At 40.3% G+C, this 144,179-nt stretch overlaps 2 protein-coding genes and 1 long non-coding RNA gene across 9 annotated transcripts in view; 2 read left to right on the top strand and 1 right to left on the bottom strand.

Moving 5' to 3' along the window:
- SGMS2 (sphingomyelin synthase 2) overlaps positions 1 to 10,049 on the bottom strand; it is a 40,457-nt gene extending 30,408 nt beyond the window's left edge. The window contains exons 1-2 of one of the 6 annotated variants that reach the window (XM_078376568.1): positions 7,562 to 8,084; positions 2,065 to 5,562 (exon numbers count right to left, since the gene is read on the bottom strand). The gene's annotated coding sequence lies outside the window, so the exon portion shown is untranslated. Of the gene's footprint in view, positions 1 to 2,064; positions 7,155 to 7,487; positions 7,507 to 7,561; positions 8,085 to 8,106; positions 8,274 to 9,927 lie in introns of those variants that run through there. The other 5 variants (XM_020796403.3, XM_073001831.2, XM_020796402.3 and 2 more) reach the window with 5 other exon arrangements.
- A 4,265-nt stretch (positions 10,050 to 14,314) lies between these two features.
- On the top strand, positions 14,315 to 19,927 carry LOC144583193 (uncharacterized). The gene is made up of 2 exons (XR_013536856.1): positions 14,315 to 14,477; positions 17,367 to 19,927. It is a non-coding gene; the product is annotated as an uncharacterized LOC144583193 (long non-coding RNA).
- A 35,439-nt stretch (positions 19,928 to 55,366) lies between these two features.
- Positions 55,367 to 113,017, top strand: PAPSS1 (3'-phosphoadenosine 5'-phosphosulfate synthase 1). 2 transcript variants are annotated; one of them, XM_020796409.3, is made up of 12 exons: positions 55,367 to 55,788; positions 64,863 to 64,977; positions 65,839 to 66,074; positions 68,697 to 68,835; positions 72,719 to 72,837; positions 82,256 to 82,369; positions 84,349 to 84,460; positions 84,946 to 85,151; positions 88,939 to 89,074; positions 91,486 to 91,754; positions 98,673 to 98,902; positions 112,302 to 113,017. In XM_020796409.3, exons 1-12 carry the CDS (start codon positions 55,729 to 55,731, stop codon positions 112,438 to 112,440), a joined length of 1,875 nt encoding a protein of 624 aa, XP_020652068.1. In that variant the 5' UTR covers positions 55,367 to 55,728; the 3' UTR covers positions 112,441 to 113,017. The 2 variants fall into 2 exon arrangements, with proteins under 2 accessions (XP_020652068.1, XP_020652069.1); XM_020796410.3 differs by lacking the exon at positions 55,367 to 55,788 and adding an exon at positions 56,126 to 56,801.
- The last annotated feature ends 31,162 nt before the right edge of the window (positions 113,018 to 144,179 follow it).

The following is a 144,179-nucleotide window of genomic DNA, read 5'->3' as shown; positions in this document are numbered from 1 at the left end:
CAGTACAGTATGTTGTGCTGAACTTGGCAAGCCTTTTTCCTGCACAAGAGTCCATAGATTGTTGCCTACCAGCAAAATCTTATGCACATTTATTCAGTTCAATAGGGCTCACTTAGCAATAAACACAGCCTCCATCTCAGCTCACAGATGAGCAGCAGAAGCCTGTATAGTTGCCAGTTATATGAGCAGATGCGGTTCTGAGGAAACAGTAGTTCATCTGTCTTGCAGAAACTTTCCCATCAATGCCTGTTCTAGTTCCTAAATGAATCTCAAGGCATCTGCTGCGACAGTACTGTCTGTGATTTGTGATGTCCTTTGGAATAATCTGGGACAGTAGTGTCCATGGTACAATAATCTTCCTAACAGGCTGAGGTCTGCAGAGACAGCAACATCTCTGTTAAAAGTCACCCTCCCAGCATCTGCTTGGCAGATAGCAGTACAGTACTGTATCCATATTAAAATGAAGTGTCATGGCCCCCACACATATCATCTGTTCTCAAATATTATGTAAAGACCACCTTAATTTTACTAAAATTAGATAAACCAAACTTTACCACAAATAACCTCAATAAAACCAGCTAAATAAAGAGTAGCCTTTAGAAAGCTAAAGTACCTCATTCAGAAAAGGAAAATAAAAAGAGCATTCAGTCCCAAGGAATGATCAGGAATAAGCAGATTTAAACAAAGACATAAAAGTTCAATTCAAGGCTTAAACTGTTAAACATATTAGCAACCTGGCCATTGGTAAGCAAGACAAAAAGCAGATAACAGTATTAATGATATAGTATAGCTGGCTCTGGAAAAACAGAGCCATAAATATAGTACTTAGGCTGAAAAAATTATCAGTCAGATGCAGCTTTAGGAAGTCAATAAAAACAAACTATTTTCAACCTTACAAACTACAGCTAAGTCAGACTTCTCTGAAACTAAACTAAGTTAGGACAAATAAAGTAATGGAGGATCTACTATATGCATTTGATAAAATGGGTTGCAAGCCATGAAAGTTAACACCAAATAAAATGTACTAGTCTTTAATACTGTGTTTCCCCGAAAATATGACAGAGTCTTACGTATATTAATTTTTGCTCCAAAAAAGCATTAGGGCTTATTTTCCGGTGATTTTAAAAAAATTTTCATGTACAACAATCTAGGTTTATTCAAATACAGTTATGTCATCTTCTTGTTGCTGCACAATGGTGGATGGCAGGATTTCACTTAACTAGGGCTTATTTTTGGGGTAGGGCTTATATTATGAGCATCCTAAAAAAATCATACCAGGGCTTATTTTCAGGTTAGGTCTTATTTTCGAGGAAACAGGGTAGTATCCTTTAGTTGGCCATATAAGCAGCAGGATTTATTAATGATAAATTGCCTGTTTTAATATAGAGTATTATTATATTGCCAATTTTTAATGGTTTTAATGTTTTCTAAAGTTTTAATATTGTTGTATGCCGCGTAATGCTGGTAATGCTGTGCCTAAAAAATATTATAAATAAATAAATAAATAAGGTGACAGAATATGTTTGCTATTTCTCCTAATAGGGCATTCCTCAAAATTTCTGCAATGGCAGTTGCTTTCATTCAAAGTGTCTGACTGACCAAGATGCTATTTTGTACCTGCGTTCAAGTGAATCCAGATTTTAATTTAAAAAGGAAGTAAAAATCTGTTCACCCCAATCAGAGAGCTTTTAAATTATCAGCAGAAACTCAGTGTTGCTAAAATACTGTATGATAATCACTCTGATCTTTATCTCAAAGTGTTTGGACGGTTCAAATAAAGCTTAGACTAAACATGGGTCATTCAACTATCACACCAATCAAGAAAGCAGTGGCTCCCTCCTCCATAAATGCACTTTCAATAATGTCTGAAGAGATCACATGGGTGGGCTGACTTGATTTCAGATTATACCAGTTTTACCCTAACAATACTAAATCATTTGTCTCCTAAATAACCCATCTACCAAAACCAGTATGCTATGGTGCAGCTATTCTCAACCTTTTTTTGGCCATACCCATAAACACAATATGAATTAAATACTGTACAGGATAAGTCACTTAACAAACCTTATAAGGTGATGTGTGTACAATTGTTTCCAGTCTACGGCCCCCTTCAAATACGCCAGGGCCCCCAGGGGGCCATATGGACCCCATTGAGAATGGATGCTGTAGTGGACAGAACGACAGAGTATGATTCAGGAGACCTTACAATTCCCACTTGCCCATCAACCTCACTTATGAGTCTCAGTCTCTGAGCATGACCAACCTCACAGAATTGTTGTGAGGATAAAGTGAAGAAATGGATAGCCATGTATGCCATCTTGAGAATACTGGAGGAAAGGTGAGACAAAAAGGCAATGGGTAATTTAAATACGTACATACTTTTGTCCCTGCCCCCCTTTCATTGCATATGAATGTCTAAGGAAAAAGGGGAAGAGACATAAAGCTGGCATAGGTAACTAAGCTTCCATTCTTACTCTGCAGATAGTTCTGGCAGACAGAAAGCATTAAGTGATTATTTGGCTGCAGTCTTCAAACCACTTTCTACAGAACACTACCATTTTTGTAACTATAATTGCTCTCAGTGGTTGCAACCGTTATGGCTGCTTCTCATGTTATAATTTCATATACACAAAATGACACTTGTTTATAAAGAAGCATGCATCTTGCGATGCAAAAATGGATGCAGCTACCCTGATACAGAAAGGTGATTAGCCTACATAAGGTATTCTCAGGGAGGGAGGATATGATGAACCTATGCAGCAATTCCGACATTACAAAATGTACACTGCTCCATCAAATCAAACCAGAAGTTCCAGGACAAAAGACTAGACTAGGATTTTTAGGAAAGTTACTTGTGGAGTAAGGAACTTTAAAAAGCCACAGATAAAGCAAAAGACACCATGTTGTTCACCAGAACAAAAATTCCAGAATTTCTATTGAGACAATACTTTCATCAGGCCAATCAAATGGACACATTGGAATAATGTTTCAATATCTCCTGACATTTTTGTTATGCAAGATGTTACAAAGAGCAACTGAGGAGATGAGAAAAAAAATTAGGGTGTTGAAATTACTCTATTTGCATGGTGCACAGAAACACTGGATCGGATGTCTGAAGTGTCGGATGTCTGAAGTGTCTTCTCTTTCCAAAAAGGTTATTTTACAATTGGTGGTGCAAGAGAACTAAACCCAAAGATTTACTGTCACAGAACCTGCTTAATGCAACACTACATGACTGTTCACACAACTGTGTGGGGAGAAGAGCTTGCACCTACATTCTTTTAGCTCATGATCTTTTGCAGCCAACCCAAAAACTGCATATGAAATACAATGGCTGAAATCCTGTTGCATAGTATAGTACGCTGCAGCTACAGTAGACACACTGGATCAGTGGGAATTTGGTGAGCCCACTTCTCTGTGAGTTCCACCGATTCAGTGGGCCTGGTCTAGCTGCAATTCAGGTTTTCAGCTACAGTGGTGCCTCTACTTACGAACATCCCAACATACAGTACAGTGGACCCTTGACTTACAGACGGCTTGACTTGCAGACTTTTTGAGTTACAGACTTCTCTGGCCGCAAAATTTAGGTTTGACTTGCAGACTGAGATTTGACTTACAGACCAGAAAAAACAAAAAATGGAACAAAAACGGCCTGTTACGGGATTAATCGGTTTTCAATGCACTGTAGGTCAATGGAGACTTGACTTACAGACTTTTTGACTTGAGAACCGCCTTCCAATACGGATTAAGTTCTCAAGTCAAGACCCCACTGTACAGCCATTTCCAGCCGCAAATTTTTGCTTCGACTTCTGGCCAGAGCTTCGAGTTACAACCAAAAAAAAAAAAGACATGGAAAAAGGTGGGGAATTCAAACTGCTAACCATCGGTGGCAAAGAGGCTGCTTCTTTGCAGCTCTTTCGCCCCAGCAGTTAGAGTGAGTGCGATTAGAGGCGGCTTCGGACTGCCTGGTAAAGTAAGGTGCTGCTTTCTACTTTCAAAAACTGTTCTAGGTGGGTTTTGCAGCGTGGTTTTGGGCTCGGTGGTAGAATTATGTTTCTATGCTGTGATGGGTCTTGCAGGGTTTGTTTGTTTTGGGGGGTTTCCCCCCATTTCTGATTGGTCTTGTATAGTTTGTTTGCTTTTTGCTTTTTTTGCATTTCCGATGGGTCCTGCACGGTTTGTATACTTTTTGCTTTGCTTTTTTTGCATTTCCGAGGGGTCTTCACACTGTTTGTTTGCTTTTCTCCCCCTCCCCTCGGCCAGAACGGAATAATCGTGTTGCAGTCTTGCAGTGGTTTTTCTGTTTGTTTTGGTGATTTTTTTCCTTTGGCCGGAACAGATTAATTGCATTTCAATGCATTCCTATGGGAAATGGTGCTTTGACTTACAACCATTTCGAGTTATGACCGGAGTTCCAGAACCAATTAAGTTCGTAAGTCAAGGCACCACTGTATTATTGCACTTTTCCAAACGAAGGTTTTAAAAACATTTAATTAAAAGGTTAAGTCCTAGAAGATGCATAATAACCATAAAAGTTAATTAAAAATACACTGAATGATTACAAGTGTCTATCACTATAAAGTCTCTATTCCCCAGAAGGTAAGTTCCCTATAAAATATAAAGCAAAACAATCAAAGCATAAACTGTCGTTCCTATAAAAAAATTCTAAGTTATTTAAATGAAGTCAACGAGCTAATCAGAAGGATTTTTATGGTATGAAAGCAGGCTAATTCAAGAACATATAGCCAAGGTTAAAAGTCAGTGTTTTAAATAGGGGAAAAATATTCTGGGAATACAGTACACTGATAACAGTTCAAGGTAGGCTCATCAAAGAGGACATTTTTGTTGGTTGTACATTAACATGTATCTTCTTAGCTTGTCTTATCACCTTCACTTTATAACTAATCCTCTGATCTTACAAAATACTGTTGTCAACAAACGTTCTCAACCTTCTACTCTTAACCCCACACCAGCCCAGTGCTGGTGAGAGTGCGAAAAATGTCTGAGGCTCACCATCACAAAATTATGGTGCAGAAGCAGAGCAAGCCACAAAATAATGTCAGGTAGAAGCAGAGTTTGCTTTGTTCTGCTGATAATTAGTGATACTATAACAATATATAATTTCTCTCTTTCAAAGATTTCTTTCTAAAAGGGAAGCACTATAATAGGGAGCACAGCCTCCTCATTCAGCATAGAATTTGCTGATAAAGAGACTGTAAAGTGGGGTGGCCCAGAGGCTTTTAAACTGCAACTCTCATAATTCTTCAACACTGTACTAGCGTTGCTTGAGTTGTAGACAAAAAATAACATCTGGAGGGTGCCAGATACCAGCCCCTGCTCTAAGTGAAGACCTTTTATATTTTCCTCTCTCCCTTTTATCCTGAAGTCTTCTTACTTCTCTCCTGTATTTTGTTCTTCTTTCGCTTAACTTCCACCTAACTCACAGTCCAACTGCCAGTTTCTTTCTCTTCCTCCTGCTGTTTCTTCATTCTTCCAATAATAGCCTTCCTCTTTTATCCTCAATGTCCCAGCTGTCACTTTTTCTTCAGACAAAAGTGGTTCCTTTCAAAGAAGGAAGATATCCCTGTCAAAATCTTCTCTAGCCCAGTCATCTTCACTTACACCTTTTCCCATCCCCAATCTGCCCAGTCCTATACACAAACACAAGTGCTACAATGTCTACAGACACTGGCCCTATGGCAGGTTCCTCTGATGTGAAGCAGATAGCCACAGCCATAACCAGAAGAAACAGCACCCATGGCTGCCTCTCACTTTCTTCTTCACATTCTCTGCTGTTTTCTTTCACTAATTTGAGTATTTGTAAAGCCATATGGCTATTTGCAAACTGAAATTTGGAACAATAAAAATCTAAAGTTAACTTATTCCCTCCCCTAATTTATCTTTTCATTGCCTCATACTCAACCAGCAATTCTTATCAGTTTGTGGTCTGTTTCCTCCCTATCCTTCTTTTACTTTCAGTTCTTCCCTTCCAACTTTACAAGATAGGGCTTTGCTCTCTAGCTTTTGCTCCTATTTGTTTCTACATGCCCCTCCTTTGGGGGTGGGGTCGGTGCTACTGCTGCTTGCATTGGTTCAAGCAGAAGATTGTGGCACAACCATGGAACAGGGCACTCAAGCCAGGTATTACCAGGCATGCTACAGCAGTAAGGCACACTGGTAGTCTTCTAAGAAATGCTGGTCCACAAAATTATTCATATCACGTGCTTATGTTGTACTCATAGAAGTAAACTGCTTAAAGCAGTAATGTCAATCATTACAGATTTCAATTCTTTTTACTCAAAAACACACAGGTTAGATTGAAAAACTCTGTCTAGAAACCTACTGCTACCCTTTGACACCCAGCAAGCAAAGTGAAACTCTCAACAGTCCCAATAAAATTATATCCCAATACCATTAATCAAGTTATTGTCAAACATTATCTACTGCTCTCAAGGCAATTCTGACATATGACAATGCCCGTCAGGGTTTCCTAGCTATAGAATACTCAGAAGTCATTTACTACTCCCTTCTTCTGATGGTGCTCTAGTACCAGCTTGCCCAATGCTACTAAGGCTGGTTTTTCTCACAAGAGGCAAGTGGAGAATCAAGGTCCCCATTCATGTGTTCCAACTCACTGAGCTATCTAGGCAATAATTTTAATGTACAAATTTAACAGCTCCCCACATGAGATTCTAAAAAAAACTGAGTAATGGAAATACAGTAACACTGTTATAAATCATAGGAAGTTTTAACAGACCAAAAACCTAATTGTCCCGTTTCAAAGTAAATTACAATTCACCTCGTAGTTTTGCTTATATTGGCTTATATGGTAAACTGCCTTGCATAAAAATGCTGTGTGGACCATTAGTTTTAACATTTATTGTGTTATTACTGTGCATTAAAATATTGAAAATTATCTGGATTACAGAATTGCCTCATACTATTAACAAAGCCCTAGTATAAACTAGTAAGAGTCTTTTCCAGGGTTTATAAGAGATCCTTCAATCAGGATATGACTTTCTCAAGAAAAGTTTGTTAAATGTACAAATCCTGCTAACACCTTCCAGCAAGAATTATCAATTTCTCAATAAAGAAAACATTTCTGGAATACTATTTTCATATTATGGAAATTACAAACAACTTCCATGTAAGGCAACCTCCTTCTAGCCTAATCAATAATTAACTTTTCAGCACTTTGATCTGCAACGTACTACACATTTACTCGGAAGTCCCGCTGAACTTGCAGAGGATTTACTTGCAGACTTGAATAGGATTGCATTGGCAGAAACTAAAACAGAGAACATAAATATAACGAAGTTGAGACATTTGTTAGTGTGAAAAGATGCTTGTTAGCCCAAACCAGTTTTAAAACAAATGCTATTAGGTTCACCCCATTCATAAGTACCACAAATCTGGTTAAATACCATCACCCCGCACTCATAGCTTACTCAACTGATACTGGATGTTACTATGAAATGGCAACGTACTGAGTAGCGGAGGCTTCGTTTCTTACACACTACAGAACCAAATCCTTGGCTGACATAACAGTTCTTGAACTTACCTACTTATCAGGCGAGGGGGGAACAGTTTCAAAGCAAATCCTGCCTCCCCCTGCTCGGCAGAGAAGTCTCTTTTGTAGCCTCCAGGCTTTCTGACATTTACCGTTCCTTCGGGCCAGAAACGGAGACACTCCCAGTCACTGGAAAGCCGCCGCCAGGAGGAGGAGGAGAAGCAGCTAGAAAAAAGTTTGCCCGCACCTCTCTCCCTTTTCCTTCGGAGGCAGCCCTTTTTTCACTCGCAGCGCCTTACACGAATGCCATCAAGCACCGTTAACCTCGGCAGTGCAACAGCTTGGAAAGGTTTCCACTGCGTGAGGACGGCTCCTGGGAGACCGGCAGGCAAGGCCGCCCTGGTTGGACTGGTATAGTGCCCCTGCTGCTGCTTTTCGAGCTGCTTCTGGAGCCGGCGCTGTGTTTACAGCCGGTTTCATGCTCTTTGCTTGTCCCCTCCCTCCTTCCCTCTGTCTGCTACAGCCTCGCCTGACATCATTCATTTTCTTATATTCACACACACACACGCCCACTCCATTTCCAAATAGTGACTCACCCTCCCCTTGCTGCTATTCGAAGGCTGTGCTAGAAAAACCGGTTAAAGATCTCTCCTGGAAGAGATTAAAAAAATAAAAATAAAGGGGTGGTGGGAAGCCCTGTTCTAGGCACTAGAGGTAATGGTGGGAAAAGATGTGACACAGCGACCGAGCCACTGCTTGGTTGATGTGTGCATTTCACCTCATTTTAATTAAAAGAGCTGTAGAGTGGATCCTAACAGCCAACAGAACATTTTCTGTTTGTAGAATCGTATTCAATGACTTAAGGCAATCTTAAAGAAACAAAATCCCTTTTCAGATGAAGCAATGGCAGAATTTGACACTTGGAGAGCTAACAGGTCATTTCAATATTTCCTAGTCATCGTGCACTCTGATCAGTTCAGCTCGGCCCTTCAGGGTTCATGTGTGCCTCTGTTACAGATATTTCATAAAATCTACTCTGCTTCAAAATCATGAACTCTTATAAAATGCAATTCATACAAAACTCCAGGGTAATTTAGCTGCACTTAAAGGTGCCACAAGGGACGTGGTGGCGCTGCGGGCTAAACCGCAGAAGCTTGTGCTGCAGGGTCAGAAGACCAAGCAGTCGTAAGATCGAATCCACGCAACGGAGTGAGTGCCCGTCGCTTGTCCCAGCTCCCACCAACCTAGCGGTTCGAAAGCATGCAAATGCAAGTATGATAAATAGGGACCATCTCGGTGGGAAGGTAACAGTGTTCCGTGTCTAAGTCGCACTGGCCATGTGACCACGGAAGATTGTCTTCGGACAAAAACGCTGGCTCTATGGCTTGGAAACGGGGATGAGCACTGCCCCCTAGAGTCAAAAATGACTGGACAAAAATTGTCAAGGGGAACCTTTACCTTTACCTAAAGGTGCCACAAGAATATGTCTGAAAAAGTGAAGTTTACATTAAAATATAACAGTATTTAAGGTGCCATAGCAATTTGTCTTTTTTTTTCTTTTCTTTTTGCCTGATACACACGATTTTTATGTTTGTTTTGGTTACACATGTTCATTAACGATACACAACAGATCATTTATCCCAAATCTCTCACTAGGAAGCACAGACCAGTTCAAACACTCTTCCTAAATTAGGCCACATTTTCCTTAGTGTGTTATCATAGAGCAAATTGCATCACATCACAGGGATGCTTGAACAGGAAAACTAGTACTTTACTGTGGGAAGTGGAGGACAGAATCCTGAACACACTTAAATGGGAAGCAGCTTCCTGAACAATGGGATTCCACCTAAACAAATATTAAGTAAACTGTCATTTGTTAAGCATCAGAAGAAGAAGGTTTCAGATGTAAGAAGATAGCTACTTCTTTAAAAACTAGTCCTGCTCTTGGGCTTTAGCAGTAGCCTAACATGCAGGTATTAAACAATTAGTTGAAGTTATTTCCACCACTTTTATCTCAACATTAAAGCTTCACTGTTGTTACAAGTGCAGGACGAAAACTAATAAAACAATAAAAAAAGAGATGACTCAGTATTGAAACAGGATGTGCTTACACCTCAGAAACGCCATAGAAGCCTTAACGTAACAGTTAAGGAGGTGAGAAGCCAATGCTGTGGACACAAGAAACAATTATAGAAAATTATATTCCAGCTAAGTATGTTAGTAATAATAGCATTTTTAGAGGTTACAGCATTTAGATGACAAAAAGTACACACAACATGCCATAGGTTCATCAATCGTTCATAACATATCAAGGGCCAAAATGCACGTATTAAGTGCCAAAATGCAGCGAGGGCAGAATCATGATTTTTAGAATAAAATGTTCTTGGTATATATCACTTGCCATTTATGAATTTTACCTTAAAATCCTCCCATTGTTGTGATACTACAAATGGAGCCAACAATTTATATTCCATTTTCGGCAGGACCCAATCTATGTCCTGGTTGGTAGGCCTCTCATTGAACAGTCAGCTTGGAGGTGGTTATGAAGTGTGCCTTGTGGTCGCCTAGCAACAGGGACAGAGTGACCTCAGCCCCTTCTCCCAGAACAGCCATTTTGCTTGTGTAGCTGAGTAGTTGGAACTAGTGTTGGTGGCAGAAGTGTTTACAGAAAAGGGTGGGGTGGGGGAGGAAGGAGAGCCATGAATTAACATTGCCAGCAGAGCATTAACTGTAGCAGACCAAATATAGTTTAGAAATACAGATTCTGTGTTTCGTATTAACAGAGATTCCTGACTGGCCTTGATCAAGTTTATGATCTCAGATAACTTACCTTACATGGATGTTAGGATGATACATGAGATCATTAGGGCAATTCATAAAGCCATCCTGACAATATGAAACATTTAAATCTAACTAAATGTTCGGTGCAGTTAAGTTGCATCTGTCCCCTGGCAACCCTAGTAGGGTTTCTAAGGAATGTGAGAGATTTAAGGAATGCTTTTTCCAGTTCCACACCCTCAGTGAATTTCCATGGCTGGACAGGGATTTGAACTCGAGTCTCCTGAGTCCTAGTCCAACATCCACTGCGCCATACTGACTCTCACTAACTAAATAGTCACCCTGTTTTTGGACAATATATTCCTGTTAATTCTAATTCTTACCAACTATGGAAGACCCTCCCCAAGGAGGTGCAACTATTGCCAATACTGGAACATTTCAAAGTACTAGCTCAAAACCTTTTTGTTGCAAGACATTGTAACACTCAGACTCTGTTTTGGTTTAGATTTAATTTAGATTGATATTTTAAATACATACATAAACACACTATATTTTTGCAAAGTACATAAATATAAAATAAAAACAGTAACATCTGGTTAAATATAATAAAAGATAAAAGCAGCCACTACAATTGATTAAAGCAGCACAGAATAAAATATCAAAAACCAGAAATACTAACATTTTAAACAACCCATGGAGATCAAAATAGTTCTTTGACAAAACCCAAAGTTACACCTGGGCAGTACAAGGTACAGGAAGTTGACAGAATTTTACTTCCCATTATGGCCGCTTTCTGCCCTGAACACGGCTTGCTGATATTAAACAGCAATATTCAGTTTATATTCAAATTATACAAAATGTGCAATATACAGTTCTTCTGTAGTATAATGAATTATCTGTTCTCTGTCTTTTCACACACCAGCTTCATTTCCATTTCCTGTCTTGCCTCTCAGCAGTGGAAGAAGCCCTATTGCCAGCCTAAGTGAAAGACCCTACCAATAGCAATGAGCTATTAATTACCGTATTTTTTGCTCCATAAGACGCACCTTTCCATAAGATGCACCAATTTTTTAGGAGAAGAAAACAGGAAAATATAATCTGTTTTCTTCGCTCCATAAGACGCACAGACTTTCCACCCCCCTGTTTTGTGGGGAAAAAGTGCGTCTTATGGTGCGAAAAATACGGTAAGTCACCTCATCTACATATTGTCAGAATTAAGTAGTCAAGAAAGATAGAGTAGACTTCACATTACATTAAGGTACATTTTACACTGCAAAATAACCCTGAATTTTATTCATAAAGGCATACACTTGAAACTCATTATATGAGATAGATGTATTGGATCCATCTTGTATGTAGATGTGTTAGATCCAGATCTGCTGTGCCATAAAAAAGGAGGGTCTTCTGTTAATGGAAACCGTCAGATCCACCAGAGGCTTTCTTTTTGCTAACTTGATGGCCCAGAAGAATGGGAGAAAATGTTAATAATTTTTTGTCATCCAATTGTGTTACAGAGGTCATTCAACCCTCTGGTGCAATTACCGCAGAGACTTGGGTAGGTGTGGCACGAGAAAGACAGAATCAGCAAATGTTGCTTCTCTTCCCCCTTTGCCCATTCAAGTTATCAGTTTGTGAAATTCCACTCTACACAACTCTGCATCTAACTCAATGTATACATTATTAATTCTTTGTCTTATAAACTGAAAGGTTTATAAGGCATCAAAAGTCTGTCTCAACGGATGATGCCTTTCATAGTATAATAGTTCTACTTATCTGTTCCCAAATTGAGATTATTTCACCAACTGATCATGTAGAGTTGACAATTATAATATTCTACTATTTTGTACAGTTTGAAAATAAAGAAGCAGCACTTGTCTTGTGATAGTTGAATCAATTAGGAAGCCTTTCTCTAAGTATCAGATGTATTTTATAGTTTTTCTGTTCAAGACAAGTTGTTACAAAACGTCCACACTCTGTGGTCTGATTTCCTTCAAGACCCAAGAGAATATATTCCTCTGAAATTGGTCCTCCTTGGCAACACCACACATCTGAGCTTATAAAATCTTTTTCACAGTGCTTTATCAGGACAATGTGCTGTATTGTTGCTGTGTTGCAAATGGGAAATAATACAAGAGCAACATATTCGGTAGGATAAATCAAATGGGAATCAAGAGGTATTGTTTCCAAACAAACACAATTAAGTTTTCATATGTATGAAAAACATGGCTCTCAGTACAGTGTGCGATTTGTGAGAGGTAAGATTTGTGTTCTGTTTAATCTCAGTATTTCCTTTTTGGAAAAAAAACTGAAGCAAACTTCTATTTAATTTGTTTATTTAATTCATTTTCTGCTGCCTTTCAAAACAGCAGTCTTGCCCTTTCATCTGACCTGAAGCAAACCCAATTTTGTTTTCCTTATGGTATTTCTTTCATGAGATCAGCAATGATATTATTGGAGATTATATTACTATAAATGGACACCATTAGCTTGTACATTAAATTTGTGACGATTTCCAGAAAGATGCCAGGCACCTATTTGAATAAGCAAGAACGTAGGAAATATACTAAATTTTGAGAGGAAGCGGATGAACAAAATAAAATATTGTTCTCCTTGACCAACCGAGAGGCAGTGTAGTATCATAGACCAAATATTAGTTTGCAAGTAGACAACCAAATTGGCTTGGTCTGGATCAGGATAAACATGATTGCTTTGAGCTGTGATTTGCCACAGGATACCCATTGTGGTGTTGTGGATACAGTAATAGATTAGGATTTAGGAGGTTTGGGCTTGAATCTCTGCTCAGTCATGGAAACTTTCTCGGAGTGTAGAACTAGTAAAACCTCTCCTTAAAAATAACCCAATTACATTGGAAGTCCTTTTAGGGTTGCTATAAGTTGATTTTGACTTAATGGTCCATAACATAATATGTCATTTGGGGCAGTCCTTGCTTCCAAATGCAAGGATCAGATGGTTTTGGGATGGGAAACTATACTGTATCTCCAGCAACCCATTCCTCTATTTAAATGAAAAGAAATATTCAATAAGATAAAAATAAAAAGAAATCCCCCTCTGTGTCCCCTCTTGTCTCCCTCTTTGAGGGGAAGTGGGGAAAAGCTGCAAAAAGTTTATAAAATTTATTTTTAAGTGGTATATTAATTAATTGCCATGCCACTGAAATGATCCAGTGCTGGCTTTTAAAGGAATTATTCTTTTTTTAAAAAATAATTTAAAAAAAAAAACCCTCCGTATCCTACTCTGTCTCCTTCTCCATAGAGAGAATGGGAGAAAGTGAAGTGGCAACTAAACGATCCACTTCAGTTTGATTTTGGTGATCAGACATGCCGGAATGGAACCAAAATGGAGCAATCCTACTAACATTTTAAAATGTAGCCTCTGCTAGGGACCTTAAAAAGCACAGGTCAGTATGGATAAGGGTCAGGCTGCTTTGTGATTGCCTCTACATCATGTGGTCATTGGAAAAAGGAGTGAGCCATCCTGTTCCCAAAGTGGTCCAATCTGGTATTTTTGAAGGGACACCCTCACCAGATGGGTGTGCTCTGTCTCCAACCCAAACCTAGACTTCAGAGAGGCAGACAGGTGGATGGACTGGTGTGCACAAGTGGAGGAGGGAAGCACAATAGGAACAGCTGAGCAAGCCAGCACTAGAAAAGCATTCATGTGCACAGTGGCACCTTGTGAGTTCTGATGTGCATAGGAGAGCCTGGCAGAGATCGGCAGCTAACACACACTGCAAAGGTGCAAACAAAACACATGCACACACAGCTTCAGTAAAGGAAGTGATGCAAGCTGAAAATTAACATGGAAAGAGGCGTTCACATAGGAGGAATCAATTTACTGTAAATGAATTTATTCCTTATCCGTGTTAAAATAAACAGACCTCTGGCAGTAGAGTAAAAAAACTGTGCCGCTCCAAGAGCCACAATTACCTGTCACTTATTTTTACAGTGATACATAAAAGGCTAAACCCAATTTAAATTGTTTTTTTTTTTTAAAAAAAGTAATGTAACTGTCTTCTAGGGAACGTGGTGGCGCTGCGGGTTAAACCGCAGAAGCCTCTGTGCTGTAAGGTCTGTAGATCTTCAGCTGTAAGACCGAATCCACGTGACGGAGTGAGTGCCCGTCGCTTGTCCCAGCTCCCGCCAACCTAGCGGTTTGAAAGCATACAAATGTGAGTAGACAAATAGGGACCACCTTGGTGGGAAGGTAACAGCGTTCCATGTCTAAGTCACACTGGCCATGTGACCACAGAAGATTGTCCTCGGACAAACGCTGGCTCTATGGCTTGGAAACGGGGATCAAAAAATAATTTAATTAATAAAGTCCTTCATAAATTCCGTTGATTTAAATGGGCCTATTTTAACTGTGACTTACTTTAACACAATTAGAGTTAGTCTATTTGAATCAATGGAACTTATGAAAGAGTTGAGTCACTAAATCTTTGTTGATTCAATGGGGCTACTCATTTCTGGTGGGATTTACTATGCTAAGTAGCAGGATTTTGGCCAATATTAGAGTCAAGTAAGAAAATATTACCCTTTAATTGGAGGACGGGTAATGAATCAGAGAGCAAAAATATAGAAGAAGTCTACAATTCAGTCAAGAACTAAACCTCACATCAGCATTCTGGTGCAATCCCACAAACTATACAATACATCCAAATTCTGTCCTTTCCCCAACTCATCATCTTTTAGTTTGTTGTTGTTTCAGCTTGCACTATAGAATCAGGAACTCATGAGATCAGTATAGGCAGAATTCCCCCGCTTTTTCTTCTTCTCTTGAACAGTCTTTAATTAGCTATGCTATGCAAACAATCAACAGGTTGTGCTATCCTATTACATTCCCTTGTACATTCTGGAAAATGTTACCTATATAGACCAGAATTGTCAAATAATATTTGAGTGGGTTTGCCAAAGAATGTCTGGACTTCCACACTGCTTCTGGCACACCAGGCTCCATCCATAAATGGAAAGTCCTTGGGTTCCTCTGTGATATTGTTAACAAAGGATCTTCAGTTGCACTTAACATGAAGAGCCTCCTGTTGCAGGAACAATATCTAAGTCCAGGCTCTCACACTCATTTGGCATGGCAAGCTCTTTCTGTGTATTAGGAGTACACCATGGAACTCCTATGCCCTCTCTATCCATTGCTAGGGTACAACACATATCAACCCTTACCTGCATAGCTGGAGTGAAAAATAGTAAGAACTGCAATCCAGTAACAACTGGAGGATCACAAATTTCTCATGTTTTGTTCAAGAGTTACACCCCCAATCTGATAGCCAATATCCCAGCCAATATCTAATACTGGCTGGGAACTATGGAAGTCATTTGGTGGGCACCAGGTTAAGAACAACTGTAGAGTACATAGTCTTATGTGATAACACAGGCAAAAGTTCACTCTCAGTTTGAGTCACCATGCCCTGGTATCATTCTGTTTAAGCAAGTAAAAGCTTGAGTGAGCAACCTTATCTCTTACATAACTGTTAAGAAACAGAGTATTACTGCAAAAAGAAATTTTCTCATTCTTATTTATTTGTAATGCCATCCAAACAAGTAAAGGTTATGTAAAAGCCTGTATAACATGCTATGCTAAGAGTAGTTATGTGTTTGAGATATGAACTGGACCCCTTTATTAAAGCCCCATTGGATCTATGCATTACATCAATGAATAGTCTTTCAGTACACCAGTGTCTCACAGCCTCATCATCCACCTCAATCTGCAATGCAAAGGAAATAAAACTGATGTGGCCTACACAGTTGTTGTAAGGACAGCTGAGATAATGTCTGGAAAACATTCTGTCTGGAAAACATTTGGACAATTTTTTCAACAGGTACGGAATATGTTATGTTCAACCACCAAAAGCGACAGTGTAGGGCCATGTGACATAACATTGCACACACAAAAACTAATTTTTTAAAGTATCTTCTTTCTTCATTAATGCTTTCAGCATTTGTGAAGCTGCATGAAGAATCAACATTTAGTCAGTATAGAAACTGGAGTTACAACAGTTATGGGTCCTTTTAAGACACAGCCATCCAGTTTTCATTTCAAACACCAATGAAGTCTGCTATTTTTCAAACACACTTCAAATTCACAAATACTTGTCTCGTACTGTCACCTGACTCCCAGTAGCACACTTTGGTTTGAAAAGGTCTTTAGTGGTCCTATCTGGAAATGATGGGCATTCCATCTAAAACCCTCCTCATGCAGCAAGTGTGTACTATCACTGGGCTATTTTTGCTCCATGAAGGGATACGGATGCCCACCTGCTTGCACAGTATCAATATTTTCACATTTAGGAATAAAAGAGGTGGTTTATCCTTTCTCAGTAATGTTAATAGGGAGAAAAACAGCTGCTAAACGCACATTACCCATCATTGTCAATTCCTTGCTAATGAGTTTCCTGGATCAATAAAGGATAGGACAGGGAGTTATTCAATAACTTTGTCAAGTCTCAACCAGATGAGGTCTCAGGAAATTATTATGCTTTCCCCAAGCCTCCAGTCAGGGTGGTAAGCCCCCAGGAAAGTAGTAGTTTAATTTTAAGTTTGCCCTCTCCCAATCTCAGGGAATGGGAAGGTATTGACCTGACAACACTGATTTTCCACTTCACTGCATTTCCGTCATAAGAAAAAGTAAGTTCAGAGTTCCTGGCATGAATAATATTTTTGCTCAGTAAGATGTTTCCTGCCCAACCCCATTCCTGCTAAACAGATAAAATTCACCACTATTTAAACATTACATCATGCACTGATCATATGGCCACCACGTACACTTCCAAGTACTTATTAACAACACTTATCTGCTGGCCCATCGAAGTTTTTTGAATGGCTCACAGTAAATCTACAACTAAATGGCTAACATTGTTTTCTTTTCACCATAATGGATAGCACAATCCTGTACAAGTCTACTCACATGTAAGTTCCGCTGAATTCATTCAGATTTGTTCCCAAGGAAGAATGTATATAGACTTACCATATAACACTGGTTAGCAAAGTAATACCATATACTCATGTTACCAAGAACACCCAACATTTCCAATGTTCTGTTTTTGCAGAGGGATTAACCCTAACAAAAAAGCAAGGAAAAATGCTTATAGGTTGCTTACAGTACAGGTTGCTGTCCTCTGAAGATGCCGGCCACAGAGACTAGCGAAACGTCAGGAAGAACAACCTTCAGAACACGGCCAAAGAGTCCGAAAAACCCAGAACAACCAACGAAAAGTGCTTTTGTTGCTTTTATGTTTGGACAAACAGAATAAAAAAGGGTAGAAAATTACAATAACTGTCAAGCTTCCAATACAACCCTTAAAACAATCCTTACCATGCAATCCTACACATGTCTTCTGTGAAATACCCTGTTTCCCTGAAAATAAGCCCTAGTATGATTTTTCAGGATGCCTGTATATAAGCCCTACCCCAAAAATAAATCCCATTTTAAGTGAAACCCTACCCTCCACCATTGTGCAGCAATCAGAAGAAGATGACATGACTGTATTTGAATAAATGTATATTGTTCTACACGAGAAGAAGAAAAAATCCCCTGAAAATAAGCTCTAATGTGCTTTAGGAGCAAAAATTAATATAAGACCCTGTACAACAGTATATGCCACTGATTTCAGTGAGACTTGCTCCTAGGATTGCTACCTTAACTTGCAAGATACATGGGGTTACAACTTTAAATCACAAAATACTGCTTTGTTATAAACTGTTTTGAGAAAATCAGCTAAAAGCTTAAGTAGTCAGCTCACTATTTACACTGCTACCCAACCCTGCCTCACCCTTTAAACCCACCTAAATAGTATTACCTCCTTCCCCCTTCATTTCCTTTTGAAGCCAGACCTCCCATCTGTGGCTTTATAATGCTTTGCAGCTGGCTCACTTGCACTGCAGTGCAGTGCTCACAATCCCACAAAAGTTTTCACTGTTACTGTTTCCTAAACAAATATATTCAGGAAGCTCAAGTTGCTAATTTACATTCTACGTGTGTTGAACACCACTTCCAGATGTTCTTATTTCCATCATATAAGTTGCCCGAGTTACATGGAAGAAACTTAAATTTCAAATCAGGGAATTAATCGTTTTCATATCATAAGCACAAAGACTCAGAGCCTGTACATATAGTGAATTTTGTTTATCACTTCTCATACAACTGACTTGTAACTGCAAGGAGTATTTTTGTGCGTAGAATAAGTACATTTTGCCCAAACACACAGAGGCTGAAATCCTCTTGTCCAGTTATGTGAAAGCCGTAACTTTTAGAGTACAACTGCTGTAAGTTAAAAATTCTCCACAGACATTATCTATTGCACTTCAAGTCATGCAACTTGAAGTGCAACATTTAATATCTATAGAGGATTCTTAGCTTAAAGCAATTTGACTCTAAAAGTTATACCTTTTATATAACTGCAAGAGGATTTCAGCCAGAGTTAAGAAATGCAGGGTTGAATAAAAATAAAATAAGATAAAACATTCATGTCCTGTATTGTGGAATATTTCTTAACCCCATTGAACTGCAATATGTTTTCAATGGAAAAGATTTAATTTTTTCCTGAATGAAACTGACCAACTGGTAGTCAGAATATGTTATTTCTGCATCATTATGTCATAATACACACAAAAAACCCAGAGGGGACTTTTTGTCACAGTAAGCAGGGATATTGGTAAATCTTTGGATCCATGTCTTTAGTCCCATTCTTTGGTATCAAGTCCTGAGTCCACAGCTCTAAATCCAAGTCTCTATTAAAAATAAGCTACCCCCACCAGAAAAAAGGAGGGATAGGGGTTCCAAGACACTGGGGGGGGGAAGGAGTGGGGTCTGGGTTGCTGTGAGACAGGTGGTGAGAGTGGCAGTCCTCTTGCTGGAGTGCCATCCCTTCCCCTTACCACCAATAAAGAGATACAGACGCCTCGTCTCCCAAGAGAACAGAGCAGCGAGGGGCAGATACAAGGGGAATAGAAGGAGACATGCAAAAGTTAACTGTTGAAGGAACTCAGGGAAAAACAGAGGGAACAGAGCAAAAGAAGAGGGTGGAGATAGAGGCGGGAACAGCAAATATCAAGAGGAGGGAAGGACATTACCACCAGTTTGGAAGTGGGTCTGGATGGCGGATCCCTGGACTGGAGCATGGGAAAGGCTGAGGGTCCCAAAAGAGGAGGCAGACTATAGAAAAATGAGAGAAATCCCTCTGAGAGCCTCTTATGGGGGAGAAGCAGAAGCCAGAGAGTGGAGGAGAAAGCTAAGGGAAGAAAAAGAGAGAGTAGAGAGAGAAAGGGAGGAGAGGCTGGAATGGAGGGTGAGTGAAATGAGGATGAAGGGGTACAGGGAGGGCCCTGGAAGACACACACACCTGTTGGATGTTCCATGTGGGTGGATGGCCGGGACGACGACACCGTGTCCCTGCCAGAAGGTGAAGTTGGACGGGCGGTGAACTTGAATTTATCTATAGATTGGCTGGGTCCATGGAACTCGGGTGAAGGGAACCTGTCCCTGGCCAAAGAGTGGAAGCCCCTGGCTGACCCATTGTCAGAAGGAGAAAAACGTTGTAATAATCTTGTTGACACCAGTTATTTGTTGAACAGACCAATAAACATCACACCTGTTTCTAAATTACGAAAATCTCCTGATTTATTTGAATGAAGAAAGATCCTGAAGCTGAACCCTCACAGTTGTGTTGTCAGTGCGACTGAATTCCAACTTGACAGCAAATCCCATGACTTGGGTCCCCATGCCTGCCAATAAGAAAAACTTTTAAAAATGCTGCTGCTGCTGCTCCTTGTGCTTAAAGCAGGGGTCGTCAACCCCCGGTCCGTGGCCTGGTGTCGGTCCATGGGCTTGCCAGAACTGGGCCACAGATATGGATCACCGCCCTCCGCATGCACATGTGATGGGCGTGTCACACTTGCACGGTGGGCATGTTGCACCGACGGTGGGCATGTCATACTTGTGTGGTGGGCATGTCATACTTGTGTGGTGGGCGTGTTGCACCCATGGTGGGTGTGTCATGCTCACGTGGAGGCATATCTCGCTGGCACTGGGATGTCACACTCTCACGCATGTGCACGAGCATGACCCCCCAAGCATGACAACCCCACATGAGCGTGACACCCCCACTCCATTTGTGCAGGGGTGCCCCCATCCCCTGCACATGGTGCTCGCTCCCCCCAGCCATACCGCAGCCCCAAAAAGGTTGGGGACCACTGGCTTAAAGCAGTCTTTAGGCAGTTTACAATTTAATTATGCAGGCTACACATTGCTCCCCACTCTCTGCAGTCAGCTGGGGTCTATTTCAATTATTGAAAGTCCTGCAGAGTCTGTTTAATATGGCTACATGTTGAAGCAGCTACAAAATGAAACAGGGTGTACCACATAAGCCTCGGATGCTGAGCTAACCTCTGAAATTCAGCCAAAATAAAATCCCTGTGCTTCCCTAATCCATTTGTACTTATTATGGTAATGTTTGTCCGGAGACCAGGTTTTGTTCCCAGAATTACCAGTGGGCCTGGTTTGTGATCATCAGTTATAACTGTGCCCTGTTTTTCTTTTCACATTTACAGCTCAACAGTTATAAGCCTTGATTTTCTGCAGTGCTCCTCAAAGCTGACTGTCTGTTGCACAATATTTCTGGAAATCAGACTGTTAGAATCCAATAATGAAGCACTCATAAACAACAGACAAGGTGGTGATGGTGTAGAGATAATTACCTTAACATACTTATTGGATGGAAAGCTTTTACATATATATCTCATATAAATCAGTCCAGATCAGTGTTTCTCAACTTTTAAAGCACTTTTATTTGATTTCTTTCTCTTTTCCTTTTTTTCTGAATGAAAATTGCTGGCATGTTTAAGTGGAGACAATTATCATGCATACTCTTATCAGGTAGCAGATTTGCTAATCTCTGGCATCTATCTATTCCAAATTGCTTTCTTGCTTTCTTCATGGTAGCCATAAAAATACAGTGGACTACTCAATATACAGTAGAGGCTAGGCTAGATGGGATTGTGACTATAAAATGTGAAATCCCAGACTCCTAGTAAAAGACAAGAAGGGAAAAATGGCCAATTTGTTTAGATTTCTATAGTGATACCTTGATATAACCATACTGGGACAGATGTCCAAGACTTCTATAGTTGCTAGACAGGAGCTTCTCCCTGAAATGTTTACCTTTATGTAAGTGCCATATTTGTGGGACATGGTGGCACTGCAGGTTAAACTGCAGAAAACGTCTGGGCTGCAAGGTCTGAAGATCAGCAGTTCAAATCCACGTTACGGAGTGAGCTCCTGTCGCTTGTCCCAGCTCCTGCCAACCTAGCAGTTCAAAAGCATGTAAAAATGCGAATAGATAAATAGGTACTACTCCGGTGGGAAGGCAACGGTGTTCCATGTCTAGTTGTGCTGGCCACGTGACCATGGAAACTGTCTATGGATAAACTGGCTCTATGGCTTGGAAACGGGCATGAGCACAAATTGTCAAGGAGAACCTTTACCTTTACCTTTTTAAGTATCATATTGGCTAGAGAAGCAGACATTAAGAGGAAAATAAGCTTTATTGCAGGAGTACTTGGTAGAGTTCTAGTAATTCATAATGTGAGTGGAAGAGAATAACCCAATCTAGCAGTTCATACTGTGGGTCAAATAATAATAATAATATGCAATCAAGTCAATGGTGTCTTATGGTGAATCGTTTCAGGGTTTTTAGGTAGAGAATACTCTGAAGTGGTTTACTCTTCTTCCAGGGGCATCCAAGGACAGTGCAGCTTACCCAAGGCCACGTAGGCTGGCTGTACTCACAGGAGGCATGGTAGGGAATCAAATGCCCACCCATAACTAAACCACTGATCCTGTCAGCTGTACACAGAACATTAAAACCACTGACAGGTAAAGTGAATAGCATTGATTATATCATTACAATGGCGTCTGTCAAGGGGTGGGATATATTAGGCAATAAGTGAACAGTCAGTTCTTGAATTTCATGTCTTGGAAGCAGGAAAGATGGGCAAATGAAAAGATCTGAGTGATTTTGACAAGGTACGAATAGTAATGGCAAGACAACTGAATCCGAGCATGTCTAAAATGGCAAGTCTTGTGTGGTGTTCCTGCTGTGCAGTTTTTAGTACCTACCAAAAGTGGTATAAGAAAGGACATCAGGGTTGCAGGGACCCAAGGCCTATTGATGCATGGGGGGAGGACAAAGGCTAGCCTATCTGGTCCAACCACAGAGAAGAGTTACTATAGCTCAAATTGCTAAAAAACCTCATTGCAGGTCATGATAGAAAGGTGTCACGATATACAGTGCATCACAGTTTGCTGCTTATAGGGTTGCATAGCTGCAGAGAGGTAAGAGTGCTCTTGTTGACCCCTGTCCCCTGCTGAAAGCACCTCCAATAGAGATGTGAACATCAGAACAGTATCATGGATCAATGGCAGAAGATAGCCTGGTCTGATGAATCATATTTTCTTTTAGATCAGGTGGAATAGTGTGGGTGGGTGTGTACCTATATGATATTAGGCAGGTGGTTTTAATGTTGTGGCTGGCAGTGTAGTGTGAGTATAAGACAATAATCCATTGGTGCTTCCCATCACAAATCAGAACCTCCCATTTAAACGTCACCCATTTTAAATTTTTCTGTAAAGATATAATACTGAAAAATCCCTCTTCTGGTTTTTAAGAGGCTTCTCTAATCTTTTCCAGGAGATCCAGGGCCTCACCTCTAGTTCTGGAATTATTTATGTATAAAAACATGTTACACCATTTTTGGCCTTAACAGGACGATCTCCAAACCAGGTTTATCAAAGCAAACCAAGCAAAATAATATCAGCCATAAAATTTATATGTGGTTCTTTAATATTCCTCTTAATCCCTGATTTTATTCTACAAAATATTGTTCAGGGTCTTTTAGCTTTTTTAGTTTTATATGTATATCTCCACAAGCATTTATTGAACAGAGCTGCATCTAAAAACATTGTAAATACAGCAAACTGTAAGTGATGTCTTAAACAGTCATCTAGGACAGTGGTTCCCAACCTTGGGTAATCCAGATGTTCCTAGACTGCAGCTCTCAAAAACCCTGTCCACCACAAATGGTGGTGAAGGCTTCTACTGATTCTATCAAAATGTAACAAAGATAAGGCTGTAATAAAAGTGTCTCTATTTACTCACAAGTAGATATCACCCAATACTAGAACATGGCTATCCATTATCTTCACTGAAACCACCCTGTTTTGAAATAATGCACTGTTCTTTAAAACCAAAAGCAACTGGTGCTCTTCAGCATTTTCATTAATGACTTGGATGAGGGGGTGCAGGGAATGCAGGCAATAGCTAATACCCTGGAAGACTGAAACAAAATTCAACAATATCTTGATAGACTCAAGCATTGAAATGAAACAGAATGACATTTAACAGGGATAAGTGCAAAGTTCTACTCTGGGAGTGGGTGGGTGGGGACGAAACACAATATTACAAGATGGGGGATACTTGGCTTAATAATATTACTAGCAAGAAGGATATTAGAATTGTTGTAGATCACAAGCTGAATATGAGCTAACAGTGTGATGTGGCTGCAAAAAAGGCAGATGCTATTTTAGGTTGTATTAACAGAAGCATAGTTACGAAATCCCATTAAGTACTAGTTCCTCTGTATTCAGCACTGGTTAGGCCTCATCTTACTGTGAGTAATGTACAGTATCCAATTATGGATGATGCACTTTAGAATGGATGCTGACAAACTAGAACAAGTTCAGTGGAGTGCAACAAAGATGATTGGGAACTGGGAACCAAGCCCTATGAGGAAAGACAGGAAGAACTTGGCATGTTTAGTCTTGAGAAAAGAAGACTGAGGGGAGATGTGATAGCACTTTTGAAATACTTGAAAGATAATCATACAGGAGAGGAACAGGATCTGTTCTCAATCGTCCCAGAGTGCAGGACACATAATAATGGGCTTAAGTTACAGGAGGCCAGATTTAGGCTCACTATCAGGAAAAACATCCCAATTACCCTTGGGAGCTGGTGAATGCTCTAATGCTGGAGCCATTCAGGAGAAAATTGGACAACCATTTCTGAGATCTACCTTGATTTGGACTCCCACACTGAGCAGGAGGTTGGATTTGATAGCCTTATACACCTCTTCCAGCTCAATTATTCTGTGATTCTTCCTAGAATTCGATTAGTTTGAGCATGTATTAAAATGAGGAAATACTTACACATAACTGAACTGGTTAAAAAAATCATTTTACGTTAATGTTGTGATGGGCATTTCCTGTGAGCCAGTCCTTTTTCTCAGAAGCTGGCTGTGCCATTAATGTTGTAGTTTGCCAGAGAACAATTTTTGAATACTGACTATTGTGGGACCATAGATGTAATAGGCCCCTTCCAACTCCATTGTTCTATGATTCTACAAGATTTTGGGATGACCACAAGTTACTGGAAGATACATCTGGGAGGAGGCGACCCTTCAGATATCCTGCTTTTAAGCCACTTAGAAATTTAAAGTTAAAAAATCAGCACTGTGAGTTAATCAGTTTCTACATATTTTTGTGAAATTATGGATCTGCTATCTGGTTGTCTGCCTAATCCACATGATATTTAACAAATAATGTAGGTGTGTGGATAGGGAGAAATGTGTGATAATGTACTAACTTATGACACCACTGCTTGTGTTCAGTAAAAATGTGATATGCTTTGTTGGCATTGTAGCAAACAGCAGGGTGGTAAGCTCTAACATTTCCTTTTCTCCTAATTGAAAGGTTTTTCTTTTTAATTGAGCAAATCTGAGATACAAAATTATAGAGCAACTATGGGTAGCAAACCTCTGGGTGGGATACATATAACGCCAGCCAAGTTTTTTTTGCAGAAGGCCTCTGTTTAAACTATAAATGCTGTCATGTGTGCGGCACTTCTTATTTATAGCATTTATAGACAGTAATGATTGGTTTGTTTTTCACTGCTATATTTTGGTCTTAAATAATTATATGGCATTCTAGTTAACATAAAATGTCTGGTATGAGTCCTCCCTTATAGGCTGGTGCCCTACAGGCCCATTACCTGCAGGACAGATTTTGGGTGACATCCTATTTAGCAGAGTGGTACATGAACCAGGACTTACAGGGCTGAGAAAGTACTGATGCATTTTGATTAGCAGGGTTAAGCTGATGGCTACACCTCTAGACTTCCTCGCTTTATCTGGAGTTAGTTGCAGTCCTTATAGTAACTGGGCACAGTGGAGAGAATGACAGTGACAATCTTGGAAAAATTGTATTGCTGTGGTCTATTCCTGTTACGGTCATCTGGATAGCTCAGTAAGTTAAGTATCTGGATGTGGAGCCAAAGGTTGGGAGTTACAATTCCCCACTGTGTATCCTAGAAGAGCTGGTTTGTGTAGTCATGGGCAAGCTGCACAGTCCCAGGATGCCCCCAATAGAAGGGAATTGTCAACCACTCCTGAGTACTCTCTACCTAGAAAGCCCTGAAAAGAGTCACCATAAAAATTGTGTGAGCATCTATCTATCTATCTATCTATCTATCTATCTATCTATCTATCTATCTATCTATCTATCTATCTATCTATCTATCTATCTATCTATCTATCTATCTATCTATCTATCTATCTATCTATCTATCTATCTATCTATCTATCTGCCTGCCTGCCTGCCTGCCTGCCTGCCTGCCTGCCTGCCTGCCTGCCTGCCTGCCTGCCTGCCTGCCTGCCTGCCTGCCTGACTGACTGACTGACTGACTGACTGACTGACTGACTGACTGACTGACTGATACCTCATATAGTGAAGTGGGTAGAGTGGCGGACTAGGATGAAGGTGACCTGAGTTCAAATCCCCACTTGGCCATGGAAGCTCATTGAATGATGATTTTGAGAACACATATTTAATATGCTTTTAAGCCAGTTAATTGGAATGTAAATTGAATGTTAACAGGTATTTTAGGATTGGACTGCTAATGGGTGAATGAATAAATGAAAAAAATAAAGTCTGTTTCTCACCATGCTTCTTATCATGCCATATAACTGGGATCAGGTATAACCTCGCTATCTGCCATGGCCCCTCCACTCTTACTTCCTTTATTGTTGAAAGACAAGGAGCAGCATGGGATTTATGGACACCTGGAAGAACATAATCGATATTCAGAGCACACCAATGTTTAGCGATTAAGTGTGTAAGCAGTAAAACTGCATTCTGCAGTAGTAGCTATGAGGGTATTTGTAAAAATGTGGCATTTTAAAAAGTCTTTATTGATTTTGGATGGTGTCTTGCCTAAGAAACACATAAATCAAGCACATTGAATATAAACAAGACCGTACAAGGCATCTACTGAAATCCTTCTGAATGTCAACATTGTATAGATGTTGAGGAACGTATAGCTCTTCAGACTTTACCTGACTCCAACTTCCAGCATCCCTAACCAACATAATCAATTATCGTGGCCTATTCAGTGACCAGGATAATTAGATTTTGAGTTCAACTGCATATGGGACACAGCAGTTTCCTCTCCTTAATCTATGTCATACTGGCATAGATTACTGCCTGACTTAGTGACATGCAATGTTCTGGGTGGTTAAACAATAAATATAAGCTACCCTGGACTACCCACAAAAACCAAACAGGATAGCTCTAGCAGCATACAGCACAAAGCTTGTCCTAGTGAATACAACTTGCAGGCTCTTCGAGCTGCTCATAGCACAGTCCAACAGGCTGCCAGGAGATATTCCAACCATTATTGGCTTCAGCTCTCCTCTCAGATACAGACAGCAGCAGACACAGGTAACATCAAGGGAATGTATGATGGTATCAAACAGGCTTTAAGTCCAATACTGTACAGAAGAAATCTGCTCCCTTGAAGTCTGCTACAGGCATGATCATCCAGGACTGAGCACAGCATGTATACATTACTGAAACAGCGAGGTCTACGTTAGCTTGGGCATGTTGTGAGAATGGCTGATCTCCTGTATGGAGAATTAGTGCAGGGAAATTGCCCCAGAGGGAGACCACAACTACGATACAGAGATATCTGCAAGCGGCTTAGGAATGGACCTCAATAGATGGGAAACCTTGACATCTGAGCGTTCAGCCTGGAGGCAAGTGGTGCATCATGGCCTCTTGCATTTTGAAGAGACCCTAGTTCAGCAGGCCGAGGCGAAGAGGCAGTCCCGAAACCAGCAAAATCAGGGAGCTGGACAGGGAACAGATTGGATTTGTCTTCAGTGTGGAAGGGATTGTCACTCTCGAATTGGCCTTCTCAGCCACACTAGATGCTATTCCAAGTCTTCCATACAGAGCACGTTACTATAGTTTCTCAAGACTGAAGGATGCGTACACAAGGACTACCCACAAAAACCAAAAATAAAACCAATAATAAACAGCAATCACAAACAAAAATTAGAAATTTAAATATCAGTGAATAGTCCAAAATGATGATGATGGTGTAAGGTGAATTTAGATCCCACAGTGCTTTAGAAACATAATTCTGGCAGATCTCAGTAATTGAGCAATTGTATTTGCAAATGAATCCTGTGATTCTCTCCTGATTACCAATCATTTCTTTCTTTCTTTCTTTGTGTCAGAAGTGCTATATTACAATTAAAAAACACATCAGACAATTTTTGCCCATTAATGGGCAACATCAAGTGCATTTGGGAGATTCAGCATCAAGTCTTTCATGGTACATGTTGAGGAGCACAGAGTACACTAGCATAGGTTTGAAGATGCTTCTTCTCTGTACTTGCAAAGGAATATGTCAGTGCAACCTCCCACTGCAAACTATTGGAGTTTGTGATGTAATTATCTGTACCTATAAATTAGTATGGGCAATTTTATTCAAATCAGTGTCTTCTTTTGTCTTTCTCTATTTTGATGGCATGTCCTCCTTTTTTGATGATCTATAAGCAGTCATCAACCAACACACACACACACACACAGAGAGAGAGAGAGAGAGAGAGAGAGAGAGAGTGAGTTCTGGGACCGGGTGGGGCATAGTTTGTGTATTGGATGATCCTTTCATCATAAACAGTGGCCAGCCTGCTGACTTTGCACATAGTTACCATGATTTCTATTTTCTGACCTCCTGAGGTGTTTCTGCTTTTCTGGTTATGGAAAAGTTATAAATGAGGAAAGACTCTCCTGTGAACCACAGTAATTAACATTGCTAGTTGTGGTACTTTGCCATGGAAACGCTGTTGGCAAGAATTAATCACACCTTTGGTATATTCACTGTTCTGTAACTATTGGTCTAAAGTTTATTTTAGTTACCTTCATGTAAAACTGCTTCTGTCATTTGAGTAAATATAAAGACTAGCCCATGATTAGTACTCACAGTCTTCAATTTGTTTAAGCTCACAACGGTGTGTTCTCATTTTTATATGGCAACTGAAGCCACTTGCCATTTGGAATGGCTCTAACGTTCAATTATCTAGTAACACTATTTACTTATAATGAACTACTGTATATAATCTAGGCTACAACTACCACTTTGTTCCCAATGGTCATATTGCCAAAGTGCTTATTTCCACCCAAACCAACAAGCCGGCCATGAGCATATGGAACTCTTGAGCAGCTACTAAGATGATTCCTGCCCTAGACCCTTTTGTGAGGTGGATAGAGCTTTAGACCTGGCTGCCCTTGGACCTGGTTATGTCAAGCTATGCAAACGTAGAATGGGGCAGAATTCATTTGTAGGGTGGCCACTGTTCAATTGTCAAAAAGGAGGAGAAACATCACCAAAAAAAAAAAAAAAAAAAAAAAAGGGGACCTGGAGGACAAGGAACACCAAAAATACGTTCATGAAAAAGGACATTTCTGCATTAAATGTTCATATGCTAACTTAAACTATTACCTGCACATATAAGTGCAATTAGACATTGTAGCTGCAATTTAAATGGAAATATACTACTGCTAGGAAACCCCACATAGTACAGTGGATAGAATGATGAAGAGGCCTCGCTCCAAATCCCTGCGCAGCCACGAAAGTTCACTGGGGTGTGTGTGGAACTGGTAAAACCATTCCTTAGAATATTACACTTACCTTGTAAACTACTCATCACCATATTGCACAAGACTGTGACTAGGTAACCACCTTAGGACACAGCATTGAGAGAAACCTTGGATATAAACAAACAAATACCGATAAATAAACAAATAACTATGGCATGGTGTTTAATACGTGTTTGAAAGGCCCTTTGCCTTGTATTTTCTGTACCTTACCATACTTTTGTTGAAATAACTAGCTATGCAACAATCAATTATTTTTAGAGGAATGGATCTGAATGCTTTCAGAACATCCTCTCCTGGAACTGATCTTAGACCTGAAGTTCATAAAGAATTGACAAACCATGCCATATCGTTCCTGCCATTCATCAGTTGTTACATTAGTGTGTGTGGTTTGTGTTTTTTCTTAACAAAATGGCCCTGCCCCAAAACCATTTTCCTTTAAAAATGAGAGAGGGATGATTGGACACTGCGAATTTCATTATTCCAACCGATGGTAGGTGTGACGGAAAGTATCGCATCATCCATAGATTCTGTGAAGCCAAGACTATCACTGCTACTTGAATGGAGTTTTATTAGTGTAGGGGAGTGGGGTACAAAGATAGGTTGGGTGCCTGATGTACCTCACCCTGGCAATCCATGAGGGGAGGGGCTGAATTAGCTGCACTGACCAGTTCAGACTTTGTCTGAGCCCAAGTTCCATTCCCTGGACAAGAGCCAGTGGCTGGGGTGTAGTTATCAACAGTGACCCCAGCCAACTAACTTTTTTTACGGAGGAGTTGTATTGGTTGGCACTTACAGGCTCTGCCTCCCCCAAATCCTTCTTGCCTCTGCCACAGATGCTCCTTGTGGCACATCTTCCTCCAGCATCTCTGACTGGTCTCCATGGCCTCCAAGGAGTCAATGATGTTGGTGGGCTGAAGACTGGTGCACCTTCCTTGTGCCCTTGTCCTTCAATGACCTTGACCTGGCCCCATAACTTGGTCCATCAGTTCTCGATAGCATGCAGTCTTCTCCAAGGGCATAAAATATGGGATCCGTCTCTTATGCCACCTCCCCCAACTCCTCCTTCAACTGAGCTGAAAGTGATGAGTGCCCTACTTCCTCCTCCTCCTCCTGCTTTAAGCTGGGCTCCTGCCAACTGCCCAGCTTCCTTCCCCCTTGCTCAGGTATGGCTCATAACTAAATGTCATACAAGTGCTGGGTAGGATGGTATTTGTAAGATGGTTAACTTAGAGTAGAAGCTATGTACAGTCTCTATGATCCCTGTTAGTCCTTCAAGTCATGTGGTCCTGGCTACATTCAGGATGGATGAACATGATTGTTTATTCTACATATACATGGTCATTTAAAACTATATGGTTTACAGTCATCTTGAAATCTGTTCCTTTCCGTGAAGTTCATTCTATCTGAAATGTAACCAACTGTGCTGGGTCCACAGATTTTTCTGCTTACTCACATTTCAAGTCGCTGGCAGGGAGAAGAACATTGAGTCATATTTTCCTTTTAGTATCTATTTAAAATAAATTACTGTTCTTCAATCTTAAAAATAATAATTCATCTGTTCTAATTAAATCATTTTCCACAGTGTATGATCAGACTGCCTATTGTATTTAAACTGCCTATACTTGCTTTTGTATCATCAGCATCGTATAAACTCTGGTCATTCCCCCCCCCAAGCAGAGGTTTCATCATGTCACTAGATGACCATCCATATTTTCCAAGCAATGTCTTCCAGTAAAGATAGGAACTTTGCAAATTTTCCTAGAAATTATATGAATGAGATGTAGTTTTCCTTGCTATTGTGGGTTTCAGCCTCTGGAAATCATCTGGAAAAAGTTAGGAATCCGACCTCCTCTGACAGTGGTGGTGCCAGTTCTTGCAAAGTCCAAACTAGATGCCCAAAGTAAGTCCAGGGCATTGAAGCACAGAGAAGGCAAAAAACAGGAAAGGGATAGAAGTTGGGAATACAACATAATCTGTGTCCTCCTATTATAGATCTTGAAAGCTATTTGCTGTTTTGGAGGCTCCTGTAAAGAAAAGAAGGACATGTATCAAATCAAGACATGAGATGCTGTGTAAAATTAATTTTAAAGGCAGCAGAGTTGGGGGACCCACCTTGTCTTTGTCCAGTATTATCCAAATGTACAGGTAGGGTAAAAACTGAAAAGACAATTGAAAAGAGAAAGAAAGAATGTGTTCAACATGATTAGTATATAAAACAAGGAGTAAAACACAATGTCAGGAGATCCCACAGACTTACGGTTTGCTGTAGCAACCTACTTCTTGCTTGTTTCTTACACAGAGAAACAGGCACATACCTTCAAGGACTATGTAATTGCTTTGAGGAGTGGTAGCAATGAGTCACTTATTATGGTAACCCACAGATTGCAACGTGGTAGTGAAAAGAACAATAGCAGCAGAGATGTAATCTTTGCCTATGAACTATCTTATATAATAATCCTCCACATGAGTCTAACTTGGATGGTATGTTTGTCTACCCTCTCCACCTTCTAAACCATATTGGGTGTGATCAAATAGAGAATAATAATGCTGAAGATGTAATATTTTCTTAAGGATATTCTTATGAAATAATGCCCCATGTGTCTCCAACTCTGAGATTATGGCTTTAGTGAGGCCCAACCTTTGCATTGATAACCATGTGAAGAGGACATCAAGATGAGATCTGGGGTCTGGGGTCAAATCAGATGTAATAAAATGTGTATTCTCTATAATGAACATGTTTTCCTGTTCACCAAAGGGTTTACTCATAGACTATGCTTCTGCAGCAGATATGCAAAATAAAATGTTTACTATCCAATGACCAATCACAAAACAAAGCACAATAAATGAAGATAGGGAGGTGAGGTGAAGCAGATGCTATGGGAGATGTCCTTCACCATCAGAAAAGCACAATTTCCCCAAAGTTCTCTATATTGTTTAAGACATTAATTCACTAAATGAGTTATTATTGTCTTCAAATTGTCAATTATCATTCTTTCTAGACTGAAAAAAGTGGAACATGTCTTTATCTAACTATTTTATAAGCTAGCAAGGATGATAAAAATCTGAACCTCCTAAAAAGTAACAATTTAGTTTGTTGGACATTGCAAATGTTGGTGTAATCATAAAATAATCATATTTCTTGTCACTTACTAATTTATTAGTTCTGAAGGCTTCTTTCTTATTCTACTAATAAAAATTTTGTATGAAAGACAGATGACTTATTTTGTTTTTCCATTTAAATAAAAGCAGAAGATAAGCATTTTGATCAACCTATTAATTTGCTTCAAACCTTCAGCAGCACGTCTGACATTGTTGTCCACAGTTTCATATATATGGGTGAAAGAGATTATAGTGAATTGATGCAATGTGTTGCTGATGGTTGAAAGGTCTGTTTTTCCTGGTTTAACTGAAAATTGCAAATCAGTGTATAGCAGCAGGTTAGTAATGAATGGGATCCTCGAGATAATTGATTGTTGTTCTTTCAGGGCAATCAAGAAGAGAAGGTAACTGTTGACATAATTTATCCTGAATGTGTAGGCTGGTTTTTATAGGTGGTGGCTATACAGTACTCAGAGCTTTGTTTACTATCTCTAATTACTGGGGTGCTCTAAGTAAGAATGATAAAAGAAAAAAAAAAGAGTAAACAAACTAGTGATTAAAGTTCACCTGTCCTTGCAGGGAACAGAAGATAATTCAGGAGCAGTTCAGGGCAATATATCACTAGTATCTTAGGAGAAAACCAGGTGAGTGTTACATTGCACTCTGCAGTACTGAATCAGCTGGGTGGATTATCTTCAATGATACAAATGACACACAGTCTCTCCCCAAACCCACCCACTGCCATTTCCCATTATTCCAAGAATTCTTCACATAACTCAAAATCGACCAATCAATCTGGTGTACATATCTTTGTCAGGTTGTTTCAATCAGTATTCTTTTGGGCTTATGATCAGATTGATTTATTTCACTGCACACACACACACACCCTTCTTCAGGTTTATTTCTATGATGATGATGACGACGACAACAATGATGATGAAGGGACCATCATGAAAAGTAAGGCAACCATTTTTTGCTACTGGGCATGATAACCAATAGATGCAATTTTGGGAAGGGAGCATCTGACCAACAGCTGGTTGAAAGGATACAGTTCATGACTAGAGATCAGCTCTGTATGCAGGTTCAATCCCAGGTGGGATGTCTGCATTTTATAAAAGCTAAGGAAGGGAAATACCTTTATCTGAGACCTTGGAGATCTGCCACAGGTTGGAGTAGATGTTATTGAGATGGATTGATAAATAAGCAGATGTGATATAATGCAAATTCCAGTGTTCCATCTTATGGAGCTTAACTAGTGACAGTAAAAACAACGGGGGTTGAAAGAAGCCTTCAGAGGTTGTTCCTTTGCGGTTTGTACAAATATTTAAGCAAAGTTCTAATTTTAACCAGGGTTGTTTAAGCCAGTAATACGAACTGATTCATAAGGTCACCTTCTCGCATAACTTTTTCTATTTCTCCCCATTTACTGTACTGTTCTAAAAGGAAGCCACTGAATGTTCCTGCAGATATATGTCTTAAAAAACCCAGCTGTACTTTTTAGCAGGGTGTGATTTGGAAGAAACAAACCTGTGAAAGGAAACTTTGTTTCTGACATCTTGGACATGTCAAAATTCCTCTGAGTGGTTCTCTCTCACACACACCCTGCCGCCACTTATGATGAAAGGGAAAGAGAGTGGAGTTACTGCAAAGGAAAATGTTAAAAAATAGTTCTATATTAAATGCTATGGACACTGCTATAGAAATAACCAATAATTACACCACTGAGTAATAATAAATAAACTATACATGTTATGTCAAGTAAATTCTGTGTTACGGCAACCCTTTTACTGGTAGAGAATACTCAGAAGAGGTTTTCCATTCCCTTCTTCTGGGGGTGCCCTGGGACTGTGCAGCTTGCCCAAGGCCATCCAAGCTGGCTCTACTCACAGGAGGCACAGTGGGGAATCAAACTCCCAGATATCTAAACCACTGAGCTATCCAGCCAGCTGTGTCACTCTTTTTTTCTCTGTATCATTTCTAGCATTTTGTTTAGAATATAGGATTACTTACATTAATATACAATATTTAGAAATGATAGAAAAATGTAGCGGATGTGTGAAATAAGAAAGAAAGAATGGGCACTGTTTTTTTAAAGAAATTAGAAAAATTATTGGATGCAACATCCAGATATCACCAACTATTGCCCCCCTGAACATAATTAAGAATGACCATTTGAAAAAAATATTAGAAAGAGTTACTTGTTATAATGGTTACGGTAGCAAGATTAATAGTTGCAAAGAACTGGAAAAGCGACAAACAAACCAAACTTCATGATTTATATAAAAATACGTGGCATTTAGCGAGTAATGGTTAACATGTGAAATGAAAATAAGAAGAGGAATGGTAAAGTCTAATGATTTCAAAGATGTATGGAATTTATACCTGGAATACAGTGGTGCCCCGCATAGCGACGATAATCTATGCAGCAAAAATCGTCGCTATACGGATTCGTCGCTATGTGAAATAAAAAAGCCCATAGGAATGCATTAAAACCCGTTTAATGCGTTCCTATGGGCAAAAAACTCACCTTTATGCAAAAATCCTCCATACGGCCACCATTTTCGCTGCTCAGTAAGCGAGGAATCCGGGCAAAAACACAGCGGGTGGTCATTTTTTTTACCCAGCGGCCATTTTGGAACCGCCGATCAGCTGTTGGGAAATCATCGTTATGCGAAAACCGGTAAGCGAAACAGCTTACCAGTCATCGCAAAGCGATTTTTCCCATTAGAAACATCACAATGCGATCGCAAAAACGATTGCAAAAAATTGTCGCTATGCGGATTTGTCATTAAACGGGGCGCCCATTAAGCGAGGCACCACTGTATTTCTTTTCAAAGGGGAAAGGCTATATGCTAGCAGAAGAAACAATGTATTTTTGAGAGGAATGGCGTGAACATTGATATTGGTCACTTAGTGGCATGGGTGGGAAAGGTTCAATGTGTATTACATGTAGTCACTATTGAGTTTTTATTTTAGTTTTAATTTTATTGTTTGTAGTTTTCCTTTTATTAATAAAACATTTTAAAAAAGAAGAGATGATAGAAAAAGAGAACAAACTGAACTGCTATACACAAAGGAGAGAAATGTCAATGGAACAAAATGGTTTATAATAGCTTTAAAAAGTAATTTTTAAAGTAATCAGAAAAATAAATTACTAATTGCATTAATAGCAATTAGTCATCTTACCAGTTAAATGCATTCTTTCCTGTGTGTTATATTACTTTTGAAGTGGACTTTCATCGCAACCTTTTTGTCTTAGAAAGTAATGAATTGTAAGAAGTTACATGGAACATGTTTGATATTCTTCTGACATTCTGCCTCCTCTGAACTGGAGAACAGTTGGTTCCCAACCTTGGTTTCCCAGATGTTCCTGGACTACAACTCCCAGAACTGCCGGCCAGCACAGCTAGTGGTGAAGGCTTCTGGGAGTTTTAGTCCATCTGGACACCCAAGGCTGGGAATCATGGGCTCATTGTGGAAGGACAAAACTGTGATTGCTGGCTCTACCATGAGGCTGACTGATGTTATTGCCTCACAGATTCCGGGTGTCTTAAAAGGAAAATAAATTGCTACTTAATCAGTAGTTGTTTTTTTTGTTGTTTTCTTTTTACTGTCAGAGGTGGGAAGAGGTGATTGTAAAATTCTATGCCTCCTATGCTAAAGTAACTTGGCTGGCTTGGGAGAGGGCATCAATTGTTGTTCCGCTTTTTACAGAAAAAAATTATTGGTGAAACCTTCTCTCAGAACAACAGTATACCTCAACATGAGGCACATACTAAAATGGATTAAATTTACAGGAAACCAATGGAGTGAAGATGCTTTAAATGGCAATCATCAGGTGTGCTCTGCTTATGTTCAGATTGAGGGTAGGCCAAAGCAGAAGGGGGCATAGAGGGCAAATATTTGAGAACAAACATGCTAGTGATTCTGCCAGTAAAACAAAAAGCATTTGGCTTTAACATTCAAAGCTTGCTTTGTTCACTGGCCTTTCTTTTTAAAACTGGCTTCTTTAATGTCTCTTTGGCCCTCTTGTCTTACAAATTACCAGCAGAATGATCATTTCTTTTCATTTTGAAATGTGAGTCCACTCCATAATTTTCTGGAGAACAAAAGTTCTCTATTATATTGACATGTTGTTTTGCAACCTTCCATTCCATTAGGGTGGAGGATTGCTATCTAACTAAAGCAAGATATTTGATGGAAAGCTATCAGTAAAGTCAAGAATCTTCATTCATAAAGCATATTTTCTATCAACTGCAAATTATGTACTCATGTGGCTTTATCAACAAATTACTGTACAAATAAAAGGCAGAAGTGCTCGATTCCTACTTCAGCTCGATCTTCTCCCAAAAGACAATCTATACTCCTCCAGGCAAATGTGAAGTATAAAGCGAGGGAATAGGATTGCACCTTGAGACTGATAAACAGTCAAGGAGTACCTTACTACTTTAAATGAGTTCAAATCCCCAGGGCCGGATGAACGGCATCCAAGGAAATTGAAGAAACTCACACAGCACAGAAACATACCCCCCCCCCGCCAAAACCCACCAAGTACAATTCTTTAAAAAGAGAAAACAGCACCTTACCTCCCTGCAAACACACACACACACTCCAAAGTAGAAGGAGGCACTCCCAAGCCTCCAAGGACAGACTCTCTAACTGCTGAAAGTGAAAGAGCTACAGTACAAATAAGCAGTCTTGTCGCCACCTACAGTTAGAAATTTGAATTTCCCGCCTTTTCTCCCTGCCTTTTTCTGTTTTTAAATGGAAGCTCTGTTTGCAAGTAGAAGCAAAATAATGCGACCAGAGCTGTTCGTAAGTTGAAATGTTCATAAGTAGGGGCGTTCCTAAGTGGAGGCACCACTGTACCAACTCCTCAGTTTCACAATAGTTGCCCAGGGCTTTTAATAACTACCGTAGGCCAACACAGGTTAATGAGAGAAGTACAACATCATCTGTGTATAAGAGAGTAGATAGGGGTCTATCTGCTAGATTGGGGGGATGAAAGTTGGTCTCAGTTAAATTCCTAACCCAGGAGTTAATATAGATGAAAGTGGGAGCCAATACACAGCCTTGTTTGATGCCAGCATATGTGGGGATAGCCTTGGTGAGGGGACTTGCCCTGTTACATCTCACCTTCAACCTGGTTTTTGCATACCGGCAGCGAATCAGGAGCAGCAGCCTATCAAGGTTGGTTGTCTCCAACTTCTGCCAAAGCCTGTCTCGTGGTATCATATCAAATGTGGACTTGAAATCAATAAAGGCTGTATATAGTGCTCCTTTGGTCTTAAATGAATATTTATCTACCAGATGTTGTACAACTATACCATAATCTCCTGTAGAGCGTCCTAATCTGAATCCTGCTTGCTTATCATCTAGTAGATTTTCCTGTTCCATCCAACTATGTAATTTCTCAAGAAGATGGTGGCATACAATTTACTGATAACACTTAGCAAGCTGATTGGCCTATAATTTGCAGGGTTAGCTCTTCCCCGTTTTAGAAATTGGAATGATAATAAGTCCCCAGTCCTCTGGTATACATGCGAACTGGTCAATGCATGTAAATAGTGTTGCTAATACTAGGGCCCACCAATTAATATTGGCTTTAAGAATCTCAGAAGGAATGTTATCACTCCCGGGTGCTTTGCCTACGTTAAGCTTATCAATAAATCTGGTAATAAGTTAGAGATTGAAACTGGGGGCCAGTCAGGGAGATCACGGGATGCGGTTTGTGGAATCAAATGTCCATATTGTTTTGCAGCATATAGACCAGTAAAATATAGTTCCCAGGTCTAAACAGGTATGTATGAATTTGCTGCACCTACTTGACTATCTAACCCTCTCGAGACTATCTCCCAGAAATTAACAGAATCATGTGACCTTGATGCTACAGTTAATTTCTGCCAACTCATCCTCAATGCCAAATTCTTTTTGTCCTTGTTTAGCTCTTCATATTTCTTCTTTAACCGAAACCAATCAGGTAATAAGGATGACAGGTTTGATTCCTTATATCTCTTATAAATACTTCGTTTCCAAACATTGCTAATCAAACCATGGTTTGTACAAAAAGGGGCGTCCTGTCTTATGGATTTTTTACGAATCAAGCATCCTTGTAGTGCTGTGACTATTTCTTGATATAGATTGAGAGCCTTTTCAGGGGAACTTATTTTCAAAAGGGACTCCTGCACTCTGAGATAGCTTTCCGAATGCAGGAATGCAGTTGTAACATATTCTGCCTTGGCTAACCATCTCACCCGAGTTACTGCAATTTCTGCTTCTGTACTGAGTTGGGGTTCATAATCTGCCTGAACATTCTGGTTCTGACCAGATAGTATTGTAATCAGGGGGAGATGGTCACTCTCTGTGTGTGTACCAACTTTGAAACTGAGTACCAGGTTTAACAGGTCATAGGAAATGATAGAGTAATCAATAACTGAATATTGATTCACACCCTCCCAGGAAGGTATATTCCCCAGATCTATCTCCTTCCACTCCTCCATTTAATAGCACTAAATCCAAGCTATTTATCATCCATAAAAGACATAGACCAGAATAGTTACAAATCTGATCTTTAGACTGTCTAACAGGGATCAGATGTCCCATCTCCATTTCAGGAGCGTGTTCACCAAAATGATGGTAAAGGATTTCATCATTTTGTCCAATTCTGGTGTTAAAGTCTCCTGTCAGTATTACAGATGCCTTGGGGTGTAGCGATGTCATTCTGCTAATAAAGTTTTGCAGATCTGCCCACCTATCCTTATTTTGTTGTTTATGCTGGAGTGGAGGGAGATACACATTAATTAACAACAGGGTAAAATATAGAAACTTGATAACCAGACACATGCAGCTAAGCTAATTTTGGTGGCTCGAAGCTTAGTAGAAACTAATACCCCAAGGCCTCCTTTGGCTCTACCTCCCCTGGAACTTGGTTCGGCTTTCAATGTATAACTTGTAAAACCATTTAGCTCCAGGATGACGAACATTGTCCCAGTCTTCAAAAAGGGCAAAAAGGAGGAACGAGAAAACTACAAACCAGTCAGCCTGACATCAATCCCAGGGAAAATTCTGGAGCAGATTATAGAGCAGTCACTATGCAAGCACTTTGAAAACAATGCAGTAATAAGTAGAAATTAATACAAATTTGTCAAAAACAAATCTGCCAGACTAATTTTATCACATTTTTTGATCAGGTAACCTGCCTGGTGGGACGTGGTGGCGCTGCGGGTTAAACCACAAAGCCTCTGGGCTGCAAGGTTGAAAGATCAGCAGTTCGAATCCACGCTATGGAGTGAGCTTCCATCACTTGTCCCAGCTCCTGCCAACCTAGCAGTTTGAAAGCATGTAAAAATGCGAGTAGATAAATAAGTACCACAACGGTGGGAAGGTAATGGCATTCCGTGTCTAGTCGTGCTGGCCACATGACCACAGAAACTGTCTATGGACAAACGCTGGCTCTACGACTTGGAAATGGGGATGAGCACCCCTCCTTAAAGCCAGACATGACTGGACAATTGTCAAGGGGAATCTTCACCTTAACCTGCATGGTAGACAGTGGGGACGCTGGAGACGTAATATATCTTGACTTCGTCAAAGCCTTTTGCAAAGTGCCCCATGATATTCTGATTAGCAACCTAACAAAGTGTGGGCTGGAAAGAATATCTCTCAGTTTGATACACAGTTGGTTACAGAATGGTACTCAGAGAATGTTTATCACTGGGAAAAGCCAACAAGTCGGGTACCACAAGACTCAGTCCTGGGCCCCGTGCTCGTCAACATTTTTATTAATGACCTGGATGAGGGAGTGCAGGGAATTTGCAGATGACACAAAATTGGGTGGAACAGCTAATACCTTGGAAGACAGGAACAAAATTCAAAAAGATCTTGATAGGGTTGAGTACAACAGAATGGCTGGAAACAACAGAATGAAAATTAACAGGGATACACAAGGACAAAGTTCTATACCTGGGGTAAAAAACCAAACATAGTTACAAGATGGGGAATACTTGGCTCAGTAATACTATGAGTGAGAATTTTTGTATTGTTGTAGATCAAAAGCTGTATATGAGTAAACATATACTATTCATCCCACTTTGTGATGTGGCTGCAAAAAAAGACAATGTTAAGATGCATTAACTATTAAGTATAGTCTCCAAATTCCATGAAGTACTAATTTTATTCTATTCAGCACTGGTTAGGCCTCATCTAGAGTACTGTGGGAAAAGACCCAGGAGAATCAGGAGACCTGGAATTGTTCAATATATTTTTAAAAGCTGTGAGAACACAGGTGATCATGTTGCAGAGTTTTGAATTTTTGTTTAAATTCCTCTAGCTGCACAGTAGAAGCACAGGGATTCGCATAATAGATTCAAATTCCTCAGATTAGCCTACCCCTTTTCTCATTAACTGCCATTTGCAGTCTCATTAACTCACTCTGAGAAAGTAGAAAGCATAAAACAACCCATTACTTACAGTTGTGAATAGATCAACAGCAAACTATTAAACATGACAGCTTTCAACAACAGACTTAAGAGAGGGAGAAAGATACAAAGCAAAGAGGTGAGATTCTTTTTTAATTCAGAGGTAGAGAAGGAATGGTTGGTTAGTGCTGGATAGATTGACAGTCACCCCAGCCCAGAAAGATCCCTCCCAGCCAAACAAATTATAAGCAGCATGCGAGGTTGCAAAAATGCCAACAATTTTTTGTCTGAAAAACTGGAGAAATCAGAAACTAGAAAGAAAAGTTTGACTGTCTTGTCTAAGTAAGAGCCATCTTTAGAACATAATAGTAGCTGCTCCAGGACACGCCTGGCTCTACAACTGGGTAGATACTTAAGGATGATGACATCTACAGGCAAAAATTGGTTTCAAAGTCAAACTTCTCTTGGTCCCTTTAAAGCTGGCATATGCTGGACACAAGGAGAAGGACAGTAGATCAGTGACAAGGAATGCTGTGTCTCCTTTACAATTTGTTATGTACTGATTCTTCAAGAGGAAAGCCTCAAAAGGGCACAGTGATAAACGACAAAATGGGAATAGAAAAGGAGGTTTTCCATTTCAGGCGGAAATTAATAAGAGCAGTGTGGGTCTGCATCACCTCCACAGATGAGACCAGGATAATTTTGTGCTTCTTTACAGCAGGCTTTCTTGACTTTTAAAAACCCTGCTGGTTTTGATATACAGAAAAGTTTCACATCCCCTTTTAAACCTTAATAATTTTATTCTTCCAGATAGAAAATCATTGCTTTAAAGTCAGGTTCTGCTGTGTAACCTAGGGTACTTTAACAAATAACTAATGACATATGTATGGAATTGGGAGAGGGAGCAAATTTTGTGTTTTGCCCCAGTAGCAAAATCTGTTAGGTCAGACAGCATTGCTTCAGAATTCTGGAGCCAAGAACTTTCCCAGTTTGTATGGGAAAGTTTGGAGGGGAAAACAGTCCGTTGCTGTCCGGGTCTGAGGCTGAGCGTGACGACATCCAGATTCACATTAGGTGTGCCTGCATTAATGCCCCAGTCCTTGCTTTCATCTCTGTTTTTAAAGACATGGATGTATTTCCAATCCTATTTAAAAGGGAGATGAAATAAAACTGTTTATCCAAGATAAATGGGTGTTTCCAGAGTGTTCTATTTTATATGAGCAAGCATAGATGTCAGCAACAAGATGTTCTGAAAAACGAAGACAGATCAAAGGTAGATTAAGAAGGAACAGAGCAGGTCTAGTGGCAGAAAAAAGGGGAGGGAATAGTAATAATCCAGACTGGAAGAAGGAATTATTATAAGCTTTTAAAGCTTTAAAGTACTGAACGGAAAAGAAAGGAGTGGGAAAGGATTTCATATAAGCGTCCTATGTACTGTACTGTAAATAGCCAGTATCCTTTATACACATTCATTGTGCAGAAGGAGAATAAACTATTGTTTTTCCCCTGATCCATTAAGTCTTAGGGTGAGTCCAAGGTGCAAGGTCCAAACTCAAGCTGGGAAAACTTACATTTTTTGACTACGGCTCCCAGCCTGACACGACCTCAAATCAACATATCACATAGCACCCCCCCCTTTCTTCATTCAACCTTAAGACTCTTGACAATGTGGAGTTTATGACTTCAATAGTATGCATTAGAACCAACTGTTAGTCCCAAGTAGATCCATTAAGTCAGTGGATCCCAACCTTGGGTAACCCAGGTGTTCTTGGACTGCAACTCCCAGAAACGCCAGCTAGCACAATTAAAGGTGAAGGCTTCTGGGAGTTGCAGTCCAAGAAAAACCTGGATTACACGAAGGTTGGGAACCACTGCATTAAATCAACAGAACTTAAGTTTTGATATTCATCCAGTTAGTCTGTCTACCCTGCTTGGAACTAACAACTGGATATTAATCCTTGGTGGTCTGCCCTTTTCTATTCTACTCCCCTAACTTCTTTTCTTTATTATATATTTCCAAAAGAATTGCTTCCAGCATTGGGAATATAGTGAACAAGATGATCACTTAGTCTCCCTTCCAACCTTACAGTTCTATCAGTTTTGTAAGGAGATTTGAGAGCTTGCATATTTTTCAGAGAGGTAACTGTGTTATTCTGTTTCAGCTTGCACAACAGAAACAAAATGAATACATTGTTTGTCTGAGGCAGTGTATTGTAATCTGCAAAAACTCAGAATGAAAAAAAAGATTAATCATAAAGGTGTGACAATACCTTTGCTTTTGTAATAAATGCACCTTTTTGTGTCTTTTCCCAAACAAGAAGTACTTTTCCTAATATGGACTTCGTGACTAATCTTAAAGCCAGCAAAACTTTTTTTTAAGGGACAATGAAATTTCACACAATCTCTTGCTACCTGATTCCAGAGGGACTAGTTATAGTGCAGAAAGTTATTGTTTGTCACAGACTGTTTTAAAAAACAAATTGTTTCTGCCCAGAGTCTTGTCCGCCAGTTCTTTTTAGATAGCCAGCATTTACCCTGGAGGCTTGATACTTAAAATCCTGACCCAAACGTGTCATTAAAATCTTTGCCTATGCTGTTAGAATAATTGTTGAAGTATATTTTTGTGAATGTTGTGCTTTACTCAGTGCAAAGCAAAAAGCATGCTGCTTATATACTGCCCTATAGCACTAAAACACTCTCTGGGCGGTTTTTAAGTTAATTGTGCAGACTGCACATTGCCCCACCCCCACCAGCAAGCTGAGTACTCAATTTACCAACCTTGGAAGGATGGAAGGCTGAGTGAATCTCAAGATGACTACTTGGGATTGAACCCAGGTTGTGAGCAGAGTTTTGGCTGCAGTACTACAGGGACGTGATGGCAGCGCAGGTTAAACTGCAGAAGCCACTGTGCTGCAAGGTCAGAACACCTGCAGTCGTAAGATCAAATCTACGCTATGGAGTGAGCTTCCGTCGCTTGTCCCAGTTTCTGCCAACCTAGCAGTTCAAAAGCATGCAAAATGCAAAATGTGAGTAGATAAATAGGTACCATGGTGGAAGGTAACGGCGTTCCATGTCTAGTCGCGCTGGCCACGTGACCATGGGAGATTGTCTTCGGACAAAACAAACCGCTAGCTCTACGGGTTGGAAACAGAGATGATCACAACCGCCTAGAGTCAGGCACGACTGGACAGATTGTCAAGGGGAACCTTTACCTACAGTTTAACCACTGCACCATGAGGCTCTGAACCTTTTTGCCAGGAACATTTTAGGAATATTAGACATAAACAAATTAAGATAAAACACAAGAGGTCAGTATAATAATTAACTGGCTACCCTTCTGTAATGAGTACAGTGGTGCCTCGCTTAACGGGCGCCCTGTTTAACGACGAAATCGCATAGTGATTAACTTTTTGCGATCGCTTTTGCGATCGCTTTGCGATGTTCCCTATGGGGAAAAATCACTTTGTGAGGATCGGTACCCTGTTTCGCTTACCAATCATCGCAAAGCTATGATTTTTTAACAGCTGATCAGCGGTTCCAAAATGGCCACCGGGTAAAAAAAATGGCTGCCTGCTGTTTTCTGGGATGGATTCCTCATTTACCGGGCAGCGAAAATGGCCACTGTATGGAGGATTTCCGCTTAAAGATGAGTCTGAAGCCCATAGGAACGCATTGAAGGGGTTTCAATGCATTCCTATGGGCTTTTTAATATTGCATAGCGACGAAATCGCTTTGCAGCGATTTTTGCTGCACCAATTATCGTCGCTATGCAAGGCATCACTGTACTACAGAGAAGACTTTTGACATTTATTTTAGTGACCCCTAGTGGAGAATGCTACTGAATTTGATGCAATTTGTTACGCTCAGAAGCCACTCAGACTGAGATCACTTCAAAAGGCTATTTCAATATTTAAAGTGCTCTTGTCAAACTACCATAAGAAACATGCAAATATGAATAACAGATCTTAAAAGACAGTTAATTTTGAGGGGCTTTTAAACAAATGCATAGCATAGTGTGCATTCTCTTATATGAGTAAAGAATTAAGACTGAAATTTCTTATTTGAACAAATTACTTTTGAACTTAAAATTTGCCTCAACTTGATATAGTGCCTTGATAGCCCTATCTTATACTCAATAGTAAGTCCAGTTAAATTTGTTTAGACTTAAAAGATCCACTGACAGTCACTAGAAGCCTTATTTTAAAATTTTCAATAATTTTTGTTGCATTACTAAGAAATGTAGAGATATGGTATAGGTAAAACAAGATTGAATAAATAAGGAATGAAAGCTGATTTAATTATGCTGTAAATATTTATAATTATGTTTTTAATTATACTGTAAGCTGCCTTAGCTTCCAGTTTCTGGAAGAAAAGAAGGGTACAAATCAAGTCAAACCAATCAATCAGTAAATTGAACTGTGCACACACTGCAGGAGTCATCAATCTTGATTTTTAAAAAAGGGTTCAATCATTTGCAAAGCAGTTTAGTTCACATCACCACAACCTCTATGATTTGTCAGTTTATTATTGGCATAAAGATGCTATCTAACCTGAGAAGACTGGAACCAAGAGAAATTATCTGAATATGCTAAAATAATGTATCCCATCCAGATGGGCCCACCACAAAGATCCAATGTGGAATATGATTCTGATTGGGATGAGACCCCTATACCAGTTTGCTTCCCAGAATCATGCCCAGCTGCTATTTGTCCCCAAATATGTCTTATGTCTTATGTCAAAGGTGCTATTTCATTGCAAAGAGCATTTTTGCTGCAGATAGGAAGTATGAGGAGAAGAATTTGCAACAGGCAAAATCTGATATTGGGATTGCATTCTAGATGGGATCCTATGGCTGACTTTTCTTCAGAATGAAACTGACTTCTTTAAGTGTTACAATTTTGTAACAGAATGAAACACTTTCGTATTTTGTAAAATGGTAAATACAGGCAGGGACTGGGGAAATTATTTTTTGTTGATCACAGTTCCCAGAAGAAGCAGGATGCATGCCCGTGCATCCTGCTTCATCACTAGTGATGGGATAGCATCATTTGGTGCACCTAACTGGCAAGCTATGCAGGGAGGGTCAAATAAAGGTGTACACAAATCTGTCCACTAGTAGAGAAGATTAGTGGTGACAGGGATCAGGTGCTACTGGTGCCCAGCATAATGAACACCTGACTTTGCTGGGCATAATCTGTGATTTGAAAAAGTGTGATAATCTGGTAGATCTCATGTCTAATGATGGCACTCAGAGCCATCATATTCTATGGACTTTAAGGCTTCTTTTTATTTTTCTTTCTGAGCAGCTACTTTCAAATTTAATCTTGTTGACCAAAGAAACAGAGGATGCAGATTGTTGGCCTAAAAGTTGATATTATGAGGCCCCTGGTGGTCAGAAATCAGAAATGCAGAACTCTCTGCATTTTTCTTTTTATGTAAATTTTCTACAGTATGTAAAAGAGTATGTACATATTGTGTATACTTTCCCCTCATATGGACAGTTTTAGAAGTTTTTTTAAAATAGAGAAGTGCACAACATCCAGAGAAACGCAAATAACAAGGAAAACTGTGTTTCAGTAGGTGTCTTAGCCTAGGATGTATGAATTAAGCATCTTTGCATTAAAACGCAAGCTGAATAGACTTCTTAAATTGCCTTACACTTGTAGCTTTTGTGTTTTAAGGCAAGTGAGTTGACCCAATCCAACAGGGACTGGACCTGCCAGTTACCTCCTAGAATCTTACGACCAGTGCAAAAGAGTAACTGCTATTTTTTGGGGGGGGGGCTCTATTTCTTGTCTCAGGCAGTTGGTATTCAGAGTCCATATTTTACCATCATAGCTGAAGTGGAGCAGATGGAAAAAGATTTTGGAAGATGGCACTGAACAAGAATTCCAGAAAACCATTGTTGCATCTTTGCAGATTTTCTAGGGAAACACAGCGATCTGTGATTATCTAAAATAGTAAGTACTAGAATAATCTAGTCTAGTGCACCAAAATAAACCATGGACCCCAGATTGTGGAGGTCAGAGCTGGAAAACCTGTTACTGTCCAGATGTTGCCAAACACCACTTTCCATAAGCCTTAGCTACTCTGCCAATTGTGAGGTATGATGCAAAGGTAAAGGTTCCCCTTGACATTTAGTCCAGTCATGTCCAACTCTAGGGCGTGGTGCTCATCCCCTTTTCCAAGCCATAGAGCCACCGTTTGTCCGAAGACTGCTTCCGTGGTCATGTGTCCAGCACAACTAGACACAGATCGCTGTTACCTTCCCACCAAGGTGGTACCTATTTATCTACTCACATTTTTACATGCTTTCAAACAGCTAGGTTGGCAGGAGCTAGGACAAGCGACAGGAGCTCACTCTGTCGCGTGGATTCGATCTTACAACGGCTGCTCTTCTGACTTTGCGGCATAGAGGCTTCCCTTGTGAGGTATGATGAGAATGGTAGTGTGACAACCCCAGACCTACTGGAGTATGCCACACTTTAACTATGCTGCCACCAACCATTCCCTGTAAGGAGTCACACAGACCAGGAATGGATTTTACTAAACAAAAGAACAAGGTTTATTTAAATAACAAACAGGGAAAATAAAATGATCAGGTAAAGAAGATACTGTAACGTGGCTTAGTCTCAATCATACATACAACAGTTTGGTTCACACAGAACACTTTAAAGTAAAGCACAGACCCTGAACCTATCAGTTCTGGCTACCCAGATAGAAACCTGAACCTATCAGGTATGTACTAACTGACACACAGTTGTACTCAGTCTGACACACAGACTCCCACTCCTACTTCTCCACACAAGCTCCAAATATATATACAGTACAGCTCCTCCCCCTGATGTCCCGCCTTCCACTCCCCATAGGATGGAACTTTCCCTCCAAACCCATGACAGACAGGTACCATCAGTGCTGTATGTAACACCTCCCCTCTTTATAAGTTGTTTTGCAGGGGAAAAGCTAAAGTGCTTTTCTCCAAAAAAACAACCAGGATCAAAATACAAAACAGTTAAACATTATCATACACAATACCATACTTACTCATACTTACACTCTAGGTTAAACATAACACTTATGCATTTAAACATTAACATTTACCATACATTAAGTTACCTTTATTAATACAAACCAAGACTGATCAATAAACAGGTACATTTAACTTTTGGTCACCAAAATATATATAGTCCATGGTTTCTTCCGCCGTCTTCACTCGTTGGGTCTTCTTGACAAGGCGTCAGCGACACAGTTCATTGACCCTCTGACCACCTTCACTTCGAAGTCATAATCTTGCAGGTTTAAAGCCCACCTCATAAGTTTACTATTGTGGGTTTTCATTGTCTTTAACCACTGCAGTGGTGAGTGGTCAGTGCACAGAATAAAATGTCTTCCCCAGATGTAAGGTTTGGCCTTCTGGATCGCGTATACTATGGCCAGGCACTCCTTTTCCACTGTTGCCAAATGTCTCTCACCTTTCTGGAGTTTCCTACTCAGGTAGGACACTGGATGCTGGTCACCATTTTCATCCTCCTGGCAAAGAACTGCTCCTACCCCGGTGTTAGACGCATCGGTGTAGATGATGAACTCCCGGTCGAAGTCAGGAGCACGCAGCACTGGATAATTGATGAGCGCCTCCTTCAACCTCCGGAACGCCTCCTCACAGTCGCTGGTCCACGGGATGCGGTCATCAGTCTTCTTCCGCGTCAGATCGGTCAGCGGAGTCGCCATCTCGCTAAACCTCGGGATGAACTTTCTGTAGTAGCCCACCAACCCAAGAAATGATTTGACTTTTTTCTTGGTGTTGGGTCTGGGCCAATCACGAACGGCTTCTATCTTGGCCTCTAGGGGTTTGATCACTCCTCCCCCTACTATGTGACCCAAGTATTTTATTTCTGGGCTACCCAGCTGCAGTTTGTTCTATTTGCAGGGCCTAGGCCAAAGCACTTCCTCCCCTGGGTTAAAGTGCCTCTCCCTGGCTTTCTGGTCATACCAGGTTTCCTGTCTGACCTTCTGAGCTTGCAGGTTTTCTGCTGCTAGCTCTAGGTTTCTCTTCAGGTCAACCATTAAGGTGTCTATATACGTCACAACGTCTTGTGGGTCATCCTGGGTGATCTGTTCCCAATTTTGTTTGATTAAATCTAGTGGACCTTTCACCCTTCTCCCAAACAAAAGTTCAAATGGACTGAACCCGGTACTGGCTTGTGGCACTGATCGATAAGCAAACAAAAGGGATTGCAGCTTCTGGTCCCAATTGTTTGGATTCTCTGCCAAGTAAGCCCTAATCATGCGCATCAGAGTCCCATTGAACTTCTCCGTTAACCCATTACTTTCAGGGTGATAGGCAGTGGTTTCCTTGTGTTTAATTCCACAGATTTGCCATAACCGTTTCATGAGCTTTGATGTAAACGATGTGCCCAAATCTGTGATTATTTCTGAGGCAAATCCCATCCTGGACATATACCCCACCAAGGCATCTGCCACTGTGTTAGTTTCGATGTTAGTCAAGGGTATGGCTTCGGGGTACCTCGTGGCATGGTCCACAATGGTGAGAATGAACCGGTTCCCCCTCTTTGTGGCCTTGGGCAAAGGTCCCACAATATCCACTCCTATACATTTGAACGGGGTGTCAATCACAGGCAAAGGGCACAACTTCGCTTTGGTTCTGTCATGGTTATTCCCCTGCCTCTGACACACATCACATTGTTTACAGAACTCCTTGATCTGCTTCCCTATTTCAGGCCAGTAAAAATTTTGTGTGATTCTCTGCTGTGTTTTGTTCACCCCTAAGTGCGCAGCAAACATGTCAGAGTGCCCCCTTTGTAAGATCATGGGGCGATACTTTTCAGGTACCACTAGCTGACTTCTGATCTCATCTCCCCCTTTTGAGATATTCATCAGAGTCTCTCTATATAAAATTCCCTTTTTCTCACAAAATCTCGCTGTGGTTTCAGGTGTTAGCTGGGTGTCTGTCACCTTTTCAAAACACTTTCGGAGAGTGGCGTCCGCCTTTTGCTCTTGGCCAAATTTGCTGTCTGTGGTTAAGGTTTCTACCACAGCTTCGGAACTACCCTCATCTGCTTCCGCCTCGGGCCCTTCAGTACCCCCCTGAACTGTCCCCGTGGTAGCTTGTGAGCGTGTAATCACTAGCACCCGTTTCACATGTTCAGCCAGGTCATTTCCCACGAGCACGGCTGCTGGCAGAGTCGATGAAATCGCTAGCCGCCAAACTCCCCTCCAGCCTTGAAAGCTCACAGGTACCTCAGCTACTGGCAGTGAGATCACCTGCCCCTCAATCCCTGCCACTTTCAAGCTCTCATTTGGGATTACATACTTCCTAGGGATAATGTCTGGATGGCACAGGGTCACCTGGGAACAAGTATCCCTTAGCCCCCTATACTGATGGTCAAGTATTCCTACGTCCACCCCTGCGGTTTCAAACAACTGCGAATCTGTTCTCACTAGCAAGCAGCGCTTGACCTCCACAAGAGGACCATTTTCCCCAGCCTGATCAGCAGATGTAACTGTTCCAGATTGAGTAGCCATGGCAACAGGCTCCCTCAGTGGCAAGGAGCTTTGCTCTGTCTGGACACAGAACACAGCTTTTGGCTTGGTTCCACTCAAATCATGAGGCAAATTTCCCTTTAGCTGCTTTAATTTCTCACACTCTGAGATTAGATGGCCCTTTCCTTGACAGAAATAACATTTTCTGCTGTATTTTGAGTCTTTCTCATCTGGTTTTGGTTTTCCCTCCAAAATCTGAGGTCTTTGTGGTTTCATGTCTGAGGGCTTCCCTTCAACATGGGCCCCTCCCCCTTGCTGGTTTTTCCCTGGTCCCTGAGAGTACTTGCTGTAGGTTTCTTTGGGTTTACCTACAGATTTCCCCTCAGCACCTAAGGGCTTTCTTATTTGGTAAATAAAATCTGCGATCTCTGCCGCCTCTGTCACAGATTTCGGTTTCCTTTCCCTCACCTGGAACTTCAGTTCCCCATGCAGGACTGAATAAAACTGTTCCAGCGCTATCAGGTCTTTGAGCTGCTGGAAGGTCTCTGTCCCCTCCTGAGACAGCCATTTCTCTAGCAACCTCACCAGTTGGGCCCCCACTTGGGTAAAAGTCTGCTCTGGTTTCTTTGTGAGTGACCCGAATCTTTGCCTCAGCTGTTCAGCATTTATCCCATGTCTGGCAAACACCAGTTTTTTAAACTCAGCGAAGTCTTTCAACAGTTCCACTGGCATCTCTGCATAGACTTCTGCCAGGCTGCCACTGATTAAAGATCGCATAATGGTCATCTTCTCAGTTTCCCTTACTGAGAAGTCCACAAACGCTCTTTCCACGAGGGAAAAGAACACCTCAGGGCAATCTCCCTTGTGGTACACAGGGAATTTCTTCAAGTCAGTTTTAGACAATTGGCCCACCTCAGAATCTCTATTGTTATTATTGTTCTGATTCATCATTTCCAATTTTCTTAACTCAAACGCCATTTTCTCTCTCTCCAATTCCATTTCAAATCGTCTTTGTTTCTCCCTTTCCCTTTCCTGTTTCTCTTCCTTTTCCCTTTCAAACGCCATTCTTTCTCTCTCTAATCTTTCCTCCATTTCCCTCACCCTCAGTTCATGCTGTTGGGCTAGGAGCATTTTTCTGAGTTCTGGGTTCTGTTCTCCCGTGCTCTCATCCTGCACTGAGCCAAATTCTTCCTCAGAACCTTGGTCTACCTGTGGGTCTCTTACTTCCCCCATTTCTGCCATTTGGCTTCGAGTCAAGGGCATAATCCCCCCCCAGAACAGGCTGCCTTCAAAAGTCAAGCCTCAAAATAAAGCGACGACTTTTTTCCTTTTGCCTCAGGAACAGCCTTCTATAGATTGCTGCTGTTCCTTCAGCACTAACTTGCTACTGTTGCCAGGCAGAATTCACCCCCTCTGCTAGGCCTCTCAGCAGACAGGCTAGATCACTGTTACTTCACACAGCTTTGCCTCAGCCCTTTCCCGCCAAAACGGGTTGCCTCAGAGCTCCCTAATCTAGTCCCCAATCTGAGTTGGCACGTTCTTCCACTAGCGTACCTCCCCGTGAGGTAAGCCTAGAAGATTACCTACGCGCTCTCAGATTGTCCCTGACTAGACCCCCCTTGCTCTGGGCACACTTGCCAAGGCTTTGCTGGACCACTGGACAACTGGACCAGTCGTATCCCACACGCTGGACACCAATCAATGTGACAACCCCAGACCTACTGGAGTATGCCACACTTTAACTATGCTGCCACCAACCATTCCCTGTAAGGAGTCACACAGACCAGGAATGGATTTTACTAAACAAAAGAACAAGGTTTATTTAAATAACAAACAGGGAAAATAAAATGATCAGGTAAAGAAGATACTGTAACGTGGCTTAGTCTCAATCATACATACAACAGTTTGGTTCACACAGAACACTTTAAAGTAAAGCACAGACCCTGAACCTATCAGTTCTGGCTACCCAGATAGAAACCTGAACCTATCAGGTATGTACTAACTGACACACAGTTGTACTCAGTCTGACACACAGACTCCCACTCCTACTTCTCCACACAAGCTCCAAATATATATACAGTACAGCTCCTCCCCCTGATGTCCCGCCTTCCACTCCCCATAGGATGGAACTTTCCCTCCAAACCCATGACAGACAGGTACCATCAGTGCTGTATGTAACAGGTAGCAAATCAGTTTCTGTAGGCATGAATTTGTTTTCATTATGTAAGCAAGAATTATGAGTCAACTCTTAATTACTTAACTTGGATTTATTATCTTCAATACGTTTTAATTACATTTCTTGCAGCGGTGCACTATAAGGGCAGCGATGTAAAGGAATGGGTGTATTTAGCCTAAGGGAAGAGTGTGCAGAGGAAAACATTCTTAGAGAATCTTCGGAATTTTTGAAAGATTGCTGTCTGTTGCTACCGAGTTTGCCCTTCCTGATGTAAGAGTAAAAAAACCTAGACATTAGGGAACAACTTCCTATCTGTTAAAGAGTACTTGTGCAATATAAACAGTTGTGCAATGAAGGATTGTATTTTATTCATTTGAAGCTTTAAGGAATAAAGTAGATCATCACTGCCACATTGGATAAGCATGGTGAAACTTGAGAGGGATGGGATGGGTGACCTCTCCCCGTTCCTGTACAGTAATAGATATTTTCCAGATATTGTCTAGCTCTGCTTTTGAGAGAAAAGTGTTTAATGATAATTGCAAAGGAGTGTTGACTTACTTGAAATATGATTTCGTATACTAGAGATAATGAAAGATTGTTATACATTTAGATGGCATGGACACCTTTGATATCTCACAGTAACTACTGTATATCTGTGATTTTTGAAATACATACTGGAACTTTCAAGTCTTTCTAACCTGTTTTTATTCATTATTTTAATATAATGTTTCTTTCTATAAATGTTTTTTTCCCTTTTAACTAATTTACAATTTTTTAACTTAGTAAAAAAATTGGGATATAAATTAAATGCAGGAATGAATGGGTAGACAGACAGAGTGAAATCTTCACACAGTTTCTATAGGATTTGAGAAACAGTTACACTATCCTACACCAGTACTCCTATGTGTTAGATGTTTTAGTAGAAAAGAAATACACTTCAAGAGTTCTATAAGTGTTTTTCAAACAGGTTCTGGAAAAATCCATGTTTTATTTTATTTTTTATTTTTAAAAAGCCTACAGGAGATATACAACAAAAGTAAAGATGGATAAATTTGCTTAAAGGGGAGCGTACTCGTTATTATCACTCTTTTTGTCTCGCTTCAGGAAAATGTTAAGCATGTTCGCTCTCAGGCAGAAGAAGCTTGATACCTATTATGCTTAGAGAATGTTGCAGGTAGCCTAACCATCCCCAGAATAAATGCTCAGAAAAGTTACTTTTTGGGACTACGGCTCCTAGAATCCTCTAGGCAACATGGTTACTGGTCATGATGTCTGAGAGATGTACAGTAACTGTTTTTTTAACCCACCTCTTCCAAGGCCTATCTAGAACCTTTTGCAGTACACATGAATAGCATGACCAGCTCTCTGGACATCTTCATGCTGATGTCAAAAGTGCTCCCTTGAGCAGGCTTACATTTAAGCACCCACTTGGTAGACCAAGAAATTCCATGCAGGTGACTACAAATACTCCATCAGAATAAGTGTGAGATCCCTTGCAGAGAAGACACCATTTCTCTTTTGCAGGAAGCGCAGAAACTCAGCAAGCTACCAGGAAAAAGAAACCACCTCCTTTATATCTGGTGTCAAAATGGACAGCTGGAGAAGGGACAGAACTCAGTGGGTTAGGTAGAAGTTGGCAGTTTGACTCCTCACTGTGCCTCCCGTGAGTAGAGCCCACCAGTGTGCAAGCCCACCCGGATGCCCCAAGAAGGAAATGGCAAACCACTTCTGAGTATTCTCTACCTAGAAAGCCCTGAAAAGGATCACGACTCAGAACTGATTTGATGACTTTGTTACTAGCTTGCCTGTTGGTTTCTGTCAGCACAGCAGAATTAGAAATTTAACAGTACCAAATTAGCAACTTACTACAGGTCCAGTAATGCATTTGGTTAAAAGGCCTTTTTGAGAAACAGGAGAGCAATTGGCCAAGGTGCCCGCCCTTTCCAGTGCTTGCTGGGGTGGTCTTGTTATTGGCTGTACATCAAGGCTTGGGAAATGTGAACTTCTAAATGTTGGTGGACTCCCAACTACTATCAGCCTAAGCCAGCATAACCAGTGATGAGAGATGATGGGAGGCGTAGCCCCACAATTTTGGGGGGCCATACTGTAGTTTCTCCATCTTTGGTCTCTTGGACAAATTGATCTTCTAATTTGTTGATATAATTATGTCATTGATTTATATATACTGATGGTTTTTTTGTGATTGTATTTTATAATGTTTTATTCTTCTTTGTAAGTCGCCCCGAGTAGAATCTGTCTAGAGGGGTGGGGTATAAATCGAATAATAAAATAAAAAATTTGGACACTAAGGGTTTCGTCGATTGAGAGGACTAAGCGAGAAGGACTAAGATGAATAAAGACGAAGACCTCACAAAACTCATACTGTACAATGCAGACTGCCCTAATACTTCGGTCACGTGTTGGGAAACAAAAAGTACAGCTGATGATTTAGGGCAAAATAAATGGGGAGAGAAGCCTAAGAGGGGAAAGAATAGGCTGAAGAAATTGGGGTGCCAGTTTGGGTGCAGCACCGTTGTATAAAGCTACTGCACCCAAAACCAAGACAACTTTCCTGTCGTGCCCGTAGGAGAGGGCAGGAAAGAGCCGCTTTCCTCCCTCTACCATCTGCAATCCCCATGACCCTCTATGAAACGACAGAGGCGCGGCTAGAGCGGCAATCTCCGGGGTCCTCCTCGGCGGGAGCCATTTGGCACCGCCTCCCCCTTCCACTTTCCTATCCAGCGTTGATTCGCTACGAGGCGGGGCATGCGCAGTAACCGTGCAAAGGCAATGCCGGGGCTTGCGTGGCAGTAGAAGTCTGCAGGCGGGCGCATGCGCGCTCGCGTTCTCTCTGAGTGGAAAGCGGGAGGGGGGGCGTGGGTGTCTCTTTCCCTCGCCTCATTCTGGCTCCTCCTCCTTTTCGCTCCCTTCTGCCCTCGCCTCCCCCCGCCCCCACCTCTTCGTTTTACAAGCCGGGAGCTCGCGGGCTGCCCAGTCCAGCCGCCTCCAGCCGCAAAGTAGTAGCCTTCAGGCGAAAAACAGCATCCTCCCTCCCTCGCCTCGCTCGCTTTCATTCAGTTTTTCCCACGCCCTTCCTCTGTTGCTTTTCCTCTTCTTCTTCTTCTTCCTCCTTCTCCTCCCAGGTTGCGTCGTATCCTTTGCCTGGCGGCTCCGCTTTGCTCGCCTTCCTCTTCCCCATCATCTTCTTCCACCGCCGCTGCGGGATGGATTTGCCGGCGAGCCAATTCAAAAAAGTCAAGCTGAGCAACAAAGTGCAGAGTTGGGTAGGTCTTGAGTTTCGCTTGGAGGCGGGATGTGGTTGGGGTAGGGAGGTAGGGAGGTAGGTGTGTGGAGGGGAGGTAGAGGGATCGTAGGTGCCCATTGCAAATTTTGCAGTGGTCCCTTGCCTTTTGCCATTTCCCCATGGGAAAGCTGAAAATGGTGTGTGTGTGTGTGTGTGTGTGTGTGTGTGTGTGTGTGAGTGAGTGAGTGAGTGAGTGAGTGAGAGAGAGAGAGAGAGAGAGAGAGATGCTTGCAGTTCTTTCTTTCCGCTGTCGGGATGCAGCCTTGCCGAAAGAAGCCTTGCCGAGGTGCTTTGGGGCTGCAAAACGGACTCGGACCGAGCACCCCAGTTTGCAGACGCCTCTCGGTTTGCGCAAGATGGGCAGACTTGGGAAGGGGCGGTGTCTTCTGTGTGGGCGACAAAAAAAAGAAGGTTGCTTAGGATGCAAAGGCTTGCTTGCACAGTAGCAGCGGATCACATTTCAGTCTATTTCCCCGTCGTCTCTGCCCTTCCTCTCCTTCCCCCCCCTCCTTTTTTTTTTTTACGGAATTAGTTCACTTTTTTTGCGTGGCGCGTCTGCCAATATGAAGAGCTTCTGTTTAAGAATGAGGTGAAATAGAACCGGTGTGATCTTTGCATCTAAAAGTTGCCGGCAGCTGGTGAGCTGCAATCCAGAGAGTGACAAGCTCACCTCCTTCAGCATCATTTTACTTTCTTCTGGCTGTTGGCGAAGGAGGAGGAACAGCCTGGAATCTCAAGCACACAATATGCCCATTCATAAATCTTAGAGGCAGCTCAAGACTGAGGTTCTTTGTGAGCCCCTCCTTGAACGAGGCCACTGTCAAAACAGGCAAGAGCAAACTTGGGTCGTCGTCGCCAAGGTGCCCGCAGATCAGTTTACAGAAAGGGTGAAAGGCGGTGGAAACTGCCAGGTGCAGTGCTAGGGAGAACAGGCTTTTGCTGGAAATGAGCTGCTGGTTTTGATGTCATGCTGCAATTTTATGAAAGAAAGATGTACGTATAGGCTGCTTTTTAATCCTTCTCCACTCCCAAGTCAGTTCTTGTGGCAGGTAAAGTACAGGTTACCGTTAGGGATGAAAAAAAAGATGAAATAGTGTGCTCTGAGTCTGTAAATGTTTAAAAGCTTCAGCGTTATATTTGGAACCATACTGCTTTTTCACTAGGGAAGGTGTGGGAAGCATAAATTAGGGTAAGGAAACTTAGGCCTTGGGGCCAGAGTCGTACCCACTGGGGAGTGGGTGAATTTGACTCTACAGGTTTCCCCAAAAGGCTGCACCTTCATTTCATCATGTTGTGGTACCCCTAGGTTTGCCCCCGCCTCACCCCCTATTCTGAAGCACTGACATTCTTCTCCTAAGGTTTGGTTACCAATAGCAAGTGTTTTAAGCTAAAATATGCTGGTGTGTTTAGCTGTACGGTTTTGCCTTTGTTCCTCCACCCTCACAGGAAGTCCAGCCCTGACCACTTCTCTTAAACTGAACTCTGCACTAAGGGTTTCCCATCCTTGGCTTCAAGTCTGGGAATATGGTGTTGGGGAGCATGGGAATGGGCTGTTGAGGTAAAATAATGTGTGTTGGTGCCTCTGCATCCTTCTCGGTGAGCTTTTGAGACTTGTTGACTGCCTGTCCTGGAGGAATTGTTAATCTTGTATCCTATTTGACTTAGGCACTTTTTCTTCTGCTAGAACATCACTTTGATCAAAAAGAGTGTCTCTAGAGAATATTTGTAGCCCCAAAGAGAGACTGGAGGGTTGTTATCTTATGGTTCCATTTCTGCCATAGTGTTGATGAGAAAAAGGATTCAACTTGTCTGCATATGCTGCTTTATCTACTCCAGAGGGCATAGGAGCTTCCTGGAGAAAACTTTTGAACTGCTGAATGGCTCAGTGAGTTGGATATCTGATTGCAGAGCCAGAGGTCTGAAGTTCTGTATCTTTCTGAACCAGCTTATATTGCACAAGCTACACAGTCCCAGAGAGCTCCCAGAAGAAGGGAATGCTAAACCACTTCTGAGTATATCTGAAAAACTCTGAGAATGTTGACCATAAGTCGGAATTGATTTGACAGCACACAGGATGATGGTGCAGTTGGGGAAACAGAAATGGGGAGTCTAGATGCATAAGTGAAAATCTGGCCAAGTGATGTGGATGTAGTCTGGTATATGCTCTTTACTGCATGCACATTCCTGATACAGTGGTGCCTCGCATTACGATGTTAATTCGTTCCAGCGAAATCACTGTAGAATGAAAACATTGTAAAGCGATTTTTAAAAGCCCATAGAAACGCATTAAAACCCGATCAATGCATTCCTATGGGCTGGAAACTCACCGTCCAGCGAAGATCCTCTATAGTGCGGCCACTTTTGCTGCCTGTGCAGCGAGGAATCCGTCCCAGAAAACAGCGGGCGGCCATGTTTTTTACCCGGTGGCCATTTTGAAACTGCTGATCAGCTGTTCTAAAATCATCGTTTTGCGATAATCGGTTAGCGAAGCAGGGAACCAATCATCGCAAAGCAAAAAAAACCCATAGAAAACATCATTTTGCGATTGCTTTTGCGATCGCAAAAACTTCGTCGTTATGCGATTTCGTCGTAAAACGAAGCGCTCGTCTTGCGAGGCACCACTGTATTGGCCGTAGTCTCATAACATGCTAAGCCAGGGATCATAAGACAGTTGAACATGTTGCAATGTGTTGATATGACTGAAAATAGCATTTGAGGAGCCTATAACTTACATTCTCTGTAGCTACTATACTGTGGTATCACAGTACCTTGGTGTACAGATCCTTTTATTCTACAAGGTTTTGCAACTTTTAGTCACAACAATAATGTTTATCATAGTGGTGGCAGCCAGCTGGATTCAGAGTTACAAGCCCTTGTATTTATAGAAGATGCAAAAACAATTGAGATTCCTATTATAAAATTTTCCTTGGTGCATCAGACCGCTGTAATTTGCAGTCCGTGTAAAAGAGGTTGTTGACAGATTGGGGAACATCTGAGAGCTATATGCTCTTGCATTTTTAGAATGTTATTAAAACATTATTTTTGGTATTTTATTATACTTTTTATGCTTCTGTATTTTGGATTGAATTCTGGTGTAATTATTTACCCACAACTTGTTTAGTTTTCATATATTTTTTAGCATTTGTACATACAGTTTTCCATAGCTATACCTCTGGATGTTTTATATATTTGAAGTGTTTTTGTTCTTATGGAGCATAACCACCACCATTATCATTTTAGAACTGCAGAGCTTGAAGGGACCACATGGATCATTGAGTCCATCTCCTATCGGAAGGGTACAGTTGGGAATCAAATTCCCAACCTCTGGAGCAATTGTATAGAAGCAGGGTAGATAAATAAAGCTTGTAGAATTAGACAAGCTGGTCGTCCCTAGAAATATTGCAAAAATGAATATCTTGATGCCCACATGAATTTTGCTGTGACTGGAAATGATTGTCTGATTTCCTTCTGGGACAAAATACTTTTGGGGTTAAATGCCCACTATGACAAACACAGGCTTTTCTGATCTTTTTCTATAGAGGACTATAAACTTCTGTAGGGCTCTTGAAGAGATGTTCAGGCATCAGACTCTCCAATCTGATGTCTTGTTAGTGTTCTGTTGCGAATACATGCAGCATTTAACCCAGTAGGTAAAGTTGTGCACAAAAAGTAAGTGTAGTATTAGAAAAGGCACACAGTAGATTTCAATTCAGAAAACTAGTACGAAAACTTCACTCCTTCAGGCTTTATGAATACTGCAGGGGAAAGTTTAGTATGGTAATCCTGATACAATTCTCTTGGTGCATATGGTACAAGTCTAGTCATATTTCTCATCTAAAACCATACAAAAGCCTAGTTATAATTCTCCCTCCCTTACCCACTATTGTTTTAAACTGTATAATTCTTACTCAGATATAACCTTAGCATTGATATGGGAACTAGAGTGGAAAACAGTGGCTACTTTCTCTTTCAACATTGTTCTGGTGCATGAAGTGAGACTTTTTCCAGATTCCTGCATCTAATAGTATGATTTAATACCTTGTCTTAAGCCCTGTCGAATACAAGGTTGGGCATTTATTTAAAAAAGACTTAGTCAAATAATGGTTGTATTAAGAGAATGACTTTTTTTTTTTGCTAAGAGATGCTTTGAATTTATGCCTGTCTGGCCCTACTTTGATCTATTGTTTAGTAAATAATGTTTTTGCTACTCACAAAACTCATTGCTTGCTTCATTTGTCTACAGTTATATTAGTGTTGGCTTTTACTGTTCTGGCGTGTTCCAGTCTGTGCCTACCTGTGTGCAGCCAGCCTTGAGAGGAATAGAGAATGGAAGACAGAATGGAGTTTCATCTCTAGTGCTTCTCTTTACCCTTAGGCAACTGGATAATTGGAGGCCTAAATTATTACACAAGTATTTTCTTTCTATTTTGTAGGGCTCTCTAAGGACAGAACTACTCAAATATTCACACATAGACTTGAAGGCTCCTACTTTGAGAAAAACACAAATGACAAACTTGGAGCAGGGACACTGTTTTCTCAATCCCCAACTCAGAATTCATAGTCTGCATTTGTAAGAGTAAAATGTTTTGCTTTGTCTTAAGGAGCGCATATTTCTTCAGTATACAGTGGACCCTCTACTTACGGAATTAATCCGTATTGGAATGGTGGCTGCAGGTCGAAAAGTCTGTAGGTCGAGTCTCCATTGACCTACAATGCATTGAAAACCGATTAATCCTGTAACCGGACGTTTTTGTTCCATTTTGGGTTTTTTTTGCTCTGTAGGTCGATTCTCTGGCTGCAAGTCGAACCTAAATTTTGTGGCCAGAGAAGTCTGTAACTCGAAAAGTCTGTAAGTCGAGCTGTCTGTAAGTCGAGGGTCCACTGGACTGACCTGTTCAGACTAAGGATGGGATTTCCAGAATTAAAGGACTCCCAGGCCCACAGTTCAGTGGGAATCCCCAGGCAAGCACCTAGTTCTGACCTTGATTTCTGTCCTCACTTGAATTGGTGCCTCTGCTTGTTTATGTGTTGATTCATGCACATTCCATATACAGTGGACCCTCTATTTAAGGAATTAATCCGTATTGGAATGGTGGCTGCAAGTTGAAAAGTCTGTAACTCGAATCTCCATTCACCTACAATGCACTGAAAACTGATTAATCCCATAACCAGTGGTTTTTATTCTATTTTTATTCCATTTTGGTTTTTTTCTGGTCTGTAAGTCGATTCTCTGGCTGCAAGTCGAATCTAAATTTTGCAGCCAGAGAAGTCTGTAACTCGAAAAGTCTGTAAGTCGAGCCGTCTGTAAGTCGAGGGTCCACTGTATTGACTTGTGAATCCTCTTATGACTCAGATTGCATGATTTCAGCTTTATCCAATTGCAGTATGGTAAGAAATTTCCCTCTTTAATTAGCATGAGATTATCAGGCAAAATCTAGTGAAACGAGAGGAAACAAGACAAAAATGTGACACATTAAAGACTCTTGTATTTGAATGTGAACTTTTGTAAAAGCTCACGTTAAAATATAATAGTCTTCAAGGTACTACATATTTTTGTCTTGTTTCTTTGGATTTTGCCTGATAGTCTTTGAACAGACTAGCACAGCAGCTTCTTCTAAAACTATAGCATGAAATTGCAATAGTACTAGACTTGGCACTGATGCAGCACTGCATAAAACCTTTTAGTTGTTTAGAGTGACATTGCCTTAATGTTTTGGATGCTTTTCTAAATTTTTACAGAAATTCTGTTTGAACTATAGATTGTATTTGCTGCCATGAACTCTCAGTATAGAATGCTGAGTAAAAGCTGGGAAGAATGGGGAATTCTAGGTGTTTCTTGAATGCTTCTCCAGTTTTTCCATTGTGTATTTTAGGTATTTGTCAGTGTTTTGCCATTGCTGTTCCTTTTAGGTAAATCTCAACTGAAGAATATTTAGGTAAATCTCAACTGATGAGATATTTGTATGATGCCCAAGAATTTACTCCCACATTCTTCATCCCATTTTAAAATTTTGAAGCTTGTTGTAATTCGGTAGCATTTTTCTGAATTCATATACTTGCTTGCCTAGGAATAAATATTGTTGGATTCAGCAGGGCATCTGAGTGATGGTATCTAGAATTCCACTGTTAAAGAACTTTGAAAGCAAAACCACATGTGGCGAGTGTATAGCAGACAGAAGGCAACTGGGTGGTCAGACTAGAGAGGCTTACTTGTTTTTGCTGCTTGACAGGCCAGGTAAATAGTCTCTGATGTCAGAATACAGGCATATCCGAGTCATTTTCTGGACTTTCACCAAGATTTGTATAAATGAGCTGGTCTGTTCCTTGAAACTTGGCAGTCTGGCATGTAGTCATAATGTTTCTTTTAGTCTACTAAAGCAATGCTTGAAGGCTGTCTGCTCTTCTTACTGTGCAGACCTCATGATTCTCTATGGAAGTTGTTATACCAATTACCACTCCAGGATTTCACTCTGCAAGAGTATAATTAACTGAATACTCTTAATTTTTTTAACCTGATTCCTGTTATTTCTAATTAAGATGACCTTTGTAAGTGTGTTGTGTTTGCAACAGGAAACCTGGCAGCTATACCTCTGCACTGTATTGTATATGTGGCAGACATAGTTTGGAAAAGTTACTCTTTTGGAGTACCACTTCCAGAATCTCCTGGCCAGTGTTAGCTGGAGGATTCTGGAAGTTATAGTTAAAACCTCCAAAACCTTTTCTAGCTCTGTACTGGCAGTTTTATCCCCAGTATCTTGAGAGTTTTGCCCTGTTTTCCCCATCATCATACCCTGGTTTTTCTCTTTTGCCCACCCAACCCTTTTGCAGTTTAATGTACCAGATGGCTATTTAGCTCTTGAAGTTAATTCAGAGTTGCTAAAGCCTTAAGGCCAGATCAGAAATCCAGTAGCCATTTGCTAAAATTGCTATTAGCAGAATGACCACTAGTAGGGGCTTTTGTATTTAGAATGAGGAAAGGCAGCACAATAAGAGCTGTAAAATGTTATGCCTCCTACAGAGGAAGTTGTTATAGTGAAGTGTTTTTTTCCTTTTTCTGCCATTGTTTGATGAAGCAGGGTAGTGGGAGTTAGGAGGAGAGGCAAATTACATGTTGGGATGCACCCTCTGTCTTTGTCATCATCTTTTGGACGAGGAGGAACCTCCAGCCTCCAGAATTCTCCAAGAATTCCTCAGGCAGACCGACACCAGTAGACACTGCAGATATCTATATTTGCTCATCTGCACTGATATTCTTATTTTTAATATTAGAATCAGGCAAATGAAATGTGATGGTGTTGCGTCTATAAAAGTTATGAGTGCTTTGTCGTTGATCCAGGTCCTTGTAACTTCTATGCTGGCTGGGTGTGTGGTGTAGTTCAGTAAATCTGGAGGGTTTTAGAAGGCTGAATTGTGCTTTATGTTTTTTGTAGATAATATCCTTGGTGTAGATGTATGGAATGAAGCGTTTAATAGTACTCCAAAGTGCACATGCCTAGTGTTGCCAAGGAGGACAGAGAAGCAAAGAAAGATGACATTGCTTAAAAGGTCCTCCCATTAATATCTGAGAGTTTTAAAACTGTATATTAGTTCAGGTTGAAGTCCTCCACCCCACCTCTTTTGAATTGCACATGGCTGGAATGGGTATAGCTAGGAGATAAGAGGTGTGACAAGTAAACTGTATAGTGAACAGTTCAGTTAGTGAAGAACTGTCAAATAGTTTGTGTGGGAAACAAAGCCATCTCATGATTCGTTGTTGTGTAAATATTTTTTTATGATATTGTGCAATTTTAACCAGGCTATTACTTTAGCAAAATTCTTCTGGTCGCTTTGGAAAAGAAATATGGGTGAAAACTGCAGTGGCTTTGAAAGAAACATTTTTTAAAAACCCGTTGCTGCTTTTAATTTTTCTGTTGCCCTGCACGTTTTGCCAAATGCTTTGTTCCGTCTTCAGAATCTAGCTGATACTATTCAGAATAGTGTAAAAATCTTGTTACTGGTTCAAACACCACTCTCTCGCCACCTTCAAAATAGTCTGATACGTACTGTAACATAATTTACTTTGAAGCTTAGTGTGAAACTTGGCCAGAGGCCACATACAAATTCTGAAAAAGTATAAGCTTAATTCTAGTTGCTGGCCGTAACCAGAGCTAAACTGTTAAATGAGTTGCTGATAAAGAGGTTAGTTATTCTTTAAAAGTATGTAAATACTATTCATTCAGTGGGTCTACTCTAGTTTGGACTTATGTTTAAATTTAGGCTACGGAGAGGAATATAGTGCAATACCGTGGCTAACAGTAACAAACAGGGACAGCACTGCTTAAAACTCTGTATATTATGCAATAAGTAGCTGTGTAAGACAGGTATCTATATCAGCCCTACAGCTATGGTTAGTTCATCCTTTTTGAGTTTTAATGCTTGAGTCTTGTAAATAAGCCCATAAAAGCTACTAGCCTGCAAAAGGTTTTACCAAGTCTTGGGGCCTGATCAGAGGAGTTATAGTGATTATGTACATTTCTGAGCTGGACATGGAGAAGAGACCTCCTGTCCTCCAGTAGCTTCTATGCTACGTGTAGAAAGATATACAACCTCTCTTCCACTAGCATGGGATTCCTGGATTTCCCTCCATTTCCTTCCTGATTAAACAGACAAGGGCTTAAATAAAAGGCTGCTCATAATGCATTTGTGTCTTTGAGAGTGTAAAGAAGTAATTTTATGCGAAACCTATGAATATTCCGTGGAGAGTATTGTTTGCTGTTTATGGTCCTAAGATGTAACTGGGTCTTGAAGGGTAGATGAAATCATCAGTAAGAGAAAGGCCATGTGTTTTTTGAACAGTGATCTACCTGAACAGAATTATCTTCCAGTTTGTATGTTTGTTTAGCATTTTACATACAGTACTTGGGACAAGTAAGTTACAGTTGGTTGTACCAATGTCCTTGAATTCCACTGCTCTCCTTAGAGTGTTTTGTCTGCACATATGCCAATTTGCTTTCTTATTTGACAAAGATATCTGGCTTTTGGTTCTTACTGAAGTTATTTTTTTTTCTTTTCCAGGGAATGCAGAGAGCTACCAATGTCACCTATCAAGCCCACCATGTCAGCAGAAATAAGAGGGGTCAAGTCGTGGGAACTAGAAGTGGCTTTCGGGGCTGCACAGTCTGGCTAACAGGTATAATTTATGACAAATTATAAATTTGGGCTACGTGGTTTATTATTTTCTCTGCCACTGAATGAATAGTATTTACATACTTTTAAAATGATAGCAAGGCAGGGAGAGTACCAGCAAAAAAAAAATGCCCAGTACCTTTTCTGGAATCATAAAATTAATCCTGCATCAGCTACCTTAGATAATAGATGCTCTTTCTCTCATGCTGCTACGTATTTGGTCATATAATGTTAATCTAATGATTGAGGGTTTTAATTTTTATGCGTACATACACAGACATACAACTACACTTCTTAGCTACCTTGGGCTTCTTTAGGGAGAATTTTCAGAGGAGGCAACGAGGCTTTCCTTTTTTTATTTCCTAATGAGTAGAGGAAGGATTTCTATGACATTTCACATTTTCTCTGTAAGGTTGCAGAAAAATAATGATATGTCATAGAAATCCTCCACCAACCTACTCAGTTTCTCTATTAGGACTGAAAATGGGAGTGAAATTACATTTTACTGGGATTCAAAAAGGTAAACCTGACCTATAAGAATGCTAAACCAAGACTAAACACATTTTTGAGACAGAACTGTATGCTTAAAGCAAACCTGGGGAAACAGTAGTGTCACAGTTGCAAGGGTAGACAAATCTACTTGCACGTAACTACTCTTAAAGTGTACTGTGGAGTAAATATGGTTGAGAACAGACTATGTTTCAGCTCTCCTAAACATAGTGTACTAAACAAACGTTTGTGATTTTTTAATGTTAGTTCATGATAGTTAATCTATTTACTGTTTCATGCATGGGATTTCTAGACCTGCAAGAGTAATTGTGCATGTTGTGGATTTTTTAAAATCACTGTTTTTAATCCAATGTAGGGCTGTCGGGAGCTGGGAAGACCACAGTTAGCATGGCGCTGGAGGAGTACTTGGTATGCCATGGCATTCCATGCTATACCTTGGATGGGGACAACATCAGACAAGGCCTCAATAAGAATCTTGGCTTCTCGCCAGAAGACAGGGAAGAAAATGTCCGCCGAATTGCTGAAGTTGCCAAGTTGTTTGCAGATGCTGGCTTAGTGTGCATCACCAGCTTTATTTCTCCTTATGCCCAGGTGAACACATTGCACCCTCATTTTACAATTTTGAGTACTGTTAGTAGTTGCAAGAATATGGCTAAGATGTATGTTTTTGTTTAAAAATGATAACAAAATGCAAGTTAATCTTTGGCTCGGATCCAAAGAGACTAGTCCTCATGGTGGTTGGGAGGATGCCTGGAGATTCAGGAATGGCTTGAAGCCATGTGGCAAAAAGGCAGCCCTTTGGAAATCCAGCAGATTCATGACAGCATGGCTGTGTTTTCACAAAGCAGTTCTCCAGGATTCTACAGAAGTGTGCTTTGTTGTACATAAACAGTGTGTTCGTGCACACGTTGTACCTTATCCTCTTCTTGCCATTGAGAGCAGCTGCAGAAATTAGAAACTGGCCTGGAAGAAGGAGCTTACTGTTACCTATGAACTGGGATTCCTAGTTTGTCACTCACCAAAGAAACCAGGAGCCATGATTTGCAGTTGGTGGCTGGCCTGCTTCGAATTGAAGAACTAGGAGTCCCAGTTCAAAGGTAACACTTAACTTTATCTTCCTGGTGAATTTCTGATTATTGTGGCTACTTTCTCTGCAGGAAAAGTCAAGCAGGACCCAGCTGGGCAGTGCATAGGAGAGTGCTGCTTATGAATGATAGTTTTGTGTAAACAAGGCCAATATTTTTTTATAAAAGCTACATTAACCCCTAGGTTCAGTAATAATATTAGAATCTGGAAGATCTCGCTATTGAAGATTTGTAACATAAGCTTTACTAGTTTTCCAAATTAGTAATTGAATACACGGAGGTGTGCACAAAAGCACAGACTTGCAGCAACCTTTTGATTCTTGCATTTGCAGCAGTATCATGTCAGTTCTCAGAATTTTAGAGATAGCAACATCTGTAACTTTGTGCTTTCAGCTTTCTTACTGCTTCCTTCTTTGAAACAAATTTTGTTTCTGTTTCATCTTCAGTAGGCACAGCCAGAACAGTAATATCTGAATTAGAATTCAGATACAGAAATACATTAATTTTCCTTTAGAAGATGTAAAACAGTTCATTTGTCTTCAGTAGCCTTGCAGGAAGGCACCAATCGCAAGCTGTCTCGCATGTTTCTGACCGTCTTGGGATGCTCATGGTTTCCAGTCTTGCAACTTTCTTCTTTCTTTTAGGCAACAGCAGTTCCAAACATACTTGCTGCCCCTCACATTCAGCATACAGTTTAAAGGGGGCGGTTCATTTTTTAAACACTTGCATACTGCCCTTCATTTGATTCGGATTTTAAGGCAGCGTACAGCATAAAACCAACACAGTGGAAGGAAAATAGAAGAAGATTTTCAGGCAAGCATTATGAAAGATCTTGTGCAAATGTTGGAATGCCCTCTACTAGAACAGAATAGCTTTTGCCTGGTACCTAAAGTATTGCAGTGGTGTCACTAGGCAGATATTTTTGCAAGAGAACATTCAAGTGGCTGTGTTGTATAATGTATAATAATAATAATAGGATAATGTAGCCAAAGACATCTCGAGAGGGCTAGATTGCAGTAGGCTGGTCTTTAAGGACTAGAATACATTTAATAAAACTGGTACACTGGTTTCTAACACTGACCACCTTCAAACCTTATTGATTACTGTACTCCTCAACACACACCACACTGAGAAAGGGGCTGAAACTAGCTCCACTTTGTATGTCCAAAGCAGAAGGCGCACTGTTAAAATACAGTGTCTCTTTGACTGAAATCTAGCAGTAAGTCACAGCTAGAATAGGCCCATTGAATCATTTGATATTTGGTGAGGCAACAGCTATTTAAGTTCCGTTGATTCAATGGGCCTACTCTAGTTACAATTTACTTTTGGGTTTCAGCCAGTTGTTATTACTGTTGTGTGTCTTCAAGTTGTATCTGACCTATGGTGACTCTTAACAGGGTTTTCAAGATATGTGAAATGTTTAAGGAGTGGTTTTACCATTATCACTCCCAGTGAGTTTCCATGGCTGAGCATGGATTTCAACCCTGGTGTCCTGAATCCTAGTCCCACATTCTATTGCCATGCTGGCTCTCCACAGTGCAACATAGAACAGCCCTAACTCTCCTCTAGAGTTTGGAAATGTACTGGGGGATTGTGGTAAGCAGGTTTACTGTGCAATAGAGACTCCAAAGAGCCTCTGAAAAGCCTCATGGTTCAGTGGATAAGCTCCAATACTGCAGCCAGATCTCTGCTCAGAAGCCAGGTTTAATGCCAGGTAGCTGGATTGAGGTTCACTTAGCCTTCCATCCTTCCAAAGTTGGTAAAATGAGTACACAGCTTGCTGGGAGGGAGGGCAATGTGTAGCCTGCATAATTAAAATTGTAAACTTTAAATGCTATAGGGTGTTATATAGGCAGCATACTGCTTTTTTTGCTCTGCTCCAAAGCATAATGGTTTCAACCTCTGCTCCTCCCAGTTTCCAAGCATGAGAGGAGGGTTGCAAATCCTCTGTGTTCCAGTCAACATTAATGAATTGCATAAATGTACCTAGGTTACAAGATTACTGCTTCTGTTTAATCATAGCTTGCATGGCTAGATGTGTAATACTGTATAGCCATAGCTGGGCATATTGGTTGTTACAATAATATATGCATTTCCCACATTACTTTTTTGTTTTTGCTGTTCTCAGGACCGTAACAATGCCAGGCAAATTCACGAAGTAGCAAGTCTGCCTTTCTTTGAAGTGTTTGTGGATGCACCGCTGTATGTTTGTGAGCAGAGAGATGTGAAAGGCTTGTACAAAAAAGCTCGTGCCGGAGAAATAAAAGGTGAACCTCAATGTTAATTCTTCTGTGGTGTTGCACTTTTACACCCCGATTGTTGGTGGTGAGCAGACTACATTGAGATCTCCAGGAAGTGATAATTTGCAGGAGTATGTGAAAAGTGGAGTGATTGCTGTCGTTTCTCTGATTATTTATATCTGTGAGTCATTTGCAAGGTTTTCTGACATCCAGTGGTTTTAAAAGCAGTGACAACAAAAAGTTGTGTTTTCCTCCTAAATTAGCCTGCTGAAGTCAAGGAAGATTGAAGTGAGCTAAATAGGAATAGGTTCATGTGCAAAAGCATTTCCATATGAGCTTCCATGTGGTGCTAAACAAAATTACCGGGCTGAGACTATGGTGAACGACCCTTTTCCTTTTTGAGCCTCTATTTTGTCTCTTGGTCTGGATTGTGGCCTCTGGATTCTAGTGAACAGCTTGCCCACCCTGTTGTGATGGTTCTCACTTTCCATTATAGATTTGACCTCAGGGACAATCTGGATTTCTGACCTCTCCAGCCACACTTCTTGTTGATTGTGACAATGAAATTTGGTTGAGAAGTTGTCAGTTTAAGTGGTTGGGTTGTACTGAACTGCATTTCTTCAATGAGGAAGAAGGGGGTGGTTGTAGTTCCATGATGGAACTCATGCTGTATATGCAGAAGATTTCTGGTTCAGTCCCCAGTATCTCCAGTTAGGCTGAAAGATCTCTAGTCTGCAGTACTAGAAAGCTATTGCCATTCATTTAAACAAGACTGGGATAAATGGGCCAATGTTCTAACTCAACATAAGGCAGCTTTCTATGTTCACAGCCCTTTTATTACCATTATCCCCTTCATTTTACAACAACATTATCACTTTGGTATACCATACAATGCAAGTGTAGGATCTGCGTTTAGTTCGCTTCAGTCTGTTGTATAATCCTGCTTAGTTTGTGGTCACACCATGACACCACATGCATGTGTTACATTATGATACACAGCCTCTTTGCATAAATGTTGTCTTTGTTCTCACTGGGGACACCTTGATGTTCCACACTATCTTGATAACGGTAATAATACTCATAAAGTAATCTCACACAGTCATCTGGTATCTGTGGTGATGGCATACAAAAATGTTTGCAAGGTGGTTATTAACAGTGGCGAGTGCATAAATTGAGCAGTGCAAAGAGCAGTTTGTCAGTCGACTGATAAAACTAATCAAGCGCTAGGATCAGCTCCCCATCTCTTTCTTGATGATATTAGATAGGTTGTAAAACACAAGGTCCTTTGATGGGATGGGAAATGCAGTGCATGTGTGGAAACGTAACACAGTCTGCTCTGGCAGTTTCTGCAAGCATAGCATTGCAATCATGATATCCCAGAGACTATGTGTATACTGCATACAAATTATGTCTGGAGCATATATGAATTGTACCATTTGTAATTTTGCACTATTTTCGTGTTGTGGAATAGAGTAGATGTTACTTCAAAACAGGCATTAGGAGTTTTAAGTGGGCACAGTTAAGAGAATGAGCTGTGCCTGTAAGTGATATTTAGTGTTATCAGGCATTGCTGTTGCTCTTTAAGTGCCTTACTTTTTATCCCATCGCAGAATAGCTGTGTTGGGTTCATCCCTTTAACCAAAGGTTGGCCAGCTTTTTCAAATGGAGGGCTGCATTTCTTGAGAGGATAGTATGTTCTGGGATCAAAGCCACTGGTAGGTTGGGCTGAAGCAAGCTGTGGAAGAGGCCGGCTATCTTTTCTTTCTCTTTCCCTTGAAATTGGGAAAGTGGCTTCTGTTGCCCTGCAAGGCCCCCCCCCCCCCCGAATTGCTCTCCCCAGCAGCCTGCTCTCTGGGGGATTCTGGCAATCGTAATCCTAAAAGTTACTTTTTAAAGGTCTAGTGGACTGCTGAGGAGGGGACAGATTCTGGGATCCTAAATGGACTGCTTTGGGTGGGTTTTGAAATTAGTCAGAGAGCTACATGAGGTTAGGCTGAGGGTGTTTTTTTTTAAGCCAGGGACAGAATGCCCACTACTTTGACTTCAACAATAGTGAATAAAATGTATTTCATTCTTGCAAGACAAACAGGCACAGTAAACATTCACCCTGTCTCCCATAGTCATTTTTGCTTTTCCCAGTTAGTTCATAGGCTGTTTCATACTTGTGAAAAGCACTGAATGTTGCCCCCTGTTCTGCAGGCGAGAAGAACATTTAAGCTTATGCTGTCTGATTTGGATGTATTATATTTTGGTAGGGAGAATGTACTGTGTGTGTCCAGACTGAAGTTTATATATCTATATATGCACATGTATGCTTTCTTTGAGCTTGATTTCCTGAGAGATACTAAATTACTGCTTTTGCTCACTAGAAGGAGCTCTCTTAAGCAATGTAACTGCATCTAATGACATACGAAAATATTTGTTCTCAGGATTATGCCACCAAGCTTTACCCTTCCAGGAAACTCATTAAGCTTTTTGCCCACGAGTCATAGCTTTTTAATTATACCGTTGTGAAGAGATGTGAATGCCATTAGGTCACTGCAGAGTTTCCTAATACAGTAGTGCCTTGCATTGCGCCGTTAATTCATTCTGCAAAAATCGCTGCAGAACAAAAATGTCGCAATGTGAAAATAAAAAGCCCATAGAAATACTTTTACCTATTAACAGTAGGTGGAATATCCAAGAGTTTAGTGGAGAAAACTAGAAGTACTGGAGAACTGAACTTATCCTTTGTAGCTAGAACCAGAGAGCAAGAGACTATGCTAATGGACCTTGAACCAATTCTGAGAACTAGGGCTGAGGGAAGCAGACTGATCTGGTTATTGTCCATGCCCAGTCCTGTTTAGTTTCAGCCCATTTGTCTGAGGTTTATGGATTCAAGGATGGAAGAGGGAATACCTGCTGGTCAAGTGGGGACTGGCGGAGCTCACTATTAAAAGCTGTTTGGGTCATTAATAACTCAATCTTATAATATCACTTAGACATGAGTTATGAAACCTCCAGATGTTCCCCTCAGAACCAGCCACAATCTATTGGTGAGACGTGATGGGAATAATTGGTCATGCACATGTGGAAAGCCACAAGATCTCTAGCCCTGATTTACAATATTTTAGATACATATTTAGCTTTGAACATTTTGTTAATACCACATGCTTCAAGAGTTGGCCAGGTTTTTTTCCTCTTCAGATTTTTGTGCACTAAAGCAACTTGTTAGTAACAATGATTGGAAGGGTTTGTAACTACCAGGAATATTCGATGAAGTTGCCCAAGCAAGCAGATATTTCAGTTAGTGGTTAAAATACACATGATATGAATTACACAGTATGTACTGTAATTGCCTTTCTTGCTTATATTTATTAAAAAATAGTTATGTGGACTGCTGATCTGGATCAGGGCCACTATATAGAGTGAAAGTGCAGTATATCCTTCCGTTCTCTGCAGCTGCCTCTCAAAATCACCCCATCCTTGGGCATTGAGTAAAGGGAAGGAAAAGAAAGGCAATAATGGTAGCTCAAAGAAATCAATTGCTGGGCATATGACAGTAGGAAGTGGAGCAGGGAGCAGGTGGGGGGGGATTAGTTGAGATTCTTTGCTCTTAGAGCAGTGCTTCCCAACTTTGAGCCCCCAGGTGTTCTTGCACTACAACTCCCAGAAATCCTGGCCAGCACAGCTAGAGGTGAAAGCTTCTGTGAGTTGCAGTCCAAGAACATCTGGGTTGCCCAAGATTGGGAACCATTTTTTTTAAGATTAAAGAGGAGCAGGAATGGCAGTTTATGCACTGCCTAAATAAATGTAATATGGATGTGGACTGCATCGGCTGAGAAGGAAAACTGAATTTCTGACTGTTGCAGGCATAAAAGTAGAAGGATATCTTAAAAGCAGCGGTGTTCAATTTCTTTCTCTCATGCAGGTTTTACTGGCATTGACTCTGAATATGAGAAGCCTGAAGCCCCTGAGCTGGTACTTAAAACAGATTCCTGCGATGTCAATGATTGTGTTCAGCAAGTTGTGGAACTTCTACAAGAGAGGGTATGAAGTCTTACACTACTAGTTTTTGGCCTCTTGTAAAGTTGTTGATATGCTATCTAAAACACAAGTAAATGGCTTATTTGAAAGTAACATGCAGTGTCTTAAATGACTGGTTGGATAGATTGGTTGAAAGGTTTTGATTGAGTAAAACGGAGAAGTGCCCTCTTCTTATTGAATTGTTTTAACAATTAAAGAACCTGGTTGAGAGAGAATGTCTCTAGAGAAGAGTTTTCTGCCCCACATGGAAGTCTTCTCAAATTGTGTTTACTCTGATAATATCTAGTGTAGCTTCTGAAAATAGATTTGTTCAGAAAGGGTTGGTGTACTAATATGCAGGCTATACTTACATAAGCCATTAATTGACAAAACACATGCCATTGATCAGGTAGGATTTCTCAGACAATGTGACATCCTCATGTAGTAGTTTTTCCTTCTATGCACTTCGTGCAGTTGAGAGAGAGAGAGAATCTACAAGGACTGGCACTATACTTGTGTTTCCTGCCAGCATGATCTCATGCTTCCCTGCGTTGGTGGCATGTATGCACAGAGGAGGGCTGCTGAATGCCTCTAGTTTGACCTCATGCGAACCCAATGTTCTAGGCATAAGAATAAATAATGGTGAGGAGGAGGATTAATGTACGGAGCAAATGAAGGCAAAAGGTATGCTATTGCTTTTGTATTGTTTCTGCTGCATTACCACGATTTTGTAAAACACAGAAGGTCGGGCTTTGTGAGGCATGGGAACCTCAAAGCTCTTTTTGTTTGATACATAGCATGAAAAGAGGAAAGAAATGAAGGTTCGCTGTGTGCCTAGAATGCCGGTAAAAATGCAGCAATACAGCAAATGCATTGGGTTTACATACCAAAACCAAGTGTAGGTTCCCACTGAAGGTCTAGTAGAAGAGAGGGATAAGTTGCAGGCCAGATAACTCAGTCAATATGAAAAACAGTCAGTGTAACTGCTGAGAATATTCAGTTGTAACTTAGTGGAAAAATGGAGGAATGTTTGAAAGGACTTTAATTTGCCTACATTCTCAAAGTGGTGGCGTTTGTAATACTGTTTATCAATAAAACAGCTAATCCCATCATATGCATACATTGTTGTTTCCATTAGATGTTGCTGAGTCAGGATTCTGCTAATACTACAGTTTCTCTAAATGCGTTTAGTTTGATACTCTCTTGGTATGAAAACACTTCTTGATCCTCTGAAAGCTATTCAGATTAGTTACAGCATTGACCCATGCCATCATCGTGGTTCTGCCTACAGGCTATACATGTTCTATTCTGTTCCATTTACTGTAATGGAAAAGAGGATGTCATTTTTTGTTTTATTTTGCACCAAATATGTCAGTTTAGACCCAAAAGAAAGGAAATAATGGGTCCAGTAAATGTCCTGGAGCATATGTTCTCTGCTGAGTTACAAATATGGTTTTCCTTTGTTTTATTACTCAGAATAATTGGCTAGGTAAAGTTTCTCATTACCAAGTAATCCAAACTCTCGGACTTTGAAGTGTGGGTTTCAAGTGTGGCCTTCTGGAAGTGGAATCTTTTCAGCTACGCATTGTTTATTTGGCTCCATCCATTATAGATCTGTAGAAGATTTCATCACAGTCATCCATCCAAAACAAGTTTATTCAGATTGCGTGCATTGAAGTAGAACAGATAGAAACTTGGAGATTTTCAGAACCTTAATAAATAAGATAGTATTAAAAAAAATTAAATCAGAGGGCTAAGGGAGGCAAAAATTATGAGCAGTTTATGTGCAATTCAGTTACTGAAATTTTATAAAGATAATCTTTAGAAAAGGCATCTTTCTCCTGAAAACAAATTAATAGGTAGTGATACCTTGAAGATACTTTTTTGGTCACATAACCAGAAGTCTCATTTTTCAATGTACTGTTTCAATATTTAATCGCCAGCTTTCATTACCTCCTTGAATAGCCTCTGGCAGTCCTCCTGTAAGTAGAGAAAAAGTTATGTTTACTCATTAGAAGGGGCATGTTGGAGCCCTTGAAGTCACGCCTGCAGTGACAAGTTGAGGATATAGTCACCTGCCCTAGTTCTGTTTTAGTTCTTACAGCCTAATAATGCAAAAATGTCCAGACCCTAATGTTGGCAAAGTGTGAAGGAAAGAGGAGAAGGGGATGACATAGGACGAGATGGTTGGACAGTGTCACTGAAGCCACCAACATGAATTTGACACAACTCTGGGAGGCAGTGGAAGACCGGAGGGCCTGGCGTTCTCTGGTCCATGGGGTCACGAAGAGTCAGACACGACTTAACGACTAAACAACAACAACAACAATGTCCAGTAGCACTCTGGAGACATTCACTTGGTACAACTCATCCACCCTTCTGGTGAATGGTTCTTATTTATTTATTTACAATGTTCATACCTCAGTTTCTCCCTGAAGAGCACTTACGGCTTACAATATTAAATCAGATGGTATAGAAACTGGAAGTGAGGGAAACAAGAAAAGAAAGCACTCTTTAGGAAGTGAGCTGGTAAGAAAAAGCCTGCTGGTATATTAAGGACACTGCTTGAAGAAGCCTTGCAGAGGGTGTCTTGTGTGATTCCTATCTTAGACAAACTAGGACTGAATAATGGTTAGTCGAGTGATAAATGTCTGTTTGAATGGAGTATGCACAAATCCTAGCAAAAAACTACTCCTGAGTAGAAAACGCAGCGCAGAGGCATCAGAGTGGACTTTTATTTGAACTCTTAAATGCCCTGCTGCATATTTGTGGCAAAGAAGGTAAGAATATGTCATAAATTGTTAACAAAAAAAGCAAACTAGAGTAGAAATTTAAATATTCCTGTTCCGAGCCATACTCACATGACAATACAGGGCCAGATTGTTGTAACCTGGCAAAGACTCCGGTGGTTTTGAGCATGTCTGTTCGATTGTGGCCAGTATTTATTCTCTTATATTTACACAGTTGTAAAATGTGCATGGATACTGAGGGATAAACTTCATCCTTGGTTTGGAAACAAATTTAATAGGTTGTTTTTACTATGTTTTAAGGTTTTGCTTGTGTAATAAAGTGTTTGCTGCCTGGCCCTTGGATCATATAAGTAGATTCAATCATCCAGTTAAATCAGTACAGTGGACCCTCTACTTAAGGAATTAATCCGTATTGGAATGGTGGCTGCAAGTCGAAAAGTCTGTAAGTCGAATCTCCATTGACCTACAATGCACTGAAAACAGATTAATCCCATAACCAGTGGGTTTTATTCTATTTTTATTCCATTTTGTTTTTTTTCTGGTCTGTAAGTCGATTCTCTGGCTGCAAGTCGAATCTAAATTTTGCAGCCAGAGAAGTCTGTAACTCGAAAAGTCTGTAAGTCGAGCCGTCTGTAAGTCGAGGGTCCACTGTAATTGACTAGGTATCGTTACTTTCCTGGCGTAATGAAGTCCACTATACAGGTATAGTGATACACTTTCGGGATGTCATTAGCGTCTGGAAAATACTTGAAGGGTGCTGGCCATTCTCCCCATATTGACCTTGCTCTTATAAAATGCAATCAGTTTGTTGAGTACTGATAAAATACATGATGTTACACAAGTATGAACAGTTTAACAATTACTAAAATAAAACACATTACACAAGCACAGCTGCTGGGTGAGTTAATGGGGCATTGATTTCATAATGTTGTGTGCGGTTTTTAATTTCCTAAATTGACATCAGCAAATGATAAATGAGAAAGGACAAGGATAATTTTTAACAGTAGACTTTAGTTATTGTCAAGTAAAGTAGAACCTTCAAGTGATCACTAGAGGGCCATCTAGGCTAGACTTACAGCAAGTGATTTGCAACAGCCAAAGATTCTTGCCTGTGTTCTCATTATAAAGTAGTATTTTGAAAGCTGCTTCTATATCTACTGGGAATGCTAATTTTACTATATCTATAAATTATTTAAAATATCCCATCTTTTTTGTTAAATTATGATCTAATGTTCTGAAACAAATTCTGATCTATGCACTAGTCAAGCATCTCCTCCTAGATTTAAAGTTGTGTCGAGGCACTAGTGTTTTTTTTGTAGGGTGTTGGTGAAATACAGGTAGGTATATGGAGTGTTCATTGGGTTGCATGTGTTAGTAACACTTAAGAGAACAGATGTTGTAAGAGCCCTACAAGAATGACTAATTTTCACACACAGAGGAAGTTTGGCTTAAGACAAAACAAGACTGAAATGAGTGAAAAATGCTTCATAATACATAAAAGCAGAAAGTCTTAATAGTTTATTACAACACTTCATAAAATGACTTGTCTCTCCACCCTTCGCTCTCACTTCCAAAGCAGGCTTTGGAGAAGTTTTTTTTTAAATATTAAATCGCTTTGAAATACAAACAGAACTCCACTGCCTAGCAGTTAGATCCTAGCCAAATTATTGAGCAACAGGTATTATCTTTTTAATGAAACTTTATAAAATGACACTCCACATATTTAAATCTTGTATCAATCTTATGTGTAGTTCTCTGACAGTAAACTCTAAGCATTATGATAGGATTTTATTTTTAATAAACAGGCAAATCATTGACATGTGGTTGCAGTTCTTAACTGGATCATGATCCACATGTGAAATTGACTTTCTACAAATGAAAATTTTGATTTAAAACACACAAGGTTAAAATGGTTATGACTGTATTTCTGCAAAACAACACTTTCACCATAAAAGACTTTTGTGAAAGAAGTTTATTTGTAGGCTTCTGCCACTAGATGTTAAAGAAAATTGCAGTAAACACAAAATAAACACAAAATCTTGTAGTAAAACAGTTGTATTTTGACATTAACAGAAAATGTCATTTGTCGGTAAATTCAGTGAATATTTATTTTCTTAGTCTGCTGCCTTATTTTAGAGGCATGGTAGGTTCATTTTTGTATCTTCGTGGAAAGGAAACACAATGATCAAAATCCTTTTGTGTAGCATAGTAGATTGCACTGAAATAGGCCCATTGACTCAGTGGGGGGTTGGGGAGTCAACTCTTCTGTAAGTTTCATTGATTCAAACAGGCTTGCTCTGACTGTGACTTACTTTAGCATAAGTCACAGAGTGGGCCCATTTGAATCAATGGAACTTAAAGAAGAGTTGACTCACCAGACCTCATTGATTCAGTGGGCCTGCTCTAGAATGATTTGCTATGCCAAGCAACAGGATTTTGACCAATGAATCTTGACTGGGCTCACTTCTGCTACTTCTGGAATTATTTTATGCCAAATTGACTGTGGCTGGGACTTGGGCTATCTATGTTCATATTCTATGATCCTTAGGATCACGTGAACTCAGGATTGTAGCTGTTATTTCTGCTTTTGAAGATGCTGGCCTGAAATTGTATTTTCTTCCTCTAAGGTTAATATAATCCTCCAGTTTTGAAGCTACAATCTTAATACTCATCATGAAAAAAAGCAACCGTCAAACTTTGTGGCCATAATCTTGTTGAATTTCTGCTGAACAGAGAGTCCTGACAGTGAAGTAATGTGTTGTCATGTGAAAGTGTTGTCATTGCACAAGTGGTGATCTCTATGAAGAAAATCTAATGCTTGAGCAGCTTGTGCAAGTGGCATGATCCTACATTAACTATGGTAGTAGTATTTTCCATCCATTGGAAGCTTAATGGGATAGTGGTAGGTGGGAAACATAAGACTACACTGTTTCTTGGACAGAGTTTTCCAGCTTTATATCAACAGCTGCCATTAGATCACAACATCCATTATAGCTCATCGTAATGTCTGGAGGTGGTCAAGGTTAAAGGTATGATGGGAGTCCGCCTCATGTGGTGATCATGAAAAGGGTAATGCTGCTTTGGGATGTTATACTGTGATGTTCGCTTTCTCTGTTGCTGCTTCTGAATCCAGAAGAAAGGAGAAAGATGTGTTTTATTACCATGGAGAGTTGTCCTATCTTCCACTTAACAAATCCAGATGACACATCTGTGCATTTCTGGACCTTTTCCTTCTTTCCCCATTCATTCTTCATGTGGGGCCTGAAAGTGGCAACAGAGAAGATTAGTCATTTGTATTTCTTTGATTGGATCTACTCAAACTTCTACCACTGTCAGTTTGCCCTCACCTTCATTGCATTGTGGTGGTCTACGCCCATCATAACCAAGACAGACTCAAAGCATGGCATCAGACAGGACAGCTGCACTACTTTTGCAGAGCACACATTTTGTACAGAAACAGTGTCAGACAGCATTTGCTGAACAGAGCAGAGAAATACGCAGACAACCAGAACAACATTCAAGTGGGAAAAGAACATGATGGAGTCACCACAGAGCTCATTTCTTGCCAATGACGTGTCCAAAAGTTATTTGTAACTAGAAACAGTTCAGTAGTTTAGTGCCTAAATAGCCTAGTTCCCCCGCCCCAGATTGTCATATATTCTTTTTTAAAATTGCCAATCATGCTTTGATTTTGAAGCTGGCAAAATATGCTGCAGTTTCGCAGTACAAACCAAAAGCTGTTCTTAAGTTATTCCATTCCTTGCAAGTAATCTGTAGGCTGGAATGTTTTCAGAAGTGTGATAGAAGTTTGTGAAGAGGTACAGAAACTAGATGCCTAAGGAATCCTCTGTCTAATTCTAATTAATACCGTTTAGGTAAACAGTTTAATAGAAATCAGTTTGTACTTCACTGAAGAATTAGTATGGAAAAAGATTAAAGGAAATGGCAACTGTTGTCATATGGAGCCAGTGGGTTTATAGGCAGTGATGGATCATCCAGAGAACATCAACCAGAATGTTCGAAAACACCACAAAAAACACTCTGGCATTTACTTGGCAAATAACTTTCACCCGTAACATCTGGCCAATTTTAAGTGATGGAAGACATCGCTATAGTCAGGCAGAACCAGTTTGACAGCTGGATCTTATGGATCTTTTGAGAATCAAAAGGACCCATGATTTCAAGTGCTTACCATAGTGACTGCAGTGCTGCCCTCTCTAAGCAGCAAGCCGCCTTTCCTATTTTGAAGCTGCAGAGGTGGGTGGGACGTACTCTAGCAATTATATGACAGCCCCTACTCAAATCCCATTTCTAAGACCTGTTGCAAAGACTTGGTTTAGTCACTTGGGAGTGGGACAGCAAGACACCAACGCAACCTTTATTACACTGGAAGCCAGCACCGTGGTCTTCCAGTGACTGATGGGCAGAGGCAACTGAGCCTATTAGAAAGGCAGGTGTAAAGGATTTGAAGAGGAATGATGAATTCAGAAGTTGTGATTTTCCAGCTGACGTAGTGAGGCCAAAAAAAAGAACACCCCAGCAATTACTAAGAATGCAGATGACAATTCAAAGACAATAGAGCCAGTCCCCACTAACCATTACATCCATCAAAATTCAGATGTTTTTCAGGCTTGTCTTTTAGATCTTGAGTTTTAGCAGTTTTATTTTATTCATTCATTCATTCATTCATTCATTCATTCATTCATTCATTCATTCATTCATTTATTGCGCTTCTGCCAATCTAGACGTTGTCTACTCTGGGCAGCTCACAACAGACAAGATAAAAACAGTTAATATATAATAACAGTTTTATAGCAATATACAGTGGTAACAATAGTTCAAGATGGGAAGAAAAATAAGTACAGTGGAACCTCGACTTACAGACGGCTCGACTTACAGACTTTTTGAGTTACAGACTTCTCTGGCTGCAAAATTTAGATTCGACTTGCAGCCAGAGAATCGACTTGCACACCAGAAAAAAAACCAAAATGGAATAAAAATAGAATAAAAACCACTGGTTATGGGATTAATTGGTTTTCAGTGCATTGTAGGTCAATGGAGATTCGACTTACAGACTTTTCGACTTGCAGCCACCGTTCCAATACGGATTAATTCCTTAAGTAGAGGGTCCACTGTAGTGCCTGGAGGGAAGGCCTGTCTGAATAACCAGGTCTTAAGTTGGTTTTTAAAAATGCCTAGCGAGGGGGCCAAATGGATCTTGGAGGGAGTTTGTTCCAAAGAGAAGGAGCCACTGCCAAGAAGGCCCGGTGTCTTGTTTTTTCTTTCCGAACCTCCCTCGGCATTAGGCTCCTTAGTCGCCCCTCCTGACTGGATCGAGTGGTACAGCTAGATCTAGGTGGGAGGAGGCGTTCTGCCAAGTATCAAGGTCCTAAACCGTTTAGGGCTTTGTATGTAATCATTCAAATTTTGAAATCAGTGCGGAAGCGAACGGGCAACCAATGCAAGGCGGCCAGGGTGGGAGTGATATGTTAGTGTTTCCTCACCCCACTGAGAAGTCTGGCCACCACTTTCTGCACCATTTGGAGCTTTTGCATCAATTTCAAAGGTAACCCCATGTAGAGCGCATTACAGTGGTCTAATCTCAAGATTACGAGCGCATGGACCAGAGTGGTGAGCGCTCCAACATCAAGATAGGGTTGCAGCTGGGCAATCTGCTAAAGATGGAAATAAGCGGAACGGACCACTGACACCACCTGAGTTTCCATGGTGAGCACTGGGTCCAGATGTATCGCCAAGCTGCGAACCTCACTCACAGTTGTACAGCCAGCTGAGTTCCTGGACAAAGCTGCTGCTGTTTGGCAATTGAAATTGTCATTTGGCAAATGGATCAGTCAGTGAAATAAAAAGAAACAGCGATGCCCCTGAAATCTTCCCCTGGTGTGCCATCTATTGAGCAGGAGACAAAGGAGGGTGTGGGTGCTCTTGGAAGAACAATCTCTGCCTCCACACAGTTGCTGGAGATTGTTCTTGCTTTGTGTAGCAAGATGTGAGCAAATCATGCATCTGGTTTTTTTAATGCTTTTATTGATATACTGTCTGTGTTTGGGGAACACAATAGGAAGTATTGGGCTAACTGGGCCACCCACAGTAGGGGATAGAGGTGTCGGAGAGATGCAGAGGAAGATGATGATGGTATCAGACAGCACCTCTTCTCTCACTTGCCCCCCCCCTACAGGACAGTATGATGGGATAGCTTAGGTTTGTTAGGCCCATTCCCACCAAATACTCATGAAAAGGTGAGATCACTGCTCTTTCCATCACCTGCCTTTTAAAAGTATGTTGCAGTAAATGTGTATCGTATGTTCGTTTTTTAAAAATTGTGGTGTTTTCTTTTTTGAATATTTGTACACTCTCATGGAGAAGTAGAACTATGGATTAAAGAAGTCACTCGAGCTCATTGTGGCTGTAAGGAAAAGATTAGATTAATAGGAAATTCCTCCAGACTTCTTGGCTAGGTTTTTCAGTGGCATTATTACAGAGGTGATAGTGGCATGTCTGTAGATAACTCAGAATGTGAAGTATTAGCTCAAGTATGAGGTTTAAGGGGGCTCCAGTTGGAAAATATGTTTAAAATTTAAAAGAACAACATTCTACTGAAACATAACATGGTCAGTAAAAAAATGTTACAATAACTTGCTTTCTCTGTTAAAAATGTGTGCCTTTTTCCTTAGGACATTGTACCAGTGGATGCCTCTTATGAGGTTAAAGAACTGTATGTGCCTGAAAACAAACTTCAGTTGGCCAAAACAGATGCAGAAACTTTACCCACTCTGGAAATAAATAAGGTAATAAAGTTCACAGAAGTAAGTAGTTTGCTTGCTGTTTGTAGCACATTGAAGGTTTGTCAGAGTGACTCCCATATCTCAACTCTCCGTGTATCTTTCAGATTATGAAAAACTTTTCTGTCTCTGCTTCTTGCTTGCTTGCTTGCTTGCTTGCTTGCTTGCTCTATCTATCTATCTATCTATCTATCTATCTATCTATCTATCTATCTATCTATCTATCTATCTATCTATCTATCTATCTATCTATCTATCTATCATCTATCATCTATCATCTATCATCTATCATCTATCATCTATCATCTATCATCTATCTATCATCTATCTATCATCTATCTTTCTTTCTTTCTTTCTTTCTTTCTTTCTTTCTTTCTTTCTTTCTTTCTTTCTTTCTTTATTTATTTATTTATTTATTTATTTATTTATTTATTTATTTCCATTGTCCTGATATGAGAACTATAAGGCAGCTTAAGAGGTAATTAAAGAAATAAATAAGTTGATATCGCAAATAGCGTAGTAAGACATAGAATTAAAACTTAAATTCATTGGTTATGTTGAATACCCACTGAATTAAAACATTTAGAACCAATTTGTAAGCACATCGTTTAAATGGAAAAAGCAGAGCATCCTCCATTAACATCCGTGACCTGCGCAGCTGATTCATTTGCCACAACCTTTATCTGTTGAGGTCTTTGCCGAATGGCAGGAGGACAACAGGGAGAGCAGCAACACACACTTTATTGGAAGGGGCTTTTGCCCATTTGAAGAGATAAGATGAATGGATGTTTAGAAGCCAGAGATAATGGAAGTTCTGCTGTGCTTCTGTAGTTCAGTTTTGAAAAAAAGAGAACAATTTCCATATTATACTGTTTTCCAGTCTTGTTTATTAGCCCATTTTTCATTTTAACTGTTAGTTATTCTGGAAAACTTGCCTTTCTTAAGAAAATGTAAGATTAGCTTGGCTTCCTTTTCAGTCAGTTTGGCGTCTTCTCCAGTAACGTCTTTCTGCAGCTTCTTTATTACCTTTGGGTAGTTGATACTCTAATTTTATCCTGTTTGTTTATAGTATACTCTGTTTTATGCTTTCTCCTTTTCCCAGTTTGGCTGGCTGGCTTTAGTTCATATAGTTCTACAGGTTTTTGCTTCCCCTTCACTAGAATAACCTTCCCTTCTGTAGTCCTAGATTTGACTTTAGTTCCCTCCAACATTATTACTTGTGTCTCTTATGTCCCCCATTTAATAGTTGGACCTGGATATAATGTTACATCTGATAAGTAGGGGGAGGATTTCTATGACATGTCATATTTTTTTCCTCCAACCTATGTCTGAGTTTATGGGTGGTTTGAACAGAGTAATCTGGTGAGAAAGGCCATGTTTGAACTTGCTTACGGTTTCAAATGTAGGTTGCAGAGAAAATATGACATGTCATAGAAATCCTCCCCCTACTGATAAGTATGGACCTCAAGTAGACAATTTGAAGGAGTTACTGTTTGTACTACAATTCCTGGAATCCCACAGCCAATTTATCCAGTTGTAAAATGAAATTTATATTTATCATTTTTTATAGTCATAACATATAATGGACTTGATATTGTGGGAAAAAAGTGACCATTAAGATTACAGTTTGCACACTTTCTGGCTCAGCAGCCTTATATGCAAGAGTGCAAAGCTCAAAATGGTTACGCTGACTAGTTGTTACTGCATACTGTTCCCTGGGGCTCCCATAGTTCAGAATTGGTAGCACTGGTTGATATAGATATTTTAGGGGAATGTAAAGCTCCCAGTGTTAAGTTACTTATATTTCTGAAGATGCCAGAAACTCCAACGTAGTGCTTCCCAAGCTTGGGCCCCCAGTTGTTCTTGGACTAGAACTCCCAGCAATCCTGGCCATCAGAGCTAGTGGTGAAGGTTTCTGGGAGTTTTAGTCCAAGAACATCTAGGGATATGTGAACATCTGACTTAACCAATGCTTTTGTTTTCAGGTGGATATGCAGTGGGTGCAAGTACTGGCAGAGGGCTGGGCAACACCACTTAGTGGCTTTATGAGAGAGAGAGAATACTTGCAGTGCCTTCACTTCGATTGCCTCCTGGATGGTAAGACGTTTTAAATTTTAAAATGGCAGCATCTAGGAATGGAACGTTAAAGTTTTTAGGACTCCCACTCCCAGAATTCTCGTAGAACAAGGAATGGGAGCTCAAAAAAACCCCAAGGAGGCTTCTGAGGAGTTTTTCCTGCTACCACACTCTTCCTGGGTTGCTTCTACTTTGAAATGCAAGAAAACTGCTCTCCTGTACTGTGAGAGTCTCAAGAGTATCTGGGACGTGCAGAGGTTCATGAGAAGGCTAATTAGGAACACATGTTAGGCTGCATAGAGGGCGCCTTCGGTGGAACTAGCCCTCCTGTGAGACTTTGCAAGTCCCAGATGGCCTTGGGACCCCTACAGTGCACTGGGACATTATCCTTTATGTTAGCCTCCTAGTTTTGGAAGAAAGGTGGGGTAGGATACACTTGGGGATTTTTCCATTCATATGGGAACTGCTATGGCTGTAGTTCATGGGATTCTTTCCCCCCTTTTTAGGAGGCGTTATTAACCTTTCAGTGCCTATAGTGCTGACAGCGACAAAGGAAGACAAGGAGAGACTAGATGGCTGCACAGCCTTTGCTCTGTTATATGAAGGCCGCCGCGTAGCTATTCTCCGCAATCCAGAGTTCTATGAGCATCGAAAAGAAGAACGCTGTGCCAGACAGTGGGGAACAACCTGCAAGGAGCACCCGTACATCAAGGTATTCCTGTCTGTACCAGGTGATGAGGAAGAAAGAGGCACTGTACTGAGATCCTGTGTGTGGCAATCCCATAGTCATCTAATACTGGACTAGGTAGACCTATGCCCTGATCCAGTACAGTGGGGTCTTGACTTAAGAACGGCTTGAGTTAAGAACATTTTGACTTAAGAACCGCTCTCATAAGAAAATATTGACTTGACTTAAGTACTTAGATTTGAGTTAAGAACTGAAAAAAAAACCACGTGGGAGGCAGGGAAAGTGCAAAATTTGAACTTTCAGTTAACTGTTGGCCAGTGAAAAGGGTGCCTGTCTGCTTCCTCACTCCTCCCAGCGTTTAGAGAGTGGATTGGGAGACAGTCTTCAGACTGCCTGGTACTGCCTGGACTGTATTTTCCCTGCCTTCCCTGAACCTTTCTTGACCTAAGAAAAAAAGAAACAAAATATGCCCCTCTAGTGGTCGAAGGCGGAATAGCAGCTTCCCATTAGTTTCTATGGACGGAAAAGAGCAGATACGGATCAAATGGTTTTCAATGCATTCCTATGGGAAATGCAGATTTGACCTGAGAACTTTTTGACTTGAGAACCGCCTTCCAATACGGATTAAGTTCTCAAGTCAAGACCCCACTGTACAAGCTGTTATGTTCTTAAGATAGCTTTTGCCAAGCTGGTGTTACAAGCTGCTATTTTGAAAGTTGTGTTTCATCTTTAAGGCTGCCGTGTATAGAAATCTGTGTAACTGTCAGTCCAGATTGCCACGTTTTCTGGGGAATTCCGTTCTGTCGTTACTAGCTGACTGCTTATGTGTGCACGCATTCTGTGGTTACTTGGAGTATAGATGTCTGACTGTGTGTATGTATATGTATGTGACAGAAACAGATTTAGGGTAAACTCTTTAAACTGCCAGTGAACATCAGAGAGATGTCTGTCCCTCCTGTGGTTTATAAATGCAGACTTGTGTGCAAGAGACACGGAGAAAGCACACCAATATATGAATTACTTCGCAATGATGACAGGAAAACAGCTGGATTCCCTGCCTCCGGGCTTGGCACAGCCGGATCAAAGTAATGGAGTCCAGCCTTCAGCTCATCTTTAATTTTGGCAAACAGTGTTAATGCTGCATTAGTATGATCTCCTAACAGTTACTGTGACCTTACTTCAGATCTTAAAATGTGATAGTGGTCAAGCTTTTGCTCCTAACATGGTCGGTTTTCTTATCATAAATGAGAGACAAAGTCTCAGGATGTAGAAAATAGAATCAAGCTCTTTATTCTGTATTCTTTAAATGGGTCGTTAAAAAGCTGTGACTCAACGTGTTTCGGCGAAGCCTTCTTCAGGAGCTAAGCATAACACAAAAAAACCCTGTTAGATATCAAATCATTATGATTTAAAGAATACAGAATAAAGAAGAACTTGATTCTATTTTCTACATCCTGAGACTTTGTCTCTCATTTATAATCTGTAATTCTGTGGATGTACCAGTTCCTTTTGTTTTGTTCAGTTTTCTTATCAGACAGGCAGCAATGGTTTCCTATATACTGACTAGAGAAAAAGCAGTGTTAGGGAGTTTACTTCACCTATTCCCTGTTGGAAAGGGCGCCCACCTTGGGACTGGAGAGCAGAAAAGAGGAACTCTTTGGCTTTTATCATGAACCAAAAGAGCTTGCCTGAGTCTGCTGTACTCCAGACATTTTAGGCGACATCTGCCATCATCACTCACCAGTGGGCATGCTGGTAGGGCTCGTGGCTGCTTTCATCCAAAACAAAACAGTCTACAAAATGAAAACAAACGTGTACATTTATGTATAGGTAAAGGTTTCCCTTGACATTTAGTCCAGTCGTATCTGACTCGGGGGGGTGGGGGGGTTGCTCATTGCCATTTCCAAGCCATAGAGCCAGCATTTGTCTGAAGACAGTTTCTGTGTCACGTGGCCAGCGCGACTAGACAAGGGATGATGTTACCTTCCCACCGAGGTGGTACCTATTTATCTACTTGCATTTTTACATGCTTTTGAACTGCTAGGTTGGCAGGACAAGCGATGGGATTCAATCTTATCACTACTGCTCTTCTGACCTTGCAGCACAGAGGCTTCTGCAGTTTAACCTGCAGCGCCACCACATCCCTCTAAAATTTATGCATACATGGAAACAATTAAAATGAGCAGTGCTAAAATCCCACTGTAATAGTAAAACAAACAAAGAAAAAAATTGTGACAGCTTCAAACCACCAAATGTAAAATATAAATTGAGAGCTAGTATTCAGGGATAGTATTGGTTGAAAGTGGCTTGGAATATCAGATCTGGGCATCAGATCTTTTGAAGAACATTTGAAAAGAAAGGAGCATTTGAAAAATTCTTGTGTCCTGTAATGGTCAACACAATAGATCTAATGAACATGTTATTCACAGCCCCTCTAGCTGGCCCTAGTGCTTGCTAAGATTCATGCAGGTATCGGCTGTCCTTTGAATAACTTAGTTCCATCCATTTGACCTTTAAAAGTGTATCCCTTGGGCCAGAATCCTGGTCAGTTATATAGTTATGGAAGGGCAGTCAGACAACCAGTGCTAGTTGTTTTGACAGCTGTCTGTCATGTGCCGTGATACAGATTGCACTAGTTTGTGTGACTGACAACTGGAGAAAAGCAAAAACCACCCATGTAACTGCTTTTCTGTGTAGATTTTTGTAATAAGATTCTGAGCTAGCTTTTATATTGGATTTGGAAACCATCCAGATCAGGAGTGTTTTTCTCCCTCATCCTCATTATCTCCATCCTATCTAGATTATGGATGTGATTGCATATTAACGTCGTTTTAATTGAGTTCCCTGTGTGACTTCACTATAATTCCACTGAGGGGTTATGCTAAAAGTACGTAGAGAACTAAATGACATGTGAAACCCTACATCCAGCATTCTTCCTAAGCCTCACTTTGTGCAAGTGAGTGCAAAGGTCCAAATATGAACTTTTAAACATATTCCATTGAATGTACTTCCATAGTTCCTGTGACCAATAGTGCTGTTTTTGTTTGAAAGTGGGTTCAGCTAAACACATTCAGAAGCTCCAGCTCTGATTGACTTCTGGCTTGGCGGTAGTAGTGGGACATTAGGAGCTGGGCATCTTTACCTTTGCATTGATCAGTTAGCCCTTTACAGTCCTTCAGGCATAATGCATAAATAAGGCTACCCAGTTCACATAAAAAACAAACAAGATAGGGATTAAGGTGCTAGAACCTTGAAGATCTGTGGTCTGGGAGTTCCCCAGCACAACCTTCTCGTCATACACCTCCAGAAAAACTGTAGGCATCATAACAGTGTGTCAGTCCAGTGCTTCTGGCAATTAGTTGACTGTGATGGCTAACCCAACCAATAATATGGAAGGTCGCTAAAAATCAAGGAGAATGGAGAAGATCCTGCATTCCTGGAATAGAGTGATAAGGCCATTTCTGTACCTAAGTGAAACTGGAACAAATCTTAAACAATCAACATCATCCAAAGCCACTTGGACCCCCAGCCAGAGATGAGATATTAATAACATTATTTCATGATGCTGAGATACCAATATATCACTCATATAACAGTGGCTTTAAAAGCTACTCTTTTAAAAGGTTGATGCGTGGGTGTACACATACAAGGAGAAATAAACTAACCCAGGACTCTTTGGATGTCAGTTCCTTTTTTAAGATGCTCCTTTTTATGAATCCTTAAACAATTAACGGTCTTAGGGTACTGTTTGATGTGCCCCCTTCTGCTCCATTTTTATGGTGCTAAAACAGTATGCTTTCATTCAACCTAGATGGTCATGGAGCAAGGAGAATGGCTTGTGGGTGGTGATTTGCAAGTCCTGGATCGTATTTACTGGAATGATGGCCTTGATCAATACCGCCTTACACCTGCTGAGCTAAAGCAGAAGTTCAAAGACATGAATGCAGGTGAGTTTTGGAATGAAGATGATTGGCATGAAAGAGAGAAGGTCTTCCTCCATTATTCCAAAGTTTATTATTATTGCTGCTTTCGTGGAAGGGGAGCAGAATGCCAGTGGAGCTTAGTTTTTATTTTGAATGAAGCACATTTTCTATGACTATATATTTTTTCTGATGATGGAAAGTATACAGTGGACCCTTGACTTACAGACGGCTTGACTTACAGACTTTTTGAGTTACAGACTTCTCTGACCGCAAAATTTAGGTTTGACTTGCAGACCAGAAAAAAAACAAAATGGAACAAAAACGGCCTGTTATGGGATTAATCGGTTTTCAATGCACTGTAGGTCAATGGAGACTTGACTTACAGACTTTTTGACTTGAGAACCGCCTTCCAATACGGATTAAGTTCTCAAGTCAAGACCCCACTGTATGTACTAGTTTTTGCTGTTGCTGATCAATATTAGAAACAAGCAGACCTAGCTATTCCAAAAGCTGATCAGCGGCACTAGTAAATTCTTGGCTGCCCTTCTTCCCAGCCCACTTGTGGCTGCCTGGGATTATGGTGTGTGGTATTAAAGGCTAGGCAGATACATCTTCCTTAATTGGATCTTCCATTGTCTAGCATCTCTTGGCTCTTCCCCCCCCCCTTTTGTGGATTGTCTTGAATTCCATTAAAAAAAACCCCACAAGAAGTGGTTCTATGGGGGCAAAGCACATGAGCCTCATAAGGAATTGCTAGTGATGAAAGGTATTCCAAGTTTTCTGCAAAAACAGCATTGGAAATAGCTTTGCTCGCTTTAGAGTAGAATGGAGAAACCCACAGCATGTTGGTTTGTTTCCATGTTAGTGTTTTGTGTTAGAAAAATAGCTAACAGACCAAGACACCAATAGTCTGGCAGCTTACTTGTTTGTTCTGTTCTAGTGGAGCAAGCAAGAATAGGCCTCCCTGCCTAACACTAAAAGGTTCCTGGGAGTTAAAAAAAAGAAGATTCCTTTAAAATATCCTGGAGGGTGGAGGTGGGAATAGAGACGGTGGTAAGATGGTCAATTCTCTTAAATATTTATAGATTTGTTATAGTCTGCCTTTTCTCCAGGAAGGCCAAACCAGAGTGCATGACTCTTTTCATCTCACTTTATCCTTGCAACATCTGATGCCAAGGGAACAGGACTAGAAATTGGAGCACCTAAGTCCTAGTCCAACACCACCTACTACACCATACTATCCCTGGAATTATTCTATAGAAGCTGGAGTTCCCTTGGAAAATTTAGGCACCTAATCACCGAGCAAGAAGCACCTTGACACTTGAAGATCTTGAGTAACTTGCGGCAAAATGAGACAAATGAGACTAGAGCGTCTGCAGTTCTCTGTAGCAGAAATGAGCAGTAGCTAGAAAACAACTGTGGATGTGCACAGAATATAAAGAGGCTTGCAACTTTCTTGAAGCCTGTGGCTGCAATCCACTGTTAGCAGTCCAGTATGAAATGAGATTTCTGTGCATAATTAACATTGGAATGGGCGCACAGTGGTCAGCTGCAGATGACAGGGATCTGGTTGTAGAACATGCTGTCGTTGCTGGATCTCCCTCACTCAGTTGCAGATATACACATACTTTCAGGCAGGGAATGTCTGAGTCAATTTTGTTAATCCATCCTGCCTGCTTGTTAACAGCAACTGGCAGTGGCTCTCCAAGGATTGAGGCACCGTTATTTCCTAGCCCTCCTGGAGATGCCAAGAATTGTACCATGGTGCCTCTCCTTAGTGAGCAGTTTTTGCTGTGACACTGTCTTTGCAAATGTCACTCCTCTTACTCCCTTGTCCAAATGACTCCTTTTGCAGTAGTGAGTATGGAGTTCTGATTTTTATATTCAGTGCATGTGAACATTTCCATGGTTGAAGAAAATACATTGAATTGCCAGGCAGCTTGCCAATGTAGTTAGTGCTATCTGGTTGCTTTTACTTATAGTCATTCTCAGAGGCAGACCTTTTTAAACATTCCTTTCAAAGCTCTTCTTATACAACTCAGTTTAGCAGATAGTATTAAGACATTCAATGATAAGCAATGAGAGGCAGCAGTACTACATTGTTCAACCATGATTTTGCAGCAATGCAGGTGTCATAGCGTTGCTAAGATGTCATCTTTAGAGAAGACACCAGACAACCAGCCATTGTCCCAATTTAAGAGCACTTATGTAAATTTGTACATTGAGCTTTCAAATGTTGGTATGATTACAGAGACAGTTTGACACTGTTCTATCCACCCTCATCACCCCCCCAGCACTGGGAGTAAAGCCTTTTTACAATTATATGTCACACAATGACTTAACAGGGTGCATAGGCTATTGTGGGCTCTTTGTCTCTAACTGCTTTTGTCTCAATTCATCTAAAAGATTTGGATGTCTCTTGTTTCTTTCCTTAGATGCTGTCTTTGCATTTCAGTTGCGCAATCCTGTGCACAATGGACATGCTCTGTTGATGCAGGACACACACAAACAACTTCTCAGTCGAGGCTACAGACGTCCAGTTCTGCTTTTGCATCCTCTGGGTGGTTGGACAAAGGATGATGATGTTCCTTTGATGTGGCGAATGAAGCAACATGCAGCAGTGCTGGAGGAAGGAATACTGAATCCAGAAACAACTGTGGTTGCCATATTTCCCTCTCCTATGATGTATGCTGGGCCAACGGAGGTAGGACAAGTGATCATGTAATACATCTCAGAAATACCTTTATCCTTTTGTTTTTGTTTTTAGTTTCAATTAATTTCTTTGATGTTTAGTTATCAAAGTGGTCTCCCTTGGAAACAATGCTTCATGGTGGTTTCATTGGCTTCTACGACCCTTCCATCGTGAATTGCTTCCATAGTTTGGTTTGTGGGCCTTAGAAGAAGGGTCGTAGAGTGTTGAACGTCAGGATCTTCATGTTTACAATTTTAAGAGGATTGTTGCGCCATCTCTTCTCCTCCCCCTCTGTTTTGAGAAAGTTGAGAGTGCTCTTAACGTATTGAATCATGGCCAAAGTGTTTGGATCTCACCCTCCTTCTTCATTCCAGTGTTTTTCTTCTGATCTAGATGGAGTTGAGACAAGTGTGAGCAAACAACTGAAAAGAAAACATGCTTTTGGCAGAGTCCTTTGCTAGGCAAATGGCATCAAAGGATGACATGCAGTACCAGAAAATGGCTCTTTTTCAGTATTTGATGTAGAACTTTTGAGTTGCTTCATGGTGGGATTTAGCTTTTATCACTGCCATTTTTTTTCTCTTTCTCCCTTCCCACAGATGTTTTTTCATAAAGTTTCTGAGATGATTCAGCTTCTGATTCTCCTTATGTTTGCTTGCTGAAAGTCTGGTAACTTTCAAGTAATTTATCATGTTGGGCATGCAGTTGGGTGGGTAAAGTTCACACGGAAGACAATTTGTGGTTGAGATTGACTTCTTTTGATGAGTCTTGTTAGCTGTGACCTGATGCCATGAAAGAATCTCACTTTATGGACTCATTAGCCTCGAGTTAACAAATGGCATAAACAAAAATATAGTGTTGGGAGCTCACTTTAAATTCTCTTCGTAATAGACATCTCACTCTAGCAAGTACAGTGGTGCCTCACACAACAATATTAATTGGTTCCAAAAAAATCAACGTTGTGTGAAACATCATTCTGTGAAACACCATTTCCCATAGGAATGCATTGAAAACCGGTTAATCCGTTCCAATTGGAACGGATTGCCATCGCTGAGTGAAAATCCCCATAGGAAACATCGCTGTCTGAAACAATGTTTCCTTCATTGGAATGTATTGAAGCCGACTCAATACATTTCAATGGCTTTGCGAAGTCCTTTTTCGCTCCTGTAAAAGTGTCTTACAATGTTTGGAAGCTGTTTTATATAATTGCAATGGTTAGCCCACCTCCTGAAACCTAAGCAAACTGATTTTGGTGTTGTTCTGACACTTCGTTAATTTATGATGATTTTTTGTTTTCTCCATTGGAAACCATTAGACAGACCATCCAATGGTTTCCAATGGAGAAAATTCAAAAAATCATCATAAATTAACGAAGTGTCAGAACAACACCAAAATCAGTTTGCATAGGTTTCAGGAGGTGGGCTAACCATTGCAATCATTTAAAACAGCTTCCAAACATTGTAAGACACTTTTACAGGAGCGAAAACGGAGATCGTTGTGTGAAAATCCCCCATAGGAAACATCGCTGTGTGAGGCGGCAAATTTAACAGAAAAAGGCATCGTTGTGTGAATTCATCATTGTGTGAGGCACCCATTGTGCGAGGCACCACTGTATTAGTGAGTTGAACCTCTAGCAGATCAATTTCTTCTCTGCCACTCACAACACCACATCATCTTGAGGATTGAGATGCAGCACCATTTCTGCACCAGGTGCTCAGCTGCAAGCTGCTGTTTTTCTCCACTTGTGTGTCCCTCACTAAAGCAGCTGCCTCCTGTTCTTGGGGGAAATGAATACCTGAGATGGGAGTAGGATGACCTTTTCTGGAACCTGAGGGGTTGCTATCGCCACACATGTTAAAGCAGAGCTCAGAGCACATCAGTCGGTTTCAAGTACAGTAGCTTGATTTCTTGGAGTTTGAAAGGACATTTCAAGGAACTGGTAGATTTTTACATTATAAATCAACGCTTCCACTTGGTACAAACTGAAAGGCAGACTAAACTGGTGTGAAAATTTTATTAATATTTGTAGCTGAGAGTATAAATGTAAACTGTAGCTAGCAAACAGTGGACAGAAACTGGTCTAGTTTCTTGCAGCTGGAAACTTTGGATAATAAGGATGGTAATTGCATTGGGAAAGAGTGAGTGAACAAAGTTTAAGACTATGCTTAATCCAGTCACCATTTGGCATTCCTGAAATGGTGGATTATTCTCATAGAGCAGTGATCCCCAACCTTAGGCCTCCAGATGTTCCTGGACTACAACTCCCAGAGCCTTCACCACTACCTCTGCTGGCCAGGATTTTTGGGAGTTGAAGTCCAAGAATATCTGGAGGCCCAAGGTTGGGGACCACTGTCATAGAGCAATGCGAATGCATATTTTCTATACTTCAGCACTTTTGATTTCAGATTGGAATGCAGAACAATTAAATCTCATTTATTTTAATAGAAACTAACTGTGTGGGGCTTTCTGTGTGTGTGTGTTTTGGCTACTTGTTATATTTCTTGTGGGTTCTAAAAACTATGCAAGAGTGAATGAAGTGGCATATGCAGGCATGCTTTCCATTATACCTTTGGGATTTGTAGCTGGAGAATATGGAAGCAAGGGTTTGAACAGAATCTGTATCCACAGTATTCGTCATTGAATACAAGTACAATAAGAAACATTTCCTTAATTTATGCTGTGTTTTCCGATGACCTCAGAAAACCACTTGCCAATGGTGTGTTTTAGCCGACTAATAAAAGATGAGTCTTCCTTTAATCATTTTCTGTAGGTCATTTAGAAGACATTGGTAACAGATTTGTTTCTCTAGCACAAATGACTTGCAGAACAATAGACAGCTGTTTAAGCCAGAATGGTTATCAACTGTCTGACTATGGCTTTCTAGTCAGCGAAGATTTAATGGACATGTTTTGCAGATTTCAGTCTGAATGTATTGTTTGGAAACTTTTTGGAAAGTAAACTTTTTATGGAGTGTTGTCAAACTAGGAAATTGCGTTTGTTGCCTTTAGATTGTGGCCTATCTGGAACAAAGGCTATATTTGAAAAGAATTGATGTTTTCTTTGGGCGGAAGAAGGAGAGAGGGAATACCGAATGGTGAAATCACTGAGGAAGAAGAATGTATAAGTGCCCATGTCTAACTTCGCTGCATTGTTTTCACACTTTTTGAAAGTTGGCTTTCTCAAACACTTTCTTAATTTTAATAACTGCAAGAGAAATTGGCTGTTCCTCCCTTGCTTTGCCTTAAAACAGCTTGGAACATACAATTATCCAAATCTACCCTAAATACCTAGAGTGGAGTTGTGTATCATTATACAAATGGATTAAATCAGTCTGCTGCAAGCTCTTCAAAGATTAGGATAACAAGGAGAATATCACATGTTTTTGCAACACTCACACAGAAAGATTCTGTGTTGGCAGTGTAATCTTGGGTGCATGTCATGCCTTTCTGTGGTCAAGGTGCAAATGTTTACCACTTGTTCTCTTTGGCAAAGGTTCCATTAGTTGCTGGTTGCAATATAGTCATGCTGATGTTTGCAGAAAGCTTTTTAAAGAATTATTTTATAGCACTTCCTACATTTTAAAAGTGCCCATTTTGATGTTTTAAAATGAGGCTTTTGTGTGTGTGTGTGCTAGATTTTTTGATATTGCACTCTAATTTAATATAAGAGACCTAAGGTGGTATAATGCAGTGGTCCTCAACCTTGGGCCTCCAGATGTTCTTGGACTTCAACTCCCAGAAATCCTGGCCAGCAGAAGTGGTGGTGAAAGCTTCTGGCAGTTGTAGTCTGGAGGCCTAAGGTTGGGGACCACTGGTATAATGGATAGAGTGATACACTAGGTCTGGGGAGATCTGTGTTCAGATTCCCACTTGGCCATGGAAACTAACTGGGGGTGACATTGTAAAAACACCCTTTACTTCACATACCTTGAAAACCCTAATAGGGTTACCATAAGGCAAATGTGACTTGGTGAAGCATAATGGCAACAACAGTGTAATGGATAGGCACAGTCTGACTTTGTTTATAGTCACAGGTTTTGCACTCTGGAGATCTCTAGTAATTGGCTTTGGAATTGTTGTTAACCTCTTTAATTTGTGAGTTTCTGTTTCTAAAATGTTTATATGCAGAGTGCTGCAGTAGCAGCCTATGTTTTCAAAGCCTAAAATGGCAAGAACGTAGGGCAGTTTTTCATGTCATGTTTCATGACCTGGTACTTCCAAGTTTTCCATTTTGTAGGACCAGTTCAAATGCTGTATTCCCCCCCGAATGAAAGTTGGTCTGCTAAATATTTGCATATCCCAGTAGTTTCTTGACATTTTATAAAATTTGCTTAGCATTTGCTGACTTGCAGTTACTGTATATGTATGAACAATTTCTTTGTGAAGTATTGCTTGTTTGAAGAAAGATGAAAGCTGCATTTGAAGTTGGGGTGGACGGAGGTGGCTGCCCCTATTCAAGTTGCTGTATGATGTTTCCGGTATTGAGGTGGCCTTTAAATGCTACAGAGGTGCTTGTGATTAAATGGACGAGGAAGAAACAGGAGTGAACATTGCACATCACAAACTTCAGGCAGCTGCTTGTGTTCACATCCCTTTTAGCTATTCTTATTTAGGGAAAACTTTGCAGCATCCAGCTTAAAGTTTAAAAAAAAATCTGGTATAAAATGTTTTTTTCATTAGTAAAACAAATCATTGTGTTAAAAGGACACAAATTTTAAATCTCTTGGCTAGAACAAATACGGCAATTTCCCATGGGCAGAGGTTCTGGAAAAGATTATGAAGCTCTCAGTTTACTCCTTTTCTTTCTCTGTGGTAATAGGAAAGCCTTAGAAACTAGGAGATATATAAAAGATTTTGACTGTTGATCTCATGATGAGGGCTGCAAAGTTTAGCTGAGGGACTAGATTAGTCAAAAAGTCCTTTGGCTTGATTAAAAGGTTTTAAAATAAACATTCCTATTGAACTGCATTGTTTTCGAAGAGGCTTTTTCCTTCCCTTGCAAAAAGGAAAGAATGCCTCTTCTAGGATGATTGCGTGTCCTGGAATATTTCTGTCAGGACATGCTGGAGACAGTGTTCTTTTATTCATAAGTCTATGCAAGTTTAATCCATTAACATGCACCGCCATCATCATCATCACGTGCTGCCAAGTCAATTGTGACTTATGGTGACCTTTTTCAAGATTTTCCAGATAAAGAATACAGTGGACCCTCTACTTAAGGAATTAATCCGTATTGGAACGGTGGCTGTAAGTCGAAAAGTCTGTAGGTCGAATCTCCATTGACCTACAATGCATTGAAAACTGATTAATCCCACAACTGGCAGTTTTTATTCTATTTTTGTTCCATTTTGGTTTTTTTTCTGGTCTGTAGGTCGATTCTCCGGCTGCAAGTCGAATCTAAATTTTGCAGCCAGAGAAGTCTGTAACTCGAAAAGTCTGTAAGTCGAGCCGTCTGTAAGTCGAGGGTCCACTGTACTCAGAAGTGGTTTACCATTCCCTTCTTGGGGAGGGTGCTCTGGGACTGTGCCCCTTGTCCAAGGCCGGCTCTACTCACAGGAGAGCACAGTGGGGAATCAAACTCCCAACCTCTGGCTCTGCAACCAGATAGATACCTAAGCCACTGAGGTATTCAGTCAGCAACGTTCCTTGAATGCATTTTTTTAAAAAAATAAGAGTCCTAAGCATCTTTGGGCTCACTAATTTCTAAACTTGTGCTTACACACTCCTTTATGAACTTTGAACAATTTTAAGAATTTAGTAGTTTCCCTCTTATTTGACTTCATCAGAAAGCATGCTTCTATGCATAGATCTTTTTATGTATTGCTTATAGCATGGCCATACTTCCAAAAACAGAAAATGTGTAACAAAAGATAACAAAGAACTGCATCGTAGTTTAGAAATATAGACCAGAGCTTGTCCATAATTTTTTAAAATTACTGTTTCAACAAATTAATTCATTACTCAAATCCATAGCTTTTTAAGCAACAAATTAACTTTTCATTTGAATAGTTAAAACCAGAAATAACAGCATTTTATAATTTCTTACTGTGCACATTAGGGTGATTTTTTTTTGCACAGTCTAATACTTCTAAGTGTTACTTCTATGTTTTTGTAGTGTAAAAATTTAGTGAATTAATTACATTCTGTTCAGGTCTAACAGACGTCTTCCTTTAAAGACTGAAAGCTAACTCATTTAGTAACTCTTACATTTATGAAATATCCATGTGTTACACACTGGTTTTTTAAAACTCAAATTGATTTAAATCACAATTTAAATTTAAAAATCACCAAAAATCTGGGTTTTTAAAATTTAAATGATTCATAATTTAAATCAATTACATTTAAATCAAATCTGCCCTGTTAAACATTCTAAATCAATCATCATACTGACTCTCAACTGCAGCAGGAAAGAATTTAATTACTGTACAGGGATTATGAACAGATAATCTCTATTAAACTGCAGATGAGAGCATCATTTTAAAAGAATTTAAATTTAAGGATGTAAAGCATTTCTCCCAATATGCAGATAAAAACAATTACAGTGTGCCAGTTCATGCATCACAGTCTCTTGGCCCCCTGAGACGCAAGGAGAGTACGAATGCAGAGTAGCTTTTTAACATGTTTGTAGGAACTGGAGATGGGGGTATTCGTATATGAATGTTTGTGGAGTGCTGTTTTGCAGCAGTACTTTGTGCAACTGTGTATGTATTCCAAGATTTGTATATCTGTTTCATAAATTTACTGTATAGCTGTCTGCATGTCATCAACATTGAATGATCACAGTAACTCTGCTCTTATTTTAGGTATGACTTCTAGTTTATTTCAAAGATTGATTCCCGCTCCCCATTTTGTCTAGCAGGAGCAATTGTCGGCTCTTTTTTCTTGTTCCTTCCTTGCCTTTTCTAACTTCATTTCTCAAATCTTGTTCTAGGTTCAGTGGCATTGCAGGTCAAGGATGGTGGCTGGAGCCAATTTCTACATTGTGGGTCGAGATCCTGCCGGCATGCCTCATCCTGAGACTGGAAAAGATCTCTATGATCCAACTCACGGTGCCAAAGTGCTGACTATGGCGCCAGGCTTGATAACACTGGAAATTGTACCCTTCAGAGTGGCAGCTTATAACAAGAAAAAGAAATGCATGGATTATTATGATTCAGAACAGTAAGTTTTTTTTGTTTTTTGTTTTAAAAATAGATGAATGTCTTGCATTAAACATCAGGCAGGGTGTTTGAGGGATTTGGTTTTGCATGACAGCACATCTCAGTGGGTATCATTTTGTTTCCAAGTGAATTCTCATTTCCCAGGGCTGAGGTTCATTTCATTTTTGTCTGATTGAGCAGCCTATATTCCCCCTCTTCACCTTTTTTTCTTCCTCTGCTTGTTCTGTTTTGCGACCTCTGAGTGAACAAAACACACTTGAATCTTCACTGCTCTGAAGTCCTGCCACCCTGGGTGGCTTTGGAATGGCACCAAAGAGCACTCTTGTATCAATAGTACAACTTATTGTTTGCAGTGATAATGTAAGTCATGTTCCAATTTTTGTTTTGAACCTCTCCATTTGCATGTATAGTTTCAGGCTACATTTGATACTGTTGAACCATCCAACAAGCTTCTGGATGCATGTTTAAAATTTAGTATGTTTATAATTATGGAAATGTCTCTGTGATAAGCTCATCTAAAGCCTTTCTGCTTAAATCTTCAGTACTACATGGTATATCCTTGCTGTTTGGCTGTTTTTATGCAGAGTGCTGAGTAGGGACATTATGCTTCTGCTGTGTGGGTTCTGCGAGGAGAGCACAATTTCCTTTCATTTTGAGAAAGAGGGGTAGCACACGTGATGTTTTTTCCATTTGTACATGTGCTGCCTTTTAACACATTGCGTACAGTTTCATGACTTGAAAACAGACAACAAGGACACGTTTGTAGTCTCATCCTGCTGCTTTTTATGTATACCATTGAGGAAGATGGACTGTCTCATTACTTTGTCTGACCACATACAGCATTTATATGCACAGTTTATACTGTACCACACATACAAAAGAAAATCTAGTAAATGGCGGAAGTAACGTTGTTGAAGTAGCCTGGTTCTAGTCAAAAGATAGTCCAATCAGTTAATTTTTTTTATTTGTTTGAAGTTTATTCATATCGTATCTATAGCCATCATTTAAAATTGTGCAGTGCTCCAGTATAAAAAGGGGACATGGTGGCACTGTGGGTTAAACCACAAAGCCTTTGGGCTGCAAGGTCGTAAGACCAGCAGTTCGAATCTATGCGACGGAGTGAGTTCCCGTCACTTGTCCCAGCTCCTGCCAATCTAGCAGTGCGAAAGCATGTAAAAATGCGAGTAGATAAATAGGTACCACCTCAGTAGGAAAGTAACGGCATTCCGTGTCTAGTCGCACTGGCCACGTGACCATGGAAACTATCTTTGGACAAACGCTGGCTCTACAGCTTGGAAACGAGGATGAGCACTGCCGCCTAGAGTCGGACATGACTGGACAATTGTCAAGGGGAACCTTTACCTTTCCAGTTAGTACAAATGAAGAAAGTTAAATCTCACCACATGACCTGCAAGTGCATGAGCTGGACAGAAGTCAAATGGACATTCTCACTGGTGTCAGTTTCACATTCTTACAGCAGACTGATTTTAAAGCTTAAGTGAATGTAACATGGTATGGTTATGTTGATGATGGTGATAATCTTTACTGCTGAAAATAAAAGGAAAACAGGGAAACCTATGAGCATACAGTTGTATTTTGTTTGCTCAAAGAGTTCCTTCGCAAACCAAGTCATGTTCCCTTACATCGTTGAGGCATTTTGCATCGTTGAGGCATTTTGCATTATGTTATGTCTCAGCTCTGAGAACAGCTTTCAGCAGAAATGCAGGGAGTGCTGTGAGGCAGATAGAATCCCAGTAGAAACATCTGAACTGTCCTGATCAGCATCTAAGAATTCCATGCTTTATCATTCCCTTCTTCTGGGGGTATCCTGGGACTGTGCAGCTTGCCAAAAGCTACCAGGAGGTACATTGAGGAACTGAGCTGCCAGTTTCCGGCCAACATTACTGAGCTATCCATTCATTTACAAGGGAAGACTTACCTGTCTGTTAAAACAAACTATTGACCAAGGATGCAAATTGCACTGAAAAGTTGTAGAATCATTTGGCTTCTGTTGGAATGCAGAATTTGGTGTTGAGTTATATATTGAACTTGACTTTCTGACTCTCAATGTTTTCAGCAGTAAGAAATGGGATTTCAGAGTTCCTTATAACTCCTCAACGTAGACGTCTACGTTGGCTTGGGCATATCGTGAGAATGGCTGATGGTCGGATTCCAAAAGATCTCCTGTATGGAGAATGAGTGCAGGGAAATTGCCCCAGAGGGAGACCACAGCTGTGATACAAGGATATCTGCAAACGGGATCTGAAGGCCTTAGGAATGAACCTCAACAGATGGGAAACTTTGACATCTGAGCGTTCAGCCTGGAGGCAGGCGGTGCATCACGGCCTCTCCCAATTTGAAGAGAAACTTGTCCAGCAGGCCGAGGCAAAGAGGAAGTCCCGAAAGCGGCAAAATCAGGGAGCTGGACAGGGGACAGATTGTCTTCAGTGTGGAAGGGATTGTCACTCTCGAATTGGCCTTCTCAGCCACACTAGACACTGTTCCAAGTCCTCTATACAGAGCACGTTACCATAGTTTCTCGAGACTGAAGGATGCCTAATCTAATAACTCCTCACGTATGAGTAGAAAACCTATTAAGCAATGATTATTAGTGTGTGTTGTAAGCCGCCTAGAGTGGTCACAATTGACTAGATAGGCGGGGTATAAATGAAATAAATAAATAAATAAATAAATTATGAACATTTATGTAATTTATGAAATATATACAGAAACTGCATTGCTAATCCATAGAATGATTTTTCTGAATGCATCTTTTCAAATTAAAGCTGTATAGTGCAGATTAATGCAGAACTGTAGGCTGTGGGCTTAAAGGGTTTTTGTGTGTGTATCATACTTCTTAATAATAGCAGTGATATTTCTTTTATTTGCTTTATATGGCATATCACTGGCATATCACTGACATATGAATTAGCACTCTGGATGTTTGGCATGTGGATAAAAGGTGCTCAAACATATCCCTAGGCATGACTTGGGCACTTGCATACAGCAAGTTTTAGTTCTGCAGTAATTGAAACTGAAGCCTAGTTTCCAAAGCAATTTGCCTTATCGCTCCGGCAGCTCTGTAAAAAGAGAGCGCTTTAATTTCTGCTTGAACAAAGGGGCTGGGTCCCCGGTTGGTTGGCCTGAAAGTGCATATTACCATGTTGTGTAAATAAACCACTGTCAGCTCTGGCCTTTTCATCCACGAGACATAGTGGTGGGAAGGCATATTGTTGTGCAAAATCTTCCAAGCGGTTCTCAATTAATGAGGCTGTAGAGATGTGTTTGGTGCAGCTGGACTGGAAGGAAGATGACTGGTAACATATGAAAGCAGACCTCCTATTTGCATATGGTGTCTGTAGCATGAAGCACAGATGTAGGGTGAACCATTCCGAGAAACGGGTGTCTTGGGAGCTGTGCTTCAACTGCCCCGTCGGAGGGAATTCATGCCAGCCGCCCAGGCTTCACATACCCAACTTGGCGCTCCAGCGGAATGTAAGGCTTTAATTGATTTGCTTTTTTCTTTTAATCAGAAAGTCAGAACAGAACAAACTCGTAGGCTTTTATTGTTCCATCTTCTTTGCCAGATAACAAATATAAATACCATCATTTGAGGAATTTTTGATTAAATGAAATAGAACATGAACAGTTTATGGCCAGTAGAGACAAGAAGTATTTGTCTTGTTTAGGCATTCTGGCTTTCTTGTGGTTAGAACTATGGAGAGCAAGAGCAGGTGTTCTGGCCATGTTCCTTCTATTGCATAGGTTCCCAAACGTTTTTGCCCCGTAGACCACTTGCCGACTTACTTGTTTTCCATAGACCCCCTATGCAATTGTAACAACTACAAAATATGTATAAAATTTTGTACTTACTTTTCTTAGGCACTCCTAAAGATGATTTTGATTCACTTGACTTTTACCTATTTTCTATCTATATTTTTGAATGTATTTTTAAGCCACTTTTCTTCTGAAAACTCAGAAAGCAACTGAATGTCTCTAACACTCCTATTTATCAATTATGAATCAAACAGGTTTGTACAAAGCTTTGATACAAGTCTAAAAAAGTACTGTCAGCCAGCCCAACCCTCGTACGCACAAGATGTGTGTGGCCGTATAGCTCAGTAATGAGAAATGACAAAATGTTGTCGATCCCATTTACAATACACCAACATTTACCATAAAATTTTACCAATAATTTTACGAACTTACACATGAATGAGGCACATGACAATACAGATGGTACATAGTACAGTGGTGCCTTGCTTGACGACGATAATCTGTTCAAGCAGAATCACTGTAGAACGAAATTGTCGTCAAGCGAAAGTAAAAAACCCATTGAAATGCATTGAAAACTGGTTCAATTTGTTCCAATGGGCGAAATACCTCATTGTGCAGCGAAGATCCTCCAAAGGGCGGCTATTTTCCCATGCCTGTTAAGCGAGGAATCTGTCCTAAACACAGCGGGGAGCCATTTTGAGAGCCGCCGATCAGCTGTTTTAAAATTGTCGTTTAGCGAAGAATCGGTTCCCGAAGCAGGGAACCGATCATTGTAAAGCAAATTTTCCCCATTTAAACATCGTTTTGTGATCACAAAAACCTCATTGTAAAGCGGATTCGTCGTGAAGCGGGGTAATCATCAAGCGGGGCAACGCTGTACCTAATTAAATAATATTATGAAACAGAGAATCTGTGTTTGGTGTAATTATGGATTGCCTAAATATTTATTATGATCTGCCTAATGGGATCTGCTCACGTAGACCCCCATTTACATCTCATGCACCCCCAATTTTTTCTCTCTGATGTGGATCCCCTACAAGTTGAAATCGACCCCTGGGGGTCCATATAGACCGCTTTCAGAACCTGTGTTCTATTGTATAGAGGCCACATCACCATACACTGGAGAGGGAAAGACTACAGTTTGAAATTTGATGTACCATATCTTTGGAAACTTTTTTTTATTACAGCTCCAGTGGTTATGCTAGCTGGGGCTTTATGGAATTAGTTTAAAAAGTAACTTTTTGTAGTTTGAAAAGTAACCTTTCTAATTCTGTGGTCTTTATATATATAGGCTTCTACACATAGACTGAAATCCATTAGTACGTTGCAAATAGAGTAGCCCAATTGAATCAAGGGAACTTACAGGAGTTGATTCACCAAATCTCCACTGATCCAGTGGGCCCATTCTAGTTGTGATTTACAGACAGTTTAGACTACTGTCTGTCTGATAGATAACAGAGAGGCGGTGGGAAAGAATTCCTGCTTTAGTTACTGTGAATTTTGTGTTCTTCCCAGTTCCTGCTTCCTATTACTATTATCTGAATTTTAAACATTTATGAGAAACTTTGGCAAATGGCACCATTTTTCGCAGGTGCATGTGTGAAATAGGAAAGTTCAGAAGTGTTAAAATGTGCATTCCCACCACCATTACAGATCCTCAGCTGGTATTCAAACTGTCAGCCAGCCCAACCCTAAATTTTGTATGTGGTGTTTTGTCACATGTTCTAGACAGACAGTGCAGACTTTTGAACTTTATTTTTAAAAGTACACTGGGAGTGCTACTGAAATATTGGAAATTTTAATTGCAGTGACAGTTCTGCCAGTAAAAAACACACAGCTTGGCCACTGAAGGCAGTGGTCATGATGAAAAGCCATCTGTTTCACTTGGCCTTTAAAAAAATGTATCAGACCATGTGAGGTGCATAATGTTACAAGGCAAGACTTGGCAAATCAACCCTATTGTTTTGGTCATGTACAGGTTTATAAATTTTTCCTGCAGGGCTACTGCAAAAGTTAGCCATGGGGTGGTGCCAAGACTGGCCACTGTTAAAAGCTGAAATGTCTCTTAAAAGATTGTAGATAATTCCTTTTGGTGAAGTCAGTAAATCTGACTTTTGACAAAATTTGTACATCTCTTGGAAAGAGGCTTTATATAGCAGTAACACATTCATCTTTTCAGTGAAAGTACATAGAATATTGATAGTTGTTTCCAGATAATATAAGCTGACTTACACGTCCATGCTTCTTGATTGATGGCTTCAAGTTAAGGTGAAGGACCATGAATGCAGTGCCAGAGCATACATACTGCATGCAGAAAATAAGAGTTACAGTAAAAATAAGAGTTACAGTCATGTTTTAAAGGAGTAGGTAGTGGTTGATGATAATTTCCTGCAGGAAATATTGGGCCAATCGAAGTTAACAAAATTGTGCTTGATCAGGAGTGGGAAAGATAGTCGTTGGATTCCAAATTTCATTGACCCTCCCACCCCCCAGTCGGCATAGCCAGTTAGTCGGGGATGATGGGGCATGTAGTTTAGTAGGAAGTGTTATGAGTTCTGTGCTAGATGGACAGTAAATGTTTGACCTGGAATGAGGTCTTTTCTGGTGTAACAACAAGTAGTGGTTGGTCAAGTTGACTGGCATGGCTCAGATTTTCATATCGTTTCACACAGTACTTCTTAATGGAAGCAGTTTGCGTGTGGTTTATATGCTCAGTTGTGAGTCCCTGATTGATGGAACACATGTGCATGTCATCTGAAAGAAATTACCCACTGCAGTTGGTCTAGTCCTTTTTAAGAACAGCTGAATAACTTTAGTGGTTTAGTTATCTGGCTGCAGAGCCAGAGGTTTGAAGTTCGATTCCCTGCTGTGCCTCTTTGACAAGGTCTGGACTCAATGATCCATAGAGTCCCTTCCAATGTTACATCTATGTTTCTGTCCCTCTGCACGGGAACCTTAGTCCATGTGCACTGAGATGGGCGGGGCTTCATTTGGAATGGGAGGTAAACAAGCCAGCTACGTGTCCACAACTCCAGCGGTGCTCTGGGCAAGCACACACACAGCTTAAAGGGAACATTGGTCCCTTCCAGTTCTGCAGATCTATGATTATGATTATCATAAATATAATTATGATTACATATTTACGTTCTTGGGTATCTTAGGATTCTTCATAAGTGAAGTGGGATGAAAAACTAGCCATTTTTCTGGCTCAGTATGGGACAAAGTGTTTACAAATACAAATACTTTGGAATGTGTTTCCAGGAACATTAAGCACGTGATATAATGAATCAGTCTTAGGTCCATCGTGTTGGAAATGGCCCAAAAACTTGAGGAACTTCATTCAGCACAGGAAGTTTTTTTTAATTCAAAACCTTTAATAGTCTATCTACCAATCAGCACTGATAGAAATATAGGGTTGTTTGGGTTTTTTTGCTGAAAATCATCCTTCAGTCTCAAGAGACTATGGTGACATGCTCTGAATTGAGGAGTGTCCTCTCCAGAGCATGAAGCCCGGGTAAGGTAATATGGAGGATAGGCTGTTACCCAAGCAGCAGATCCCCCCTCTCCACATTGCTGAAATGGTCCAATGGAAAGGCAAGAGCCAATACAACTGGTTCCAGCAATGTCGCAGGAGTTGGCAGAATGACATGAGCTGCCTTCGGGACTCCATCTCCGGATTTTGCCTCTAGGTTAACTCCTGAAGCCTTTTCCGTGAGTGGATATAGCCACAAGGCTATATGGGCTGCCTTCCATGGCTGACGAGCCCCACCTACCCAGCCTGCTTTTTAATAGTGTGGAAGTATGATCTGACCCTTAAAACTTTCCTGCCTCCCAGGCTTATGCAAATCTAATTGGATTTGCTATTTACCATATTAAGGCCAGAGATAGAATTTGAGAATTTCGTGCGCCGTTAGGCGAGTGGTCCTGGGACACGTTCTTTTAAAGCAGAAAGTCCCACCCTCTAGGCCTCACCCCCAGGCCATGTGATGAGGAGACAAAAAGAAACCCCAGAAAAAAAAACTCAGCAAAACATCCATGCAAACATACCTGGCCGTCACCCTCAGCCCAGCTTCCTAGGGAAAAGGGTCCAGGGTCCTGGGACACGCTCTTTTAAAGCAGAAAGTCCCATCCCCTAGGCCCCACCCCCAGGCCATGTGGTGAGGAGACAAAAAGAAGCCCCAGAAAAAAAACTCAGCGAAACATCCATGCAAACATACCTGGCCTTCACCCTCAGCCCAGCTTTCTAGGGAAAAGGGTCCAGGGTCCTGGGACACGTTCTTTTAAAGCAGAAAGTCCCACCCCTAGGCCCCACCCCCAGGCCATGTGGTGAGGAGACAAAAAGAAACCCCAGAAAAAAAACTCAGCAAAACATCCATGCAAACATACCTGGCCTTCACCCTCAGCCCAGCTTCCTAGGGAAACGGGTCCAGGGTCCTGGGACATGCTGTTTTAAAGCTTGTCTTCTGCTCTGCTGAAAATAAATGATTATATATCAGGTCTTCATGTGGAAGTTGAATCAACAGTTACCTTTTCCATTAGAATGGACTCTGCTGTGTAATGAGTATTACCCTGAATCTTACAGTCTTCTGGGGAGACTTTCCTCTCACTCACATCACCTTTACAGATAGGTTTGAAGGGAATGTTGGAAGGGGCCTTCTTGGTGGCTGCCCCCACCTTATAGAGTGCTCTTCTCACTGAGGTTCTCTTGACTTTTTGGTGACAAGTGAAAAAGTTTCTTTTCAGACAGGCTTTTAATATCTGATTTTACTATAGTTAGATGCCGTATGCCTGATGTTTTATATACATTTTTAATGGCTTTTTATGTTTTTAAAAGGGTTTTTAGATGCATGTTTCAATGTTTAATATCTTTCTAATGTTTGTTTTAATTCTTTATGAGCTGCCCTGAGTCCCATCAAAGAGAAAAAGGCAGCATAAAAATGCAATCATTGAGCCAGCCAAATGTTTTCCCCTTTAGGTCTGTCTGACCCCTCCAACATCCACCAGAGCACAGAGTGCTGTCCTCTGAAGATGCCGGCCACAGAGACTGGCGAAACGTTAGGAAGAACAACCTTCAGAACATGGCCAAAGGGCCCGAAAAACCCACAACAACCATTTCCCCCTTTACCTTGAAGCTGCATGTACCCAGTTCGCAGTTTTAGAGGCTCTAATAGTAATCTGTTCCAGTGGTTCCCAAGCTTTGGACTCATGGCTTCCTTGACCTACTGTGTGCAATTCCCCCCAATGGTTTGGGAGGGAGGAGAGAGTAAAAAAAAATGTTTGGGAACTAAAGATTTAAGGGAACTGAAGATGTCTAGAGGAGGAAGATGAAAGAAAGGGACGGTAGGTAAGGCAGGAGTGCAGCCAAGTGTTGAGAGAAACTGAGGCCAGGGCAAAGGCAAGGCCAGGGATCCCAGTGGGTTCTCCTGTCCTGGCCTGCCCCCCCTTGACTGGTGAGATGATGGGGTTCCCCCTATAGGAACCCAGGTCTCAAGACAACCCCTTACTGGGCCTGTGGGAGCCCTCATGCTTGTCCCCTCCAACATCCACCAAGAAGGGAGATCATGGAAGGATGAATATGTGATAAGGACTGTTGGTGGGTGGAGTAGGGGTCCTGTGGGATTACCTTCTCCTCACGTGCTCTCTATCACACTTTTGCAGTGGCTGGGAGGGATGGGATCTCTCTCTCTCTTTCTCACACACACACACACACACCGTGCATGCTCCTGGGACAGCCCTCCCCTTCCCACAGTTGCTTGGCTGGCAAGCCTCTTGGATGCCCCATGAGTGTTGAGGCAAAGGGATCAGTTGCAGCACCATGGCCTCCCTGCCCTGCATGACGCCTGCATGAAAGATAGGGCAGGGCATCCAGAATACTCCTACAACCTCTGTGGGCCTAAACCAGGATCAAATCATTAGCTGAGATTAGGAACGAAGGCAGGAAGGGAGGAACCTAAATCAATATACAGTAGTACAGTGGGGTCTTGACTTAAGAACGGCTTGAGTTAAGAACATTTTGACTTAAGAACCGCTCTCATAGGAAAATATTGACTTGACTTAAGTACTTAGATTTGAGTTAAGAACTGAAAAAACCCACGTGGGAGGCAGGGAAAGTGCAAAATTTGAACTTTCAGTTAACTGTTGGCCAGTGAAAAGGGTGCCTGTCTGCTTCCTCACTCCTCCCAGCGTTTAGAGAGTGGATTGGGAGACAGTCTTCGGACTGCCTGGTACTGTACTGCCTGGACTGTATTTTCCCTGCCTTCCCTGAACCTTTCTTGACCTAAGAAAAAAAGAAACAAAATATCCCCCTCTAGTGGTCAAAGGCAGAATAGCAGCTTCCCATTAGTTTCTATGGACGGCAAAGAGCAGGTACGGATCAAATGGTTTTCAATGCATTCCTATGGGAAATGCAGATTTGACCTGAGAACTTTTTGACTTGAGAACCGCCTTCCAATACGGATTAAGTTCTCAAGTCAAGACCCCACTGTAGACTGTTGAGAACTAAACAGGGAAGAGAAAGAGAAGGGAGACGCACTGGGGCACACCCTTTGGGAACCCCTGATCTATATTTTTGTTATAAACCTGGAAATATTTGTATACAGCTAATTTGTTGGCACAGATTAATCATAGCTGCTGAATAGCAATCAGTTGTCTATGTTATAGAATTTTCCAAAGAATTAGCCATGTTATTTATTTATTTTATTTATTTATTTTATTTATATCCCGCCTATCTAGTCACTTAAGACCACTCTAGGCGGCTTACAACAAGCATGATACAATATAATTAAAACAATTTTTAAAAGGGGACAAACTTTGGACAAGATGGAACAGACACTAGGAGAGAGGAAAAAAGAGGTCTGAGCATGTTGTCAAAAAAAAAAAGAATATATTGAGGCTCTTTAAAGACTAGCAGTTTTATTTCAGTGGTGAGCTTTTATGGATCAAAATATCTGAGAAAGTGGACTTTGATCTCAAGCTGAAATCAATTTGTTAGTCTTTTAAGTGCCACAATATTTTGCCTCCCACCCCCCGGATATACTTGTATAAAAATGTTTAATAAAAGCCACATTAGCAGTATCTTGTCCTGCTTGATTTATGTCCTTAAATAGTGCTTTTTAATCCTCTTTAAGATTTTCCACTTGACTTCCTTTTTCTCTAATGCTCAGTACAGCCAATTCTACAAATAACATTTTTAAAAAGTCTAAAGACATTTTGAACACCAGGCTAAGTGGAAAATGAACTGTTCTTATTAGGACACATTGTTAGAAATACTTTTGGCTGTTTCTTGAAAGGCTGTATTAATTTTTTTTTAATTCTGCAGAGTTCTGTGCTCATATACAAGTGGGAGCCATTGATATCTTGGCTCAAATCAAGCTATGCATAATTCTGAGCCACTGGAGAGTTATTCTTTGGGCATGCTCGTTCAGTCATGCTGACTTTCTTCAGATTGGTATTGCTCAGTAAATAATAAGCCAATAGAAGCTAGAAGATCAAAGTCAAGATAAGGGTTCTTGAGTGCTTGAGCTAAATAAGAAAATACAGTGTTATATGGAAAATATGTAGAATAGAGAGAATTTCCTCTAAGGAATGCAATGGGTTGAAATTCCAGGGTTGCAAAGTAATTTTAGTCCTGGTGGCAAAGAGTTGATCCATTCACCAAGACCTTTTGCTGTAGATGGCAAAAGAAATTTGGGAGCCACCCAAAAGTGTTTTGGTCATAAGGGCACTATAATGATACAGAAATTACAGTGCATCTGATTAAGAAAATGCTGCTTAGAACAACAGAATCAGATACAGTGGTGCCTCGCACAACGAGTGCACCGTAGAGCGATGAATTCACTCTACGAGGCTGGTTTTGCGATCGCAAATGCGATCGCACACCGATGCCTGAATAGGGCGAAAATCGCAGAGCCGTTCGGCGGATCCAAAATGGCCGCTGGAAGCCCCAAGATGGCCATGTGCAGCATTTTCGCGCCCTCGTTAAGCAAGGGGAGGGCGCGAAAATGGCTGCCAGCCATTGCAAAACATCGCTGAACGGTGAGTAAATGAGCCGATTGGAACGCATTAAACAGCGATGTTTTCACACAGCGAGGGTTAATTCGGAACGGATTAACCTCGCTGTGCGAGGCACCACTATATGTGTTTGTCATAAAGGTGCCATACTGCTCCTTGATTTTTCTATTGCATTGCCTTCTTCCTTTTGGAGATTGCATGTTTGCTTTAGTTATTTACTCAGTCTCTGTACGTCCAGTACCTGGATTTCTGATTTTTGTCCCATGATCCATTTGATAATTTTAGATATTTCTTGCTTCTGACCAAATTAAAATATTCTCTCTCATAGGGAAAATACACCCTCTACTTTTTAAAAAAAATCTGCTGTTGCATTTAATCCAAGAAACACCTTGATCCAAAAGACCAGGATCTTATTGTACTGACTCCTTAATGATCATCCAGTAGCCTTTGAGAAGTATCCAAGACAGGGATTATGTTCATCTTTGTTCTAAGGACTGTTAAACTGATGGGTACAGACTCCACATTGTCACTTATAAGAGTCACTGCAACAGACTGAGTCCTTCTTAAATTTCTGCAGCCAATTAAATTAAATTGCTGTGACATGAGTGGCTCTGCAGGTTAAACCGCTGAGTCACTGAGCTTGTCCATCAGAAGGTTGGCAGTTCAGATCCACGCAACGGGGCGAGCTCTTGTTACTTCTCCCAGCTTCTGCTAACCTAGCAGTTTGAAAGCATGCAAATGCAAGTAGATGAATAGGTACCACCTCGGTGGGAAGGTAACAGCATTCCATGTCTTAGACATGCCAGCTGTGTGACTACGGGAAGTGTCTATGGACAAATGCTGGCTCTTTGGCCCCTAGAGTTGGATGTGACTGGACTTAATTGTCAAGGGGAATCTTTTTTCCTTTACCTTTTTCTTTAGGTATTAATTCAACGAGATACACAAGAACATACTGGTGAACTTGGCATCCTATCTACCACATAATTGATGAATTCTATTTTCTTAGTATGAATCCTCAATGCAAGTTATACTAGTGTCATGGTAGACTAGATTTAAATCAAATTGATTTAAATCACTGCAGGACGGATAAAAATCATTTTTTTAAAAAAAATCCAATTTAAATTAAAAACAATTTAAATTTTAAAAACTCTGATTTTAAAATGATTTTTAAAATCACCCATTTTTATCCACACTGGAGTGATTTGATTTAAATCATATTGAGCAGTAATCTGGATTGAAGGCTAGATATTTCAGCAGGGCCAGGGAGAATCCAAAGTCTTCCTGTAATATAAAAAATATTTAAATAATAACCCATCCCAATAACTGAAAACTGGGAGAGGGAATGTGAATTGGATTATCCAGGCAAACGGTATAGCCGGCTGACTGGAACTGTGAACTTACTCGTTCTGTGCTGTTATATTTTGCTACCCATTCCATTTGTCTGTCTGATTTTGGAACTTTTATATAAAAATGCATCACAAAGTATTCGAGCCTGTCTGCCGTTGACCAGAAGCACTTGTGAATCCCATTATTAGATTTTGAAAGAGAAACAGAGTTAAACTGAAACTGTTGAATCATCATCCTGAAATGCCTTTGTTTTTGTTTTTTTTCAGCCATGAAGATTTTGAATTCATTTCAGGAACTCGCATGCGTAAACTGGCTCGAGAAGGGCAAAATCCTCCTGAAGGTTTCATGGCCCCTAAAGCATGGACTGTGCTGACAGAGTATTACAAGTCCTTGGAAAAAGCTTAGGCTGCTTATGAATTGCAGATCAACCTTTGACGCTTGATTTATTAACACGAAGGGGGACCACACAGTCACCGTTTGGCACGACTTTGTTGTAGTGGCTGTCAGGAAGTTCTTTGCTGAAAAACAGGCCCTTTCTCCTTAACTCAGCATCATTCTCTGCTTGTCTTATGGGTTCTATTACATATTGGCACCTAACAAACGGCTGGTTTCAATGTCTTCTCTTTTTTATTACGGTTAATATTCTTGTGGTACGAATTTCTGAAATCTTTACTTTTTAAAAATCTTTACTTTTTTGCCTCTGTACTGTTCCTTTGTATTACTGTAACTGTTTTTTTTCCTTTCACATTATTTAATATAGGTCAACTTTTTCTTTCATTTTGTTCTTTTTCCTTTTTGTAGTTTACAGGACAAATATCTCAGCCTGATTAAATGAACTAGAAATAGGTGCTAAATTTAGTCAAAATTAAATAGATTTTTAAGATATTATATGTGTACTTTTCTGTCAACAGTCTTTGAAGTTCTTGTATGGAATCTCCAAAACAAACTTCCGCCTATTGCAAATTAAACATTCTTTATTGAATGTGTTTTGTTTGTGTAGTCTGTTTATAACCATGTAAAGAACTCTGGAGAAATGCAAAAAATAATGGGGTTGCCAGTAACATTATTGCTATTATTTTAAAAACTAATGTTTGTTTTCTCTCATTTTTTACATGCTCTTACTTTTTTTTAAATTGTTGAAAAGTGCAGTCACTTCTGTTTGCTGGCAATTTTAACTGTCTAGCCTGTTACCCAGGAGTAACATACTCAGTGGGTGGTTACATCTGAGGAGACATGCATGACATGTTAGCCTATAGCAGCAGAAATAACGAAGAGTCTTGTGGCACCTTATAGACTAGTTTGTTTGGCAAAAGTTTCTGTGTATGTATCTGATGAAGTGGGCAGGACTCCCAACAAAACTTCTGCCAAATAAAGCTTATAAATGTTTAAGGTGCTGTAAGACTCATTTTTATATTGTTATATTTATGGGCAGGGGAGTGTTGTAGCAAGGAATGAGACTTCTCACAAAAATTTTTTTAAATGACAGAAGCTTTTTTATGTGTGTGTTCTTTGGATGATTCCCCAAAGAGAGTCTGTGGTAAACATGAATAATCCCTACTAAAGAAGGAAGGAAACATGACGTTTTTGTGTTATTTCAAGTTTCCCTCTTGTTTAACCTTTCTTTCACCCTGTGTCTGTCAAATTACCTGGGAAAATTTCCATCCAATAGTCATGAGAGCTGTTGTCAGCAACCAGTTATAACACTGTAGGCGCAAGAATTTTGAAGCTGTGAAATAACTTGGATTGATTGGAATTCACTGGGAATGGTCTTTCTTTTAAATCTGTAATTCCCTGTGAGTGAGTGTGTGAGCTCCTGACACTCTTCACCTTCTTCTGCTTGGACACCTGGGCCTCTGTCTTTGAGCCTTCTTTTTCTCTTTGATTTTTTTTGAAGGATTTCCCCCTTCCCAATTTCTTTGGGTTATTTTTAATTGTGCTGTCAGGCATATCTGAGCCAGTGTGCCTCCTTGGGGTTATTTTTTAAAAAAATTATTTTCCTGTCCTGACTTTATTGGGATTTCTTCTCTCTCTCTCTCTCCCCCCCCCCCCGGTCTTTTCCTTTCTTGGGTTATTTTTACTGCCTGCTTGCTGCTGCGCTAGTCTCGAAGAAGAAGTAGTAAAGGAAGACCTCAAAAGATATATGGAGGGAAATCTTCCTATATGCTAATCGTTTTGTTTGGGAGGCTTTGATTCTATTTTTTGCCATTATTTGCATGCTTTTCTTTCTTTTTATTTTTAAAGAAAGGAGATGTGAGTTTTATTTTGCTGTTTTTTCTTTGTATTGTGGGGAGTGCTTTATTTATTAGATTTTTTAAATTGTTACGGTTAATTTACTGTGTTTTTATACTGTTCAAATGTATATATTGGTGCTTTTTTGGGGGTTATTTTGTTTTATGTCAGTTGCAATGTTGCCTGCTTTTGGGATAGATTGATTCTCTGTTGCCTTGTCTGTGCTTCTCCCTCCCACCCCTCACAGTTTTGGGGGCTTTTTGGACTACTATTCAGAGCACGTTACCACAGTCTCTCGAGACTGAAGGATAACCACAGTTTGGATTACTGCCAGAAAAAAAAATAGGGGAAGCCAAAATGGAATTACCCAATATTTTGTGTAAAATGAAAGGATTGTGCACAAAAATAATAAAAAAGAGGCCAAACTCCCACCCCCAAGAATCCAAAACAAAGCAAAAATGAAAGTTTTTACTGTTCACACCCCTACAGGTAGCAAATGCACACAGTATCATCTGCTTCAGCATTCAAAACATAATGGATGCCAGTTACAAGAGTTAATATAGCAGATATTTATAGGAGATGTGGGCAGGAATGCTGACATTTTGCTAGGTACCAGCTTCTCACCACTTAGCCACAGGATCTTTTGTGTTCTCTGTGTAATTGTGCGTTTATAGTTACTTTGAAAACTGCTGATGTTGAATGATAGGGAAAGGCCATTGCTCAGTCGTGGACCACATGCTCTGTGTGCCAAAGGACTGATATCTCACGGTAGGGTAGGACTGGAAAAAAGGTTCTTGTCTGAATCTCTAGAGAGCCAGTGTCAGCAATATTGAGCCGAATGACCCATGACAGTTCCTTTTGTCCCTCTGAAATTGTGACAACCTAATTCCAATTTGGCAGTAAAATACTGTACATTATAGTTGTAGATAGACAACAGGATAAATGAAGTCTGTTATGCATCTACAACCAAGGGAGGGGAGAATGGGCCGTGAAACATTTCCTCCACAAATTTTTCTTTTCCAACAGAAGAAGCAGTAACAAGAGATATATATTTTTTAAAAAATGACTCAGACACCCTAAACTGTGAGGGAAGATATGCAGTACAAACCTCAAAATATTGAGGAGAAGGAAGGTGGGAGAAAGGAACTTAAAATTAGCTGCTTCTACAGTGGATTTGATCAAACATTAAAAAACAAAAAAAGTAGGATGTGAAAAGGTCACAAAACTGTGCTCATACATGCATTGCAAAATCCTTGATTTAATCTCTGCTGTAACTAATAAATGGATCCCAGGCAGCAAAGCACTTTCTCATAAGGACTTTGCAAGATAGCGTTTGACCGTTTAATGTAGAATGTTGCTGAATAACAAGGAATGCAGAACATATATTTATTTTTATATGTTTAAAAATTTGAGCTTTTTTTAGTAATTGTAGTTCCACGGGTTTTTTTACATGTTGAAATGCTTTATTTTGGAAAGGTTTTAGAAGAAGGAGGCAAGTGCTTTGGTAGTTCTTGAATAAAGTGCTTACACATCTGCTCCATGTAGAGATAATGCATCCTTCCTTGCAGTAGGTATATATCCCACCTCACACTCTGCAAGAGAAGAAGAAGTGATTTCTGTTGCCCCCTTTAGAATTTAGTGGCCAGTTTTCTTTTTCTCACAAAGAGAACTTTTGTATCTCTTTGGTCTGAAGCAGAATTTGTTTTGAACCTTTCCCATTGCTGTTGAATACATAGACAATCTCCAGAATCATGCTACGTATTTTCAGGTAACAGATTTGGGTCAGTAACTTCAAATATAGATGCAGAATTGACAGCAGTTGTATATTCACCACTATATGGTCTGTACTAATATGCTGAAATCTGCCTGCTTTAATCTGACACAGGAGGACCATACGTGCGTCCTATTCTTATTGTAACCCAAGAACTTCTGTTTGTTGCTATCAGAAATCATTCTGACATATGGAGCATTATCGTTTCAAAGAATAATGAAAAAAAAAACCCCACTCCTGCTCGTTTTCAAGAACCCAAAAATCTGTGAAGTAAAAGCAGTGGGGCAAAGTCGCTCCCTTTTCTAAAACTGAAGTTAATGAGGTGGATGGCGTTTACTAAATCTAAGGGTGAGGAGTTGAATAAGCACTATAAAACCATTACAGTTCATCAGTAAGATATCTATTCCAGATGATGCTTTCTTCTCTAACCTACTTTAAGTGACGTCAATTATTCTTCTGGGGTCAACAAAAAAAGCAAAAACTAGGTATTTGCCATTTTGCAAGATTGAGGCTCCAAGCTGTTTATTTTTAAAGCTATATAAATTCACATTCAAAATCTAAGGTTCTGAACTTGGATGGAGAGGTTGTTCTTCTTAATAAAAGTTAAGGATGCTCGGCTTGGATCTGGGATGCTCAGTTAAAGATCTTAAACCCTGGATTGTTCAGTAAGTACTACCAGACGTAGAACTATTGCAAAAAGCTATTAAAGCAAAACCCTGGAGGCGACCCGAAGGCCTACGTTGCAAATAATACCACCAATAAAAATCTGTAAGGAGAAACCACAATGCATTTTCGTTGCCTTTTGTTATCTTAGGAGATATGCAAGCAAAGCATTAACATCAGTTCTGTTAACTATTCAAAACGTTTCATCACAAAATGCATGTAATGAAGATATTGGTAGGCAGAGATTTTTATCAGCTGATGTCTCCAAAGAAGAATTCACTGGCTAGAATCCTTGAAGTGTGGCAAATAGCCATTCATTAATGAGGTGAGGATTGCTTTCCTGGGCCTGACTGTACAAATGTTGAGGAACACAACTAAAACCTCATTAATGAGTAGCACTTTGCCACCAATAGTTAGGCCAATTCAAACCATAGAATTATATTAAGATTACTAAACGTGAGTGAAAGCAACAATTCTGATCTATTTAATAAGAGATGCAAGTTGGAAATGCTGTTCATTCTCATCTCAATATCCTGATACTGCACATGGGATAGAGGAAAGAAGGAAGGGGAAAGAGAGCATTAGGTGAGCCAAGTTCACTCCTATCATGTCAACAGATAATTCTCCGGCAGACTATGCATTTACACTGCCAGAAGCCTGGATTGAAGGGTAGAAGTAGGGAAGAGAGGTAGTGCATTGGCTTTAATGTCACATCTGCCAAGTCTTAAGAGACAATAAATGTCTCCAAATCTAAATCATTGTCTTCTCCCAGCCCCCATAAAATTCAGCGAGGCTTGAATACATTCAAAGAGCCCTCTCCTCCAAATTCCTTATGTGAAGGACCATTGTATGAGCTAACTAAACAATATGCTTTACTCCACACAAGGAAATAAATCCAAATGAAAGTTTAGCAAGTATTTGAGCCAAATCTTTTTGTTAGGGAGAATTTGACCCACCACACCCATTAAAAAAAAACAACACGTCACTCTGAACCATAGCTTTATATTTTTCTATTTTTCCACTGTCCATTAGGTTAAAGGGCTTGGGAATGAATAATGTATTTCCCAAATGGTTATTTGGATTAGACCCCTCCTTCTAGTTCATGGGTCTCCAAACTTTTCAGTATGAGGGCCACAAGAGAGAAGCCTGGGGAAGGGTGGCAGCTTCATTGTTTCCGCAGCGGATAGGCTGAGAGAGAGAGAAAGAGAGAGCGTGTTAGGGCAGAGGATGAGAAGGAGACCAATCCTGTTGCCAGGCGCTATTAGAGACGGTGGGGAGGGGTGCAGGGTGGAAAAGGTCAAGAGTCCAGATGGGGCCAGATAAAAAGGCAAGGTGGGCCGGATGTGGCCCGCGGGCCGTGGTTTGGAGACCCCTGCTCTAGTTCCTTGCCTATTCCAGATGAATTACAAAAATAAAACAAAAACAGTCATCTCAAGTTCCTGCCACTGTGATTTTGCATGAGAAGCTGAAACTACACATGAAATATCCCCAATTGTGGATTTTAAAATACCTACCACTTACTGGAGGTATTCCAATAAGACTGTTTTTGCACATTTTAGAATAGAATTTTAAGTGATTATTCCTGTTCCCATTTTCATTAATAAAAAAAATCTTTCCATGGAAATTTGTCATTTATTTTGTGGAACATACATTTTTCCTTCTGGTTTCTGCATGAATTTCCAACCCATTTCTGCATGCAATTTCCTATGACAAATTTTCAAACTGGAAATGTGGGGATTAAAGACATATAACAAGTAAGGCTTATGCAGAATAACCTGATAATTTTAACTTGTGGTAGAGAAAGCTTTAGGTAGAGGGTGGTTAATTTATTGAAAGTTCAAGTTCTATGGAATGATCCAAAATTTCAAAACTTTTACTGATCAAGCAGAACAGATACTTAGAAGAGTGTGTGAAGACACGCCTTGGGCCAACAGAAACTCCCTTCACACAACAGATAAGAGTCTGACAGCTTCATCAATTTTAAATAAATCTGTATTCTATTATGACCGAACTTGGCAAACCAGGGCTTATGATGTGTACGGATTTTTAAAAATCATCACGATGCTCCCTAGCTGCAGAGTATTTTGGCTCATTCTTGTAAGGAGTGTTTTCCTAGGTGAGTTGAAATTATAATACTTTACATAGGATGTTATATAACAAATTTGTTCCTGTTTGTATCAAAGATCCTGGTTGTGATTTTACAGTTTTGCTTCATTTGTTGCTAAAGGATCCTGAGGAAACTAGAATTTGACCAGACCTTTACTATGACTGAAACATTTAAAACTTCAAAAACAAACTTAGTAAGGTAAAAACCAGCATACAGGACACAATCGTTAAAAGCCTGTTTGAAAACGTGAGTAAAAATATCTGACCCCCATGATGTGGGACTTTTTGTTTTCTCCTGCCACAAATATTAGAACTTCATTTTTCTACTATTCAACTTTAAGTTAAACTTTCACAGCACCCAAACTGGGTTTTCCTCTCTTCAGTCAACATCATTTTTCAATTACAAAACGGAGGTAAGGCAGAGAAAGCATATGAAATGGGAAAGATTCTAAGTGGTTCCCCCACATCTTTTACAATACACACACGCACGCACGCACGCACGCACGCACACACACACACACACACACACACACACACACACACAAACACACCAGTTTAAAAACACAACACTTGCAGCATCTTTGCATTTATGTTAATAAAATGCATGTTTTGGCTGAGACCAACTGTTTTACATTTTATGACTCTAGGCTGTCAGGTCAGAACGTCTAATACCTGAACCTCTGCCTAAGAATCCCACAGAACTTTATACAGAACAATCATTTCCAATCATATCAACATTAATGTGAGTATCAAAAGCATACATCTTTTCATTGTTGAAATTACTCCAGACAAAATCAGCCTGTCTAACTCTACAAGCTTTATTTATCTACATTGCTTTTATGTTCCATAAGCACAAAAATACAATGGTGCCTTGACTTACGAAATTAATTCATATTGGAATGGTGGCCATAACTCGAAATTTTCGTAAGTTGAAGAACCATTTCCCATTGAAATGCATGGGAACGGGATTAATCTGTTCCAGCATTTCAACCCCCCTCCAAAAAAATTAAAGCGCACAGAAAGCCCCATCGGAAGGCGCCGAGGCTTTAAAGAAAACAACCAAAAATAGAGCGAGTCCTGAAGGCTGCAAAAAAACAAACAAACAAACAAACAAAAACACAACACCAAAAAAACACACCCAAAAATAAACATTGAGCAATCTCCACGCTGGGACTGCAAAAAACAGCATAGCACAAAAACATAACCCCCCCCTCAGCTGAAACCCACCCTGCAAAACCCACCCAGAAGTTTCTAAAAAGGAAAAAGCAGCACCTTACCAGGCAGACTGAAACCTCCAATGGCATTCACTCCCGGTGGTGAGCCGCCTCCTGTGCTGTCGTCGCATGCCCCGTCCACAGAGGAGCCCCTCCCACCCCCATGCCTCAGCCGAGCCAGCGCTTTTGAGCGCCCTTACTAATGAGTAGACCCACGCCTTCTGTGGGCCTTACTCATCAGTAGACCCACACATTCATCTGCCCTCACTCGTGAGTAGACCTGCACCTTTGGCGGGCCTTACTCATGAGTAGACCCGCACCAGGGATTGGCAGGGACCGCGCTGGCTTCCTGCGCTCAGCGGCTATTTGGAGCTGCCCCCGCCTCTCCTTCCTCCTCCTGCCAGGCAGGAGTAAAAATGTTCCTTGCTCTAACCGTTGGGGCGAAAGAGCTACAAAGAAGCAGCCTCTTCACCACCAACAGTTTGAATTTCCCACCCTTTCCCTGCCTTTTTCTGTTCTTAGGTCAAAGCTCGGGCCGCAGGACGAAGTAAAATTTTGCGCCCTGAGCTTTTTGTAACTCAAAATTTCCATAGGTTCATATAAGTCAAGGCACCACTGTACTTGAAAATGTAATGAGTTAAAATGTACTGAAAACATTCTTATAGCTATGGAAAAACTATAGGTACAAATGCTTAAAAAATATAAAACATAAGCTGAAAATACAGAAGTCAGAATTCAATCCAAAGTGCAAGGAGCACAAAAAATACAATAAAAATACCAGAATGTTTTACTTATATTCTAAATGCATGATATAAAAACCCTAAAAGGAACAATAAAAAAGCACAGACTTCATCTTTAAACATACCAAATTTGTTAAACTTAAAAATCAATTCAAAGTAAAATATATTTATCCGCCCAGAGACCTTCGGGTAGTGTGGGCGGCATGTAAGTAAGTAAGTAAGTAAGTAAGTAAGTAAGTAAGTAAGTAAGTAAGTAAGTAAGTAAGTAAGTAAGTAAGTAAGTAAGTAAGTAAGTAAGTAAGTAAGTAAGTAAGTATTACTTAGCCTTTTAGCATATCTAGAGGCATGTGGAAATTATTCTCAGTGCTCACCCAGTTCAGCTAGTTTCTATCCATGGAGGAAGATCAATGTTATCCTCATCTGCTGCCGTTGGTCCTGCTGCTGTTACATGATTGTTGTTGGTAGCCAATGTTTTTGGCATGTTGTGTTGCCTTGCTGTGGTGATAAGTTGAATGTTGCAGTGTTTGTAGCTCCCTATATTTATACTTTTCTCAGATTTCCGCATCTTCCCTCAATCTGCCAACAATCTCTTTTCTAGGGCCTGCAGGTTATAGGGGTCTGATGCACCAAGGACATTTTTTAAAAATAGGAATCTCTAATGTTTTCGCGTCTTCTATAACTCCAAGGGCTTGCAACTCAGAATTTGGCAGGCAGCCATTATGTTGATAGCCATTCTTGTTGTGTCTAAACTTCACAAACCCTGGAGGAATAAAGGTTTGGGAAATATAGGATATGGTACGCCAAGATACTATAAAAACAAGGTACTATTTTAAAAGATCACCTATTTCACAAAGATTATCTTTTGACAGGGGATGGGGTGCACCTCACAGCTGTTGGCAGTAATGTTTTTGCTATGAGGCTCACAAATCTGATCAGGAGAGCATTAAACTGAGTTATTGGGCAGAGGGGGGAGACAACAGTTTTCAGGGCAGAAATTCAGCAAGTGCTGGTGAGAAAAGCCCAGCAGGGCAAGAACAACAATGGGAAGAAAGACACACATGATCCTAAATGTCTCTACACTAATGCACAGAGCATGGGAAATAAACAAGATGAACTGGAACTCTTAACACAGTAAAATAAATACAATATAATAGGTATCACTGAAACCTGGTGAGATGAAACTCATGACTGTAATATAGTTATTGAGGGGTATAAGCTATTTCGGAGAAATAGACCTAGCAAGAAAGTAGGAGGAGTAGCTTTATATGTCAAGGATGTTTATACTTGTGAAGAGATACAGGACTTAAATCCGAGAAGCCAGGTTGACAGCATCTGGGTAAGAATTAAGGGGGAGAGAAACAGGTGCGATGTCATTGTGGGGGTATACTACAGACACCCAAGCCAGCCCAAGAAGTTGTATGATGCCTTCCTGGAGCAGATGGCCACACATTCAAAAGGAAGAGCTGCAGTAGTAATGGGAGATTTCAACCATCCCGATATATGTTGGCAGTCAAACTCTGCCAAGAACATAAGGTTCAGCAAGTTCCTCACTTGCCTTGCAGACAATTTCATGGTCCAGAAGGTGTAAGAGGCAACTAGGGGATCAGCTATTTTAGATCCTAACCAACAGGGATGACCTTGTTCATGGGGTCGAAGTGGTGGGATCCTTAGGTGGGAGTGACCACGCTTTCCTGGAATTATACAGTGGGAAGAGGAAGCCAAATGCAGCCAGACATGCATTCTAGACTTTCAGAAGGCCAATTTCAGGAAATTTAGGGAATTACTGGTTGTAATTCCATGGACAAAGATACTGAAAGAGAAGGGAGTTCAGGATGGATGGGAATTTCTTTAAAGGGAGATACTAAAAGCACAATCTAAAACTGTTCCAATAAGAAGGAAAAACAGACTATGTCTAAAGAAACCAGAACTTTCAACTGAACTAAGTGTTTAAAAAAAGTACAAGAAATGGAAAAATGGGGAAAACACTAAAGAACACAAGCAAATAGCCAGTATATTTAGGGGAAAGGTAAGAAAAGCAAAAGTGCAGAATGAACTCAGGCTTGCCAGACAGATTAAAAACAGTAAAAAAGGCTTTTTAGTTATGCCCCCAGCAAAAGGAAAAACAAGGAAATGATAGGGTTGCTGCATGGAGAGGATGGCCAACTACTAACAGAGGACAGGGATAAGGCTGAACTTCTCAACACCTTCTTTGCCTCCGTTTTCTCCAAAAAGGAAAATAGTGCTCAACCTGAGGGGTGAAGAGCAGGTGATGTAGTGGGGGAAATGCAGCACAGAGTAGGTAGAGAAGTAGTACAGGAATACCTGACTACTCTAAATGAATTCAAGTCTCCAGGGCTGGACGAATTACACCCAAAGAAATTCAAGGACTGCCAGAAGTAATTTCAGAACTATTGGCAATAATATTTGAGAATTCTTGGAGAACAAAATAAGTCCCCACAGACTGGAGGAGAGCAAATGTTGTCCCTATCTTCAAAAAGGGAAAAGCAGAACACCCAAATAATTATTGCCCAGTCAGCCTGACATAAATTCCCGGAAAAATTCTAGAGCAGATCATTAAACAGATAGTTTGTTATTACTTAGAAAGCAATGCTGTCATCACTAAATTCAAAACGGGTTTCTCAAAAACAAGTCATGCCAGACTAATCTGATCTCTTTTTGCTAGAGTTACAGGCTTGATAGATGAAGGGAACGCTGTGGATGTAGCATATCCTGATTTCAGTAAGGCCTTTGACAAAGTTCCCCATGATATTCTTGCAAGGAAGCTAGTAAAATGTGGGCTAGACAGTGCTGCTGTTCAGTGGGTTTCTAATTTGTTGACTGACTGAATCCAAAGGGTGCTCACCAATGGCTTCTCTTTGTCCTGGAGAGAGATAACTGGTGGGGTGCCTCAGGGTTCTGTTCTGGGCCATGTGCTATTCAACATCTTTATCAATGACTTGGATGAAGGAATAGAGAGTATGCTGATTAAATCTGCAGATGATACTAAATTGGGAGGGGCTGCTAATTCCCCAGAGGACAAGACTGAAATTCAAAATGACCCTGACAGATTAGAGTCCTGGGCCAAAACTAACAAAATAAATATCAACAGGGAAAAATGTAAGGTCCTACACCTAGGCAGAAAAAAAATGTACTGCACAGACATAGGATGGAAGACACCTGACTAGACAACAGTACCTGTGAAAGGGATCTAGGAGTCTTGGTAGACTACAAACTGAACATGAATCAGCAGTGTGATGCGGCTGCCAAGAAAGCCAATGCAATTCTTGGTTGCATCAATAGGAATATAGTGTCTGGATCAAGGGAAGTGATACTACCACTCTATTCTGCTTTGGTCACACCTCACCTGGAGTATTGTATTCAGTTCTGGGCACCTCAATTCAAGAAGGATGTTGACAACCTGGAACATGTCCAGAGGAGGGCGACCAAAATGGTCAAAGGTCTGGAAGCCATGTCCTATGAGGAGCGGCTTAGGGAGCTGGGAATATTTAGCCTTAAAAAAGAAGGTTAAGAGAGGGCATTATAGCCATGTTTAAATATTTGGATGTCATGTCAAGGAAGGGACAGGTTTGTTTTCCACGGCTCAAGACACTAGGACATGGAGCAATGGTTTCAAACTAAAGGAAAGAGATTTCACCTGAATCTCAGGAAGAACTTTCTGACAGTCAGAGCTGGTCGGCAGTGGAATATGCTGCCTTGAGTGTGGTGGACTCTCCTTCTTTGGAGGTTTTTAAGCAGAGGCTGGATGGCCATCTGTCAGGAGTGCTTTGATGGAGTTCCTGCATGGTGGGGGGTTGGACTCGATGGCCTCTGTGGTCTCTTCCAACTCTGGGATTCTATGATTCTAAGAGTGCAAGTTAATAGGACTTACAAACACCATGTTTCATGTTAATATTTTGCAATGTTTTACTTATTTCAATACACTTTCAATTCAGTCCTTTTTTTTACATCCACACTGAACTGTCAGCAATGAATGAAATTCTTTTACAAGGTAGCATTTATCTACAATAATCTTCTTCCCAGGCTCGGCTAGAAAGCAGACTGATTGTTTCACAGATTTTTGGTCCAAACCTTATTTTTTAAAATATAACATACATTCTCAGGGCTGCATTTCCTTAAACTCCTTAATTATTTTAACACTCTATACATATAAAATTTCACATCTTGGTAGGGCCAGTCATACTCTATCACTATGACTTTTCCCACAACTTTGTTGTTCAAATAAGGTAGGGAGGAGGGAAGCCATGTGTGCTTTGTTGATGTCGGTGGAAGAAAGGTGAGATCTAAACATAATAATTAAATTCTGATAATCCTCATTCTGTGCAGATTTAAGAAAAAGGAGAGAAGGATGAAGAAATAACTGTTAATGCTTTATGTGCAGGGAGGTTGTATACTGTTTTATCATAGTGAATATATTTTGTGTACACCAATCTGAATTCCTTATTTTGATCAATCTGAGTTACATGGATTATTTAAAGTGTCTGTGTGTATGTTTGTGTGTGTGTGTGTGTGAGAGAGAGAGAATTAAAAAATGTAGTAGAAGACTTTGCAAAATAAGGATGCTTATGTTCTAAAGCCTACTGTTTCCGATCTACACATAACAGTGGTGCCTCAACTCACGAACTTAATTGGTTCCGGAACTCGGGTCATAACTCGAAATGGTCATAAGTCAAAGCACCATTTCCCATAGGAATGCACTGAAATGCATTTAAACTGTTCTGGCCAAAGAAAAAAATCACAAACAAACAAATAAAAAACATTGCAAGACCCATCGGAAACGCGATTAATCCATTCCGGCCAAAGGATGGGAAAAGAAAAGCAAACCAACCATGCAAGACCCTTTGGAAATGCAAAAACCCCAAAGGAAAAAGCAAACAAACCCCGCAAGACCCATTGGAAATGGGGGGAAAATCCACCAAAAAAAACAAACGCTGCAAGACCCATCATAGCATAGAAACATAATCCCACCACCCAGCCCAAAATCATGCTGCGAAACCCACCCAGAACAGTTTTTAAAAAGCAGAAAGCATCACCTCACCTTACCAGGCAGTCCGAAACCTCCTCCAATCGCACACTCTCTAACTGCTAGGGCAAAAGAGCTACAAAGAAGCAGTCTCTTCCCCTCTTAGCAATATGAATTCCCTGCCTTTTCCCCCTGCCTTTTTCTGTTCGTAACTGGAAGCTCCAGCCGCAGTCGAAGCAAAATTTTGCATCCAGAGCTGGTTGTAACTTGAAATGGTCGTTTGTCAGGATGTTCATAAGTCGAGGCACCACTATATTTAAATCAGTTTTACCTCATTTGTTCTGTGGGACCAATACACAGTTACTGTTATGCTCCTGCTTCTTTTTTTAAAACGCTTTTAAAGGTGACATTGGAAGAGTCTGTGTTCTTGCCCGTACTTCTGGTTTTTGATTAGGTGTCTGGAAGATAGCCCAAATGTCTCAACAAAGTATCTTTTGGAAGATTTTTGTTGAAGGGTTGCTGCTTTTGATTTGTATATCTGTTGAAGCTATAAAGTTCGCAATAAATGATACAACTCGAACTAACAACTCCCCCACCCACCATACAGCAAATGCTGAACGAGCAAAATTATGATAGTCTTTCCCATCGTGAAACCTCAAACAGACCTGCTGTTCAGATGTGACACACTTCATTCACTTTGCTCTGATCTCATGCCCAAATCGGAAAGTAGCGTCTGAGTGGAGTGTCTGTCGATCAGAGACTTTATTTTAACAAGAAGTGCAGCTATTGATTGCCAGAACAGTCCATTAAGAATGTCATGTATTCCCTTCCCCCCACCACACCACATCTTTCTTGCATCATGAAAGGTAAACAGCTGCTGTTGCTGATTGTTTTGTGGGAACACAAAGACATTGGTTCAGCTATTAGAATGCTCCTGCTCATTACTGTTAAAATGCTGGCTCCATTTTGTAGGATGCACAGGCTGTTGAAAGGCAAATCAGAAGCGAATGGTTCTGGGGAGGATCCCATTGACCCTTATCTACTCCCCCCTTGTGTTACAAGGATCTTGTTTCATAATACACACAACTGCCACTCATTACATCTTGTTCTTTGTTGCTCTTACACAGCAGTTCTGTAAAATTTTGCAGATGCCCTGCATTTAAAATTAGTTTTATTTTTTTTTTAAATATTGCATGAAATACTTCAAGTAGCATGCTTTATTTTAAACCCCTTTTAATTTCAGGTTGTGGAGAAATATAGGTGCCTGATAGATAGCCTGGGGTTTTAGGTTAAGGGAACAGATAAAGGACAAACGCATAACTTGTGCTGAGAATATTAAAATTTCACCCATTCTCTGAAAACAGGAGTATTTTGCAAATAATATTCATATGTTTACCATTTCTATAATGGAATTAAAACTGCATCCATACACAACTGACCTTCATAGCCATCCACTCCAGTGACTGAGTTTGAGCTTGTTTGGGGATCACGAAGATTAGTAATCTTGGGCTTTAGGAATGATCTGTAGTTAGCAACCTGTTACATCCTTCTTAAAGTGTGCTGCCTAGAATGGGACTTTTCTCTGTAGAGTCTGGTGAATGCTTAGCTAATGACACTGTGTATATAGGAAACACCATTTGATTTTTCTCCCCATTTCACACTCCAAAATGTCTTGGAGTGATGCTCCATGGGTTCATATAGGCGCAGTGATGAGATGGTGCAGGTAGCTATAGATCAGTGGTTCCCAACCTTGGGTCGCCGGATGTTCTTGGACTACAACTCCCAGAAATCATGACCAGCACAACTGGTGAAGTTTTGGGGACTTTTAGTACAAGAACATTTGGTGACCCAAGGTTGGGAACCAGTGCAATAGATACTCAGCTTGTTATAGACACAACTTATTAGACCTATTTCTTCTTCAGGAAGCTTCCTCACAAGCTGATACTCTTCCAACGTGTTAAACCACCACACTTGGAATCCCTGAGCCAGGCTATGGGACCACTCTAAAACAGCTGAAGGACACCATGTTGGGAAAGGCTGCCTTAAGAGAAAGCTGTTGGTGTTAAAATGGAGCTCCAAACCACAGATCCTGTGAACTGGTGACAGGGAAAATCAAAACTGTTGGGTGAGAAGACAAACAGATAGTTCATCAACTCTAAATTCAAAACCCATCCTTGACCTGAGCTAGGAGTGACTCAAAGAAAGTGTCTTCTCCTGAGGTCTTTGACTCTCATCTATTTTCTTTTGTCATTGCAAACTGGTAGAGCAGGAAGGTGGACAGCTGGTCTCCATTTCTCAGCCACTTTTGCCAGGGCCAAAGCAAGCATTTTCCAATTGGAAAAATGATTTGGAGATTAAATAGTTCCGTTTTCCTAGTACATGACGGCTGCAAAATGAGTTGTTAGGAAACATTGTTTTGTTGGCAAAGAAACATTTCTAAAAGTCTGGATTATCACTAACAGTGCAAGAGCATTTTTCTTTAACTACTCTAAAACACCATCCTCACTTGGATCAGTAAAATAATGTCACCAGAGCCAAAACATTCTACTGTCTGATACCGCAGCTGAGATGCTTCCCCACTCCATTTATAGAAGCCAGCCAGACTGATAGTTTGATTCAGAGCTTTGAAAATTTATGTTATGCTTTGAAAAAACATTCATTCCCCCCCCCCTTTACTTTTTATATTAGCTAATGCATAACTTCTTTTTTCCACGTATCAGTTCCTCGAATTTTTTTTGGGGGGGGATTTAGAAAGGTGAGAAAAAGTCCCAAAATTTGGGGGTAGGGATCCCTCGGAATGTCTCTCAAAGTAACAAGAAAAAATAAATGCACGTGATAAATAAATCAACAGTGCTCTGGTATAATCCTACACCTGTTCACAACAAACAGAATGATGATGTCCACTTGACTTGGATCCAGAGTGTGGCTGACATTAATATGAGCCATTGTGATAATTCTCTGGGGTATTGGACTATTGAACTAGGATGAAGACAAATTCTTGCATGTTCCTCTTAAGTTTTAAGTATTATTTTTTATTAAGCATTATGATGAGATTTGAAAATGGCCTTCTCTTCCTTCTCATTGTCTTCTTCCTTCTCTTCCACTAGAGATGCCACTATTACATTCATCTGCTACCTCATGATCACTGGGCAAAGAATTGAGTAATGGAGTAAGTATCTGACATATATCTGTGAAGGTTCTCAGTCATCCAGGTGAGGTTATCTAGAAGCTGAGCCATGGCAACTGGACTTATTTCTTATTAGACTGAAACATTCCACTGCCCATCCAAGTAGCTTCTTTAGACTGAAGAAGCTACTTGGATGAGTAGCGAAACCTTTCAACCAAACAAGAAAGAAGTCCAATTGCCATGACTCAGCTTCCAGATATCTGACATATACATGGCATATTAATTACAGTATTTCATTGGATGATTGTCATCTCAGTAAAGGAATTCGTGGTTGGCTTTTGAGAAATCTCAAGGCTTCTCATGGAACCCTGCCAAACTCCTTCTCTACTCTTCCAGTTGACTTGTCGATACTTCTCAGAAAGATGTTTCTTTGAATCCCACAGAACATCTGATCCAGTTGGAAGAGTCACTTCAAACTAATGTTCTTGGAAGTAATTTGCATGCTTATGACAGCAGGGCCTCAGTCATTCACTCTGGAGTCATGTGATTGATAAATGTTTTTTTTGTCTTAGCCCTGTGATGATAAAGAAATTTTAACTGCTCTGAGCTTTCATTACCATTCAAGCTTTCACAATATGTTTTGAATTCAAAGCTTTTTCTTTTCTTTTTCTTTGAATAATTTGCATTGCAGCACAGCCATGGTTTGAATTAACATTAATGTTTACGAAGAGGACACCGTGTATATAACCATCCTTTGTTAACCCTTCCTTCCACACCCTGCACATTTTTTGGCAAACTTTTCACAAAGCCGAGGCTTTGTGAAACAGAACTGAAGTGCCATTGTTGAAGACCTGTGGGAAGAAAACAAAGAATCTTCTGTGCATGCACTCCCCCCCCCTTTAAATCCGCTTTATGGTAACAAAGAAGTTCTTTTCCAGTTACAGAATGATGTATATGTGTGGGTATGCATATACTACTTCCATGTGTTGTACATGTGTGCTTGGTGTGTTATTTTTATGACTGGGATGCAACAAGGAGATAATGAAGATTTGATTGTGGCTCTTTTCCCATGTAAATGGTTGTTTTGAGATTAACTGTTAAGTTGTGCTGGGAAAACAGGCTTTTCTCATCAGAGCTTTAAAAAAAAGAGAGAGACCCTTGAAGAAGAACATGAGGGAAAAGAGTAATGTAATGATTTCCAAGCCAAGCCAAGCCGATGCCATCTATTCCAGTCTTCTTGGTTAGTCTGGCAAAAGCAACATCAGGACCTATGCAGCTGCCAGGGTCACAGTGGCTCTGTCACCTGCCATGTATTGTTTGGTTTGTAACACAGGGATCCTTATCATGCCAAGTGGCTGGATCTGGCCACTCTTAATTCCTCACAATGGCCAGCTGGACATTTAGGTTACAATCTGATGGCAAATTGGCCAAAAAGGGAATAACCCGGCTAGAAGTCATAGGATGAATAGAGCACGTGGGTTCAGTAAATTGTGGGTGATAAGCAGTGCTGGGAAAGATCCCTGTGCAAGACCTTGCACAATGCCTTCCCATAGACAGCTGTAGAGCGATGAACCAATGGTCTTGTTTGTCCTGAGCGAATGGCTTATACTTTCTCTGTACTATACGCTGCCTTTTGATTGTTTAGCAAAAGTGGATCACTTCTGTCTCTTAGTTGTTCCAGGGTATTCTAACTCATTATGCCAGATATTCATCCCTATTTTGAAAAATGGGAATGGGAAAGGAATTATTTTTAATGGGTAAAACTCCCTTGTATTTATTTTTTTTTCCACAGTGTTCTAGATAAAGGAAGGCAAAAGAGGTACCCGTTAGACAAGATGTAACTCAAATCCATTGTTATTTTTTTTCTAGTTCTTTTTAATTTATTCATCCCGTAAATATTCTGTGGAGAAAAACAGATCTATCATTAGGCAATTGAAATAGGACTATGGGAAGGCATCAATTTCCCATACAACAGGAAGGAAGTTCATAGATATGTTGGATAGAGTAGAACTGGGAAGAATTATTACTTAGAATGGAACAGATCTACCTGGCAAGAAAGCTCCATGGGCTGGTCACGCAGTCCAACATGCCCTGTGTGATTGTTAGAAGGCTTAATGATATATCAACTCAATCTCTTTGAAGGAAAAGTAGATCATAAAGAAAGAAGGTCCAAACAGGTGCAGGCCACTTAGTACACTGTGCAGAAGCAAAACCAAGTTTGAGAGTAGGTGGCAGCTAGTGTTGTATAATAGTTAAGAGTATGAACTTCTGGAAACATGAGAGATTCATATTCTACTCACCAGTGAGCCATGAGTGACTTTAGATCAATCACACTCTTTCAGACTGCCCTATGCTATGAGTGAACCACAGCCATGCTTGAACTTCCTTGGATTCATTAAAGAAAAGGCAAAATGTAAATATATCTAGCAAACAAAACAAATAGTACAGTACAGTAAACCAGATTATTATTCTGATGAATGTTTCAAGTAATGCATTAATACTGGTCCATAATATGTGAAGCAAATTTTAGCCATTGTGAGCACAAGTGAACTCCTCACTCTGGAAGCCGACGTTGCATTCATCAATGTAGCCTTTGCAGTACGAGAGAATAAGGTGTTGGGGGTTGAGGAAAGCTAAATATCTGATGGTGGCTGTGTTGCTCTATGAGTTGTGTTGAGATTAATAGTGAATAACTGTGGTAGAAAAACAGGCATTCTTCTAGTTCACCTACAGTAAATAAGAAATGGTTTTGGCCAAGCAGTGCACATTTCTCTTGTAAATTGAAGCACAGTAAAAGTCAGTTGAAGATCGGCTGAAGTCCCCTCTCGTGTGCTCTCCTGGGCCCCACACTTTGCATTGTATTGTGGGTGAAATTTGCCACGTGTGAGTCAGCAGCTCCTTTGGTACATTAAAGCTCTTCCTCTTTTTAATGAACCATCTGGTTAACGCATCCATGTGCGTATATATGTATTTATTATTTACCTTTACCTTCAGGCAATGCTAAGCAGCTGGTCTTAATGAATAAAAATAGCCAGTGAAATCATGCCATGTGGTTGCTAAGAAAGAAGAATTTATAGCTAGCAGTATTATAGATCATGGGGGGTGGGGTGAAAGCATGTGGAATCTCTGATTTTTGAGTAAAGGAAAGGGCACCTGTACTGCTTAAGGCAACGGAATGCTGGGCTGATTAGCAAGTATTAATTCTCTTCCTACTCCTGATGACCATAGGGATTGCGAACCTGGAACAAAATATTAGAGATCTATGAGACTGCTTTTTTTGTTGTTTTTTGTTTTTGCTGTGTGCAAAAGAATTCCCATTATTTGCATCCATATCCTAATCACCTGGAATATGATGTCATTCACGCTGGGCACAAAGAAAGGAAGTTGATTTTCTCTCCTGTCCCCTTTGGTCTCTGTCAAAACAATGCTTTGCATTTAATCAATAATCCAGACTTGACCTTGGAAGCAAGGTGACTGTTAAATAATTAAAAGGGTGACACAGAAAAAACTGCATCACATTACATGAAGCAGAAGAATGGCCCTGAGTTAAATTTTTACACACATCCTTTTGGTAGGGCTCTGTAGACTTTCACTGCTAAAGATGGAAGGAACAAAACCAGCAGAAACAATTAACCATGTGAACATTAAGGGGGATTTGGTTTTTCCCCCCAGAAATGCCTAAAGCTTTAAGTGTGGGTGATGGGTTAGAAGATGGGCTAGAAGACGGGTAAAGTTCCTGTTATCTTTAAAGGCTGTGAGGTATTTTCTTCACCTCCACATAACAAATTTAATCCATTCAGTGTCTCCCGTATATTCCCTGTTCCATTTCTGTACAGCTATTTTGGGCATAGGGCACAGGCTTCTGCATTTGGTCACAGTAAATTAACTGTCTCTAACTTGGAACCCCCTGAATAAAATCATACTACAACTCTGATCATCTCAGTCATGGCTATGTTGTCTGGCAATTATTAAAACTGCCAATAATAATAATAATAATAATAATAATAATAATAATAATAATAATAATAATAATAATAATAATAATAATAATAATAATAATAATAATAATAATAATAATAATAATAATAATAATAATGGTCTCAGAAGAAGGTTTTAAAGTACCACAGTATTTTGCCTCCCTCCCTCAGTCTTGGTTTTTTCCCCCCTTTTAATTCTGACAACATGCTGAAAAGAGATTAGCATGGAAATTGCATTTCATTTTTTGTTATATGATTTCGAATTCAGTGCTTTGAAACAGTTTGAGCATATTGGGATGACAACCCCCCCCTCTTTGTGTGTGTGTGTGTGCGCGCACGCAGTGTCTGGTGGGTGTTCTTCTGGTTTGTTCCAGAAACATTCTCTTCCGAATGAAAATAACAGTTTGTCTAAGTATGTGCAAAGTTTTTTTTTTAAATTATTATTACAAAGCTGCTCAAGCTAGTTTATAGAGACTTGACACAGAGAGCAGGTCATAGGAAGTCTGAGGCATGTTCCCCTAATATTTTACCAAATAAAACAGGAACATACTTTTAAACCCTGAATTTAAATAAGTAGAAAGTGGATGTCCAAACACTGAGATCCTTGACTCATGAATCTGGTGATTCTGGAACAGGGCTAGGAAACATTTTGTTTTTGATTTTTCAGAGTACAGCCACCAGAAGTAGCTATTGTGACTGTAGGTTATTCGGGGAGTTGTCCTTACAAAGTAACTTCTCTAAGTTCAGTTCAGAAGCCACTGCTACTTTTTGTCTCCACTTTTTCTTTTCCAGCTCATCTTCTGCAAAATAGAGCAAGTGACCTGTTTTGTGAAACATTACTGTTGACTCAGTTGCAGGAATATCCTTTGGTGTTGGAAACAAAGGAATGAACACACAGAAACAAAGTACAGCACTGGAGGGCACTCATGTTGTTTCCACAAACAAATTATTATGCATGAGGGTCTTTTAATTGTTTCAGCCTCACTGGGTGGACAGTTTTGTGTGTGTTCTAGTGTACTGCCAGCATGGCTATGTTGTGTAGTCTTGATGTTGTTTTGCATTGTTGTTTAAACTTAGTTTTAGTGACAAAAAATTCTTATGGCTTTTCCAAAATAGTTTTTTTTCCTGTTCTAGCTGGCAAATGTGTGGATTTGTCTGGATTTAATATATGCATGTACAGTCATGGCCAAAAATATTGGCACCCTTGCAATTCTGTCAGAAAATGCAACCCTTCTCTCAGAAAATTGTTTAAGTTGCAAATGTTTTGGTAGTCACATGTCCATTTCCTTGGTTTGCGTTGGAACAACACACACACACACACACACACACACACAACCAGAGAAGAAAAGTCAAATCTGATACAATTCCACAAAGAAACCTAAAAATGCACTGGCCAAAATTATTGGCACCCTTAACTTAATATTTGGTAGCACCCCCGTAGGAAAATAGAACTGAAATCAATCACTTCCAGTAACCATGAATGAATTTCTTACACCTCTCTACTGGAATTTTGGACAACTCTTTTGCAAACTGCTCCAGGGCCTTCAGATTTGAAGAATGCCTTCTCGCAATTGCTGTTTGGAGATCACTGCACAGGTGTTCTATGGGATTCAGATCTGGACTCATTGTTAGCCATTTCAGTACTCTCCAGGGCTTTGTAACAATTTCTGAGTGTTTTTTTAAAGTGTGTTTTGGGTCATTGTCCTGCTGGAAGACCCATGACCTCTGGTGGAGATGCAGCTTTCTGACACTGGCCACTATGTTGCACCCCAAAATTCTTTGGCAATCATCATATTTCATGATACCATTCACAGAGTCAAGGCATCCATTGCCAGAAGCAGCAAAGCAACCCCAAAACATCTTTGAACCTCCACCATGCTTGACTGTAGGGAGTGTGTTCTTTCCTTTGAATGCCTCATTTCTTTTTCTGTAAACAGCGCCACAATGTCCTTGACCAAGCAGCTCTACTTTTGTCACATCTGTCTACAGTACGTTCTCTCAGAAGGATTGTGGTTTTGTCACATAAGCTTTGGCATACTCCAGTCTTGCTTTTTTATGCCTTTGTGTCAGCAGTAGTGTCCTCCTGGGCCTACTTCCATAGCATCTCTTTTCATTCAGATGGTGATGGATAGTGCGAGCTGACACCGTTGTACCCTGTGTCTGCTGATCAGCTTGAATTTATTTGGAATTTAATCTGGGTTCTGTATCCACCATTCGAACAAACCTTTGTTGTAATTTTTCAGTAATTTGGTCTTCCGTCCATGTCCAGGGAGATTAGCTAGTGCCATGGGCTGTGAACCTCTTGATGATATTGCGCACAGTGGACACAGGAACATGAAGATCTCTGGAGATGGACTTGTAGCCTTGAGATTGTTGATGTTCTTCCACAATTTTTTCTTTCAAATCCACAGACAATGCTTCACACTTCATTCTTTTCTCCATTCTCAGGGTCACACACAACACAAAGGTTGAGTCAACTTTTCTCCATCTTAACTGTTTGCAGGGGTGATTACTATATTGCCCACACCTCTTACTTGCGACAGGTGTGTCTAAATACAAATTAAAGGAGCATCGCATGCTTGAAAAGCAATTATTTCTTACAATTTAGACAGGGTGCCAATAACTTTGGCCAGTGCATTTTTGGGTTTCTGTGTGGGGTTGTATCAGATTTGACTTTTCTTCTCTGGTTTTGTGTGTGTGACTGCAGCTCCCCACAAAATAATAAAAACACAGGAGGAATCACTGCTGGATCAGACCAAGGCATGTATAGCATGTGTGGAGTAGCAGCTTCTAATCATGTTCCCCATGAATGTTAGTCACCCACATCATTCAGTGATGGTTTTGTACACGCTCCTCTTTTGGAAAGCCAAACCAATTAGACTCTGGATGCCAGTCAGCCTAATGTTGTATTTAAAATAATAAGGGGGGAGGGGAAAGAGAGGGAATTAATACAATTTCCAAAGATGTAGCCATTCTAGGCTTTCTCAGCATGTTAGCAGAATTAGAGGGGAAAAAAGAAAAGAAGAGAGGAGAGGCAAAATACTGTGGCACTTTAAAGACTCACAAATGTATTGCAGCATGAGTTTTCCTGGATGAAAATCCAAAAATAGATTTTGATCCATAACAGCTCACACTGAAATAAATCTTTTAGTCTTTAAACTGCAAACATTTTGCATGCCCACTTCTTCTCCCCCTGCCCTTTTTCTGCTTCGAAGTACAATGTAGCCCTAGATACATTTACTGGATGACTATGTATTGAGTTCCCACCATCGTATTGTTGTTCACCTTAGGAAAGTTCCTAAAGAATCATAGCCTTGTATTTCCAGAAAACACCAAGCTTTGCTTTAGAGTAGTGGTTTCCAACCTAAGGTCCCCAGATGTTCTTGGATTAAAACTCCCAGAAGCCTTCACCACTAGTTCCGCTGGCCATGATTTATGGGAGTTGTAGTCCACGAACATCTGGAGACCCAAGGTTGGAAACTGCTCCTTTAAAGGAAAAAGGGAACAGATGAACCTGGTGGATCTGTCTCTCCTCACCCCTGTGACTGAAACGAAAATGATTGATTTGTTTTTATTTACTTTAATTCTGGTTAGCTTAATAAGAATTTAAATATATTATTTAGCTGGAATGGAGCTGAAGTTCTCTCATAAATTCATGGCTTTTGTTAAAGCAGATCTAAAATGGTCTGGATTCATACAGAAGAAAGAGAACTATGCCACCATTGAAAGTTATGGGGTCTAACTGCGGACACCATTTTTGGAGGACACATTATCAAGAGCTTTATTTAAACCTGTGGTGCATCATTTGCTTTGAAGCAGCTCTTTTCTTCCAGCAGGCAAATGTGGTTGTAGCTGGATGAGTTGCTATTTTATTGAAAGCCAGTGGCCACACAGCTGCTCCTGCTGTGGATGACAATACTGCTTTTCCATCTCTTTTTCCTCTAGTCTAGGAGGTTAGATCAAACACTCTTAGAAAACCTGGTAAAATTATTCTGGATAAAGGACAGGTTGATACAGAAACAAATGAGTATCTCTTGGATGAGAAATTTCAGAGTATTGTAATTGGTTTGTCTGGACGGCCTCTCATATCACAGACATACTGTATAAGATGCAAGCAACGAAATGCCCAATGTAGTAAGTACTAGATGTTGTTGGCCTGCAACTTATATCAGCCCTATCCAGAAGATGAATCACTGACAAATGATGGGAGATAGCAGTCCAGAAACACCTAGTGGGCCACATTTTGCACCTTTCTTTTCCAAATACTTGGTGGTTGTCTGGTGCACTTACTCACACAGGCACTCTGCTGCTTTCCGTTAGTCGAGATGAATGTAAGGGAGGCAAAGTTCAAATATGGGAGAGCTAGCAGAAGGAGCTTTGGGAAAGTGTAGAGAGGTAGTATGTATGACGGCACCTGAACCTGAAGTGATATTGGTCTTCCTTAACTGTGCAGTTACAGTCTGATTGTAAATAATAATAATAATAATAATAATAATAATAATAATAATAATAATAATAATAATAATAATAATAATAATAATAATAATAATAATAATAATAATGATGATGATGATGATGATGATGATGATGATGATGATGATGATGATGATCATCATCATCATCATCATCATCATCATCATCGTCATCATCATCATCATCATCACCATCATCACCATCATCAAGCTGTGCTGGAGACACTGCTGGCCCTATTAGGTACTGCGAAGGTGATGATGATAGCAGCAGCAACCTCATCCAGCCGTTTAACTTGAGCCCTCACGGTGTTCTCATCTCCCTGAGCTGACACCCCAGCAGCCATCTTTTTTCTCAGTTGCTAATCTGGAAGAGCTTAATGCCTCAGCAAATCACCTTGTCATGTATCGGCCTTTACTAAGCAAGTGTATAGAGGCAGACTTTCCCTGTAGGACATACATGCCAGCAAGCACTGCATAGGCATGACTGGTTTTTTTTTTTTGCTGTGCACATCATGTATTCCAGGAAGTAGGTCCCAGAATGAGTGTTGTGGGAGAAAAGAGCAGTGTGTATCACACGGTTACAAAGGTGACCCTCCAAATGATGATGGATTGTAGTTCCCATCAGCCCTATATGTATGTATGTATGTATGTATGTATGTATGTATGTATGTATGTATGTATGTATGTATGTATGTATGTATGTATGTATGTATGTATGTATGTATTTATACATACATACATACATACATACATACATACATACATACATACATACATACATACATACATACATACATACATACATACATACATACATACATACATACATACATACCCTGCCCATCTAGACCAAAGTCTACTCTGGACGGCTAACACTAATAGGTGAAAGTAACGAAACCAGAAAGGAAACCAGAAAGAGTGATGAACCCTTCCTCAGACCTAGCCGGTTTTCTTTAAGTTGGGTAACAAAATTTGAATCAACTCTCACCAGAAGAAAGATAGTTAGTTAAAAAAAATATATTTTTCCATATACCACATCTCCATTTAGATATGAGTAGTGCAGCCAATGAGGAAAAATGCTGGTTCTTACAGTTTAATGACATCTGGAGGGTTACATTTCGCCCATCTCTGAATTGACATATGTTATGTTGGACAAATCAATGGAAAGACAGGGATGAATTTATAGATCTCAGACAAAATATTGGCACACATGGTGAGATACAACACTTTCAAAGTGTTCTTACAGATGTCTTCATATGCAAGATGGATGCTCCAGTGTGTTTAATGGTGATAGTGAGAAATTCACTCTGTACTCATAAATAGCTTCTTAGTATAGCCATTTCTAATGGTATACAGATGAGATTTGGCCAACAGCTTGCCAACTTTAGCTGTTCTTTAAACACATTTTAATCTGGAGATTCTCAAGAGAATAAAGACAATTTTAAAAAGAAACTTGTCAGAAGAAATAATACAGATCGAAATGAAAAATCTTGTGAATTTCATGAAGGGATAACCTCAACCAGAAAATATTTTATTTATAAAGGTGATGCTTTTTATAAGCTTGCCAAGGAAGTAACAACCTGTTCCATGAAATTTCAGGGCCAAAATTTGAGACCAGGAAATGGTGTTGTCCTATCCCAGGAACAAAAGTGAGGAAGACAAGTACCGTAGGCACAGATTGTGGAAAGGGGTCTGTGAGAAATCTGGCTAAATTTGCTGAGCATCTGGTTTAAATGCTGCTAAGTAATTAATATGGCAACGCAAAGCTGAGTTGTGTGTGTCATTTTTGGGTTGTTGCCATTTTCATAACTACAGAAGACATGTGGGGAATTTTTTCAGGCCCTGCTGAGGCTTGAGGAACCCTCACTATAAGTCGACAAAGACTTCTTCTTCTTCTTCTTCTTCTTCTTCTTCTTCTTCTTCTTTGGAGGCCCTGCTCTGTGGCTGCCGGGGCCTATGCAACAAGAAGGCCCATGAGCTGTGATGCTGATACTCCATTCCCTCTCCCGCTTAAAAATGGGACCCAAACATGCATTCTCTGCTCTCTTAGTTCCCTCCCTTCACTCCTGGCTTTTTAGAGCACCTACGTTATGTAGATGCAACATATATACAAACTCCTTCATGAGTCAGTTAGCTCTGTACTGCTTAGAGTGGGGAGAATATTTTACCTATCATGGAGAGTAATCTTGTGAATTTCACAGGAGAGTGAAGTCCAATTTTCTTTTCCTCCAGTGTCACTTGCTCTAAAATTTGTTTCCTTTTCTGGAGAGCCAGAGCAGCAGAATTATATTTTTTCCATATACTGTACCACATATACCACCTTAAGATGAGCAAACAATTACCAATGTTCTCCCTCGCTGCCAGTTTAATGAACTGAATACTTTAGAGATTTGTTGTTGTTATGTGCCATCAAGTTGCCTCCAACTGATGATCACCCTATGAATGAGCAATCTCTGAAATGTCCTGTCCCCAATTGGCCCGCTCAGCTCTCGTAAATTCAAGTCTGTGGCTTCCTTTAATCTTGGTGACAGATGTCACATTTCATGTCTTTCTATAAACTGAGGGAGCAGAAGATTGAGCTTTTTCAATGTTGATACCCCACGTTCTGCTATTCCAGTCTTCATCCAACCTTTCAGATGCACAGTTTTTAACAAACCAGTAGTAAACTTTACATGGAAAGTATGGTAAACATTGGGAACATAATATCTGCCCCCAACAAAGTGAAAAGAGTCACTTACCAGCTGTTTATATTTGTCCTTCTGTTTGAAATTGAAACTGGATATTGAGCTAATTATTAAGCAAATATGTTTCCAATAAGAAAATCAAGGCGATATAAAGATGTATCTTAAATGTGTGCATTCTTGCATGCCAAGCACAATTTGAATGCGTGGTTGTCACATTGTCGTTTCCTGGTGTTGACTTGTCAGCACCTGCCCTCATTTTAAGGTCCGCTGCAATACCATTTGACTTTGCTGTGTGAAATTTTTTTTAATACAGAAAAACAACAAAGTGTTAGTTTACAGATTAACAAATTTATTATGGCATGGGTTTTCATGGACTGCAGCCCACTTCGTCACAGGCACTTCATCAGAACTGGGCTGCAGTCCATAAAAGTATATGCTGTAACATATGGATGGGCAATATATGGACCTCCAGATGTTGGGCTGCAACACCCACTAGCCCTCGCTGACGTAGCCAGTGCAGAGGGATGATGGGGATTCTAATCCAAGAACATCTGGAAGGCCATATGCTTTTCATTCTTGTCATAATATATTTGTTATTCATTAAGGTGCCACAAGACTCTGTTGTTTTTACTGTGGCTCTAGAAAAATGTTTATGGAGGGCTTGTATGCTGAGCAAATAATATCCATGAATAAGCAATAGCTGGCTTGCACAGCTTATAACCTATTAAGGTGAATGAATTCCTTTAGGCATGTGTAGGGTCTATGAAGAGGCTTGGCCCTGTTTTTGAAGTCTTAGGTAGCCAAGCAAATTGGGTGGGAGTACAAACCAAGGATTGGGGTGGTGGTGACCTGCTTTAAGCTTGTTGAGTTTTAGGGCTGAACTTGGTGACATGCTACTTTTTACAATTGTAGAAGTAAAAAAAATGGTTTATATCTAAAGACACAGTCCTTCAAAATGACTGGGTTCTCAAAATAGAGACAGTACCCACCCATCTCCTTACTGCTAATCGCGAAACAAAAGCAACCTGATATGTATCTGGTGAAAATCTGAACCTTGGTTTCAATACAATTTTATTTCATAAGTCATAGCCAGGGGCAATAAAAATTGGCTGTCTTAAAGCAATGACTATGAGTGTGTGCATGTTTGCTGGAAACAGCACTAAAAACAAAGAACTGTCAAAAGCTATCTAGGTTAGATACCAAACTACGCTTATAAATAAGATGGAGGCTGCAATCTTAAAGGAATAGTTTGAAATGTATTTTTATTGTCAGGTCTCCACTCGGGGAATATAGAGTCAGTTGTCTTCCTTCATTTCTTTAAACGAAGAGATGCCAGTCATCCAGTGAATTCTTCATTCCTTTGTGGCCAAGCAAATGGGTTCTGCTTTGACTGGGTGTAGAAGCAGCTGGAAACGGGCAATCTTGACATCCTAAAAGTTGAATATTAAGTTTAGTGGCAAAGAAATGGGCAGCTGAAGCCTAATTCGGAGAACTTCATTTTAACTACCAATCCTGAACCTTCAATATTTATCTGATATGGTGTTTGGATTTTTGTTTCCCTCCATCCTGGCCCCACAGTTCTGCAATGCTCAGCTTCACAAAGAGTCATGCCCACCTGGCAATGATATTTAGTGGTCCAATAAACATATCCACCTTTGTTTCTTGATTTTGTGAATAGACTTCTCCCCCTTCCCCATATTTGTTTGTTCCTAAAAAAACAAACAAACAAACAAAACCCACCAAGAGGATGGCTGTCTTGGTCAGATATATTGGGAATTGTAGAGAGATAGATGCAGAAAAGTAGGTTAGTACCATACCTGTGGTCATTCATATTAATTATGAACCTTTAGCCATTTATACTAAATGTCTACCCAACTGTATCAATGCCATCAAGCTCCATGGATCACCAAGAAGCCAGTTATAATTTGGTTCAGCATATAAAGAATGATGCTGTTGGCCTTAGTTACCCTCTCACTCCAACAGCTGAAGTAAACATTGGATATCACAATCAACAACTTCCTTAGCTGTAATTTTAAAAACACAACTCCAATGCAGCCTGCATCTTACATATAAGAAAAATAACCAGAAAAATCCATCTTCTATGAACCTTTGGGACTCTTAGGTTCTTTGCACTAACAAGAAAACACTGGTGTAACGCTGATGAAATGGGCCTTAATCCACAAAAGCAAGCAGATTGCGTGATTTCTTTAGTGGCCTATAAAGGCATTCCCTACGTCTGCACATAATTAGTTTAGTGAATGATACCAGGAAAATCCCTGGCCATCAGATCAAGAGACATGGCTAGAGAAAAAAGGAGCAAATTCTGTCCTGCTTCCCCTTCATATAAAGCTTTAGAACTCAATCAAATACATTGTCAAAAAATCCCAAAAGGAGGGCATACAGTAAGTCATTAGAACAGAAATAGGGAATATGTGAATTTCCAGATGTTGTATGACTGCAACTCTAATAATCTGTAGTGGCTAGGTTAGCTGCTGTCCAGCAACATCTGGATAGTTATGTATTTTCCAACCCTGTAGTAGTAGACAGACACTAGAAAGACTCCATAAACCTTCTTGTGAATCATCACTGGACCTAGAATCATACTACCGGTGGTTCTTCCATGATGTTCCAGCATCAAAACTATACTTTCCTTCCCACACTCCCACTGATTTGTTTCCTTATTTTTGTTGTACTTTTTAAATCTTTTCCCAGGCTTTCATTATTTTCAAACACAGAACTGATTTTCTTGGAATATGGATGTGCCTCATGAGAAGAAATTAAGAAGGTGACTCCTTGATGATTGTGGAGATATGTCACAGAATTATATGAGCAGCAGATGTGTTCTTTTGGGTTTGTTACAATGTGCATTGCCTAATTTCAAAATGTGGAATATGTTGTAACATGTTGATACACTACCAAACCATGTGGTTGTTGTACCCAATGCTTTAGCAGCATACAGTACTACTAAAATACCATCTTAACAAGAGCATGCTGATACTTTTTCCTGACTCGTTTAGCAAGTGGCGATTACTTTTCGTATTTATATAAAGAAGGCAACTTAATCCTTCCCTCTTTCTGTCCCCCCACCCCATAATGTTTCTTCATACATTTTCAGTATATCAGCTAATGAGTCCCTGAGTCACTATTAATATTGTGTAGATGACATTAGAAAGCAACAAGCTAAAGAGCTTGGGTGCAGTCCAGCATGTATTTGTATATCAAAGAAATTTAAGCATTGCTTTGATTTAGCATTCATGTTGAAGCACTTCATTTTCTTGTAAAACCCCGGGGAGTATTGGATCCAACGAACATTATATTTATATTATTAGATTTATTTTCTTTTTAGTCACCGGCTTGATCCAACTAATCCACGCCGGAAACCAGCATGGGTTCTGAGGACCAGTGTATTTGCCATGACCTCCCACATGAAGGCCTTTCAAAGCAGCCTGCGTGGTGTCTGCACCATGTTCCTGATGATGCTTTTATGGGGCTTCAGCCATGGGTGGGGTTGCAGGGGAAGCAGCCTTTGCATTTTAGAGCTGAACAGTAGCGATCTGGCTGTCATTTGTGAGTGCGCCATGTGCCAGGAACAGCATACCTGTTCATTTTGTGTATGTGTGTGCTTTCTTTCTTGAAGTTACATTTCATAAAATGTAGGAGCCTACACAGGGAAGGAGAACAACTTCAGGCTCAGAATTTGACACCATTAACACAAAAAGGAGGGAGGGATTAGGATGAAGCTTGAATTATTAAAAAATAATCACAAACAGTTTTCAAAATTATAAAACGCAGGCACAGGCCTCAGTGTACACACTTGTTTGAGTGTGTGTTAACTGAGACACACCATTTGTTTCAGGAATATACTTTGGATTTGGAATTTATTTGGAAAATGAAGCCAACTGTGAGTGTTTGTCTGCTTCGGAACCAACCTAAAATAAAGCAAGGAAATCCAAAGCGGTGCTCAGATTGAACTGGGGCTTTCCAAAGTGACGAATTATGCTTTGAAAACTTCAGAGCAGCAGCTTTCATTGGTGACAGACGGCTGACAATGAAGCCCTCAGCTAAGGCAGGATGGATTCATGGAAAGGTGAGAGCTGGCCAAAAAGTAAATTGCACGGCTCCTAAGAGGAAAGGAAGGGAGGGAGGGAGGGAGGAAACTCATGGGACCTCTGTCCGCACA

Source organism: Pogona vitticeps, chromosome 5 (assembly GCF_051106095.1).
Source record: "Pogona vitticeps strain Pit_001003342236 chromosome 5, PviZW2.1, whole genome shotgun sequence".
In the NCBI taxonomy this organism is placed as follows: Eukaryota; Metazoa; Chordata; class Lepidosauria; order Squamata; family Agamidae; genus Pogona; species Pogona vitticeps.
This window is presented reverse-complemented; position numbering and strand designations above follow the sequence as displayed.

Excerpts from the sequence above, each read along its gene's own strand:
- PAPSS1 (XM_020796409.3), top strand. The coding sequence starts at position 55,729 with ATGGATTTGCCGGCGAGCCAATTCAAAAAAGTCAAGCTGAGCAACAAA. Across the intron at positions 64,978-65,838 it reads CTGCACAGTCTGGCTAACAG|GGCTGTCGGGAGCTGGGAAG; the intron begins GTATAATTTATG and ends AATCCAATGTAG. Across the intron at positions 98,903-112,301 it reads GATTATTATGATTCAGAACA|CCATGAAGATTTTGAATTCA; the intron begins GTAAGTTTTTTT and ends GTTTTTTTTCAG.